Below are 144179 nucleotides of genomic sequence, written 5' to 3' on the forward strand. Positions count from 1 at the left end.
TTTGAAATCTAACATTTTAACTTAAAAATTGTACAAGCAACATGAGCTTCTTGAGCAATAATACCAGTGGAATAATACTAACCAGAGGAAAGGAATGAAAAAAAGAAATGTAAAATCATCTGTAACTTTTACAATTTAGAGGAAGCTACTCATCACTGTGTACAAATAAATTTATTTTAGGCTGGAAGTCACACAATGCTCAACTAAAAGTGGTTTAAACAAATAGATGAGTGGGTGGTTAGTTAGAAGATTTGTAATTGTGCTGCTTAAGCACATCAGAGCACTGGGGCAGCCGCTCCGCATTTCTTTTAGCTTTCCATCCAGGGTTGCAAGATGGTTGCCACAATTCCAGATAGGTTCTCATATAACAGAAAAATCTCTAAACATGAGAAAAGTTGGGGGAGAAAGTGTTTTCTAACATGTTTATACTTTTTAAATTATATTGGAAATTCTTCAAGAGTTCACAGCAGACTCTTCCTTATCTTATTACTAAAACTAGATAACATGCTCACCCCTTAATCAATCACCAAAAAAGGGAAGTAAAATTACCATAATCGGTATTGATCAGAACCTGATATTGGAACAAAATTGGGGCTCTTGTAGCAAGGAGGAAGGAAGATAATGTTTGTTGAGTAAGCACCCAACAGTGCCTACTGTACACTACCTCATGAAATTTTCTTCTTGAGTAAATGTGACAAAAGGTTGATATTTCAACTATATTCTAAGGTATGTGTTAACATTTTAAGTTGGTAACAAACAGGGAAATATATCTATCAATATATTGTACCAATTCAAAATTGATTTTAATTTTTTTAATTTTGCTATTTTCTAGAACAATTTTTGGGTAGTCTGATTTTTGCAATTGTTATGAGTAGCCATTAAACATTTATTTTAGGAATAAACAGCTGGGTAGCAGTATAACATATACTGTGTAAATCAGAAATGAATGGCCTTAGAACAAAGTATATTCCTCAAAGTAGAAGAATACAATTTCTGCAACAAGCTGTATTGGGGAAGAAAAGGTGCGAAGGGCTGAAAAATAAATAGTGAACACCTGTGCTAAATAAATTAACCAGATGGTTGGCCGTTTTCCATTTGACTCATCTAAAAGACGGTTACAAGGCATTAGTAAGACATTCACTTGGAGATGTTCCTTCATTAGTGGTATCAAGTGATAAGCAGAACTAGATAATATCAGAACTTTTACCCCCAAATCTCTACAGATTTTGTCAATTAATAAAAAATACACTTACACAAAGCAGTATTTAGCAGTTGTAGTTAGGAAAAATTATCTCAAAAATATTGTTATACTGTATTGTAAATGGTCTTTGGAATTCAAATTAGCATTGTAAATGACATTAGATTTAATTTGTGAAATTTATTTTAATAGTGAAAATTTTTATGGGAACTAATGATACAGATTGGTTTTCTTTACAGACAGTTATCAGCATATGATTGTTTGACTTAAGATTTTTCAATTTTATAGTGTGTTTATTGGGGTATTGGATGTATTTTGACTTGTGGTATTTTCAATTTATGATAGGTTTGCTAGGGTGTAACCTCATCATAAGTCAAAGAGCATCAATATATGTTAAAATCATTGTGATATTTTAGAATTCAAAGGTTCTTTTGAGGATTTATAATCCAGCCACATTATTTTATGATTGGCAAATATGTTTTTATAGTTTTCAAATATTTCTAAAAGGAATAAAATTGAGCTGTTATTTTATTCTGAAGTTTTCTGTGAAAGGTTGAATATATTTTTTAAAGAATATCTCTTATCACAATATAAGGCTTTACATTTGGGGCAAAGATGTCCTTTTTGATAAACAGAATTTTGCTTACTGAGGAATCAAGTGGAGTTTTAGGAGTTTTCTGGTGTTTTTATACCTTCTTGTTAGGTATTAACTTCAATCTTGGCAGAACTGCAAAAATACTGTGGTTGTTTTTATTGGAAAGTGAGGACAATATTGTGTTTTTGTTGTTCGTGTTTTCCATAGTGCCAGGAATTTCAGCAAATTGTGATGTTGAGAACAGTAAAACAGTAGCTTATGGATGTAGAACAAATTTCCCAAAAATAATTTGTTTCCTTACACTTACACCTTTAATTAAATATTTTGACTTATATCTTCCAAATTGTCCAGCACTGGTTGATGTATTTAATTCACTCTGTAAAGCTCCCTTTTGCAGAATGTAATAGCCACTGACTAGATCAGTTGCTATGCTCAATTTTCATGGTGTTGTCATCATGGTCTGCAATAAGAGAAGTTGCCATATTCTGTCTTACCTGTAAAGTGTAATTAATTATCCTGTCATTTCTTAGTTTAAAATTTAGGTGTGGAACTTTTGCTGAAAGTTGTCTCCTTAGATCCCTCATAGAACACACTTTAGTTTTATTGCTTTTCAAAATAATGAAAGTGAATACAGAGCATGAACAATTCTGTAGAAAATCTGCAAATCATATATCACATTATCATTCTTCACTTTTAATGTTAATGGCAGTTGGTGCTATTATGTGTTTATGTGGCTAAAGAGCTTTCATCACGTGAATGCGGAAAACCTAGGTACACATGTTTTGAGTTGCCCGTTGACCTGCGTGCAATTTAACAATATCTTATATCTGATTAGTATCTTATATTTGATTAATGATTAGAGTTTATAAATTTCTTTTCACATATGTTAGCTCATTTATCTCATAACAGTCTCTACAGTTTCATGAAAGGCAAGGCAGATGGACTGATTGCCATTTTATAGGTGGAGAATCTGAGAGATTAAATGACTTGCCAAAGAACTCCATCATAATGCACCTAGGACTAGAACTTGGGTGATTTTCCCACTTTAGTTTCTTAGATCTGAAAAGTATTGCCATTAATGATATCTATTCCTTTTTTCATTAGATTTCATTAAAATTACTATAACAATGAATATGATGACATTTTATTTCTTGGTATTTGAGTGTTATTTTATTCATTCATTGTCCCTTTTTTGTTGTAGTGTATATTGTGTTAATTTTAATAAAGCACTTTTTTTTTTTGCTATACCCAGACTTTTAAATTTATAATCCAGTGTTTTTTCCTGGCCTATTTTTTTGTGTGTGTTCTACAATAAGTTTGTTTCATATTTTTAAAAAATCCTTTATATGTATAAACCATTTATTCATCAAGCATTTATTAGATACCACATCTATAGAGCAGAGTAGTAGTGTTGTGAGGGGCACAGAAGAAGAAATACTAGGGTCTTCCCTTAAAAGAATTAAAGTTTAGTTCAGAAGATAAAGCATATCCTGGAAAACCAAAGGACCATTAAAAAGGAATTGATAAATAAATGTAACCTGACCTGCACATTTGTGTTATGGGAGCATGGAGTAATAGAGTGATAAATGTGGTTGGTTTAAGGAAGACTTCTTGGAAATGAAAGGTAAACTTCTTCTTATAATAGTTTGTTAAAGAAAGTGATTATGTTTGAGAATGGGGGAATTGTGATTTTGTGGGGAGTGGGAAGAATAGCCCAGAAGAAACAAATGATATGGGCCAAAACAGGAAGATGAGCATTGATAAATTGGGAGTTAGAGATGACATGTTGGAAAGCAAATAGAGATGAAACCAGAAGATTAGTAAATAAAGAAGGTGATTTGATCTAGAGATAGGAAGAGGAAGATTTTTATGGGGTGAGGTTTAGATTTGATACAAGGAAGGGCTATTGTTAGTTACTGAGCAGTCGACTAGTAGATGTTTACTTGCCAAGACCTATCACACACAAGGCATTGGGCCAAGTATTGAGCAGTAGGGTAACTCAATGGAAATAATGGGTTCTGTGGAATATAAACTATCTTGGAGAAATTTGTGATGCAGGCAGACTGAATGGTAGTCTTTTGCATCAATCAAGATAATAATGAACTGAGAATGTTAACTGTAGTAATAACTTTGGAAATGGGGCTTCCAGTAGAGTAATAGATATCAATACTAAAACAATATATGGCAGGAAAGAATACAGAAAGATCCTGTTAGATACCACATTGTGATAGGGTAACTTAAATAAGCCTTTCATGGCAGATTTTTTTCCCACTTTACTGAAGGTACCTCTGTTATACTACCAAGTCAAGAATTGCTCAATAATAATCATCTTTGATAACTCTCATTGTTGAACATTTGCTATGTCCCAGGCACTGTCCCAGCTTCTTTGCATACAGTACCTCCTTTAATCTTCAAAACAACCTTGTGAGACAGGTGGCATTATCCCTATGTTATAGACAGGTAATTTAAGTGGTCTCAGAGAGGATAAATACCTTGTCTAAATGCACAGAGCTGAGTAGTCACAGACTCAGTGTAGACTCAGGGTTTTAACCCAAATTTGTTAATTCTGAAGGATGTTCTTAATCACCGTGTTGATTTGCTTCTAAAATACAATTTCTCTGTCTACTTTAAATTCTCAAAAATGTACATGTGACATGGCCTCCTAAACCCTGAAATTTTTATGGGTATTTTTCAAACCTTAATTATGTTTCATATTATATTGAAATCTTAAGAGGTGAATGTTTAATGTCTGGGTCACATAACGCAAAACATACATTGAACTTGATAATAGGGGAAAAGGAATAAAATTTACCATGGAAAGTTAAAGCAATATAAAAATGTAGCAGGGTAGAATTCTCAAAAGCATGGTATTAATTATTACTGTGATTTCTTATTAGTCAGGATTTGCTTGAAGATGTTGAAGAAGCTGGTGCACTGCAGAAAAATCACGCTTCTGTGACATCTGCACACTCCACAGAAGCTGCAGATTCTGCCTGCCTGCCGACAGAAGATGAGTCATTAAGCACTATGAGCCTTGAAATACCCGCAGAACAAACACCAAGCAGTGATCCAGAGAGTGCCCTAGAAGTAAATGATGCTGAAGCTACAGGGGAGAAAGAGAACTACTGTGATAATAAAAGTTGTGCGTCATCAACTTCAGGAGGGGAAACAAGTGAAAATGTGCCTGTAACAGAAGATACTATAGAACAACCAAAGAAAAATAGGATTACATACTCAAAAATTATTAAAGAAGGCAGGAGATTTAATATTGATTTGGTATCAAAGGTAAGTACCAATTTTACTCATCTTGTTATAGAACAATACTAACTTCTAATTGATTTATTGAAAGTAGCATCTGGGCCCCAAAATCCAAGTTTTATAATATTATCCTCTGAAGTGTAGAGCATTTGTTTTATAAAGAGATAGTAGCCAGAAACTTATAATTCAATTAAAATAGTCTTTAAGTACTGATTAAAAGCACATTAAAATGCTCACGTTAAAATGCTTTGAATATGTTTTTAATTTATACTTGAAGAATACTTTTGTACTTGAAGAATACTTGTGTATTAGAGCACATAGTATATCCTAATATTCTTCTAATGCATGGACAATGAATTCTATCAAAAGAAGAATTCTAACGAACCTGTTTACAAATCCATGTTATGTACAGTCAGTTTACATCAACCTTTTTTAGTCTTTATATATAGTAACGATTTTAACATCTGCATGATGATGAATATTCTGAATAAACCCATGCATGTTTGAAAATCAGATTTTCAGGTTTGGAGGGCATCAGAGGATGATTTAATAGTGATGGAGGGAGGAAGGCTGGGAAGAATGCTGTTGTCTTTGGTTATGTTTCTATCCTCAATTCTAACGTTGAGTGTCACTTCAGAGGAGATCCCTGGGTCTTAGAAGGGTACAATGTTGCATTTGGTTTATGGGAGGCTAGGCTATTTGAGTGCAAAAGAATGGAAAACCATTCAGATAAAGGATCATGACCTTAAAAGGTTATAATACAGAACTAGGTAAAAGTAGAGAAAAACACAGACCGAATCCTATAAGTTGAAAGCAAACAATGAGAAATCGAGAAGTAGGAGAGGGGAGTGAATAATAATCAGACTTGCCTCAAAACTACTCTTTTCAATTTAATGTACATACTTTAAGTTCCAAGTAATAAGGGACAGAGAGGGACAAGGTGTACCACTCACATTTTGCTGATGCAATTCCATATCCTGTTCCTTTTGAACTTGATGCCTGAAAATATGAATGTCTTTTTATTATCCATTTTTCTTTCTATCATAATAGCACTGTTTCTGATTCTGTCATAGCCTGAGTTGGCTACTGCCTTGGTCCTACTTAATATTTCTACACCATCTCTCCCACCTTTTCCATCTACTTTGACCCTGCCATACTTTGAAATCTAGCATTTTCCCACATTACCTTGGCTATTTGTCTCTGGATAGAAGTTTAATCCTAGCTCACTGATAATTTTCCTTTTATTAGGAGCAGTACTCTAATAATTTAAAAAACAAAATAAAAAACTGAAGTAGTCAAATTATAAATGGTCTTTGTTTTGAAAATACCATTTTGAATTAGTTACTCAAAATTTGGATTGCTTTATCTAAAGAAATGATGTGAATGTGGTTAAGAATCAAGGGTATTTCATAAATGTCTCTAACCCTTACGTTGGCTGAAATATAGTGTATATCTTACAAAGGAAAATGGTAGAAGATGATGCTGTTTCAATTGTGGGAATTAGTATAGAAAATTATTCAGTTGTACAAGAAAATGAATGCTGTTTGTGGGAGGAAAAAGACAGTTGAATTAGAAGCTGATACATTTGAGGAGATTCTGAAGGAGATTTCTGGGCATTTTCATGGGTAAATAAAAAACAAACATGTCTAGAGGCAGTTAACAAGGCAGTTGGACTTTGTCCTGCAGAGTTTTCATGGGTTCATACATATACAGAATAATCAATAATCATTTATTATAGTCATTCTACAAAAACAAAAGTATCTACAGAATGTATAACCATAGCAATATAGGAAGTTTATTGTTATTTTTTAAGAATATTAGTCATTCAGTAAACATGTATTCATTGCCCACTAGATCAAAAGCAGTATGTTCCATATTGTTGGGGCAGTCGGTCACTCCTTGGAAATTTCATCTATTGTAATAATTGCAGTTATCATGTCTAAGTTTAGGATGATTGCCAGATATCTATCTTAAGCCCTACCTCTTTCCTAAAGTTCGGTTTGGTGTCTCCAAACTACTTGATGTTTCTATATGCATTCCATCTCAAAGTTAATACGGTATACTTAACAAATACTGTGAAGCTTTACAGTTTACAAAACACATCCATGTATATAGCCTTTTCAAAGGTAATACCTCAGGATACATTAGGTAAGTAAAATATGTGAAGTGTTAAATACTGCTCCAACTAATAGAGAAGATGGTCAAAGATGAAATTGTTACAATTAAAACTCATTTCTCAGTAAGTCCATACCCTTAATAATTATGGGACGAACGTACCAATAGAAGTGCAAATTGTTAATTATTAAATCTGGTTCCCATTGTTTCAATCAAACTGTTCTTTAGCCTCTCATCACTGTGAAATTACTGTGGTAGATCACTTAGTGTTGAAAAAGAGGCTTAGGTTTAAATATGACACACATTCATTATTTCTGAGCTTCAGAAACAAAAGTCCAGTATAATTTTAATTGAAATTTGTTTTCATTCTTCAGTGCTAAATGCATTATTTTTAAGCTGGCATTAAATCTTAAGCTTTATTAAATCTTACTAAATAGGAATACATTTTTATATTTTATACATTAATATTTGTGAAAGTAGTATGGCTACTGAGGGATCATTGAACCTTAAGTGTTTATGTTTTTAAATAAATGAGACTTTTGAAGTGTCTGTTTATTATCATTATTATAGAATTAAGACTTGGCAATATTTTCCTTGAAACACGGGCTCTATCAATTGTGTAGTATGTTAGGAAGAAGATAATGAAGTAACATGCCATGTTTAATCAGGGTAATCAGATTAGTTTAAAAAATGATGTCAATTTTGTTTGTTCTGCACAATACTGAACTAATATAATAGCCTGTAAAATTTTACTTAACTGGTATTGATTTGCTAAAAGTCTTTACTGACTTCTTGGATACTCAGACTAATGGTTTAGATTGATTTTTGAGATTCCCTTTTTCTTTGTGTAGTAAAGACTATTTTATGTTCTTTTTCCCCACTTACTATAGATATAAGATTTGCATTTTTAACATTTATTGAGTCATAGACATTATTTAAAGATATCTTGATATAGGAAATGGCCACACCTGTTGCCTTTACCCATATGGTTAAGTTACTATTTAAATTATTTTTGTTGTTGCTCTCACATACTAGAGATGTTGAAAGATTAAATCAGTCCTTCACATACATACATACATGCCTGGAATAACCATCCTCACTTTTTTGAGAAAGACATATCTCATATAACCCTAGATTTCTAGGATTATAGAGGGACCTTGTACTTTGACTCTTTCAGTGGAAATCCATTAAATTTTTTTTTTTTTTTTTTTTTTTGCTGGAGTGCAGTGGTCCACTGGGCTGATTTCTTCTTACAAGTGCCTATGGTCTATTTTCCAAAACCCCTGGGGCCTGGTGTGTTCTGTCATTCAGATTTTAAAACATTATTTTAGGAAGTATTAATAATACAGTGCATATGCTTATATGCTGTGTATTAGATAACATTCCTAGCAGGATCTGAGGAGGCACTCTATAACTAAACACATTAATATTTCTGCAGTAAAATGTATGAATATTTACATTATGTGGGACAAAGACAGAAGAGCCTTGAATCAGTTTGGATCAGGTTTTGCTGCTAATAAACAAGTTATGAAAAAATTTTGGATTGCAGTTTGTTGGATTAAGTATCATTCTTTTTATAAATAATTTAAAATATAACAAAATTATGTATTTTTATTTAGTGTTTATAAACGTTTCCACTATTTTACCTTTTATCCTCTAATATATTTTGTACAGCTGCTGTATTCTCGAGGATTGCTAATTGATCTTCTAATCAAATCTAATGTTAGTCGATATGCAGAGTTTAAAAATATTACCAGGATTCTTGCATTTCGAGAAGGAAGAGTGGAACAGGTACTATATTAATCAAGTATCCTAACTGGGTATGAGTTTAAGTTATTATGGTTTGTTTTTGAAAGATAAGCAAATGAGATTGTTATTTTTCTGGTAAAGCAGTAAATTCCAATCATGCATGGTAATTTACAAATATAAATAGTAATATTTGCTCAGTTAAAATTTCTGGTGTTAATTTTCTCAGGACTTATTATGCAGCTTGATGTTGATATTGAGAAAGTGTTACTTTCAGGCAGCATTGTTAGATTTATCCCCTGTTAGGGATGAAATGCCATTGGCCTTTTAATGACATGAAGAGCAACTTGGCAGAATTAAGTTAAGAAAGCTCATAAGTTAATTAGCTCTGAAGTTAACAGATGCCATTAGAACTGATGGAAGGTAAAGTGAAGCTGCCTAACTAGAATGGAAATAATAATCCTGTTATATACATAAAGGGGAAAATCCAATTTGGAATTTGATTAGTAGGAAGCAGTTTCTTAACTTAAAATCATAATACTTTTCAGGTTCCTTGTTCCAGAGCAGATGTCTTTAATAGCAAACAACTTACTATGGTAGAAAAGCGAATGCTAATGAAATTTCTTACGTTTTGTATGGAATTTGAGGAACATCCTGATGAATATAAAGGTATTATTTTTCATTAAATTGTGTTCTCCAATTATTTGAGCTTTCTTAGTATTTTAAAGTGATTGTTCTGATTTAGTGAGCCATTTATTACTGTTTTAAAATGCTAATTCTGCACTATCCAATAGGTTAACCATTAGCAACATGTAGCTATTTAAATTAATTCAAATTATGTAAAATACAAAATTCAGATCCTCAGTCTCACTAGTTGTGTTTCAAGTGCTCAGTAGCCACATGTGGCTAGTGACTACCATGGCTACGGTACAGATGTTTTCATCATGGCAGAAATGCTGTGCTATATTTTAATTTTTATTGTTGTTATTAAATAGTACAGTCAACTGGCTCTATGTAGATGATATTCCCTTTTTGTTATTCCATTATTTTTTTCTCAATAATTAAAAATAACTGTATACTTCTTATTATTCAGGACTGCTTTTGCTTGGAATCTTGAACTATTCATTTTGATTGTTTAAAAATTAAAAGACTAGATGGTACACAGGAAAAAACACTGGATTTGGATAAGGCATGGTTTCTAGTCTTGGCTTTGACCCATCTCACTTTGATTTGGAGCTAATTACTTTACAGCTTGTTGAAAATAGAAAAAACCATTTTATCAATAGTATCAGAGCTGTATACTTCAAGTGCACGGGCTGGAAATGTTATCCAAAATTTGATTACAGCTAATTCATTTATAAAGTTACAATGAGAAGTGCTGTAGTATTTTTTTTTCTTGGTGAAGTAATAAAAATCTAGTTCTTGCTTTTAAAGCTTCAAGTCTGCTAGATACTGCCAAGTTCTCCACAGTGGCTATGTAAACTTACATTCTTTCAGTAAATTTTTATTTATTGAAATTATTTCCATAAAGTTTTTGTCTTTGTCATGGGATTATATTTCCTACCACTAACAGTTCAGTTACATTGTTTTCTGTTCTTGGTTTAAAGGAGTAATTTGTAGGGAGGGGTTCCTTATGTTTTGATGTATGATTATATGGCACTAAGACTGATTCCAGTAGCCACACAGAAATTAGTTTCATTACTTTTTAGTTCATTGTTATAAGTTTTAGTGGGAAGTATACATTTTTCAAAAGTCACCTATTCATCATTTTCACCAATAAATTTTCATTTTGTCATATTTAATATTTTCAGATGCAGTTATTGGCATTCTGCAGTTTTAATGATAATAAAGTAAGTTATTGCCAACCATGGCAACCCATTGAGTTATTTAATTATTTTCTAGTTTTTTAAATCCATAAAATACTAAATAAAAATTCATCACATAAAGCTTTAAAATTGTACCATCAGCACAAATAGGATAGTGAGATTGTTTCTATTTCTTTTTTCTAAGATCAACCATCACTTTCCAAAATGTAATAATACCACCTTTGTGAAGTTTAAAGTATTTGATCTTATTTTTGTAGGGTGGTTTTAAATAGAAATTTAGTTCTGATTTTAATTGATAAATTTCCATCTTTCTTTTCATAGCCTATGAGGAGATTACATTTTCTGAATATTTAAAAACTCAAAAATTAACCCCCAACCTCCAATATTTTGTCCTGCATTCGATTGCAATGACACCAGAGACATCCAGCAGTACCATAGATGGTCTCAAAGCTACCAAAAACTTTCTTCACTGTCTTGGGCGGTATGGAAACACTCCATTTTTATTCCCTTTATATGGCCAAGGAGAACTCCCCCAGTGTTTCTGCAGGTAAGTTTGACATTTGTTCTCCCGTCTCTTCTAAAGGTGATACTTGCATAACAGATGAATATTAGGTAGGCAAAAACAAAATTTTTTTCAAGATTTAGTATATGCAAACATATACTTTGTTGTTCTACTTTTTCATAATCTATTTACCTGCCTTCCTACCCACCTAAATGTTATCTTCAGTTTGGCCTGTTTTTGAGCTTTATAAAAATAGAAATTTACAGGAAAGATACTCTACATTCTTTTAATTTACTCAATGTTATGTTTCAAAACATCATCCTTGTGTATAATTTGTTTATTTTCATTGCTATATAGTATTCTATTTTGAATATACCATTTTTCCATTGGTAAATACAGGATGTTCCCAGTTTTCTACATTAACATCCTTGTATATGTTTCAGGATATACGTGTTCGAGAGTTCCTATAGCATACATATTCCTAGAGTTTCCCTAGGAGTATGTTTCTTGAGTACGTTTCAGGATATACATATTCAAGAGCTTGCCTAGGAGTTTCTCTTGGAGTGGAATTCCTGTGTAATGGGGTATATGAATGTTTAACACTGTACAACATAGTGCCCAATTATTTCTCCAGAGGGTTGTACCAGTTATATCCTACTAGCAATATATAAGAATTCCCATAGCTCTACCTCTGCCAACATTTTAAAATTTTTGTCAATCTAACTCACATAAAATACCACATTGTATTTTTATTTTGTGTTTCCCTGATTACCTATGAAGTTGAACCTCTTCTCATATGTTTATTCGCCATTCATTTTTCTTTGGGGAAATATTTATTTGTATCTTTTGCCCATTTGTCTATTGGGTTGTTGTCTTTTTCTTATGGATTTCTAGGAGTTTTAAAATATAGTCTGAATACTGATCTTTTCTCACTTATATATGTTGCATGTATTTTGTCTTACCGTATTTGTGGTACATGGAGGACATTAAGATTAATATAGTCAAATGTACTAATCTTTTTTATATGTAGCTTTTTTGCGAGGTAGTATAGCATAGTAGTTAAGAACCTGGACTGTAGAGACAAGACTGCTTGGATTTAAGTCCTGGCTTCTCCATTTAATAGCCATGTAACCGAGGGCAAATTTAACAACCTATTATGTTTTCCAGGAATCAATTTTGGGGTTTTTATATCTTTGTATACTAATTCATTAAATTTTGCTCTTAATTATCTCCTTTGTTTTGCTTTCTTTGGATTTTATTTAGCTTATCCCTCCCCTTCCCTGCTTTTGCCAATTCTTAGGCTAAAATTCATTGAGTTCAGTATTTATATTTAAAATTTTCTAATATAAACATTTAAAATTATAGAGTCCTCTATAACCACTGTTCTGCCTCTTAATGCATTTCTTATGTATTATGTTCATTATCTTTTAGTGGTGTTTTAATTTTCATTATGATTTTTTCATTGACCCATGAATTATTATGAGGTATTTTAAAATAGCTAACTTGGTTCATTCTCCTGCACTTAGCATAACATGTAATTGCCTTATGGCTACAAAATATGCTTTTGTGGTACTAATTCTTTGAGCTTTGTTGATATTTATTTTATGGCCTAGCATGTCATCAGTTTTTATAATTCTCCCATGTGTGCTCAATAATATGTTTATATAGGTCTTGGATATAGGGTTCTCTAATTACTGGTCGCAGAGTCCAATAAGTCAAGCTTCAAGTTGTAATTTAAAACACTTATTCTTATTGAGTTTTTTTCCTTAATCTATCAATAATAGAGAAATGTGGTTTCTTTTATTTCAGCTTATTATGGCGGTACAAAAGTTTAGGTTGTATATATTGCCTTTGCCCCCCCCACACCCTGACTCAGAACTTCAAGCGTGTCCGTTTCCCACACAGTGCACATCACACTCATTATGTAGGTATACACCCATCCCCTCCCCCCCACATCTGCCCGACATCCAATTGGTGTTATTTCCAAATGTGCACTTAGGTGATGATCAGGGAAATCAATTTGCTGGTGAGTACATGTGGTGCTTATTTTTCCATTCTTGGGATACTTCACTTAGTAGAATGGGTTCCAGCTCTATCCAGGAGAAAATAAGAGATTCTATATCACCGTTATTTCTTATAGCTGAGTAATACTCCATGGTATACATATACCACATTCATGTATTGATGGGCATTTGGGTTGTTTCTACATCTTTGTGATTGTGAATTGTGCTGCTATAAACATTTGGGTGCAGATGTCTTTTTTATAGAATGTCTTTTGTTCTTTTGGGTAGATGCCCAATAATGGGATTGCTGGATCAAATGGTAGGTCTACTTGTATCTGTTTAAGGTATCTTCATATTGCTTTCCACGCGTTTGCACTAGTTTGCAGTCCCACCAGCAGTGTATGAGTGTTCCTGTCTCTCCGCATCAACACCAACATTTATTATTTTGGGACTTTTTGATAAAGTCCATTCTCACTGGAGTTAAGTGGTATCTCATTGTGGTTTTGATTTGTTATTTCCCTGATGATTAGAGATGCTGAGCGTTTTTTCATATGTTTGTTGTCCATTCTTATATCTTCTTTTAAAAAATTTCTATTCATGTCCTTTGCCCACTTTTTGATAGGGTTATTTGATTTTTTCTTGCTGATTTTCCTGAGTTCTACATAGATTCTTGTTTTCAGTCCTTTATCGGATGTGTAGCCTGTGAAAACTTTTTCCCATTCTGTAAGTTGTCTGTTTGCTCTCGTGACAGTTTCTTTGGCTGTGCAGAACCTTTTTAATTTAATCAGGTCCCATTTATTTATTTTTATTGGGAATTTTTACATCTATATTTATAAGGGATATTGGTCTGTGGTTTTCTTTTTTTGTTGCATCCTTTCCTGGTTTTGGTATCTAAGTTATGTTGGCTTCATGAAATGTGTTGGGGAAAATTCTGTCCTTCTCTATGTTAGAAAATAATTTTTGTAGGATGGGCACCAGTTCTTCTTTGAAGGTGTGGTAAAATTCGGGTGTGAACCCATCTGGTCAAGGGCTTTTCTCTTTGGGAAGGTTTTTTATTGCTGTTTCGATTTCAGTTCTTGATATTGGTCTATTGAGGAATTCTATTTCTTCCTGATTGACCCTAGGGAGGTAGTGTGTTTCTAAAAATTTGTCCATTTCCTCCACATTTTCCAGTTTGTGTGCATAAAAGTTTTTGTAGAATTCATAGATGATATCATGTATCTCTGTGGCATCGGTTTTGATTTATCCTTTCCTGTTTCTGATGGAGGTTATTAGAGATTATTCTTTTCTGCTCTTGGTTAGTCTAGCCAGAGGTGTGTCCATTTTATTTATCTTTTGAAAGAACCAACTCTTTGTTTTATTAATCTCCCATATGGTTTTTTGGTTTTCCATTTCATTTAGTTCTGATTTGATCTTATTAATTTCTCTTCTTCTGCTGATTTTGGGGTCGGTCTGTTTTTTAAAGCTCCAGCTGTTTGAGTCTATTCATTAGGTTGTCTATTTGTAAGTTTTCTGTCTTTTTGACATAGGCATTTATGGAAATAAATTTTGCTCTCAGGACTGCTTTAGCTGTGTCCCATAGATTTTGATAACTTGTGTCTCCTTTGTTTTTTAATTCAAAGAATCTTTATTTCCATCTTGATTTCTATATGTATAAAATAATTGTTCAGGAGAAGGTTGTTTAGCTTTCATGACTTTGAGTAAGAATGAGAATTTCTGGTAGGGTTAATTTCTACTTTTATTCAGCTGTTATCTGAGAAGATGCATGGTATAATTTCTATTTTTGAAAATTTTTTAAGACATGCTTTGTGTCCTAGGATATGGTCAATCTTAGAGAATGTCCCATGAGCTGATGAGAAGAACGTATATTCATTGGATTTGGGGTAAAATGTCCTGTAAATGTCAGGCCCATTTTTTTCTAGCATTCTGTTTAAGTCCATTATTTCTTTGTTTATTTTCTGTTTGAAGGATCTCTCCTGTGCCGTCAGCGGCGTGTTAAAGTCTCCAGCTATTATGGTGTTGTTATTTATTATTTGGTTTAGATCAAGTAGAGTTCTCTTAATGAATCTGGCTGCACCTAATTTGGGTGCATACATATTAAGTATAGTTATGTCTTCTTGTTGAATTGTACCCTTCGCCAGTATATAGTGACTATGTTTGTCTTTCATTACTTTTGTTGATTTAAAAAGTAAGTTATCGGAGATTAAAACCGCCATGCCAGCTTTTTTTTGGCTTCCATTTGCTTGAAATATCGATTTCCACCCTTTTATTTTTAGTCTAAATGCATCTTTGCAGGTTAGATGAGTTTCCTGAAGACAGCAGATACTTGGCTTGTATTTTTGTATCCATTGGGCCAGCCTATGTCTCTTGAGTAGGGAATTCAAGCTATTCACATTTATTGATGGAACTGATAATTGGGGCACATTTCTGTTCATCCTGTTGGGTAGAACTTCATTGCTATGTTTTCTCTCTTCTGCCATTGTGGTATCTGGGTTTTGATCCTTAGCTCTTGAGTAGTTTTACATTTGTGTGTCTTTCTTTTGCTGGTCCATGTGTAACTCTGTTTTGAGTACTTCTTTGACGGCTGGTCTTGTCTTGGTGAATTCTCTCAGTCCTTGTTTATCTGAGAATGTCTTCATATCTCCTTCGTACTCAAAACTTGGCTTAGCTGGGTACAAGATTCTAGGCTGGGCATTATTCTGTTTCAGAAGAGTCAGGATGGGGCCCCAGTCTCTTCTTGCTTGTAAGGTTTCAGTTGAGAAATCTGGCGTTATTTGGATGGGCTTTCCTTTGTGTGTTACTTGTTTCTTTCTCCTTACAGCTTGAAGAAGGGCCTCTTTAGTGGATATTTTGATCAGTCTGATGACTGCATGACGTGGTGTCTTCCTATTTGCAATGAATCTCCCAGGAGTCCTTTGAGCTTCTTGAAGATGTATATCTAGATTTTTAGCAAGGCCTGGGAAATTTTCCTCAATTATGTTTTCAAATAACTTATCCAACCCTTGCTTATTATCTTCTTCACCCTCAGGAATGCCCATAACTCTCATGTTAGGCTTCCTCATATAATCCCACATTTCTTGCGGACTCTGGTCTTTTCTCTTATTTCTCTGCTCTGTCTCTGTGATTGACTTATTTAATTGGAAAGTGTTATCTTTGATCTCTGAGATTCTTTCTTCTGTTTGATATACCCTGCGCTTGAGACTTTCCACCATGTTTTGTAGCTTCCTTTTCAGGAGTTCAGTTTGATTTTTCTTCAATATTTTAAGTTCTTTAGTGAATTTTTCTTCCAAGTCCTGGATTTTTTTTGTGGTTTCTTTGTGTTGGTTATCCATTTTTTCTTGCATATCAAAAATATGGAACGCTTCACTCATTTGCATGTCATCCTTGTGCAGGGGCTATGCTAATCTTCTCTGTATCTTTCCAATTTTAGTATATGTGCTGCTGAAGCGAGCACGAGAAATGTGTTTTGAAATATCCCATTATGACATTAGATTTGTCAATTTCTCCCCATAATTTTATCAATTTTTACTTTATATTTATTTTGAGGCAATTTATTGAGCTCATGGAAGTTTATAATTGTTTAATCTTCCCACTGGATATAATATTTTACATTATTTACTGAATTTTTCCATCCCTAATAATGCTTTTTTTTAATCTTGAAGTTTAAATTTTTAATTGTTCAATCTTCCCAGTGGATATAATATTTTACATTACCTACTGATTTTTCCATCACTAATGCTTTTTTTAATCTTGAAGTTTACTTTGCCTGATTCTCAAATAGCTACTCCAACTTTTTATTATAGTCATGTGTCCCATAATGATGTTTCAGTCAACAGTGGACCACATTCATGACAGTGGTTCCGTAGGATTATAATACTGTATTTTTACTGTATATTTTCTGTGTTTTGATATTTAGATACACAAATACTTACCATTGTGTTACAATTGCCTACAGTATTCAGTACAGTCACATGCTATAGAGGTTTATAGCCTAGGAGCCATAGACTGTGCCATATATCCTAGGTATGTAGTAAGCTGTACCATCTAGGTTTGTGTAAGTACATGCTGTGATGTTCGCACAATGATGAAATTGCCTAATCATGCGTTTCTCAGAATGTATCCTTGTTGTTAAGCAACACATGACTGTATTTGCCCGTTATATCTTTGTCCACTATTGTAATTTGCAACTTTTCTGAGTTAATATTTAGGGCTCTGAATAACATTATTGCATGTCTTCAATCCCATCTGACAATCTCTTTTATCCAGCAGGATGAACCCTATTGAAAGGAGTCTATTCCTTCTTTCTCAAGTATATAATTTAAAAAGTTCTAGTTAACATCTGTTGATAGAAAATGCTTCCTGGTTTGTGTGTATCTGAAAATAACTTTTTTTTTTTGCCTTTTTGTCTTGAGTGAAGTTTTACAGGGTAAACAATTCTATGATGGAAGGTTTTTGGGGGTTTTTTGTGTTTTTTTTTTTTTTGCTTTCAGTACTTTAAAATTTTATTCCACTCTCATTTGTGTTTATTTTTATTGCTGAAAAGTTTGATGACAGCCTAATTTGTCATTTTTTAATAAGTGGTATCTTTTCTCTCACATAGTTTTTAAGATAATTTGTCTTTGGTGTTCTGCCTTTTTGCTAGAATAAATCTTAGGTTTGAATTTCTTTGTATTTATCTAGCTTAGTATACGTTAAACCACGTGAAATTAATAATATTCAACCATTTTTGACCTACAGTTCCATGTGGTTCAACCAAATACATTTTGTTTTCTCTCTCTGTGAATTTATGTCATGTATTATTTTGCAAAATTATCAGCCAATATATCTTTACAAGTATTGTTTTTCCTTCATTGTCCCTCTCCTCAACTTTTTGGAATCCCAAATAGATATGTTTTAGAACTTAGCATTCTCTCTTCTATATTTCTTAATCTTTCTTCTGTATCTTCTATCTCCTTGTCTTTCTGACTGCATCCTGGGTACTTTATTAAGACCTGTATTCCAGTTGATTAATTCTCTTCACCTGTGACTAGTCTACAGTTTAACCCATTCATTTCAGTATTTTTATCTTTCATTTTTAGAAGTTATGCTCCCCCATCTTCCTTGCCATTTTTGATATTTTCCTTGTTCATTTTTGAAATTCCTTCTTCTGTTTCTTTAAAGATTTCATCTATAGATATCTTCATTCTCTTTGTGATAGCTATAATATTTAAAGTTCATAATGTTCTAATATCGCCATGTATTGCTTCTGCTTATTCACTATAATGGTTTATTTCTTTGTGTGGTGCTTATCTTTGAGAATTTACATTTTATTGATTTTAATCTGGGGAGCCAAATTAAGGGTGCTTTCCTTTAGGGATTATTTGTGTTTGCTTCATCCACAAGGCACTACAGAGTTGTGATGTTTTAGTTTTCTTTGGGGGCCTTCACTTAATGGAGCCCCAGATATAGCTACCACGTGGTGATACTGACACAGGCTTGTTTTCTCTCTTTTTTTTAAATTGGAGTATTTATTGTACAAAGCTTTTATTTCAGCTCAGGGTTTATGTTGTGTGTATGTGGGTGTATTTGGGGATGGAGTATTTCCCATGGACATTCCTCTTCCTTCAATCTCATCAGTGCAATAAAAATTGTTTCATGCAAAATCTAGTTTTTGGGGTTTGTTTTTTTTTTTGGTATTAACAAGAGGTCCCTTCACAGTATCCAGTCCAATATACTGTTGGAAGCAGGTATTCTCAAATTTACATTTCCTAAATACATGATTTTATGAATGTAGGTGAGAATGTTATAAATTTGAGAGTAACTTATTTCTGAATATGATAGGTCTGTGTATTTCTAGATAAGTTCTTCTTCCTCTGATTATTGGTCAATGTAGGGATGGATAGCGGGTGTCATGTCCCCCAGGACCAGAAGCCCTTCTGTCAATTGAAACTAAGAGAAGAGTTCTATGGTCTTCTTACTCCTTCCCTCTTTCTGTGTCATTGCTTGATTCAAAGGAGCCATGCTATTTTCTCTCATGTTGCCACTTGGTTTTCACTCCTATGGAGCTTAGGGTAAGGAACAGGGACATAATGAACAGATCACTGAAAAGTGACCTGAAGCTCACTGGCTTCCTTGCCAGTTAGTACTTTATGAAAATGGAGTATTTAACTTTATTCCTCTTTTTTCACAAAATCCCTGTATCTTTCCTAATGTGTACATTTTTAAAATATGCATTTGGGTTTTATTCGTTTTTAAGGGGAAAAACCTTCAAAAGTTTTGTTTGTTTGTCCTGTACTGATATAAAATCTCAGAATGAGACCCTTAGTATTGAATCCTAGACAAAGAAAACATTTTTCCCCAGAGACAGTTGTAACCTCTTTAAGGCTGAGATTTTATCAACCTTCAATATCTTTTTATCCTTTGCAGAACCTATCTCAGTATTGTGCATGTGGCTCAGATTTAATGTTTGTTATAAAAATTATACTTCATCCTCTTAAATTTGAAGTGTGCTTTCAAAGAATGATGTAGCTAAATGTATATATAATAAAAACCACAAAAGACCCTTTTGCTTTGGTGTTTGATATAGTATATTAAACTTGTTGGTGTTTTTTTGTTAATTAAGGTAACTCTGAGTTCTTGCATTTTATATAGGTGAGTCTATGTGTGAATTATAATAAAAATGTGTTTACTTAGCCTAGGGGTGTTAATTTTTAATTTTATATTGGATTCCCTGCATAATGCTTCATAATTTCATATAAATATTGTTCTGTTTATATCCTAAAGTAGTAACACTACCACCATCTATACATCATAGGCTATACTTTTTATCACCAGGTTATCTGAATAAGGTGTCACCTATTCTGTGATTTCTAACCACCATTTTATATTCTGTTTTAATATAAGCCCTTAAGAGTTTCTCACAGCCAGTTACAGTGTGTTCTCATCAAGGCTACTATTATAAATGGTATGTATGCATATTTATGTGAAAGATTCAAAGACGTTTATAAGTCACATCCTTGCATTCTACATGAATTCTGCATAAGCAGTATAACATTTTAACTACTAGAGATAACTTTCATGAATAAATGCCCTTTGAGGCTTTTATCAATTTAAATAGGTAGATTTTTTTTTTAGCAAAGAAAATGAAGCTTATTTATTATGCCACTCAGTGCTCATTAATATGTCAGAACATATAAATCAGACCATATTGCAAGAAAAATCATCAAAACCTATATATTTTTCTAGTATAGCAAACCTTAGAATTTCCTTACTATATATTAATTGGTTAATATTTTTTTCTGGCATGCTGGATAGGATATGTATGCAGTATATAGATTTTTAAACTCTCACAATATATCTTCCAAACAGAAGTCCTTTTTAAGCCCTAATTTATTTCTGTTATCTGTGTGGTTGGTAACATATTAATAGTAGCCCTTAGAACTACTTTCTCGTTCAGAATAGGTATTATATGCTGTGTCATGTTTTCATAACCTGTGAAGTGGAGCAGTACCAGTGGGAGCAAATAAACGTTACATTTATTTTATAGGTGGACCTGGACTGCCCAGAGATTGTTACTTGATTTTGTAAAAAGAGGGCATTTAGCTGTTAGTTTACTAGACAATCCAGTCTTTTATTTTTCATTGACCTAGATTTGCTCTCATTTTTTCCTTTGACGTAGTAGGATTGTTAAAATATGAAGGATGAGTATGTTTCACTTTTAGCATGTAATATAAATTTTATACAGTAAATATATCATATAAATTATCACCGCCAATTTTTTTACCAAGTGTTTGAACTCAAATGACATTTTCCTCAACATTGTATGTGGAAAATTAAATAGACATGAGAGCTACCTCAGAAATTGTGGAACACAAGCTGATATCTAAGGTATAGCTTTTAAAAAGAGAATTAAGAAAGACCAAAAGTCCAAAATATATAAATGGATATATGCATCTTTAAGTACCTTGCTCAAGCTTATAGGAGCAGCATGGAGGGAATGAAAAGGGAATTTCCCATCTGATGCACTTATTCACTGATGACAGGAAGAACTATGCCCAAAATGGAGGCACATGCATGCCACTGTGATTTTGTCATAACCATGGAATTTTTTGTGTGTAGACTGTAAGGTATTTTATATTGTTTTGTCTTTTTCCTCTGCTTTTAAAAAAATCCCCTTCTTAAGTCCAAAGTTCAAGATCAGAAGGTCAGTACATTTTACTGAATGTTTTGTAGTTCCATTTGGAGAAATCATAGTAGAAAACATCTCTCAGAGCAAAATAATTTGCTTACTTTATTCTGTAATAACTAGTTTTATTTTCTTCAGGGAATTTTCAGAAACTTAAGAAACATTTGTTAACTTGGACCAACCTATTAGAAAATACTGTTGGAAAATTTAAAGAGTTTATGTCTGCTTGCAAAGTCAGAAAGAGCAAAATTGAGATAGGTTTTTAGTGTCTGTTGCCAATGTTCTTGCCCCTCTATCTTAAGTTGGAGTTAGATTATGGATCTAGATTCTTCAATAGTACATTATTTTTTTAATTCAACTGCATTCTTCTTCATCTCTTTTCTTGTAAAAGTCACTCTACTATTCTGCTAGCTAGTAGTAAGTAGTACAACTAAAAAAAAAATTAGAGTTGGAAGAACCCTTTTATATTATTTTGACTGGTTGTCTAATTTTATAAATGAGAAAGGTTAAGATAAAAGAAGCTGAGGTTAGAAGCTAGATGTCAATTCACATTCTTCATGACTCACCTATTATATAATTTTTAAATGACTTTTTTGGGAAAAAATTAAGGGAGATAATAACAATATTATATTATTTTTATGGACTTTATTATATTTGTGATATTTTTCACCTTTTAACATCTTGTAATTTGCTGTGATTTGCTTTCTCACTGTCAATGTATATTCACTTCCCAAGGAAGGTAGAGCTAATAAAAATCATTCTTACAGTATTCTAGAAACATGTTCCAATTCTGTGCCCAAAGGAAATACAAGTTTAGATGAATAAAGAAATTCTTTCAACTTCTCACATTTTACCTAATTAATCAAAGTAAAAAGGAAAATAGACCATGAACAATTCTGTCTCCTCCCCAGCCCTGTAACCTGAATTTGTGCGTTTGATAAGCACTAATGCTGAGGAGCCCAGTAGTAGTTAGATATTATACCCTTTGAAGATTAGTTAACATTGATCTGTTTCATGCCCCCAACCCCACTGGTTTCTTCCCACAGTGTCATATAACCACATGATATACCTAAATGTAGGTATAGAATCTGACTCTGTGTCTAATTGGTAGATTTGATGAGTCCAAATGTGTGTGTGTGTGTATATGTATGTGTGTGAAAAGCTTGATTATAGAATCTCAACACACTATTGTTTTGCAGCACTGCAGCTGAGGATAGCTGCGTTGAGATATGCAAAATATTCTTAATCATAGTTCCTTGGAATTTATATACAAAATGTTTCATATGTGTCTTTATGAAAAGAGTCCATAGTTCCATCAGATTTTTCACAGGCATCCATGACTTAAAAACAAGGATTTAGATCCATTGTTATAAATTTTCATTATTTATTTATTTATTTATTTTCACTCAGCCAATCATTCCTTAAGAGCTTATAAAAAGATATCCTAAAAAGTGAATATAAGAGTGCTTCTGGGATCTAAAGACTAGGGATTCTGGGGTGGGAGTGTGGGGGAGATGGGAAACTTGGAAAATGTTACTATTAGAATTAAAATTTACAGGCACTTCTTTAGATAAGATAGATGCAAGCAGATATCTGTACCCCAGTCGTGGGGGAGAAGTAATAAGTATAGAATAGTGAATGAGAGGATACATTTTGGAGCCAGACCAATGAGATCAAATTCTGGTTCTGCTATTTAGTAGGTGTGTATTGTTGGACAGGTTATTTAATTTCTCTTTGCTCTTCATTTTTAATGGGGATAGTAATACCTCAAAGGTAGTGAGGATTAAAATGAGTTAATGTGTAGAAAATGCTTATAACAGTGCCTGACTTTGTAAGTACTACATATGTGTTAGCTGTTACTAGTATTAACGTTGTTGTTACTATGATTCTTTTAAATATTTCTGCTGCTGTTATAGGATGCCACCAGGGCAAATATGAGGCAGACTTAGAGCCTTAGCCATATTTAGTGATCTAATTTGATAAGCAAATTTCTACTGTAAAGGGTCAGATTGTAAGTAGTTCAGGCTATATGGTCTCCATCAAAACTATTAGGTCATTAAGTATGAAATGTCTGGTTTCCTTAAATACTAAGTTTGACAGTTGCTATCTCTGACATTTTCACATTGACACTTATTGTTTTATTTTCACCGTGAAGGTACATCCTCATTCTTTCGAATGCATGGTTTCTGGCTTCGGCTTATCTCTCAAATTTTTTTCTTTCAGCATATTATGGGGGTACAAAAGTTTAGGTTATTATATTGCCCATGCCCCGCCCACCTCCCAAGTCAGAGCTTCAAGCGTGTCCATTCCCCAGACAGTGCGCATTGCACTCATTATGTAGGTATATACCCATCCCCTCCCCCCCCATCCGCCCAACACCCAATTGGTGTTATTCCCAAATGTGCACTTAGGTGATGATCAGGGAAATCAATTTGCTGGTGAGTACATGTGGTGCTTATTTTTCCATTCTTGGGATACTTCACTTAGTAGAATGGGCTCCAACTCTATCCAGGAGAAAATAAGAGATTCTATATCACCGTTATTTCTTATAGCTGAGTAATACTCCATGGTATACATATACCACATCTTACTAATCCACTCATGTACTGATGAGCATTTGGGTTGTTTCCACATCTTTGCAATTGTGAATTGTGCTACTATAAACATTTGGGTGCAGATGTCTTTTTTTATAGAATGTCTTTTGTTCTTTTGGGTAGATGCCCAATAATGGGATTGCTGGATCAAATGGTAGGTCTACTTGTATCTGTTTAAGGTATCTCCATATTGCTTTCCATAGGGGTTGCACTAGTTTGCAGTCCCAGCAGCAGTGTATGAGTGTTCCTGTCCACATGCAAGCCAACATTTATTGTTTGGGACTTTTTGATAAAGGCCATTCCCACTGGAGTTAAGTGATATCTCATTGCAGTTTTGATTTGCATTTCCCTGATGATTAGAGATGTTGAACATTTTTTCATATGTTTGTTGGCCATTCTATCTTCTTTTGAAAAATTTCTATTCATGTCCTTTGCCCACTTTTTGATAGGGTTGTTTGATTTTTTTTCTTGCTGATTTTCCTGAGTTCTAAATAGATTCTTATTATCAGTCCTTTATCGGATGTGTAGCATGCAAAATTTTTTTTCCCATTCTGTAGGTTATCTGTTTACTCTCATGACTGTTTCTTTGGCTGTGCAGAAGCTTTTTAATTTAATCAGGTCCCATTTATTTATTTTTGTTGTTGCTGTGATTGCCTTAGGGGTCTTCTTCATAAATTGTTTGCCTAGGCCAATGTCTATAAGAGTCCCTCATTTTCTTCTAGAATTCTAATCGTTTCACACCTAAGGTTTAAGTCTGTTATCCACCGTGATTTGATTTTTGTGAGAGGTGAAAGCTGTGAGTCCTGTTTCAGTCTTCTACATGTGGCTATCCAGTTTTCCCAACACCATTTATTGAATAAGGATTCTTTTCCCCAGAGTATGTTTTTGTCTGCTTTGTCAAAGATTAGATGACTATATGAGGATGGTTTTATATCTGGATTTTCTGTTCTGTTCCACTGGTCTGTGTCCATGTACTTGTGCCAATACCAAGCAGTTTTAATAACCACAGCCTTGTAGTATAGTTTAAAGTCTGGTAAATTAATACCTCCCATTTTGTTCTTATTGCTTAAAATTGCTTTTGCTAAATGGGGTCTTCTCTGGTTCCATACAAAGCGTAAAATTATTTTTTCTATATCTGTGAAAAATGATGTTGTTAATTTAATAGGGATTGCATTGAATCTGTAGATCACTTTGGGTAGTATACACATTTTAACAATGGTTTTCCACCTGTTTACATGCTCTGTGATTGCCTTCCTCAGTGTTTCATAGTCCTCCCTATAGAGGTCCTTTACCTCCTTAGTTAAATATATTCCTATGTGTTTTATTTTCTTTGTAGCTATTGTGAAGGGTACTGAGTCCTTAATTTGGTTCTCTGTTTGACTGTTATTGGCATTTATGAATGCCTCTGATTTGTGTGTATTGATTTTATATCCTGAGACTTAACTGAATTCATTTATCAATTCCAGAAGTCTCTTGGTTGAATCCTAGGTGTTTTCTAGATATGGTATCATATCATCAGCAAAGAGTGAGAGTTTGATCTCTTCTGTCCCTATTTGGACACCCTTGATTCTGCTCTCTTGCCTGATAGCTCTCACAAGGACTTCCAGTACTATGTTGAAAAGTAATGGGGCCAGTTGGCAGCCTTGTCTGGTTCCAGTTCTAAGTGGGAATGCTTTCGATTTTTCCCCATTCAGTATGATGTTGGCTGTGAGTTTGTCATATATGGCTTGTATCATTTTTAGATAGCCCCTGTCTTTCCCTATTTTGTTAAGCATTCTTCTGTAAAGGGTCAGATTTTTAAGTATGAAATGTCCAGTTTCCTTAAATACTAAGTTTGACAGTTGCTATCTTTGACATTTTCACTTTGACACTTCTTGTTTTATTTTCATCGTGAAGGTACATCCTCATTCTTTCAAACACAAGGTTTTTGGCTTGGGATTATCTCTCAAATTTTTTTAGAGCAATTTTTGTGAAACCATGTATAAATCAAAAAAAAAACCTGTGTTTTTGTCGAATATGAATTCCATCATGTGTCCAGTGCTTTGCAGCCTGCTTTAAATATCAATGAAGTGTTTGGGAAGGATGTGGCTAATAAATGAACAATATGTTGATGGTTTGAGAAGTTCCATTCTGGTGATTTTAATGTTGAAAATGAGCCACGTGAATGACCAGATACTAAGGTGGATAATGATGAGCTGAAAGCTGTAGTGGAAGCGAATCCATCTCAGCCTACATGTGAATTAGCAGCGGGGTTTGACGTTACTGTTCCAACAATATTGGACCATTTGAAACAAATTGGCAAGGTAAAGAAGCTGCATAGATGGGTACCACATGAATTAAACAAGCATCAGAAGAGAAATTGTCTGGAAGCCTGTCTTTGTTTGTTGTCATGACATACAGGCAAACCATTTCTACACCATAGTGTTACGTGTGATAAAAAATGGATTCTTTTTGACAATCAGAAACATTCATCACAATGGTTGGATAAAGATGAAGTGCCAAAACACAGTCCAAAACCGAATATTCATCAGAAAAAGCTAATGGTGTCTGTTTGGTGGCCCAGCGCTGGTATTATTAACCACTATAACTTCATGAAACCTGGTCATTCGATTACAGTGGATATCTTCTGCAACTAATCAGATGAAACGATACCGATGCTTGCAATTAAGCAGCCGAGATTGGTCAATAGAGATAGTTCAGTCCTCTTGCAAGACCTCATGTTGCAAAAAACAATGCTGCTCAAACTATGGTAGCTGGACTGGGAAACTCTCTGTCATCCACTGTGTTCACCAGACCTTGCACCAACTTACTACCTCTTCTTCCAGGCTGTGAACCACTTCTTGCAAGGAATAATATTCAATTCTCAACAAGCTGTGGAAAACTGCTTTCATGCTTTCTTTGCCACTTATTCTCCACGCTTCTTTGCTGCTGGCATAAACAGCTACCCTTAGGATGGCAAAATTGTGTCGATAGTTTAGGCACATACTTTGATGAATTGTACTACTTGTTTGAGATATAATAAATAAACTAACTTTTGATTTGAAATTGGACATTCCATATTTAATGACCTAGTATTTGTAGCCATAGACAATATGTAAAGGAATGGGCATGGCTGCATTCTAGGATCTTTATTTACAAAAATAGGTGGCAGGTTTTCTGACCCCATTTTGAGCAATTAAATAGTCTTGTCTACAAAATATAATTTTTATAACCCCAGTATTAGGAGATTATACAGGAATGCCTCAATGCAATGCTTGGGATATATTAATCATTTACTAAGTATTTGATGGATAAATGAATGAATAGTAGGTTGATTTGTATAACTGAGGAAAATGTGTGTTAAAGAAATGGTAGAGCAGTGTTTCTCAGGATTTCATGTGTGTCAGTAATTAACACATAGATTACTGGGCTCCATCCCTGGAGTTTCTGACTTGTAGATCTGAGGTAGGGCATGAAAATTTGAATTGCTAACGTGCTTCAGGTGTTGCTGATGCTGCCAGTTTAGGGAACACTACTGTAAAGGAAGCAACCAGGGGAATTGCTCTCTGGGTTCAATTCTAATTAATGAGAAAAAAAGGGTTTAGTTAAAGTGAGCAAAAACTTGTGAAGAAGCATCTATATCATTTGTTATAAATTTGATTTTTTTATTTCTTCCCATTTAATTCAACAGCTATTTTTTAAAGCATCTATTCTTTGCCTAATACTCTTCTGGGTGTAGTGGATGTACAGTATGTGAAAAAAGAATATGACATAACATTGATGTTAGTGTCAAACATGTAATCTAGTTGAGGACAGAAAATGTACATTGATGGACCAATTAGAGAATTAGAAAATGTATTTTATCAGGTTCCAAAATGTACAATCGGGGTATGAATGCTATCAGTACTCAGAAATAATCAAAAGGAGCCTAACTAGGCGTGACATGAAACTAATCTGATCAAAGTAGGCCGACTACAGTTTCATGAAGTTATAGGAATTGCAGACTGCTGTTAACCCATCCATTTTCAGAAAAGAGCAAGAAGATTGGGTTCCACTCTTAGGTAGGAACCAGCAGTGGTCTCACTCTACCTGTCATTTAACATGGTGCATGTATGTGAGATACATAATTGTTCCAGAGGCTCTTGGTTTAGGCTAGAGTTTCTCAATCTCAGCACTATTGACATTTTGACAGGATAATTCATTTCTATGTTGGGGCAGGGCTGTCCTGTGCATTGTAGAATGTTAACAGCATTTCCGACTTCTACCCACTAGATGCCACTGCCTTCACCCAACTATTTGTGACAGACAAAAATATCTTTAAACATTGCCAAAGGTCCTATACAGGCAAAACCATCCCTGTTTGAGAAATATTGGTATAGTCTGTATACATTGAATTGTTGCAGTCTACACAATAATATAATGAACATGTGTGATTTTTCTCTTTAACAAGTGCTCCCAGACTAGTTTATATGTTGAAAGGTGGGGAGGATAAAATTTTCTTACAGTCCTTTCTTAGAATGTTATTACTCAATTTTTGGTTCTATAATTTGGAGCAATGTCAAATTTATTTAAGGAACAGAACAGTTTAAAATAGCTTGGCATTTCAATAAATGTATTAGTTCATGAAGATCTTTTAGCAAAATATCCAGCATATAGGAGATACTAAATAACCATTAAAAAGCAAATTTTTGTGTAACATATCTTAATAGTTAGAAAAAGAATGAAAATATTAGAAACAGAAAAGCACACATATACACCCTCCCTCAATTTTATAAAGAAAGATAAACCTCATTACCCAACCTCGAATTCCACCCTTAGTGTTAATCATGGTTAAATTAGTTGTATATATTTCTACCTTTTCCATGCTTGTACAGACATATATGTATAAATGTGTACATATATATACTTAAAATTAATGGCCAAATAGTCTGGTATGTGGATGTATGTATCATAATTTATTTAACTATTTTCCTATTGTTAGGGTGTCATTTTAACATTAAAAGTATGTCTTTATTATGGAAAAATATAATTTCATATGCAGAAATATTAGCAAGAACACAAGTATTATTTATTATAATAATTAACTTGAATCCTATCACCTATTAATAACACACTCAACATTTTGGTATATCTTCTACTTCTTTTCAGTCCACAGAATTTTAAAATGTGTACAGTCATATGTGGCTTAATGACAGAGATATGTTCAGAGAAATGTATCATTAGGTGATTTTGTTGTTGCACAAATATCATAGAGTATACTTAACACAAACCTAGATGATATATCCTACTACCCACCTAGGCTATATGGTATAGCCTATTACTCCTAGGCTGAAAACTTGTGACTGCACTGAATACTGTTAGCAGTTGTAACATAATAGTAAGTATTTGTGTGTCTACGCGTAGAAAAGATACAGTAAAAATACGGTATTATAATCTTATAGGACCACCCTTATATATGTGACCCATTGTTGAACAAAATATTGTTATACAGCACATGGCTGTAATTATACTCTTTTTTTTTTTTTTTTGTATTTGGCCATCTTCAATCCTGGGCTCAAGTAGTCTTCCCACCTCAACCTCCTGAGTAGGTGCCATCTTCAATTACAGAATAAACAAACTTAATAGCCATCACTTAAAAAACATATATCTTAGCTTAAAATCAACAGTAACAGAAGGCTGGATAGAGTAAGAGGAGTTATTAAAATTCAAGAATTTTTAACCTGTTGTCCAATGTCTGGAATCAATCAGTTGTATTTCAGAAATTTAAGGGTTGAATACCCTGAAATTACATGCCAGATGTTGTGTGTCTAATGTGCATAGCTACATTTTTCTAGGAAGGAGGCTCATAGTTTCTCTATCAGTGTCTCAAAGGAATCTACGATTCCTTGCCTCCCCCATAAAACAGATTAGGAACCACCAAGATGTACTATCTCCATTGAGAATTGTCCTTATTAAATTAGAAGAGCAGTGTGGAAAAGATTAACAAAAAGCTTGTGTCCCAAAAGTTTAAGGACTGCTATTTGAATAGAATTTTTTTATAAACTATAGGATTCTGGAAGATAAAATAAGCACAGCAACATGCCTCATTGTCTGAATCATTCATACATGATTTTAAAGACAATTTTCTCTGTAGTTAGTAGTTAATAGTTAATAGTTTATATTGGCATACAGATGATACATAAGTAATAAAGGGTAAGTATGATTGTGTTTATATGATCATTTGTTTGTTTTTTACTTGAGGAGAGAGTGTTGCCTGGGATAAACAGCAGGGTGGTAAGATAATCCATCATACTGAAACCTGTTCTCTGGTGATGGATGGATAGATTGGTAAAGTAACTCAATAATCTTCATTTTTTTCCAGGTTATTCACAGATCAGTGAGCATTGTCATTAATAAAGCAATGGAATGCTTTTGTGTCCTTGCCTGCATTATTCCTCAGGTTTTGACAGAAAAAGACTTTTAATTTGGGAATAACCTCTTATTAAAACTTATATTTAAGTGTATGGTTTGGAAGATTTATTGTGACTCTCATGAGTATATTATTAATAGAATTACGTTGGATATACAAATTATACAGTTTGAATTTCTGTTTTAATAATAGCCCCCTTCAGTGCTAGCTAATTCAGATACTGGATTATCCTCATAGGTAGGTACAAAAACTCATCCAATCCAATATTCTCCCCATGTTACATGTGTATACTACTATAGATCTTAAAATAGTTTTAATAATTTGTATTAGAATGAAAGGTGGTTGGCTCCTTATATGGCAAGGGTGATATTTGAATTAAGTCCAGTGTTTAGAGCTGAAATTTTAGTTTGATTAAACAGAAAGGGAATGCTATATTATTGCACAGACTCAGTTTTTGAGGATCATTCAGAATGATTCTTGACCCATCTCTTTAGACCAATATACTATTATACAGGTGTAATAGAAATAATATGTGAAGTGTGTTTATTTTCAAGCTAAATTGAAGATTGTCCTTCAAGAAATAAACAAAACACAGCAAACAAAAAGAAAATCAGCCAGATGCAAAGATCTAAGGCTTTATTTGCTGGGTTTCCATGTGTTCTCTACTATTCCCATATTTAAGTTTGTTTTTATTTCAGATTAATACAGTCCAATTAATGTGATTATACACAATTGTAGCAAAGCTATTCATTTCAAATTCTTCATCAGCTTACCTTCTACTTTGGAAAGGAATGCTCAAAAACTGAGTCTTTTAATAAAATTCCTTGTCATATTTTATGAACTATAAGATCTTCCATGTGTTACAGAAGTATCAGAATTGTGTTCTGATTCTAGCTCTGTCTTATCATTATTTTCATGAACTTGAACATGCCATTTAAATTCTCAGAGCCTCAATTGTTTTACCTGTATTATGGAACAGGTAATATAATCTTACCTCTGCTCTGGGCTACCTTGAGACTTAAATGTATGATGTAAGGGAAAGTACATTGAATATTGTCCAACACTAATGAATATAAAGTATTATTACATAAATGTTACATGACTTCACAGTCTTGGTAGTTAGAATGAATGTTTTAGTGATTACTGAAACATTAATTTATATATTATGGGCTATTCATTTAGTTTGTACAAACCAGGTCTGGTATTAAAATTTAATTTTGTAATTAAATAACCTAATAATTTATGTCTGTTCATATATTTGCTTTATAAAAGTCCGTCTCTTTCCTATAGTTCCTAGCACATAGCCTTCTACAAAATGGGTACTCTATAATTTTTTATTATTATCAAATTCTGTATTTTACTCATACACAGTTAACTGCTTAGGACTTTTGTGGGCACATAATAGATGCTTAATAAATTAAATGTTTTTTGAATTGAATTATATATTACCATGGAAAGAAATTAAATAGTGTAGAACAGAAACTGATTTTTTTTCATGCACTAGAGAAATAATTTGTAAAAAAATATCTCTGTTGGGACTAAATTAATATAGCTTTTAGCCATTTCTCCTCCGTATTTCTCTCTCTCTTCATGATTCATGTCTGCCTTCCCCCTAAATTAGGCAGTAGGTTCACACTTGCCTAATATAATGAAGTAAAATAAAAGTTTTAACAAAAAAAAAGTACTTTTATAGTCACATAACACATAATGGTGTTTTGGTCAACAACGTAGATGACAGTGGTCCCATAAGATTATACTACTATATTTTTCTATACCTTTTTTATGTTTAGATACACAAATACCATTGTGTTATAGTTGCCTACAGTATTCAGTACTGTAATATGCTGTAGAGGTTTGTAGCCTCGGAACGATAGGCTATATCATATAGCCTAGGTGTGTAGTAGGCTATACCATCTAGGTTTGCATAAGTACATTCTATAATGTTTGCACAGTGATGAAATTGCCTAACGACACATTTCTCAGAATGTGTCCCTGTCATTAAGCAATGTGTGTCTATATGTGGTGAAACTTTTCTGATTTTAATCTCACCAGTGTAGAATTCATAACTATCTGAATGTCTTTACTTTGTAATCTGTATGAGAATAGTTTGCTAAACAGATTAATAGCATGAGCAGGAAGCTATATTACCTTCTTATACCTACTCAAGAAAGCAAACTAGTTTCAACCATTTTTTTGAAATGACTCCTGCAATCTTGAATTAGCATACTATGTGCAACACTTGAAAGTCATAAACGTATATTTTATAATATACACTTAGACTAGTATCCTTCAATTATTTCATGCATATTAGATTTTACCATACAGATGCACATGTATTTGTAAACAGCTATATCTTTCAAACTTTTTGCTTTCCATCTGGAGTTTCTAAAAGAAAAATTTGACTCTGTGTGGCTATTTTTCTTAAGTAAATCTCTTTTGACACTATTAGAATTTGACAATACTCTTTCTTGATCCCATAGTTGTTCATCGTGGTCTTATATGCATAGACCCCCTACTCTTCAGGTGCATTTAAAGAGGGAATTAACTCTAAAATAATCGTTTTGAATAGTACACATTTATCGAATGAACTATTAACTTTGGTAGTAACTTTATGTTTTAACTTACTGTGTCATGAGAGACTGCATAGTATATAGCATGGAGTAATGGTAAAGACCACATACCCCAGAGCCAGACTTTCTGAGTTTGAATCCTACTGGTTAACTTCTCTGTTTTCCAATTTCTTCTTGATAAAAAGGGAATAATAGTACCTATCTCATAGAGTGGTTATAAAGATTAAGGAAAGCTCTTAAATAATACCAGGCACATGATAAGCACTATATTAGCCATTGTTAATTAAAATAAAATAATTTCTAAACTGTGTTAAGTTGTGAATATATAAATTCAGATTCTTTTTTAATTTAATTTTTTTATTTTTAGAGATGAGGGTCTCGCTATGTTGCCCAGGCTGGATTGCCATGGCTATTCATAGAATGATCATAACACGTGGCAGTCTCCAACTTCTAGGCTCAAGCAATTCTCTTGCCTCAGTCTTCTGAGTAGCTGGGACTACAGGGGCATGCCACTGTGCCTGGCTTTAAATTCAGACTCTTAGATATAGTAGAGTGGTCCCAAATATTCAACAACTTGAGAGCCAGACTTCTAACTGGAGTGTTTCCACCATCCATGATGTTTTCATAATGAACACTTTTTTTTAAATTTCAGAATATTACGGGGATACTCTTGTTTTAGTTACATAATTTGCTTTTGTGCAGTTTGAGTCAAAGTTATAAATATGCCCTTCACCCAGATAATGTGCATTTTACCCATTAGGTGTGAATTACTTTTAACTGGCAGGCTGTAGTGGTCCTGTAACAGAGGTGAATGTACCAAGATCAGAGCTGCTACTGTCCCAAATCTAGTGTAGCACCTACTCCCCTCTCTAAATTAACTTTCTTTCTTCGTTTTTTTGGTGAGGACCAAAAAAGACCTTACTCTTCCCTGTATTGTGGTAGTTGTGCTATGATATACTTCTTTCACAAGCAGATACAGATGAAAGCCAAGCATTAGTTTTTGTGTGTGTGTGTCTGCTCCAAAAAATAGAAATAAAAACCACTAACACATTAACTGCTGTGTGAGTTTTATTTAACTCACGCTAGTTTTTAGCCCAGGGCCTCGTGAAGCATATGTAACTCACACGTCTCTATTTTGGGAGCTGCATGAACTATTTCTCAAGTTGCATATAGCTCATGTAATAGGAAACAATAAAAAATAATAATCTTTTCGTTATATTAGAAAGGATCGTTTTGTTTTTGAAGATTTGATTCTATTTTCCTAATAAAATACCATGGCCCCAGGGGAAATTTTTTTTCCTCATGTGGCAGTCAATGTGTTAATGTCTATTTAGGATATGAATACCTTAATGCTTGAAATGGGCTGAGACCAGCAAACTAAAGCAATATCTGTATGGTATAGATAAATTAAGTGTGAGTCAGTAGTAATGTAATGTTTTTACATTTTAATTTAAATATTCTGGCTATGAGACTGCACTACCTACGTGCAGTGCAGTTTCTGCTTTATAATATAATATCAAAACTTACATGAGAAAAGAAATACTGCTTTATTTTTGAATAATCTACTAGAGTAGAAAATGATTTTCCTTGAACATGTAAACTTTGGAAGTGGTTTTTTAAGGCCCCAATAAACACACTGATGTTTATTGATTTTACAGCCAATGGAACAAACTGAATGTTTCTGTTGTTCAATTTAGCCATCCTTTATGGAGATAGCCTTAATTATAGAAATGTACTAATAAAACTGGCCGGACTATTGAATTCAGAAAGGTTTTTAAAGTACCTTTTTATAGTGAGATTAAGAAATATTAATCTGTCAACCTTGTAGATTAAACTTGAGCTTCTGTGCAGTTTGTTCCCCTAGAAGATACCAAAGGAACCATGGGTAATATTTCTTCATAAGTAGGGATATTTTCCCTGGTGTTACAAAGTTAAGTTTTCAAACATACTTGACTTTAATTCTGTAATGTCAGTTTGGAAAATAGTATTTATATGTTGAAATGGCATGAGAAAAAAACCTCAGAAATCAAGCTAGCAAAAAGGAGGATACTGAAGCAGCAATGCACAGATGCATAGTGCAAGGAAGTTACTTGGAGAGTATTGAGGTTCTCTCTGTGGCACAATGACCTTTTGTTTTGCCAAGAATTGAATATTTAAACAATTAGTTCTCAAACTCTTTATTTCAATATACATGATGGTTACATTTTCATGTTTGACCCATTCCCAGGGATGTATCCAGAGTTTTTATGGGCTTTGGCATGGATACGAAAGGCTGTAGGCTCTAAATAGGTCCCACTATGATGCCACTTTATTTTTCTCCTATGCCCTGGAAGCACAGCACTGTCTCTCAGACTACCAAGGTTGAGACCACTATAATATTAAACTAAGCATGAAATTCATAATAGATCTTAAGTCATCGGAGTGATGGCTTTTATTGATCTTGTTAGATGAAATTGGCTTATTAACAACCAACATTTATGTTTCTTTTTTTTTTTAAGGAAAAAGGAAAACACAATTTCATAAGTCTTTTGGAGAAGAAAATAATAGTATCTAAGATATATGAAATAGAGTTTTCTATGGTTCTGGATTTTTTCCCATATTTTGAATTTCAAAAAGCAAATTGAACAAGTATACTTTGGCAGTACATATATTAAGTAAACATAGTATTCTGTTCATTCTTTGCTATTTTCTTTTGTAACTTGCTACAGCACAATTTCTGGTTGTACCCTGCAGCAAGTTAACTTTTATTTTTTTTCCTGAAAGAAAATATTTTTCTTATAAAACTAATACATGCTTATGATAAAGAATTTAGATTAAAGAAGGTATGAAGAACATAAAAATTAAATTGATAATTATTTTTATCAGAATTACCTTGATTTTCCTTGACTTGATTTGTTTTTAAAGTGCCTTGCATAGGCTGATCATCTTAACTTTGACTATCCTGTTATTAGTATCCCAGCCTTAATTTATGCATAGCGTCAATACTGCTCTAATGGTTGAAAGCTAAAACAATTCCTCCAGATTGCTCAATATGTTGTGTCATTTTGCAAACAACTTTGTTGTTGTTTCAGTTTGAAAATTCTAAAGCTTTTTTTCTCCCTGTCATGTTTCCAGTGTCTCAAGTATGTTTTGTTTTTTCAATATTTACGTAGTTTATTGACAAAGGAAGAAACTCTGATCCTTCTACAAATAACTTGATAATAACTTGAATTTCCCTTGACAGGAAGAGTTGTAACAGGTGCTGACTTGAGTCCATATATTAGGGAAATTAAGTTATGAGAAAGGAGATCTTTTCTCTCTCTCTCTCTTTTCTCTGTTTTTTTGTTTGTTTGTTTTTGTATTTTTTTCTTTTTGAGTGTTATTACAAAGTTCCCATGAGGACTGGGACTAAGAGAGTAGATCTCAGATTAAACCATCAAAATTGAGGCATTTTCCCCTGGAATGTGGGAAAACAAAACAATTTGATGTTTATATGCTACTTTTTGCAAGAGTAATGAATATTAGTTATTATGACTATTAAGTTAGAAACTAGACATTTCAATGAAATCAACCTTTTCTACATGCAGGTTTTTAAAACAAACCTTTAAAAGAAATACAAAAAAGAACTTAGACCTTAGAGACTTTTAGAGACTTGTACTGTTTCTTAGATCACTTTCTTCTACCCATGACTATGTCCCCTTTGAAAACAAACCTCTTCCCTGGCCAAAGATTGAGCCCTTAAAACCTGTCCTGCAGATAAGTACTTTTGTCACACAAGGGACCTCGTAAGAGTGGGGGCAGTTCATTGTGTCTTTTATCACCAATACATTTGCCACTTCCTAACATTCTTTGATAGCCATATGAGATGTGTCTATGTATGCACACATGCACACACACGTGTGCATGTACACACATACACACACACACAAACACACTTAAGGCACATTAGGTATGGGTTAGCAAGGAGTTACATGAAAAGTTAAGGAGACAATTGACTATAACCTCAGGCTTTCTGTTTTATCATATGCAAATTAGAATAAAAATCAGAATTCATTAAATATTGAATATATTTATCCTAGCTCTTTTGTAGATGTCAGGGATACACTGTTAACAACAGAAAGTCCCTGGCTGGGGTAGGGGATGTTGAGAACTGTTGAACAGAAAGATAGTAGACAAATACAATTTAAGAAAGTACGATGCGCACTGTCTAGGGGATGGAGATACTTGAAGCTCTGATTTGGGGGGAGAGGGGGGCAAGGGCAATATACGTAACCTAAACTTTTATACCCCCATAATATGCTGAAATAAAAAATAAAATAAAAAATAAAAAAAGAAAGTGAATGTGCTGTGAAGAAAAGAAAATAGGGTGATAGGGCAGAGAGTGACTATAGGGAGGGATGCCCCTTTAGAAAGGGTGATGGTCAGGTAAGGCCACTCAGAAGGGTGACATTGAGGATGTAGTGATACCAGAAGGCATGGTTTTTTGAAGATTTGAGGGAAGAGGTCTCTAGGCAACATCGCTGTCCTTCCATAATTTCTTATATTCAAACTTTCTATCTTTTGATATATGATTTCCTGAGTTTGAGAATTACTTTTTACTTCTTTGGGAAAATATGCATTATATTTAATTTGTTTTATTGGTTTGATGTAGTTGTGTGATTCAACATCTTTGATGATAGGACCTCAGCTAAAGGGCTGAGGAACTTTGAAAAAAAATAATAAAATGAAGCATTAAATCCAGGACACAGAATGTTCTGTGTGTAAAAATAGATTAAATGGGAATAATATATTAATGTGAGCCCTTGCCCTTTTTCCTCTGATCTCCCTCCAACCTGTCAGGGCCTGTGCCCAGTATTTATCTTAAGGGGCAGAGACAGTCTCTTGCCACCTTCAGGAAAAACTGGTTAAGGCCTGTTCCTTTTTTATATACAGAATTCCACATATATAATTTTAGAAATGAAAACATTGCCTTACATTTTACACTTAAGATTTTTAAAAATAGTTTTAAAGATTCTTTTCTTTGTTTTCAGTTTCTAAAGCATTAACACAATTCAGTTTTTATTTTATAACTTTAAAATTAGTACAAATGAATATATATAGAACAGCTCTTCTGTTTTGAAAATAAAGTTACTGAGTGAAGAGACACTCTCTATTTTGTTGAATTTGTTTTGGATACATTGTTTCCACACAGTATATTTCTCTTGTAGCAACAGATGCGATAACCCTGAAGCCTATCTTCTTTCTTGTTACGTACATTAGTTTTTAATTAAGGAAAACAACTAGATGGAGGCAGTTACTTTCTGTGAAATGTAATGAAGATTTATTTTGGAAGTGACCTTCATTTTATTAGTTGAAGCAGTAATCATCAGAATTAATAGAATAATCAAATTATATACAAACTCATAAATTATCTTGAATAGTATTGTCAAAAGTTCAGCTATCAATGGGTCCTATTGTTTTGCAGCTGTATTAAAAAATTATAACTGCTGATTCCTACATTGATAGGAACTGAAATTGCTTTTTTAAAGGCTATGTAGGATGGGGGCTACCAGCCAAAAATTTTCACAACTCTTAATTTATCTGTAATACAATTTGATGTCACCAGGGCAAAGTTGAAATTCAGTACAGTGTTGGTATGTTCTCTTTCAGTAAAATCTGACTCATTGTTGGAAACAGTACTCAATTAATTAGAGTTATATTGGTTTAAATGTCTGTTCTTTGGGGTTAATAGCATCAAAGAGTTAGGTTATATTCCAGATATATACAATTATCTGAATAATATATTTTGTGGATATTATGTTGCTTTGTGAATTTTCCTTGAGGTTTTTATAAACAAGTATTGAAGTGGCAGTTTAGTAATTGAAACTTAAACAGAAAAAAATATATTTCATTGGCCTCAGTACTTCATGTAATATTTCTCAGAAACTATTTCCATGAATTCTCATGTTCTTTTTAACTTTAATTAGAATGGGATAGATGGGAAATTCCTTGCTGTTGAACTTTGTATTTTTTCCAGTTGTGTGGATGGGAATGGAAGGTCTTGATCACTCCTGTCATGTAGTTGGTGATACTAAAAACAAGTTCTAGCCATGGCTTTGTGCAGTCAAGCATTACACTATGTCAGAGTCTATTAAAATTAAGTAAATTTATTATTGAAAAAAATATAAGACTTTGTAAAATTAGAAAACGACTTGTCATTTTAAAAATTACTGTGCAGTATAATTATTGTGTATACTTGAAAGTGACATTTTCTTAAAAAAAAAAAAAAAACCTCTGTGACAAAAGAAAGACATGTTCACAGGTGAGGAAAATTTTACTCAGTCTTTAGACCCAGATATTAATTTCAAATAAATGCCCATTGCTTGTTTTCAAATTTGTGTTTCCATTATGTTAACTTTAGGATTCGCCTAAACTTTGGAAAAATGTTAGAGATTATCTTGGTATTAAATGGTAAATAACTGAATTATAAAATGTATGAGCATTCTAAGAGTAAGAATAAGGTTTAAATTTTCTTTTATCATTGGCTCTCATCTCATGAGCAGATTTTTTTTTAAATGTAAAGATGGGGTAAGTCTAAACTTACAGTTTCTCAAGTTACATTTATTACTTGTTATAGTCAATTGGAAATGGAAACACTGGTTTTCACAAGAATAAATTGTGGCCACCTCAGAGCATTAAATATCTTTCTCTCTTTCCATATCTTCTAAAGCTAGTAAAATGAATAAACACTCAGAATTATACCAAGCTTAACTTTTGCATTTTGATGCCTTTGATTGATGTCCTCTTCTTTTAGGAGAAGGACATATTTTAAATTTTAACACACAGCATCCTCAGTATCATCTAATACAGGACATTCATGACAAGGTAAACATCAGAATAAAACTTAGTGAACAACTGAGGTATAGGAGTTGCAATCACAAATGTTCACAGAGGCCAGGCAGGTCATAGAAAGGAAGTGAAGTGGGCTGAAAGAGGACAACCAGGGAGTGATAGAGGCCAACGTGAACTATAGACCCACCAAAGGGAGCAGCTATTATGTGGCCATAGGTCTCAATTGCAGGCCCAGTGTTGCCAGATGCAGAGTTTCCTCTTTTTCAATGAAGCCAGAGCTCCAGATTATTTATGCAAAGGTAACTTTTTTTTAATTGTGAGGTCAAACAATACATATCTAAAGGCTGGATTTATCCTACTTGTCAACTCCTCGCTATAGGTAAACAATATTATTATGGCTATTCTAAAATACTGCTTCATTGCATCAAACTCATAGTTAGCAAGTACGGTGGGTAGTAAATTTATGCTATACATCTACTATCTCAGCAGTCTAGAATTGGATTTTGACTTCTGTATAAATTGAGCACCCCTTAAGGAAACCACAAGCATTCCGGTTGGGTATTTTTCTTCTCCCAAGACGAGTGGGGAACCTGCGGCCTTAAGACTACATTGTGGCCTTCTGGGTCCCTAACTGCAACCTTTTGACTGAATCCAAATTTCACATAACATATCCTTTTATTAAAAGGGGTACAGCAGAGAAAGATGAAGCTTTTCTTGCCTCCTTTGATGCTTAATAAAGAACAATCTTGAAATCAGAAGGCCGCAGGTTCCCCACCAGGGGCTGCTTTCCTCAGTTTCTATTCTTTTGCCATGGTCCAGGACTTACCACTTCCTGGATTCCTTCTACAACCCCTAGCCGCCCTCCTGCCTCCAGTATTTGCCTCCTTCCTCCTCCTTACACTTAACATCATTTGTCTCATATGTTTAACAGAGGGCTAAATCTATGACTTATGCTTTTGCATTTACTGTGAAACTAATGCAGAGTGTAGGACCCTTAATAGGTGCCTAGTTGGTTGATATGAGCAGTTTCAGTCTATACACAGTTCTGGATGAGTAATGACTGACACCTCTACCTTCAGTCCCATTAATCTTTGAGTTGAGAAGGCTTGCAGGAATTTCCTAAGATTTGCCTAACATAACTGAGTATCCTTTGTTTTATTTCATTATATAAGTTGGCACATGCCAACAAAGGGAAAAAATTGAAAGTATTTGTGATCCTAGAGGTCTGGGTCACTTTTGTATGTGAACCATCTCAGTTTAAAATGTTAACAGTTTTGAACAGAGGTTCAGTTTTAGAGGCAGTTAAAGGAAATGATTTGCGGAGTGGAGAAGGTGTAGAGGGTACATGGTTTGAAGAAACAGCTCAGGAACCACAGAGCAGTAAGGCTATTACTTTGGCATGACAGCCAATTTTGTAATAAATAGCTAAAGGGTGAAATTCTTGAGCATATAACCCACAGGAAGAAAGAACATGGTTTTTATGAGGTATTTATACCTCAGCCATCTAACAGAGTTCTTTGAGAGGGGTAAATAATATGTGAACAAAGGGGAGCCAGTCAACATTCAGATTTTCAAAAAGCCTTTGATAAGATTTTATATCAAAGACTGCTTTAAAAAATAAATGTTCTCTCACCATGCGGGTGGGGATAATGTTTAGTCACGCATAGAGATCTAGTTTAAACACTGGAAGGGGGTGGTTTAAAAGAGCTCTTACTTGCATGGGGAGATTTTTACAGTAGGCTTTCTGAAGAATCAATATTTAGTGGGTTTTTTTTGTCTTTTTATTAACATTTTTATAAATGATTGGAGAGTCAGCATAGTAAATCCGCAACCCACTTCCAACCCACGTTCTAATTTATAGTTTACATTGAGAGCTTATAGATAGTAAAATGCTAAGCTGATGAGTATTAACTGAGGGACTGTTTCCCAAGGGTCATATAAAAAAGCAGGAAAATAGCATGAGTGGCTGTGTCTCTAAGAAGATGATCTCTGCACATGATTTTCAACCTATGAAAAGGATCTAAGAGTCATTATATAGGGCTCCCTGAAGACAGTAGCTTTGGATATTCTTGGTTCTGCATTCAGAAAGACCCACATAATGCTGGCCATAGCCATGAAGGGCATTAGAAATAAAGTAAGTATATTCTTGTCTGGATTTAAGATGGATGCCTCTTTACCTATGTATTATTTGTACAATTTGAATTTTCAAGACTAGGCAGCAAAATGAAACAAGGATTTAAAGAAGGATTATTCAAACCAGAAATGACTTTTATTATGTGGAGAACATCAAACCAGAAAAAGAGGCTGAGAAAGGAGATTGATAAAAAGAAATATAACAGAGTCTAAGTAGGTTTACTCCCATCTAAGTACTAACCAGGTCCAACCCTGCTTAGCTTCCAAAATGAGATGAGATCAGACGGGTTCAGGGTAGTATGGCCGTAGACTAAGTAGGTTTACTATAGACTCGCTTGCTACATTTCAGAAGTTTGAACCAAGGGCTTTTTCTGTTGAATTTGAAAGATCTATTTTTAAATGAATTTCCTTAATATGTGACAGATAATAAAGATGGGGCTGTTAACCTGAGTATTTAAACTGAAAAACTCAATTTTATTAAAAGCCTTATTTAGATTATAATATGTTTAAAGGGTATCAGGAAGCACCAGTGCTTCCCTGTCACTGTGATAAGCTACATTGAGGAAACATTGAGTTAGCACCGTGGTTCTGGCCCTTGTACAAACTAGGGAGCCACTATACACATGAACTGTAGATATGGAGTCTAGGTTGTGACCCAAGCATATAAATTGACCACCAATATTTTGGAAGGATTTATTTGTTAAAGATTGAATGATGACTTGTATTCTATAATTAATGCTAATTTATTCTGGACTCCTCATGCAATTATTAATACAGATCTGTTTCTGTCATCCAATACATAGTTTTATTGTGACTTTCCTATAGAAGGTTAAATTTAAGGACTGCTGGAAAAGCTGAAAAAAATGAATGTATCATCTACAGAATGTCACCAAGAACAGAAGAAGCTAGATATATGGCTAAGATCTATAAAATAGATGCTGTTTCTGGGCGCAAGTTTTCTGCAGGTCATGTATTGCTTGTTGACAGTTTTTTCTAGATTAAGCATGATGATTATGCCTTATAAGAATGACAACAGCGCCCAGGGCAATCCATCTGCCCACAGCCTTTTCCTTGAGTGTGAAATCTTCACCAAAAGCACCATTGGACACAGTGACTTGTACCAGATAATTTCTTGAATTATCAACAGTGATGTGTTATTCTAGGTCCATGGTAACTCCTTGAAGGCACAGAAATTAATCTGTTCCTTGTTCCCTCCTATCTAGAAATTGGTACCCAGAGTACTAAATAGTTATCTTGATGAAAAGCCAGGATATATAGTGGTTGTTGAGGTTGGTAACAACTAGCTGTCTCTAATAATCACCCCCCAAGGTGGAGTAAGAGTGCTTCCTGAGTACCCCTTCCAAGCAATACCTGTACAGGAAGACTACCAGGCTTGAGCAGTTTCATTTTATTGTTATACATTTCGTGGGGGAGATTGCTTTCATGAACATAAAATTACCTTAAACTTGTTTTCAGAAGAACATCTCCCTTCTACATCCAGTCCATCAGTAATTCTTGTCAGCTTTATGTCTTAAATATGTACCCAATCTCTTTTCTTCTTCATCTGTACTGCCAGTATCTTGCTTATAGTAGACATAACTAGCTTCCCCTCCTGCCCCTTTGAAAATTCTCCACACAGCAGCTAGACCCCTCTATTAAATATATATATATTTGATCATATATATAAAATATATATATATGATATCATATATATATATATATATATATATGATCGTGTTACTGCCCTTCTCAAAACCTGGTGGTTTCTCATTGTACTTGGGGTAAAATTCAAGGTCCTCACCGTGGCCTTCAAAGCCTTGTATAATCAGGCCCCTGATTATCTCTGTGACCTCATTTCGTACAATATTTCTACTTATTTCACTATATTCTAGCTCCATTGGCCATCTCTCTCTTCCTCAAATGCACTGAACCAGTTTGCACTTCAAGTTTTGAAATTGCTGTTCCTTCTTCTTGGAATGTTCTTCAAATGCCTTGACATGGTCAGTTTCTTCCAGTCACTTGTGTCTTAGCTCAAATATCAGTTCCTTGAAGAGTCTGTCTTGGATTACCCTGTTCCAACCCCCATATCACCCTTACATTATTCTGTTTTGTTGTTTTCAGAACACTCACCACTATTTACTATTATACTATTTCTATTGTCTCTTTCTTGCACTAGATAAGTAACATAACAGCTAGGACAGCATTTGTCTTGCTTATTTTTGTATCTCTAGTGCCCAGAACTACCTCTGGTTCATAATAATCCTATTTTTAGAAATATTTGAGAATGAAGGAGTAAATTTCAATGCTTATTGCTATGAGCATTAACACTTCTCTTAGAACTGTCATGGTCCTTCCATAGAAAGTAGTTGAATTGACCATGTGCTCAGATTACTTAAATTCTGATAGAAACTACAGACCTCAAACACCTGGAGGTAGATGCTCACATAGTAAGAGCAATGTATTCTACAAACCCCACATAGGTGGTACAATCTGTAATCATTTTCCCCTTTGCTATATAAGTTGATAACTAATAAAAACTGCAATGTATTGAACATTTACCATATACATGATACAATCTGTAATCATTTTCCCCTTTGCTCCAGAAGGTGATAACTAATAAAAGCTACAATGTATTGAACATTTACCATATACTAGGCACAGAGTAAGCACTTACATGTATTAACTCATTTAATCCATGTAGTAATTCTGGGCATTAGGTATTATTATCCCCATTTTATAATCTTGAGAACTGAAGCTCAATCACACAGCTAGTAAATAGGGGGATCAGGAAAGGAACCTGGACAGTCTTACTCCAGAGTTAGAAGGTCGACGTTGATTTTGCAACCACTTCCAAGAGCTGATCTCTGTACAATTTGCACATGATGACTGAAATTATACACTTCTAATGACCTGGTAGTTTTTTTGCCTTATTTTTTTTATTTTCAATTATTATGTTGGTAGTTTTTATTTTGGTGATCACTGCTTGCCAAACAAGCTCCACTGGGTTCTGTCACCATGACCGGTAACACGGCTTGCCATTTTAGCCATACTGGACTACTCTGGATGAGGCTGGATTGTAGTAGAGCACTCATTTGAGGGCATTTTTGATGGTCTTGCTCAACAGAGTACAACCGCTTAGATAATGAATCCAAGGAGCTTATAGCAGGTGATGAGGCCTGGCTTGGGATTGTTATGAACATAACTGTTTCCTGAGCTTGTAGTAATCATTGCCTATTACAGATACTTTCTGACTTATTATGGTTCAACATAAGATTTTTTGACTTTATGATAATATGAAAGTGATAGACATTTAGTGTGCTCATCAACCTATCATGGGGTTACGTCCTGATAAACGCATTGATATTTTCAACTTACAGTGGATTTATAGGGATGTAAGCCCCATTGTAAGTCAAGGAGCATCTGTATTTAGCTGCTGCTTTTGAGAAAGCTTTCAGTTTTGGGCAAATAGGAAGTCTGTGCTGAGTTGGATGCTAATTGCTTGAGTCTTAGCAGGGATCTCAGGGAGAGATGATGCTGTGACATATGCTGCCCAGTTTTTGTCTTCCCAGGCAGACTCACTACAGCAAAATGCAGCATTCACTTATGATATCCACCATACAAATGCTCCTCTTCCCTCTACTTTCTGCTTGAAGAAAGATACCAAATACTAAGAAAAATAAAAAGACAAATGGTAGTATAAGTGAACACCCTGCTAAGTAGTATAAATATGTACCACCAAGCATGATGTAGTAATATAAATATGCAGTATAAGTACATAACCCATAAACATGCTATATGATATACAAAATATAGTAAAACTACGTTTATGGTATGTGCATGTGTATGTGTATAAGCAGCACTAAGACTTTTGAGATCTTCTCCCCATGTATATGTGTATTTAAGCATATAAAAATAAATACACACGTACATATAGATCTCCCTGCATACATTTTTTAAACCAGCAGTCACTGAGGCAACATGATAGAAAACTCAATGTGTTGTTTTAAACATAGTGTTATCATAAATATATATGTATGAATATAGTTAGGAGAAACATAGTTAACTTTATATAGATAGACGCAATCACTGAAGCCTTATTGTATCTCACAGCACTTAGGCGTACCTAATTACTATTGAATGGAACTGCTGCTTTGTCAGTTTATAATTTAAGCTGAGGTGTCACTGAAGCATAGTGATGATGACCAGTGGTCACTCAGATTTTTCTCTTGTAACAAACCTTTTTTCTTTGATTTGTTTTTAATGACATTTGCTAAAAGTGTTCAAATATATGCAGTAACTTTTTGGGAGGCAGTACTAGTTACTGTATTTAGTACATTTATAGATTTTTTTTTAGATAAGTTCCTGTAAAATGTACACTTGCTTACCTTTAGGTTCCATACTTCCCTATAGAAGGGAGGTATACAGAGCTGCCTGGCCAGGCAATATGTTAGGGCCCCAGGATGGCCACTATAAACTGTACCACAGCTGGGGCCTAACTGGCATCTCAGAGTTGTCCATCTTAATTGTTCATACTAAGGCACGTTAACCTTTAGGTTCCTAGGCTGCTATTTAATACACTGGAAGAAAACGTCATGTGGAGCCATATTACCTCCAAAAAGTTCATAGTAAAGTATTTACCTTCTACTCACAGCATTTTATTTATTTAAAAATTTCTAGTTTACCAATATACTTTATAAATCACTTTTTAAAAACATGGATTACAAGGAATTTGTAATTTGCAAGGTACTCTAAAGAAAAACCTTCCCACTGTTATTTTGAGTTTATGCTCTATCTAAAGTGAAGTCACGCATAATCCATTTATTATAACATGTACAGACAGAGAATAAACATACGCTTTCTGGGAAATACGAATGTATAGAACCTGAGGAATTATTTTATCCTGTAATAATCTTTGCAATTTGACAGGAATTAGAACAATTCTGAGAGTAACTTTGATCATCTGACTCTATGTTGCTGTCTTCCTTAATGCCAAAAAGATTATACTGACAATGAGACAAGTTATTAGGATAGATAACAGACTAGCCTCTGGGTCCAGATTACTTGGATTTTTATCCTAGCAATACATTTGCTAAAATGAATCTGAGCAAGTCACTTGACCTCTCTTTTCCTCAGTTTCCAAATTTGTAAAACCATACCTCATAGAGTTGTTGAAGGATGCTATGTGTTAATGCATGTAAAAAATCTGGCATGTAGTAAACACTCAATGCTAACTATGATTATTATTTGTATTATTGTTGTTATTTGCTATGTGCACCAAAGACCAGTATGTGGCCAATAGTTATTTCCCCAAATATAATTCTCTACTTCTTATGTAAATGAATGCTATTTGAGTTTTGAATGCAGCTCTAAAGAACTCCTTACCCACTTATAAAAAGTTTCCTCTATTGCTCATTGCCACCAAGAAGTCCTCCCCTCCCTCCAACTAAAACCTTTTTTAAAAGACTAACTATATAGGCACACAATGAGTGCATTGCGCACCGTTTGGGGAATGGTAATGCTTGAAGGTGCTGACTCGGGAAGGGGGGGTGGGGAAGGGAGGGATATATACCTACATGATGGGTGCAATGCGCACTACCTGGGGAACAGACAGGCCTGGAGCTCTGACTTGGGGGGAAAGGCGGTACATGGGCAACGTATGTAACTTGCAATTCTGTATCCCCCATAACAATAAGATGATATAAAATAATAAAAAAAAAGACTATGGGAAAGACTGATAAGAATACCATACAGAGAAGTCTGTATCAATACCCTCATTTCCTGTGGCACGTATTACAAACAACTGTTTTTTGTCACTTGGGCATAAGATATGTGAAGAAAATACAGAGATGAAAGAGAGAAGAAATACCACCATTATGAGCTACAAATATCTACCCTTTTCAACAGGCAAAACTGATAAAGGAGAAAAAACCTAATTAGAAGCAGTATGAAAAATGTATATGCACATGCAACTACATATAATACTTTTTCAGTTGAAGAATTTAAAATTAAGAGGAAATTTAGTTAGATTATCATGATTGTATCTCAGTATTGGATTTCTTCCTCTATGATAATTTCTGTCATTTACACTAACCAGTTCTTAACCTTCTTTACATTCTTATGTTTATTCCATATGGTATATATCCCTATTAATAAATCATATTGAAAACCGGGCAATTTTTTGATGGTTTAATAAAATAATGAGTTATAGATGCCTCTATTACATTTTATATTTAAATATATTTTTCACCATAAACTTCATAAAAATTTTTAGCCTAAACTTCATAAAAATTAATTTTCAAACAAAAGGATACTTGATAATATATACTAAAGTAACAGTATATTTCATAACTATTATAATATTTAATAATATGAGGTCTTTAAAGAAAATTAGATTTAATTTTAGTTCGGTGAATTTCTCAGGCTTTTGATAATATGGTAATAGTCTGTGGCATAATATTTTGTAATTTTTAAACCATATACAACCTCCAGTTGATTCTGAATTTGATTCCTTTGTTTTTCTTGGAATGAAGACATTTATAAATTGTTTTTCATTCTTTAATTTTGTTGCTTTAAAGTTTATGTTATATGATATAAGAATGGCTACCCCAGATTTCTTTTGGTTTCCATTTGCTTGGAAATTTATTTTCCATCCTTTCACCTTGAGTCTGGATGTGTCCTTGTGGGTAAGATGCGTTTCTTGGAGACAGCAGATACTTGGTTTGTGGGGTTTTTTGTTTGTTTGTTTGTTTTTTAATCCATTCAGCCAGCCTATGTCTCTTCAATGGGCAATTCAAGCCATTCACATTGAGAGAATTGATATTTGGTATAGATTTCTGTTCATACTGTTGGATAGACTCTTATTGTTTTGTTTTACCTCTCAAGCCATTGTGCAATCAGGGGTCTGGACTTTAAATTTGGGGTGATTTTATACTGGTGGGTGTCTAATGCACTGGTCAGTGTATAATGCAGGTCTGAGTACTTCCTGCAGGACAGGACTGGTCTTCGCAAATTCCATCAGTGATTGCTTGTCGGGGAAAGTCTTTATTTCTCCCTCATGTAAGAAGCTTAGTTTTATAGGATAAAGAATTCTAGGCTGGCCATTATTCTGTTTTAGAAGACTGAGGATGGGTCCACCGTTCCCTCTGGCTTGTAAGGTTTCAGTTGAGAAATCTGCTGTTAGTCTGATAGGTTTTTCTTTGCAAGTCATCTGTTATTTTTTCCTTAATGCTCAAAGGAGTGGCACCTTTGTGTTTACTTTGGCCAGTCTAATAATTATGTGAGTGGTGATTGCCTTTGCACATTGAGCCTCCCGGGAGTCCTGCTTCTTGTACATGGATTTCTGACTAGGCCAGGGAATATAGTGATGGAGAGAAAAATCCAACAAGACTTAACAATCCTAAATATTTATGCACCCAACACAGGAACATAAAGGAAATCCTGATTGATCTAAACAACAACCTGATAAACAGCAATGCCATAATAGCTGAGGAATTCAACACCCCACTGACAGAACTGGGAAGATCCTCCAAGCAGCAAATACATAAAGAAACAATGGACTTAAACAGAATTCTAGAACAAATGGGCCTAACAGACATCTACAGAACATTCCACCCAAACAGTATTGAATGTACATTCTTCTTATCAGCTCATGGAACATGCTCTAAAATTGATCACATCCTAGGCCACAAAACAGATCTCAACAAATTAAAAAAAAATAGAAATTATACCATGTATCTTCTCAGACCGCAGTGGAATAAAACTGGAGATCAATTCCAACAGAAACATTCACCTCTATACAAAGTCATGGAAATTAAACAATCTATTGCCAAATGACTATTGGGTCACGCAGGAGATCCAGAAGGAAATCAAAAGACTCTTCAAACTAAATGATAACAGGAACACAAGTTATCAAAATCTGTGGGATACAGCAAAAGCATTCCTGAGAGGAAAAGTAACAGCATCATTAAATGCCCACATCCAAAAGACAGAAAGATCACAAATCAATAAACTAATAAACTGTCTCAAGGAACAGAAAAAGGAACAGGCAGCTAATCCTAAACCCAGCAAAAGAAAAGAAATAACGAAGATCAGAGCAGAACTAAATGAAATCTATAACAAAAGAACTATACAGAAGATTAATAAAATAAAAACTTGGTTCTTTGAAAAGACAAACAAAATTGACAGCCCTCTTACTAGATTAACCAGAAGTATAAAGGAAAGGACTCTAATAAGCCCAATTAGAAATGAAAAAGGAGAGGTTACTACAGACATCATGGAACTACAAAACATTATCTTTGAATACTATAAAAATCTCTATGCTGAAAAACTTGAAAACATGGAGGAAATGGACAAATTAGTAGAAACACACAACCTCCCTAGACTGAATCGGGAAGAAATAGAATTGCTGAACAGACCAATATCAAGCACTGAAACTGAAGCAGCAATAAAAAAATCTTCCAATTAAAAAAAGTCCTGGAACAGATGGGTTCACACCTGAATTTTACCAAACCTACAAAGAAGAACTGGTACTTACACTGCAGAAATTATTCCACAACATTGAATATGATGGAATCCTCCCCAACTCATTCTTTGAAGCCAATATCACCTTGATACCAAAGCCTGGAAAGGACACAACAAAAAAAGAAAACTACAGACCAATATACCATATGAATATAGATGTAAAAATTCCCTATAAAATCTTAGCAAACTGAATTCAACTGCACATCAAAAAAATAATTCATCATGATGAGGTAAGATTCATCCCAGAGATGCAAGGATGGTTCAACATACGAAAATCTATAAATGTAATTCACCATATAAATAAAAGCAAGAACAAAGATGATATGATCCTCTCAATATACATAGAAAAAGCATTTGACAAAATAGGGATAGTTCGATCATACCTTAAAATTATTAAAGCCATATATGATAAACCAACAGCCACCATCATACTGAACAGGGAAAAATTGTTTTAAGCATTCTAAGCATCCAGTTCTATGCATTCCCACTTAGAACTGGAACCAGACAAGGTTGCCCACTATCTCCACTTCTATTCAACATAGTGCTAGATGTCCTTAGCAGAGCAATCACACGAGAGTGGGGAATCAAAGGTGTCTAAATGGGGGTAGAAGAGGTCAAACTTTCACACTTTGCTGACGATATGACATTATATCTAGAAAACCCCAAAGATTCCACCAAGAGACTCCTGTAATTGATAAATGAATTCAGCAAAGTCTCAGGGTACAAAACCAGTGCATACAAATCAGTAGCTTTCATATATGCCAATGAGTCAAGCCAAGAATCAAATCAAAGATGCAACAACTTTCACAATATCAAAGAAAATTAAATATTTAGGCATATATTTCACTAAGAAGGTGAAAGACCTATATAGGGAGTACTACGAAACACTGAGAAAAGACATTGCAGAGGATGTAAACAGATGGGAAACGCTATCATGCTCATGGATCGGTAGAATCAATGTTATTAAAATGTCTATACTATCTAAAGTGATCCACAGAATCAGTGCAATCCCTATCAAAATACCAACATCATTTTTTGCAGATCCTGAAAAAGATAATTGTATGCTTTGTATGGAACCAGAGAAGACCCTGTATAGCAAAAGCAATCTTAAGGAAAAAGAACAAGTTGGAAGGCATCAATCTACCTGACTTGAAGTTATACTACAAGGCTGTAGTGATCAAAACAACATGATACTGGGCCATGAACAGAGATATAGACCTTTGGAACAGGACTGAGAACCCAGATATAAAACCATCCTCATATTGTCATCTGATCTTTGACAAAGTAGACAAAAATATACACTGGGGAAAAGAATCTCTACTTAATAAATAGGGCTGGAAAAATTGGATAGCCACATGCAGAAGATTGATACTAGATCCACACCTCTCACAAGAATCAACTCACAATGGGTAACAAACTTGAACCTAAGATATGAAACCCTAAGTATTCAACTAGAAAATGTTTGAAAAACTTTTACAGACATTGGCCTAAGCAAAGAATTTATGAGGAAGACCCCCAAAGCAATCACAGCAGCAACAAAAATAAATGGGACCTGATCAAATTAAAAAGCTTTTGCACAGCCAAGGAAAGTATCAGTAGAGTGAATAGACAACCTACAGAATGGGAGAAAATATTTGCATGCTACACATCCGATAAAGGGCGGATAACAACAATCTATATAGAACTTAAGAAAATTAATAAGGAAAAATCAAACAACCCCATCAATAAATGGGCAAAGGACATGACCTGAAACTTTTCAAAAGAAGACAGAATAATGGCCAGGAAACATATAAAAATGACCTTAACATCTCTCATCATCAGGGAAATGCAAATGAAAACCACAATGAGATGTCACTTAACTCCAGTGAGAATAGCTTTTATCAAAAAGTCCCAAAACAAATGTTGGCATGGATGTGGAGAGATATGAATGGCTCTTACACTGCTGATGGGACTTCAATTAGTACAACCTGTATGAGCAGTAATATGGAAATACCTCAAAGAGCTAAAAATAGAACTACCAATTCATCCAGCAATCCCACTAGTAGGCATCTACCCAAAGGAAAAAGGGTCATTCTCTAATAAAGACATCTGCCCATGAATGTTTATAGCGGCACAATTCACAATTGCAAAGATTTGGAAACATCCCAAGTGCCCATCAATACATGAGTGGATTAATAAATTTGTGGTATATGCATACCATGGAGTACTACTCAACCATAAAAAAACAGTGGTGAACTAACACCTCTTGTATGATCCTTGAAGGACCCAGAGCCCATTCTACTAAGTGAAGTATCACAAGAATGGAAAAACAAGCACTACATGTACTTATCATCAAATTAGTACTAACTGATGAACACTTAGGTTCACACATAGAAGTAATATTCAGCGGTTGCTGGGCCGGTGGGGGGAGTCAGTGGGATGGGTAAATTCCCAACTAATGGGTGCAGAGCACACTAACTGGGGGATTGGCATGCTTGTAGCTCTGGCTTTGGTGTTGGAAAGGCAATATTTGTATTCAAAATGTTTGTAGATCTCTTTTGGAGCAAGGTTAAATTCTTTACTACACAAACAAATATACCACATTTTCATTTGTCCATTCTCTTGATGGATATTTGGGTTGTGTGATATATAATATAGTACCTATTTTATTTCTTTAACTAATGAACACTTATGTAATACTGTGTACCAAGTACTGTCTAACTTCTTTAAAGTATTAATTCATTTAATCCCCAGAAGAACCTTATATGAATAAATGTTATTCTTATTCTACAGATGAGAAAAATAGGATACACAAAAGCTAAATATCAGGATCTCACATCTAGTACGTAGAATAGTTGGCATATGAACCGAGGCAATCAGAAGCTTTCCTCTTAACCACTATGTTATGCTGTGTTAAAACAGTTAACAACAAATATTTTTATATACATCTTCTTATACACATGTATGAGGGATTTTCTAAGATCTATACCTACAATAGGGTTGCCATACTGTAGATGTGTGCATCTTCAGCTTTACTAGATACTTGCCACATTGTTATCCAAACTGATATGTAAACATTTAGTAATATACCTGCACATCTCTTTCCCAGTGTGTGCCTTGTCACTTTACTTTCTTTTCTTGTTCAGATGTTTATAATTTTAAAGTACTCCATTTTAAAAATCTTTTTATGATTTTTGCATCCTATTAAAGAGATCTCTCTTTCCCTGAACTCATAAATATATTCTTTTATATTTTCTTCTAAATGTTTTGCTTTTTATATTGATGACTTTCATCTACCTGGAATTAATTTTGAATATAGTATAAGGTAAGGATATAATTATTTTCCCGACATGGATAACCCTTTTGTCCCCAAATTATTTTTTCAATGGTATATTCTTTCCTCACTTGTTTGTAATGCCACTTCTGTCATAATCACTTCCATGTATTCATGAGTCTTTCTATTAGTTTCCTATTGCTGCCATAGCAAACTTAGTGACTTAAAACAACACAAGTTTATTATCTTACAGTCCCAGAAGTCAGAAGTTTAAAATGAGTCAGCCAGGATGCATCCTTTTCATGGCTCTAGCATAGAATCTGTTCCTTGCCTCTTACAGCTTCTAGAGGCTGCCTTCATTCCGTGGCCTGTGCCCCCACGAGCAGTGGCATCAGTCTTACCTCTGCTCTGCTCTTTACGTCTTCTCTGACTTTGACCTTCTTGTCTCTGTCTTTTAAGGACATTTGTGATTCCATTGTACCGACCAGGATAATCTCCCCATCTCAAGATCTTTAATTTAATCCCATCTGTAAAGTCCTTCTTGCTATGTACTGTAACATATTCATAGGTGCCAGGGATTAGGATGTGGATATCTTGAGAGAGTGGGGGACACTATTGAGCCTACCATAGTCGTCTTTCTGGACATTCCATTATTCTTATGTTTTTGATTCATCCACTTTAAGCATACTCATTTTATAATGTCAATCAGATAGTTCTATCTGAGTAAAGTTTGGGGAGTTTAATGCTGCTGATGTGTTTGTTAATTCTCACTCAAGGTAAGATATGTTTCTTCATGTGTTATATGATTTTAGATTATAAACTCGTTGTCAAGGGACTCTATCTGTGGCCATCTTATGTGGCCTAGGTTGAAGTCTCATCCCACCAGAAAGCTTTAACAATTTCTTCTACCAAGTCTCCAGGGGTACTACTCACTGATCCAGAGCTGCTCTTCATGATACTTTATTGATTGAGGGGTTTTTGGATTATGTAGTGGTGTAATTTCAAACCCCCACCTGTATGAGGACAGACCACTGGTTACAAATACAGAGGTATAATCTTTCTCCACCTAGGGCTTAAGATAAAATGGATATTTTTTGTTTGTTTGTTTTCTCCCTCTTTTAATAAATGGATTTTTTCCCAGATCACACTTTGAAATATAGCCCTTTAGGGATCGAGATGTTATAGGAGAATATCTCTTTTTCTACTCCCTGTCTTGTTTGTATTTAAAGGTCTCTCCTCTCCCTATGTGGGCATTAAAATCCAAGTGTTTAGATTACTACTGAGACAGACAAACTCCTTATAGCTTCTACTGCATTAACTTATATGCTTAACTGCTCTAGTTTTCAGTCCCTAGTTTAGTTTTGGCTGTTGGAGATTTTTCTTAATTATATGGTAAGTAAAATCTCCAGGAGTCTCCCAAATTCTTCCCTGTTTGTTTCTTCTTTAACACTTCTTGATGATGATATCTGTTGGATGTTTCATACATTGCTTCTTGAGTCTTTTTGTGGCCTATGTACCTTAGGTAGGCAGGAGCTGATTTTTGGGGGGCTTATTTAACCCTTGCTCAGGTACACTTTTGGTTTGGTCACAGTTCTAGACATCAACATTTTATTATTAACAGTAGCACCTCTGCTGTGTCAAGATATTATTAATCTTATCTCTGAGAAATTCTTAATACCATGACAGAGAAAATATTTACCAAAATGCTTTTTCTGTAATACCAATTCTTAAATATAAGATACTTAAAATGCTTTTACCTTAATTTTCAAACAAATTATCATAATTCTCATTTTCCTATTCTCAGGATGTGTGCTGTGTTTGGTGGAATCTATTGTCTTCGCCACTCAGTACAGTGCCTTGTAGTGGACAAAGAATCCGGAAGGTAAGGATGATATAAGTAACCTTCCTATATTTATACCCCAAACACCGGTGAAAAATGCTAAAGTCGATTTTAAAAAATGATTCTTCAAAGATCCTCCTTGGTATTAATAACATATCAACCTTGATTAAAAGTAATTTGTGTTTAGGTCCTCCAGAACAAGGAAAGTGAGTTCAGAATATAGAAACTAAATTAATTTCCCTGCAATATGACTATAGTTCCTGATCATCCAAGCTTGGAAGACAAATCATTTCAGCTGCCGGGGGTGGGTGATGAGTGATGTTAGTTTTCCTTGTGGCCTTACCTCCTCTAATTGATTTTCATCAGATGACAACAAAGCCCTCTGTTATTACATTTTTAAAAATGGAGCTCACCTAAAGACTCATCAGATTAATCTCTGCTGATAATGCATGTCACTCCAAGAGAAAAGAGTTTAATGAGTTTTTAGGTAGATTGTTGTCATAAACTATGCTGCCCTCTTCTCTGAGGATAAATTCTTTTACAGCAGTATCAGGCCTACAAACTGGTTTAAGATTGAAATGAGAATTTATCTTTTTTTTTTTTAAAAAAAAAAAGCTGAGCACCATCTATTTATCTGTGTATTTTATATTTCAGTTATATTTTTCTAAGATTTATTATTTACTAAGATATGTGTTTGTCTGAATTATACTAAATGAAATATTCTATAATTTCTGGGTTTTATATTGAAACTTAAGTGGGTCAACTGGATCAAGTTTTGGGAGCTATTTAAATAGCTATGTTTTCTTTTTTGTTACATATTCTCAATCATCTATTGACCTTGGATGACTGTTTTGGGGGGGTTCATAAATAAATAGTATTATTGAGGTCATAAACTACCTTAGTATCTTGAACTGGAGGCTTAAATAATATACATTTTAAGCTGTTTCTCTCATTTACAATAATGCATAGTCTAAGTGGCGTAAAATGTCTGTTAACTTCTCATAGACTAGTTATAGTGTAATAATTAGTATTTTGAGGTATGGCGAAGAAAAAACTCTAGAAACGTAATATTTAGTGAACTTGCTTTAGAAAAGTAATTCTGTAGTGTAAGATAAAATTGACAGACGGTTTAAAAGGCTTGTAAAGTACCTTTAGCTCTTTGACAGAAAAGTACTACATAAATGGAACATGCTAACCTAGAGTGAAAAATCTATCCCTAAAAGCTCAGGATATGCTCCTTCTGGATCTTGGCTCATGGTGAGCTCTGTAGAAAGTCATGAAGGAATAGTTGTCTTATGATGCCTAGAGTCATTTTTCCTTAAGAATTCATTTTGGAGCAAGACTGTTCCCATGACTGAAAGCCAAATAATGAATTGCTTGTTTGGTGCTTATTTGCTTGGATCCTTTTAGCCCTTATGGGCCCCATTTCAGTCCCACATGTTACTCTCAGTGAAGTGAAGAATTTACATGGCTCATATTTGTTTTTTTAAAAAATCAGTATGCTAGTACAGTAATTGTATTTGTTGAACTCAAGACTACATTTACTTTACCTTTGACCTAGTTTTTATGACATACTGTGAACAGAGGAACTCTTTTTATTGTGTGGTACAGATTCAGGTTATAACAGATAGTTGAGGGCTAAAGGTCTAGAGAACAAAAATACCTCTAGACTGGTAGTTTTCAAACTTTCATGTGTCTAAGAATTACCAGGTAAGCTTGTAAAAACTTCAGATTTTGGTGCCTCACCCTTAGAATGTGAAATTGGGTAATATGCTTAGGGTGGAGCCAGGGAATTTGCAGTTTTAAAGTGCACCCCAAGTGAATTTAATGTAGGAAGTCCTTAGATGACCCTGAGAAACACAGTAAGGTAAAGTTGAGTATTTAGCTAAGGGTATTGTTTTCTATGATGGATTGGGGGCTCTAGGTCTTAATTCAGTGTAAGGCCTTATCAAGATGAACCTGCCAGATGTACTGGCAATCAAATATGAATTTTAAATAGACAGACTGTTTCTAATTTAACATTTCTTTTATATTTTCATAGAAAGACCTTAAGCATAACATTTGTTGTTTAACAGCTCCTAAGGCATGAGTAAAAGTCAGAAAGTCCTGAGATGAAAGAAGACTTACAATTCCATCAGTGCCATGAATGATAGTGGGCAAATCCTTTTCTCTGGGCCAATTCCTTTATCTGTACAATGAGTGACATGGACTCTGCAGTAATCTAAAAGTCTCTATCCAAATTTGACATGCTTTGGTTGAGTTATTTAACGTTATTAAAAAATACTTTTCCTTAATATTTAGAAATAAATGATCTTAAAATATTTTATATCCCCAAATGTAAGCCATTCTCACATAGTAGCTAATTTTCAGTCCCAGTGAGAAATTAAAAAAAAAATTGAACAACTTGTATGTGTCTATTTTTATAAATATAAATAGCACAATGTCTATTTGTGTATTATATATTGTATATTATATATATTATTACATTAGTAGAACCCAGTTTTCCAATGAACATCATCTTCTTGTCCATCTTGGGTTTTTTTTGTTTGTTTGTTTGTTTGTTTTTTAAGATAACAACCATTTTGAATTCCATATATGATTCTCTTACTGGAAAATTTATTCCAAGCCACAACTATTTATTTCTGTAATAGGACAGTTTTTAAAAGGACCTGCATTCATAATATTCCTGGTATCTACTGTATGCTCAGTATACTGAATTGCTTAAATGATCTTTAAAAGTTTTAAAAGACAAGCAATACTTGGAAATTATATATTAATCTCCAATAATAATTACAAAATTTATATTAATTTTTGCCTCTTTAAAAAATCTATCAAGCCAAAGAGTCTCTATAAACATCTAAAGCTAGTATTGATTCAGGTTTGCTCTGGTTAATGTATCTTTCCCACACACTTTTGTCATTCAAAATCAAATAATTGAGAACCAGTAATAGGATGTGTTTTGTCAAGACTCGAATATAAAGTGAGGGATAGTTTTTTGAGAGAAAAACCTTGACCTTGTAGTTGGGCATATCCAGCATACATTTCTTTTTAAGGAGTCCAGGTTGACTTAGACAGTTGTTTATTCTAAGTAAAATTAGAATATTAAGTAAGCAATCTGCAGAGATTTGCATTTGTCTCCTTAGTTTGCCTTTCTTTCCCAAGTTTTCTATGTGGAATACTTGACATCTCCTCCTTTAGTGTAGTTAAGAGCTACTCACGCTTCATGTCAAAGTTCTAAATGTGTTACCTAATCCCATAGACTAGATCTGTAGTCCCCAGTCCCTGGTCCATAATCTGTTAGGAACTGGGCCACACAGCAAGGGGTGAGCAACAGGCAAGCAAAGAAAACTTCATCTGTATTTACAGCAACTCCCCATCACTCTCTCGCATCACTGCCTGAACTCTGCTGCCCACCCATGAAATTGGTCCCTGGTACCAAAAAAGTTGGGGACCACTGGACTAGATCACAACCCTCTGCCAGCCCCCTATCAGGTCCTCTTATATGATTATTTGATAAGTTCTCTGTAAGAAAAGGCAGAATCACACTATTAAATCTCCAGAGCCAAGGCAGCTTTCTAGCACTCATTATACTCAATGACTTTAAGTTAAATGAATGAATGGAGATTAAAGATTGATTAAAGATTAAAGCCTTTTTGGTGCTTTTCACCTTCAATTTAGGAAAGCTGATAAAATCATAAGTGATCATAGCACTGAATTTAATGTGGTGATTACACATCAAAATACTGTATAAACTTTGAGAGAAGAAATAGGGCATTGAGGAGGCACATGAAATAATGGCATATGGAATATGTAACCAAATGCATACTTGTTTTCAGCTAGATCTTATTTTTCATTTTTGTTTAATCCATTAGCTCCACTTTCTTAATTTCAGAGGACATAGGTATGTATCAGTGGTTCTTTTCTATACCTTCTCACTAAATTCTAATATTTCAGTCTTCTGTTGACTGTTTTTAGAAACACTGCATGCTCTTGTTGAATAGTTTTCTTTTCCTTTGCAGCTATGCTGACCAGGTAAAACTCCTGTAAATTAGATTTTGCCAGTTAGCTATATAATATTTGACATTAGGAGGTAGAGATGACTTTGGACCAGATATGTCTGTAACCAATAGTCTTAATCTAATTACTTCAGCTAGTGTTCCCTGAGTACTTCAACTGTCTCACTTACTAGATTTCCTACTATGGCTATTTCTTGGAGATACCTTTTTGTGATGTCAGGAAAAGGTATGCCTTTTCCAGATACTTGGAAGTTAGTAATGAATAGTATATTAGACCAAGCATGACATGCCTAACTTTCAATACCATTTGTTGTTGTGGAAGCTCTGATTTTAGCATGCCCCATTTGAAAAATGGTAGTGATCATATTCTAGATGTTTAACCTCTGCCAACTCCCATGCTAATTGCTATGGAGATAAAAAGGTGAATGAAGCACGGACCCTGTCCTTGTGTGTGTGCAAAGAGAATACAGTAAAGAGTGTAGCTCTAAAGTCAGGTAGATTGGATTTGGATCTTTGTCACTAATTAGCTGTATGAACTTGAGCAAATTGTATAACTTCTCTGTGACCCAGTTTCTTTATCTAGAAAGTGAGGCAACTGACAGTACTTACCTCACAGGGTTATTATGAATATTAACTGAACAGATAAAGCTTATAGAACCATTTGTTATACATTGCAAGAGCTCAATATACATTATCTAGTAGCAATTATTAATGTATTTGGAGACCTTGGAAGCCACTGAAGACTTATTGTGAAGATCCTTCTGTGCTGTACTAAGGTGTTTAGACTATAATCAGTGGTAGTTTTATTTTATTTTATCTTTTTATTTTTTGAGGCAGAGTCTCACTCTGTCACCCCAGCTACAGTACAGTGGCATCATAGCTCACTCCAAGCTCAAACTCCCGGGCTCAAGCAGTCCTCCTGCCTCAGCCTCCCGAGTAGCTGAGACTACACTACAGGCACACAGCACCATGCCTGGCCAATTTTTCTATTTTTTTTTTTTTTTTGTAGAAACGGGGTCTTGCTCTTGCTCAGTCTGGTCTCGAACTCCTGACCTCAAATGATCCTCTTGCCTCGGCCTCCCACAGTGCTAGGATTACATGCGTGAGCCACTGCACCTGGCCCCAGTGGCAGTTTTAAACAAGATTAGATTTGCTGCTTTTAAGTTAGTAATTCTGGCAGTGATTTGAAAGAAGTACTGTGATGGGAAGCTATTCTTTACTTCCTAATCAGAGATGCTGTATCTTTTTTTTTTTCCTTATCTCTCTACTGTTTGCTTGCACAGAATACTTCCATCATTCATCCATCCACCCATCGATGCACCAAGTATTAGTTGTTTTTTATGTGCCAGGCACTGGAGATACAACAGAGAACAAGACAATCAGGGTCTTTGTTCTCGTGGAGCTTACAGTCCAGTGGGGGGCATTATAGAACAAATACATTAACAAGATAATTACACATTGAGATCTGTTCAGCTGGCTCTCTCCCTCCCTATTTAAAAAGCCTCAGTGGCTTTATATTACCTCAGAATAAAGTCTGAGACCTTTTTGCATGACACATGAGACTCTGCAACCTGGCCTGTGCCTGCCTTTCTGAGCTCAATCTCTCTTCCCATTCTATTGTCAGATAATACTGAACTGCTTGTAGGTCTCTGTACCTACTCTTCTCTTACTGGCCTCTGAACCCCTGCAAGTGCTGCCCTTCCACATGAGATGTTCTTCTCCTTATTTGCTTGCTTAACTGTATTTCATCCTTTAAAAGCAGCAAATGTATCACTTCCTCCAAAGAGCATTCTCTGATACTCCACCCCTCCACCCTAAGCCAAGGTAGGTACCTCCCCTTAATACTCTGTAATGCCCTGTCCTTATGTCTTATCACTGGACTTTGCCATTGTCTAGGTCTGAATCTTTATTATTTTGGGAGCTTCTTTAGGGCAAGACATTTTTATTCTTACCTCTTAGAACAGTGCTTGTCACGTAGTTGTTATACCCTTCATTATGTTGAACAAAAGAACTACCAATTTGCTAGCAGTCCACTGTCTTATTAGACATAATAATAGTCTAAGGTAGTATCCGTGGAGTTGGAGAGAAGAGGCTAGTTTCAAGAAATATTTATAAGGTGGAATCAAAATGTTGTAGCAGACTAGATGTGGGAAGAGTGATTTGAGGTAGGGAAACTCTGCTGGTTATGCCATTACCTAATATAGGGATTCCAGGGGAGGGAGGGCAGGTAAGGAGCCATGATAAACTTAGTTTGGGGCATACTAGTTTTAAAAAGGGCTTCAATAATGATATTGTATCATTTACTTGAAATTTGACAAGAGCAGATTTTAAGTGTCCTCACTCCCCCCACAAATACTAACTATGGGTAGTGATGAATATGTTAATTAGTTTGTCTGTAATCATTACACAGTGTATGTGTATACCAAATCATCACTTTCTATGCCTTGTATAGTATATATACAATTTTTATCTGTCAATTAAATATTTACTAGAAGGGAGCTTGGAGTCTACCCAAAAAGAAATAGATAATAGACAGTTAAAAAATATGAATATAGAGCTGAGGAAAGGTCAGAGCAGAAAACCATAGATTTAGAGTTATCTACCTGTTAATGGTGTTTAAAACTATTGGAGTGGATTTTCACCTAAGAAAAATGAGTGGAAAGCTTTTTGGGATGATATCATGGATGGCATGGCATTTGAACTAATGTGTTTGAGAAACCTCAGAAGGGCATAGTGACTAGGGAAAATTATTTTCTTTCCTTCAGTGATTAGGAATTTTCTAATTTACTTAATTAATATATTGCCTTTTAATTATTTCACTTGTGATTTCTGCTTTTATTCACCATATAATTAGGATATTAATTCTGAAGATCATAGAGATTGGATACCTGTTTTAATGTTATTTTTGTCTTTCCAGCCAAATTCCAGATACTGAGTTTTCATCTTACTGTATGTTTTTTTTTCCTTATCATCATTTTGCTATTTAATACCCTACTATCATTGAACCAAGAACTAAATAACTATTACGATTTGTTGATTTAGAAAGCTTCACTCTAGAAATGTTCTGTCTGGCTTCAGTGATTCTTATGATCAGCTTGGTTATTGTGTCCCTGTAACTGGGAACAGCTATCATGTTCCTTTTCAATTTACTATTTATGAGGCTCAGCAAGGCCCTCAACTAAATCCTAAATGCTGTTAATCTTTAATGGCCTCCTTGGGTTTATGTGGGAGGGATGGGCAGGAGGGTGTTTTAATGTCTCTGGCAGCACTGTTTCATTTTGCTGTTTTCCATTACTTAAGTGTCATCTGATTTTTTATATTAATCTTTATAATGCAAAGACTAAGTCTAGGTCCCAAATCAATATTCTTTTCTTCATTGTTCTCCCAATTAGGCTGAATATATGACAGTAAGTCAAGTATCTGAGGGGAAAACAAATCTTATCACTTGCTTAAATATGTCTTGAGTTTGAACAGCTTTGCTTAGGCCTAGAGCCTTAGTACTTCAAAGTGAGACTATAAGGTGATTATGTTATTATCATCTATTAGAACGAGACTGGGCATATGCAATCATCACCTCAGTGTCTGCAGAAATATTTTCTCTGTGCCTGTACCCTTTCACTTTTCTCTGCCTAGCACAATATAAAGATACAACAGTAGCAGTGGCATGCTTGGAAGTGATTCTTTCCTGGGATTTGGGAGTTTATCAGAATCTCCAGGGGTACTTATAATTTGAAAAAGTCCCCCAGGTGTGATTCTGATTTGCTTCCTTCTCCTCCTCCTCCTCCTCCTTTGAGAATCACTGTTTCATCAGAAGCTTCAGCATAAATAGGTACAATTATTAGTATCTTATCCTTGCATAGTTGAGCTCCCAGTCACCACACCACATACTTACCTTTTGATTGATCCCTAGTGGTTATTTCTAATATTATAACTTCTGAAACCAGTGTCTACTTGTCACCAAAGGTGTAGCTACCACCAAAGTAGCCCTTTTCGTGTTTGGAAGCCCACAAAGCAAGGAGGTCTCCACAAGCTTTTGGGCAGGGTTTAACTATGTGGTTTATTTAAATGGGAACCCTTTGCAAAGAATTACACTTGAATCTAGGATTTACACCAACAGTTTTAACATTTTATGATGAACGTTTTCAAACTTACACCAAAGTGGAAATAATTTCAGAGTGAACACCCGTATATCCACCACCTATGTTCTACAGTACACTTGCTTAATCACATATCTACCCAAATATCCATCCCTCTATCCATCTGTTGATTCATCTTTTTTATGCGTTTCACAGTAAATTGCAGATCATCAGTAAAATTCCCCCTAAACACTTCAGCATGCACATCATTAACTAGAAGTCAATATTTGTTTAGTTTTTTTTCTTTTGATGTAAAATTTACATACAATGAAGTGTCCAAATCTTAAGTACTAATGATAAATACATATAACCGAATCCCTTATCAAGATGTAGAACATTTAACACCCCCTTTTTTCCTGCCCAAATTATTCCCTCTTGACTTTCTATAATTCTCTGAATTAAAGATAAGAAAAAGGCTTGTCGGTGCTTACAGAACAAATAGGGATCAATGTTTAATGACAGCAGATTTCTCTTCTCCATTGCCTGAAGTACATTTTGTTTCAAATGGTATATTGAATGTTTGAAAATAGGAGACTGAATGAATAACTTACCTTTTTGGTTTTTAAATAATTATTGTGGAAAATATCTAAGTATAAACATCTTATATCTACTTAGTTAAGTATTTTATAAGACAAGCTGTAGTTTAATGAAATGTGAGGAGGTATGGATAAAAACAGAAATGGGAAAGAGAAAGAAAGTAGACATGAGATGGGAAAAATCACATAAATATTAATTTAATGTAGCAAATGTTATATTAAAATGTGGTTAATTGGTTAAAACATATGTACATATAACATCAGTAGATATCATAGTCTATCCTGACGACAGTGGTATGCCATTTATTCAAGAATATCAGCATATCATAAACTGCCTTTAGGAAATACAAATTAAATTTCTCTCACTGTTCTTGGATTTTATTCATTTTTTAAATGCCTTTATGCCTGGTAAATATCACTTATTTGACTTGCTTTTAGAGTTATTGAGTATATTTAAATTATACCAGTATATTTTAAATACAATATGAATTTTAAATTATTTGCTTGCATTTTATAAAAGCAACATATAAGTGTATTTCTGATAAAATAATTCTGGTCCCAAAAGGAGAAGCTGTGACAAAAGTAAATTGATATTTCCATAATAAAGAGATATAGCAAATACATAGTCATTTGCATATAGTTCCTGAAATATTGCATACTGGCTTTGTCAGTGCTGGTAAGTCCATTTCAAGGATGTCGCCCTTAGTCCATTAGTTTGGATAATGAGCCCTATAAAGTACATCTATAACTTGTGGCACTGCAAGGAGATGGATTCTAATTTTTATCCTTTTATCTAGACACATTGAAAGAAGGTCAATGGAGGGTTCTGTATGATTCATTGTCCCAACACATATCAGATGACAGAGACCTGATAATGTCCGTGCATAAGTGTTTTCCTTATTTGGAAACAGCACTTGAAAGAAATCTTTCTATGATCATCCTTTGAAGTAAGGTGAAAATAGATATTAAAAGAAGCTCTATCCCCTTTTTTTCTGTTTCAAACATTATCAAATGTGTGATCAGATAGCTATTCTTGGATAAAAGAGAAAGCAACACTTAACAGAAAAATAAAAAGCCTTTAGTGGCTTTTATAAGCTGTGAAATATAACAAGACATTTAATCAACTTTTCTCTCCCTCTTTTCTTAGAGCTGTTAAGGATTAAAAAATAGCCTATTTTCTAAACAAAGGAAAAGCTTCTACATTCCTAAACATTAGGAAAGCTTATAATTATACTATTAATACTTCTCCTAACTTTATTTTTACTTATTAATGGCATTTAGAAAAGTATTTAAGTTGTATTCTATGTTCATTTTATAGTTCAAAAGACCTTGAAATAGCAGCAAGAATATATATTCTGTAATTTAGTGTCAGTTTTATATCAGTAAAGGCAGAATAGTAGACAATTTTTAAATCTTATCTTCACGAGAAATTGATATTAGATTCAAAACTGGTAGCTGATTATGTTCATTTTCTTAATTATTTAATCATTAATGTGAACTTTTTTGGTATGCTTATCTTCTTTATAGATGTAAAGCGATCATAGATCAATTTGGTCAGAGAATAATCTCTAAGCATTTCCTTGTGGAGGACAGTTACTTTTCTGAGAACACATGCTCACGTGTGCAATACAGGTAAGGCAGCCAGCCCTCCACCCATTAGTCAAAAGAAGGTGAAACGTAGGAAAATTTAGCTGTATGATTGTATTGACGTTTCTATATGATTTTCTTATTCAAGTAGCATGCAAATGTATACCAAACCAAAGATATAGTCTGTATCTCACCACTCCTGTAGGGTTTGGTTTTGGAGGGGCCTAGCATAATTTCAACTTCTTTGCTTCAGCTGGGGCTTGTCTGTAGGTCACACATCCTTCTTTCATGAGCCAAGAAAAGATTAAAGCAGAACTTGACTTGGTTTTGGGAGGTGACACTTTCATCCTGGCTTAAATCTTTGAAACATGCCTTATGGTGTTTATATAACTATAAATGAAACTTATCCATGGAATCTGTATCACTGCTTTACTATTTTGTGCATTACAGGCAGATCTCCAGGGCAGTCCTGATTACAGATAGATCTGTACTAAAAACAGATTCAGATCAACAGGTAAATTCAGTCCTATACTTTTAAAGTAAAAGTTGTATATATTAAGGTGTACAGAGTGATACTTTGATATACACATACGTGGTGAACTGATTACTACAGTCAAGCTAATTAACATATCCATCTCTTTACAGAGTTATCTTTTTTGTGGTAAGGAAACTTAATATCTCCTCTATTTGCAAATTTTAAGTATACCATACAGTATTATTCACTGTGGTCTCCATGCTGTACATTAGATCTCTAAAAGTTATTCTTCCTGCATAACTGAAAGTTTATACCCTTTGACCAGTATGTCACCATTTTGCCCACATACCAGCCCCAGACAACCACCATTCTACTTCTATGAATTTGACTTTTTAGATTCCACATATAAGTGAGATCATATTGTACTTGTCTTTCTATGTCTGGCTTATTTGACTGAATATAATGTCCTCTGGGTTCATCTGTGTTGTCACAAATGGCAGAATTTCATTTTTAAAGGCTGAATAATATTCCCCTGTGTGTGCACAATATTTTCTTTATTTTTATTTTTTTTATTTCAGCTTATTATCGAGGTACAAAAGTTGAGGTTATATATTGCCCATGCCCTCCCATCCCCCCGAGTCTAAGCTTCAAGTGGGTCCATTCCCTAGGCAGTGCACATCCCACTCATCACGTAGGTATGCACCCATCCCCTCCCCCCACCCCCATCCCCCCAATCAGAACTTCAAGCGTGTCCATTCCCCAGGCAGTGCGCATCGCACTCATCAAGTAGGTATACACCCATCTCTTCCCCCCAGCCCCCACCTCTGTCCGATACCCAATTGGTGTTATTCCCAAATATGCACTTAGGTGATGATCGGGGAAACCAGTTGGCTGGTGAGTACATGTGGTGCTTATTTTTCCATTCTTGGGATACTTCACTTAATAGAATGGGTTCCAACTCTCTCCAAGAGAACCAAAGAGATGCCATATCACCGTTATTTCTTATAGCTGAGTAATATTCCATGGTATACATATACCACATTTTGTTAATCCATTCATGAATTGATGGGCATTTGGGTTGTTTCCACATCTTTGCAATTGTGAATTGTGCTGCTATAAACATTCGGGTGCAGGTGTCTTTTTATAGAATGACTTTTGTTCTTTTGGGTATATGTCCAATAATGGGATTGCTGGATCGAATGGTAGGTCTACTTGAATCTGTTTAAGGTATCTCCATATTGCTTTCCACAGGGGTTGCACTAGTTTACAGTCCCACCAGCAGTGTATGAGTGTTCCTGTCTCTCTGCATCCACACCAACATTTATTGTTTTGGAACTTTTTGATAAAGGCCATTCTCACTGGAGTTAAGTGATAGCTCATTGAGATTTTGATTTGCATTTCCCTGATGATTAAAGATGTTGAACATTTTTTCATATGTTTCTTAGCCTTTTTTATATCTTCTTTTGAAAAATTTCTATTCATGTCCTTGGCCCACTTTTTGATAGGGTTGTTCGAGTTTTACTTACTGATTTTCCTGAGTTCTAAATAGATTCTTATTATCAGTCCTTTATCTGATGTGTAGTATGCAAAAATTTTTTCCCATTCTGTAGGTTTTCTGTTTACTCTCATGACTGTTTCTTTGGCTGTGCAGAAGCTTTTTAATTTAATCAGGTCCCATTTTTTTTATTTTTGTTGTTGCTGTGATTGCCTTAGGGGTTCTTCATCATAAATTCTTTGGCTAGGCCAATGTCTGTAAGAGTCTTTCCCACATTTTCTTCTAGAATTCTAATAGTTTCACGCCTAAGGTTTAAGTCTGTTATCCACTGTGATTTGATTTTTGTGAGAGGTGAAAGCTATGGGCCCTGTTTCAGTCTTCTACATGTGGCTATCCAGTTTTCCCAGCACCATTTATTGAATAAGGAATCTTTTCCCCAGAGTATGTTTTTGTCTGCTTTGTCAAAGATTAGATGGCTATATGAGGATGGTTTTATATATGGATTTTCTGTTCTGTTCCACTGGTCTGTGTCCCTGCACTTGTGCCAATACCAAGCAGTTTTAATAATCACAGCCTTGTAGTATAGTTTGAATTCTGGCAAATTAATGCCTCCCATTTTGTTTTTGTTGCTTAAAATTGCTTTTGCTAAACGGGATCTTCTCTGGTTCCATACAAAGCATAAAATTAATTTTCCTATATCTGTGAAAAATGATGTTGATAATTTAATAGGTATTGCATTGAATCTGTAGATCACTTTGGGCAGTATAGACATTTTAACAATGTTGATTCTTCCGATCCACAAGCATGGTATGGTTTTCCACCTATTTACATGCTCGGCGATTTCCTTCCTCAGTGTTTCATAGTTCTCCCTATAGAGGTCCTTTATCTCCTTAGTTAAATATATTCCTAGGTATTTTATTTTCTTTGTTGCTATTTTGAAGGGTATTGAGTCCTTAATTTGTTTCTCCGTTTGACTGTTATTGGCATATATGAATGCCTCTGATTTGTGTGTATTGATTTTGTATCCTGAGACTTTAATGAATTCATTGATCAATTCCAGGAGTCTCTTGGTTGAATCCTTGGGGTTTTCTAGATATAACATCATATCATCAGCAAATAGTGAGAGTTTGATCTCTTCTTTCCCTATTTGGACTCCCTTTAATCTGCTCTCTTGCCTAATAGCTCTCGCAAGTAATTCCAGCACTATGTTGAAAAGTAATGGGGCCAGTGGGCAGCCTTGTCTGGTTCCAGTTCAAAGTGTGAATGCTTTCAGTTTTTCCCCATTCACTATGATGTTGGCTGTGGGTTTGTCATATATGGCTTGTATCATTTTTGAATAGGCCCCGTCTATGCCTATTTTGTTAAGCATTCTTATCATAAAAGGCTGTTGAATTTTGTCAAATGCTTTCTCTGCATCTATTGAGAGGATCATATGATCTTTATTTTTGCTTCTATTTATGTGGTGAATTACATTTATAGATTTGTGTATGTTAAACCATCCCTGCATCTCTGGGATGAAGCCCCCTTGGTCGTGATGGATTATTTTTTTGATAAGCACTTGGATTCGATTTGCTAGGATTTTATTGAGAATTTTTGCATCTATATTCATAAGGGATATTGGTTTGTAGTCTTCTTTTTTTGTTGCATGCTTTCCTGGTTTTGGTATCAAAATTATGTTGGCTTGGTAAAATGTGTTGGGGAGATTTCAATCCTTCTCGATGTTGGAAAATAGTTTATATAGGATGGGCACCAGTTCTTTGTAGGTATGGTAAAATTCAGGTGTGAAACTATCTGTTCCAGGGCTTTCCTTTTTGGAAAGGTTTTTTATTGCTGTTTCGATTTCAGATATAGATATCGGTCTATTCAGGAATTCTGTTTCTTCCTGGTTTAGCCTGGGAATGCTGTGCGTTTCTAAAAATTTGTCCATTTCCTGCACATTTTCCAATTTGTGTGCATAAGGTTTTTGTAGAATTCATAGATGATATCATGTATCTCTGTGGCATCGGTCGTGATTTCTCCTTTCATGTTCCTGATGGAGGTTATTAGAGTTTTTTCTTTTCTGCTCTTGGTTAGTCTAGCCAGAGGTGTGTCTATTTTGTTTATCTTTTGAAAGAACCAACTTTTTGTTTTGTTAATCTCCTTTATGTTTTTTTTGTTGTCCTTTTCATTTAGTTCTAATTTGATCTAAATAATTTCTCTCCTTCTGCTGGGTTTAGGGTCAGTCTGTTCTTCCTTCTCCAGCTCTTTGAGTCTGTTCATTAGGTTGTCTATTTGTAAGTTTTCTGTCTTTTTGATATAGGCATTTATGAAAATAAATTTTGCTCTCAGGACTGCTTTAGCTGTGTCCCATAGATTTTGATAAGTTGTGTCTCCTTTGTCGTTTAATTCAAAGAATCTTTTGATTTCCATCTTGATTTCTTCATTCATAAAATAATCGTTCAGGAGAAGGTTGTTTAGCTTCCATGACTTTGAGTAGGAATAAGAATTTCTGTTAGGGTGCATTATTACTTTTATATTGCTATGGTCTGAGAAGATGCATGGTATAATTTCTATTTTTTTAAATTTTTTAAGACATGCTTTATGTCCTAGGATATAGTCAATCTTGGAGAATGTCCCATGAGCTGATGAGAAGAAAGTATATTCAGTGGTTTTTGGGTAGAATGTCCTGTAGGTGTCAGTCAGGCCCATTTGTTCTAGCATTCTATTTAAGTCCATTATTTCTTTGTTTATTTTCTGTTTGAAGGATCTCTCCTGTACTGTCAGCGGCATGTTAAACTCTCCGGCTATTATAGTATTGTTATCTATCATTTGGTTCAGATCAAGTAGGGTTTGCTTTATGAATCTGGGTGCACCTAAGTTGGGTGCATATATATTAAGTATAGTTATGTCTTCTTGTTGAATTGTACCCTTCACCAGTATATAGTTACCATCTTTGTCTTTCATTACTTTTGTTGATTTAAAAGCTAAGTTATCGGAGATTTAAACTGCCATTCCAGCTTTCTTTTGGCTTCCATTTGCTTGAAATATCGATTTCCACCCTTTTATTTTCAGTCTAAATGTATCCTTGCAGGTTAGATGAGTTTCCTGAAGATAGCAGATACTTGGCTTTTATTTTTTTATCCATTGGGCCAGTCTATGTCTCTTGAGTGGGGAATTCAATCCATTCACATTTAACGACAGAACTGATAAGTGAGACAGATTTCTGTTCATCATGTTGGGTTAAGCTTCATTGTTATGTTTTCTCTCTTGAGCCATTGTGATAACTGGGTTTTGATCTTTCTCTCTTGAGTAGTTTTACATTCGTGGGTCTTTCTTGTGCTGGTCCGTGTGTAACTCTGTTTTGAGTACTTCTTGGAGAGCTGGTCTTGTCTTCGTGAATTCTCTGAGTTTTTGTTTATCTGAGAATGTCTTAATTTCTCCTTCGTATATAAAACTTAGCTTAGCTGGGTAGAAGGTTCTAGGCTGGGCATTAATCTGTTTCAGAAGAGTGAGAATGGGGCCCCAATCTCTTTTTGCTTGTAAGGTTTCAGTTGAGAAATCTGGCATGATTCGGATGGACTTTCCTTTGTATGTTACTTGTTTCTTTCTCCTTACAGCTCGAAGAAGGGCCTCTTTCGTGGATATTTTCATCAGTCTGATGACTGCATGACGTTGTGTTCCTATTTGGTATGAATCTCCCAGGGCTTCTTTGAGCTTCTTGAACCTGTATATCTAGAGTCTTGGCAAGGCCTGGTAAATTTTCCTCAATTATGTCTTCAAATAGCTTATCCAACCCTTGCTTATTGTCTTCTTCACCCTCAGAAATGCTGATAACTCTCACGTTAGGCTTCTTCACATAATCCCACATTTCTTGTAGACTCTGATCTTTTCTCTTATTTCTTTGCTCTATCTCTGTGATTGACTTATTTAATTGGAAAGTGGTATCTTCGATCTCTGAGATTCTTTCTTCTGTTTCATCTACTCTGCTCTTCAGACTTTCCACTGTGTTTTGTAGCTCCCTGAATAAATTCTTCATTTCCAGTTCAGTTTGATTTTTCTTCAATATTTCGATTTCTTTAGTGAATTTTTCTTCCAAGTCCTGGATCTTTTTTGTGGTTTCTTTGTGTTGGTTATTCATTTTTTCTTGCATAATATTCAGCTTATTTATAATCCATGTTTGAAATTTTTCCTGTGACATGTTGCTATTTTGAATCTGGTTTGTGTCAATTGGTAGAGAACTAGTAATCCTCTTTGAGGGCAAGATTTCAGTTTGATTCTTTATACTCCCAGAGTTCTTTCGCAGAGTCCTTCCCATCTGGATTAATCGTTAGATCCCTTCTTTCAGCTTCTTTCAGCTTTAGTCTGGATAGAGGCTCACTGTGCAAGCTGATCTTAGGCTGTGTAGCAGCCCAGGTGAGCTGCCTCCTCTGTCACTAGGGGGAGCCCTTCACCTGTTTTTCAGGATTTTGCTACCTCAGCTGGGGATGCTGCTCCTGTTGGGTCCAGCCCCAGAGAATTAATTTGACCCAAAACCTGTTTGAGAGTCAGGTCACTGGGCTGTTCTAATTGCAGACAGAAAGCATCTTTTTCCTTGCCTCTTCCTCTCCAGAGGTGGTTTCTGCCTTTCTCCGTGTGAGAAACAGTGGCTGGGGAGGGGGGGCAATGCCCTCATTCGCCCAGCGCCCCAGCTGCTGCAGCTCCCGGGGGTGATGGTCCGCCCCACCCCAATGTCCGCAAGGTCCACGCTCCACTCTCTCGTGACTGGGGAAGCACTCAGTGTTCACACAAAGGCGGAGCTCCTAGTGGGGGTCCACAGACTAGGGGACACGGAGCCGCCCAGGGAGCCACCTGGTACCTAATCGCTCTGCAGCAGCTAGGCTGTGGACCCCAACAATGGCGGCTGCCCATCCACAGATTGCTGGCACTGAGGGGGGTGAATGTTCAGGGTCGGGCGGAGGCCGGAGGAGCTGGGGATTGAGGGAGCTCAGCCACCCGCGTAAAGAAGACAGTTCGGCGTCTCCTAGGTGCCTGTCGCTGCAGCTTAGCGCAAACCCTCCCCGCCAGGTGCAGTTTGTGCACAGAGCTCCGGGGTCCAAAATGCCTCCCGCTAATGTCTCCTCTCCACAGAGCCCCACATCTCCCACAGTGATTCTGCACCGACTTCAGGCAGATCCCTAATTTAGTGGGTGTGGAGGTCAGTGGGGAAACAAGCCGCTTTCCTGTGGGGCTGAACCCACCTCACTCGTTGGTGAGGCGGGTACAGCCGTCCCATGCTCCCCTCTCTATTGTCCATCCTGCACTCTCCAGATTTTCACGATCTTATTTCCCATTCACCTCAGTCTTTTCTTGCTTTCTGTGTCCCATGCTGATTCTCTGTGGATTTGCACCACTGTTCTTGTGGGGGAGTGATCCTCTAGCGTTGTGGCAGACCGAGATCCAGGCCTTCCTCTCCAGGAGCATGAATCCAGGATGTCACCACCGCTCCGCCATCCTTAGGTCTCCCACAATATTTTCTTTATCCATTCATCCATTGCCAGACACTTAGGTTGTTTCTAAATCTTGGCTGCAACAAATAATGCTGCAGTGAACATAAGAATGCAGATATCTCTTTGAAATACTGAATTCATTTCTTTTGGATATATACCCAGAAGCAGGATTGCTGGGTCATATGATAGTTATATTTTTTAATTTTTTGTGGTGCTTCCATAATGATTGTACTAGTTTCTATTCCTGTAAACAGTGTACAAGGGTTCCCTTTTTCCTACATCTTTACCAGCACTTGTTATCTCTTGTCTTTTTGATACCAGCCATCCTAACAGATGTGAGGTGATATCTCATTGAATTCTCTACTTTTTAATAACATCTCCACTAATTTATGTGATAATATGTGTAAGTCAATATTGGCAAAATAAAATGTATTAAGCCATATGTACTAAGGGTTGTGTATTACTTATCTGAAATGTTTATGTCCAGAAGTGTTTTTTTTTTTAATTTTAGCATATTATGAGGGTACAAATGTTTAGGTTATGTATATTTCCCTTGCCCTACCAGAGTCAGAGCTTCAAGTGTATCCATCCCCCAGACAGTGCACAACACACCCATTAGGTGTGAATATACCCATCTCCTCCTCCCCCCTCCCATCTGTCCGACACCTCATGAATGTTATTACTATATGTGCACTTAAGTGTTGATCAGTTAAAACCAATTTGATGGTGAGTACATGTGATGCTTGTTTTTCCATAGCTTTAGGTTTCTTTGTATTTTGGAATATTTGCATTATATTTACTGGTTGAGCATTCCTAAACTGAAAATCTGAAATCTGAAATGTTCCAATGAGTGTTTCCTTTGATCTTCATGTCAGCATTCAAAAAGTTTTGGATTTTGGACTAGGAATATTAACCTGTAGTACTTTTCAGTGAGTTTTTTAAAAAAATATTTGATGGCAAAAATGTAATAGCCTTGGTTTCTTAAGTATTTCCATCTATCAGAAAAAAATAATCACATTTTATACAACAGATTTGTTCTAGGGAAATTGGGCTATATACTAGATTTTGACAAATATTTTTGTGAAATTGAAAATGTATTGTTATGGGAAGAAAAAGAATCCCCAGAGAATACATTTAAAAATCTTGGAGTAAAAGACTTTACAGTAGCCAGCCCTATATCAATGGTGGTAATCAACCATTAGGCCAGGTGTGAATGAATTTCAACACACACTCCCAGTTATATTTCCTCGCCATTATTGCACATTTCAGTACACTTTTCCTCCTCATCATCCCCATTTCCATAGAAATGTCATGCCTCTGATTTTTCCCGAATCTGATGACTTGAATTCCAGGGGTATACCCATTTCTCCTTCTAACTATATTTTATAGTGACTGGTAAAATTAGCTTACTCAGTAGATGTGACTGTCAATTCTTTATGCTACTGCTAAAAATAGGCTCCTAAAATCCCTTAAGTTGGAAGTTTTCTCTTATAAAACAAATATGTGAATATATAAAACAAATATGTGAATGGATAAACTAAATTAATGGCCCCAATTTCCATTGCTAATAAATGAACATTCTATACAAAACCCCCCAAATATGCTCATTATATGTGTAAACATAAATACTTTCATTTAACCATTCAGCAAATAACGAATGCCTTTTACCTGCCAGCCAGTGTTCTGGGTCCTGAAGATATAGTGGTAACCATGATAACATCTCTGCCCTCAAATAACTTGCAGTTTAGAGGGTAGAGGTACAGACAAATAAATAGCAACTGTAGTTCAGTGTGACACATGTCAGCATGAGTGTGGTATAAGGAGTGGTACAGCAGCTATCATATCACACTGTCCCGTGATTGCTGTTTGACTTGTCTGTATCTCCTGTTAAACCCTGAGCTTTGTAAGTGGTTCAAAGGGTGCCAGGGTGGCAGAAAAGTTAAGAGAGAAGAGGCAATTCTTTGAAGAAGCTAAGCTCTGACGAATAAGAGAGACTGGTCCCTGAAGAGAGAGGTGGAAGTGAAGAGGGCTTTTCTTTACTTTAAAAGATTAGTATATATTTCAGCTGATGGAATGGAGCCATTATAGAGGAAGAGGTTGAAGATACCGAGCTGAGAAGGAGGATAATTGATGGATCAACGTCCAGGCAGAGGCCAGGGAGGAGGAAATTCAGAGAGTAGGCAAGTGTTGCCTTTAGTTGGGATGTGAGACAAATTGAAACAAGGGTCAATGCAGGACTCTGTAGATTTGGGAGTTCCCATCTGATAGGTTCCATTTATTCTATAAATTGCCAAAAAGGTGAGGTCATCTCCTGAGAATAGGGGTGTATGAGTGTGGATGGGTCAAAGCTCAAGGTAAAATGTAAAATAATCACCGTGAACAGCTAGCTGGAGAATGACCTATCATGGTCAGATTGCTGGGTAGTGTTAATGGCCCAGTTGAGTCAGAAGGTCATAAATCTACAGTGGCATTGATCTGATCCTATCCTTCCAGCTTTCTCATTGTCTTACCTCCACCCAGCCTATTAAGAGACCTACAATTCCTTGTCCCCTCCATTTCGTTCTATTTTATCATCTCCCTTCTTCCTTCTTCCTTCTTCCTTTTCACTGTCCTAGACCCCATGGTGGCAGATCCCATGGTGGATCTTCTCAACTGCCCTTTCACCAACACCCTCAATTCTTACAATACTATGTCCTTCTCTTGCACCCACAAAGGAAAATCCCATTCCTGGCTGAGACTATAATCTGTAGATGGACCACTGATGTCTGCTTGAGAAAACCAAACAAACAGACAGGTACCGCCACAAAGTCATGGGTGCCAATCTCATTCAGCTGCACCCTCAAGCACCCACCACCAGTTAGTTCTTCCACTGGATTCAGACAGCTCCCTCTCCCTCTCCTCTCAGTGCCTAGTCCAAGTCTTTAGTATTTTGCCCACTCTTTTCATCCCCTCAGCCTCAGCCCCACTTCACTGAGAAAAGCAAGGCCACTCACCATGCACAGTGGCCCTTGACTTCATGCCCTACCACCCACAGCGTATGTACACCAGCCTAGGGCCGAATGAGGGGTCTCCCAGGCTTTTCCAAATCCATCCCCTTTGACAAGTACCCTTGACACACACAAACACACACACCACCCACGCTTGCCTGCTCTCCGTCCTGCATCTTCAGCCTCTTTCCACTACTGGCAGCTTCCCCTTAACCTATATGTATGTACTAGCATTTTCTGTTCCAAAAATAAAAATTAAAAACAAACAAAAACAAACCGCTGCTCCTTTGACTCGGCCCCCGTGTCTAGCTAGTATCCAGTCTCTCCCTTCTCTTATCAACATTTTCAGGATGGTGTCTACACTTGCTGCCTCCAGCTTCTTACTGCCCATTCATTTCTAAACCACTCCAACCTGGCTTCTACCCTCACATTTCTGCCACAATTTCTCTCACTAAGTTTATTAATAATTTCATTATAGGGTTAGGGGACGATTTTTGGGTCTTGTCTGCTAGAACTTCTATGGTACATTTGACAGTGTTTTTCTTCCCTTTCTATTGAACCTCTGTACTCTTTTGGCTTCCATGACACTGTGCTCTCCGTGTTCTCATGACTCTATTCCCTCTCTGCTTCCTCTACCTTGTCCTTAAATATCAGGGCTCCACAGGGTTCTTCCCTCAGCCCACAGTATATCTTTCTCTTTGCACACTTGCTAGATGACTCAGTGTATTCTCATGGTTTCAACTCTACATAAATCTTGGTGTCAGCCATTTCTATATCTCCCAGGAGTATCTGGCCCACATGCTAAACTTCCTGCTGGACATCTATCAAATGGAACATGATCAAAGCTGAACTCACCATCTTCCCTACCCAAACTGCTCATCATCCATGTTCCCTACCTCTCTGAATAGTACTGACATCCTTCCAACAACAACAACAAATTCCTCCCCTCTCTGACATGTCACCAGCCTTTATGTCCTTCAGTGTACTTCCTATAGAAGTTGCTTTGATCTGCCTCTATGTCCTTATTCTCACTATTTCAGTTATGGGATTCATCATCTCTGCTTTCTAACTGGTCACCCTGCCTCTCATCTTATCTCCTTCAAATTCATCCTTCACACAGCCATCATAGTAATGAGTTTAAACTTTATAGATTCTAAAGTGTATATCTGGCCTCCCTTTCTTGTTTCCTATAGGGAATTTTCTTCTTCCATCTTCTCTCCCACCTTTTTTTTTTTTTTCAGTTTTGAGACATAGGTAGAACCATGAGACTTTGAGAGAGGAAATAATAGATGGAAATAGTATTAGAGGGTTGAGGGAATTCTCTTCTCTTTTGATGGCTTTTGTAATCTCTGTGAGGTTTAAGACAGTTAACTTCTCACATAGTTCAGGTGGTAGGAAGTTACTGATTATATCTCAGTAAAAAAAATATGATGATAGTTGTAGGAACAAAAAGAAGTTCTTACATGCTTACATGATGGTGCAGTCCTTAAGATACTTTTCCAATTATAATCACGTTTTTAGTTGTAATCATTAAATTATTATACAGCATTCCATGTCTTAGTAGCTTCTCTCTCTTTTTAATGCTGAAGTACATTTTCTATCATGAACAGTGGCAAAGGGGGTTAAAAAGAACATGGAGAACTCACTTTTTGAGATATCTTGAGCCATAAAGTGCACATATAAGCAAGATAGTCATGACTATCGAAATAATTTCTATTTTTAGAATGTATTGTAGGTGTTTCTTCTGTAGGTTGTCAATGTGACATTCCCACTCAAAATCTAGCATAGCACTTCTAGGAAATGGTATAAATGGGGCTTCACCTTTTGGCAAGTATTTCCTGTATGAGAGGGTATAATTTCTTCAGATTGAAGATTAAATTGAGGATTAATATTGAAACTTTATACTCTGATCTGAAGGTGATTTAAAGTCTTTTAAATATAAAGCCACATAGCATATTAGTAGTGCCTAGGACAGCATATTGCATATCAATTATTTAATAATTTTACATTTCACTCTTGATTTTGAATTTCTAGTTTTATTAATGGAGTCTTAAATTAATTTGAAATAATTCATTTGGAAGTATTTCAGTATATATTTACTTTGCTTGTTTTTATATCATTGAGATTGGTAACATCTTTAATTTTTAGTGTTCTCTGTTATTTTTAGCCATTATATAATCAAAATTGATTTACTATGATCTGATTCCAAACACCAAAGTACATATATTTCAGAATTAATAAGTCATAATTGTTTTCTTTGAAAATACAGGTTGAGTATCTCTTATCTGAAATGCTTAGGATTGGAAGTGTTTTAGATTTTGGACTTTTTTCAGATTTTGAAATATTTTCATTGTTGAGGGTCCCTAATCCAAACTTGAAATCTGAAATGCTTTAATGAGCATTTCCTTTGAGTGTCATGTGAGTGCTCAAAAGTTTCAGATTTTGGAGTTCTTCAGATTTCAGATTTTTGAATTAGGAATGCTCAACCTCTAGTAAGTGAAGGACTTAATAAATACTAAAGATATTTGACATATTTATTATCTATGACAACTTTATGAACATGATGTATATGATATATAAATATTAAATATAAATAATGCAGAAACTAGATATCATGACACATAGGTGCATGTTACATGTTTCAAATTCTGTTCCAAAATTAAATCCTTACAAGCCAAATTTTTTCAGACATCAAGGAATGTTTGGAAAAAGATACTAAGTTTGAAAGTTAGCAAGGCTAATGATGAAAGAGTGAGAATCAGATATAACAGCTATGCCTGATACTTTGTTTCTGCTTTTTAGACTTCCATTTTGACAGTACCAGCAGAGGAACCAGGAACTTCTGCTGTTCGGGTCATTGAGTTATGTTCTTCAACGATGACGTGCATGAAAGGCACTTGTAAGCATAGTAGAGTCTGGTTATTTGTCTTTTGTGTTTGTTTAGGGAGCAAAGGGGGCAGCTATTACAGTTGTCAAGGTCATACTTACAGAGATTTTCCCTTTTTTATTATTCTTAGTATTCATACAGTATATGTTCATACAGTAAGTCATTTCATACTTTTCCCTTGCCTCTAAACATTTCTGTGGCTAAAGATCTTCACAATCATAATTTTTTAGTTCTCTAATGAAGGAATTTCTATGACTTTCCAATTCTTTCTGTAATTTTTCTTAAGCTTATTGGAAACCTACTTTTCTAATATTTATTTTCTTTATTGCTAATTTTCTTCTTTACTTTCTGTCTCAGTCCATTTGGGCTTCTATAACAAAATACCTTAGACTGGGTAATTTATGAACAATAGAAATTTATTACATACAATTCTGGAGGTGCAGAAGTCCAAGATCAAGGCACCAACATATTCAGTGTCTGGTGAGGGCCCGTTCCTCATAGATGGTGCCTTGTATGTGTCTTCACATGGGGAAAGGTACCAACAAGCTCCCTTGGACCTCTTTTATAAGGGCACTAATTCCATCCATGAAGGCAGAGCCCTCATGACCTAACCATCTCCCGAAGACTCCACCTTTTAATACTATTGCACTGGGGATTAGGTTTCAACATATGAATTGTGGGGAATCACATACATTCAGACTGTAGCACTTTCCTTCAAATTCTAAATTTAATTACTGAACTTTTTCCATGTATAAATTTTCAATTCATTTCATTTCTTTATGAGACTAAAGTTAAGGACTACTTTATTTCTCTGTTCCTTTACCTATATGTGTTAAAACTTCTGTGCACAGCACTGTTGGATACCATATAACATATTTCTTAAAGACATTTCAGTAAGCAGAAATCAACAAGTATACATCGCACAATGTGGCTAGACCTAAACTGTGTACTGTAGGCATTAGAAAGAAACAGAAGCTGAGATGCCTAATTTGAAATGTTCATAATCTCATTGCTCACCTAATGGAACAAGACAATTTATTAACTGAGTGCAACATACTGTGCTAAGAATTTTATGGTAGGTAAAGATGAATAAGATATAAGCCCCGAACTTAGGAAACTCACAATCTAGTTGGACAGATAAGACAAACACAAAGGTAGCTGTAAGAGGCAGAATATGAAAACAAGTACCACAAAAGAGGTACCAACAAACAGTGCACTCTAGGGATTCATAGGAGGGAAACATAATATCATTAGCTGGAAAAATTTTTTTTAATTCTGTAAGCCTAAATTACGTGTTACTCAAAGTCTTATATGGATTTTGAGAATCAGAATATTAATCTGGTTTGGCATAGTTAAGGAAAACTTAAATGGGGAAATGTAGAGCTGCTACTAAAAGATGGAAAAATGTGGTTAGACAGAAAAGTGGGAAGCTTGGTATCAGCAGGCAGGGGAGAAGAAAACTTGTCCAACATTGCTGTAATTCTAAATTTCTATGGGAAAAGTAGCTCAGAGGAGGCTTTTTTGTTTTTATAGTGACTCATGGTACAGGCAAATCTTTACCATGACAGTTACTGTTATAATTTTCTACTATTATTTTAAACATTTTTTAAATGTCTTGTTTATCTATGTTAGCTTCTTAGTTATAAAACTTCACTCATCATGGCTTTTTGTAAATTATCAATATTTTTATTTTATGTTTGTGAATAGTCATTTTTGTAAATTTGTTTTATAAATTATTTTTCCATTTGACATACCTAATAATCTAGTAATACATGTTCACTATTGACAATTTGGAAGATGTAAAAAAGAAAAAGTTACCATAATCTGTCTACCTAGAGATGATAAATACTCTTGGTGTATAGCTTCTTTGTCCTTTTCTCCTTGTATGAGTATGCATACATATTTCCATAAAAATGGAATATTTTTTATATACTGGTTTATAATCTGCTTTTCAGGAAAATGTAATACAATGAAAATCTTTTTGCGTGTCTGTGATAGCACTTTCAGTGATTGTGTATATGCCATTTTTAACATTTGAACTATGGCAAGGCCTTAGTTTTTTCTGTAGTGTCTGGCTGGAGTAGAGCAATTGTCTCAAAGTTTACTGTCTTGCTAGGCTGCCCTTTTCCTGGTCCTTTGTCAGAGAGAGAAGGCTTTTGTTGGGGCTTTTTAAATCTTAGCCCATTGGTATTTCTACGTCATCAGTTTCTCTGGCTCTCAGTCTGGGATATATGAGACAAAACTCAAGAGAACTCTGCCATTTTGTTCTTTTTGTCCCAAGATCCCTAGCCAGTCTGCTTTCTTCTTTTTACCTTTCATAGTCTTCTTATATTTGTTTTATTTATTATGTCCAAGATTTCTAGCTGAAGTCAGGAAGAACTGGGAAAATTCTTTTATTTCTTTTTCCTGGAGTTGAAAGTCCCAAAGTGTCTAGAGTTTTAAGGCTTTTGATATAGTAATACAATGTCAAAGCCCCTCCCCCCAAAAGTTGTACCAATTTACATATCCAATGGCAGTATATAAGCAAGCATGTCTTCTTCTCCAAACCCTCAAGAAAACTGGGTATTATCAAAACTCGTTTGCCAATTTGAAAAATGATATTTTATTTGAATTTAAATTTCATAAGTCATAAAGTTGAGCATCCTTTCATAATGTTTATTGGATATTTATACTAGTTTTATGAATCCTTTATTCATTTGTCTGTTGAATTTCTTGTCTTATCAACTGAAAAGAGCAATATAAATATTAATGGTATCAACTTTTGCTCTTATGTGTTGCAAGTGCATTTCTTAGTTCATTAAGCATTTTTTTTAAAGTATAGGCTACAGGGCATTATTGTAGGTCTTGGGGATAAGACTGAAAGAAATAAACAATTCCTGATTGCAGGAAGCTTTCAGTGTACTGGGGAAGAGAAAAGCAATAACATAAATAAATAAAGTAAAAACAAATACAGCAAAACAAGGTAAAGTAAACTAAGGATACAAGCCACAAGTGTTAAATGGGAGAGAGATAGACCATTGTGGTATAAAATGATCTAGAAATGCTTCAAGAAAAATATAGGACATGATCCTGGCCTTAAAAATTATATATAAGAAACTTTGCAATTTCATATTATTTATAATGATAATAGATAATATAAGGTTTCCTTATATAAATTTTCCATTATGAGTAAAATTTCTAAACTCATTTTGTATTATGGGGGTAGATATATTTGTGTGTTTATATATCCATATGCACACACACATGTGTGCATTTATAGGGACATGAGTGTATAGGAAACAACTTCCAACGAGTATATACCGAATAGTAGTAGCAGCAGTGATCATCTCTAAAGTATGGGAAAATACATAATTAACTTTTAAGTTTGTCTATTTGTTTACGTTGATTTTCTGATTTCTCTACAATGTGAATTAAAAACAGGCATTTATGCCACAAGGATAAAAGATCATATTAAGGAAATCTATAATAGTGTGATCAAAATTTGACATACTATCCCAGATGTCTTGCTGCTGTGGGTTTGATTATGTATAATTGAATCCACAGTTTGGGGTTTTTATTTCCAGACCACTATGATATGTAAAAGTCTCAGGTGGTCATTAAATTTGACTATTTTTCATTCTCCTTCGTTTCTGTCAAATCTTCCTACCTTATCAGATATTTCCTGAAATTTAAATCACTTTTTCAAAGTGCCTTGCAACATACTATACTAATCAGTGACCCATCTTAAGCCAGTCAGCCCTTTCCCACATGGCTCCTTCCTTGTCATCTGGATTATGTTCCTGCTTAATTCATTAATTTATGTGTGTATGTATCTTGTCCCTTCCCCAAACATATTCTTGGGGCTTCTTAGTGGTTGAGAAGGACAAAGCATGCCTCTTGTGTTCTATAGTTGTATGTAGTATGAAGTGGTACTGTGACCTTCACATTTTCTTTTATAAGCAATATCATAATTATTTTAAACATCCCCTGGACATTTTCCTGGAACTTTGACATTGTTTAATTTCCAGTATATTCTCTGGGGGAAACGCTAATATGCATTTGGCATCTATTATTTTTTTTTAGTATTTATCTAATATAATAGGTATATTTATTCACAGAATCACTATAAAAAGGTCAAAGAACTTCCTTCATATTATTAAATTCTTCAGAGTATAATCTTGTGTCACAAGAAATGGTGGAAGAGCATATCTGCACTGTTCAAACATAGGAGATCACCACTTTTAGATGAAATGTATTCCTTGACAGCATCTGTCAAAGCAGTTTGTGATGAGGCCGCCTCTTGTCTGATCACTCATATAGTGTACACACACGGACTATCGGTCAGCTGGGTAAGGGGACACTAAAGTACTCTATAATCTTCTTTAGGCCCACTTAGAGGAAAACTGAACCAGAGTGATAGCAAAATTACTTACCTAAAGTCATATAATGATATTTACCTTTGCAACATTATAATAATCATAGCTATCATCCAGGATTTGCTGAAAGCCAGGTAATGGGCTAAGCACTTTCCATTCGTTATTTCATACAGTTCTTAACATAACTCTATGATGTAGGTACTGTTAGCTCCATTTTATAGATTAGGAAACTTAGTCTTAGTTTACTTAGATTGCCTAAAATCACACACCTTAGTAAGTGGCAGAGCAGGGATTCAAACATAATTTCTTCTAATTCAGGGACCATGCAGCCTGCCACTAAGCTGATGCTGAAAATTAAAAAAAAATAATAATGCTGCCTTTATATACTTTTCTTTTTCTGGTCATAAATCATAAACATTGTGCCAACCCTAGAACTATATAGGCTTTTGTATTATACAGTAAATAAAACGACATCCTAAAATTCTGTGATCATAGTCATTCAATAAATATTTGAGCTCCCACTAAATGTTGTGTGCCAGTGGATGTAAGTGAATTAGGGCTTTTGTAAAGATTGAGTGTTTACAAAACACTTAACACAATTCCTGGCAAAGAGTAAGCATATAATAAATGGCAGCTGTTATTAATAATAAAAATACATTGCTAATATGCTAGGTTATGGATACTACATATAGCAAAATGGTTTTTTTATTTTAATATTACCACGTTTTCTCTCACCTTTGTGCCTTTGCATATACTGTTCCCTTGATCTAGAGTGACCTTGCCAAACACTTAAATGGCTCATCATCCTTCAACTCCTAGTTCAAATATTGCTTCTTTCCCAAGCCTTTCCCTGACTCATTCATGCAGTTGGGCTTTTGCTCCTCTGTTTAGGTAGATCCCTGTACTTTCCTCTAAGTTGACCTTTATTCCATTTTAATAATGATAGCTAAAATATGCTAAGCACTTATTATGTGCAGGCACTGTTATGTACTTTACATGGGTTGACTCAATTTATTCCTCATAACAATTCTATGAGATATATCCCATTGTTTTCTCTGTTATTCAGATTAGGTAACTGGGGCAAAGAAAACACAAATAATTTCTCCAAGATCACAGAAGTAGATAAGGGAGAAACAGAATTTGAACCCAGGTGTTCTGGCTCTAGAGCCTTCATTTTTAACCACCATGCTATACTGTTTCTCAGAGTAATTGTAGCATCATTATCTTTGTATTTCTTGTCCAATATGAGGAACAGAGCCATGGATTACTACTTGTATCCCTAGTACTTAAGCAAAATTGCCAAAAGAGTATATTTTAAATGATTTCACTACAAAAAAAAGATAAGTATGTGAGGTAATGGATTTGTTAATTGGCATGATTTAATCATTCCACAATGTAAATATATGCCAAAGTCTTATTTCTAAAATGACATTTTCTAACTTTAAAGTTAAAAACTGTAGTTTCTGGGAAACCTTCTGTGTGTTACGAAATCGCAAAGAAAAATTATTTTAAGTTTGGGTGCCTTTTTTTTTTTTTTTTTTTTGGTTCATGTACCTAATGTTGAGAGAATCAATTTCTAGCTTGAGTTTCTATGAATTTAATGAGACTATTAGTATAGTGGAAAGAATATTGGCCTAGGAGTCTACAGAATTACCACAATTTAGTTATTTGACCTTGGAGAAGTTTCTTAATTTTTTGGGTCTTGGTTTCTTCATTAGAAATTAGTCTAAATTATTTTGAAAGATCCCATACAAATTGAACCCCCTCAATGGTTCACATTTTACATGTCTGTGGAAAAAGCCACCAGTCTTGCATGCATGCTTGATAATATATGACATTATTTTAAGCAAAATATCTAAAATCCTTTTACAGCCCTCTCCTACTCCAGTTCTATCACTTGTTTCTTCTGTGATAAAATTCTCCCTGATCTTTACTATAGTTTAATCAGTTTATTAATACAAAACCAGCAGTATAAACAAATGAACTGGCTTTGGTTTTTTTAGTCTCTCAATAGTAAGGCGTATACCAGGAAGGTTGACTGAAAGAAATAAGTTTAAATTTATTATTTGTACTTTGCCTTGTTCCAGACGAAGAGAAGTTAATGTTCATTTTTAAATCTGTTATGTATTCTTTCTACAGCATTCATTATTTTAAAAGTCCTAGTTAATAGTTATAATAGAGTCAATGTTTGATATAATATATAACAAGATTTAAGGCATAACACTGAGATAGAAATTGACATTTTTATCATTCACTTGCTTTTATTACTTAATTAAAGTTTAGCTTCTTTTTTTTTTTCTCCTTCTTAAGCTTTGGGCCTGTTCACAGAAGTTCAGGGGCAATTTGTAACTTGGACATTAAAGGTCTTTAATGGTGTATTTTCCTGCTGCTGCCCTAATTGAGAGTCATTGATGTCACAACTAGTTGTAAGTTGTTCTGTTCTCGGTCTATCTTCTGAAACAGAGCTAGTCTGATAAAATCATGGAAGGCTTTAAACCAACCTTTCCCTTTCTCTTGATTTGTTTTCTGTTTCAAGTCAGAGAAAAAGAAAAAGGGTCAAATATATCATGTGTTTGTCTTATGTATCCAAACCTGTTTCCAGCTCATTTATTTTCCTCTTTTGAAGCTCCCTGATTATAGGCAAAGTACTTCGTTTAGAATATTACACAGTCATTCTCTTCCCTGATTACTTTTACTTCTAAATCTCTTTTAAGGGTTTTGTCTTTTTTCCTGAACCTTTTGAATAAAGGATATCCTGAACACAATAGAATAGTTTTTTTTTAAATTTACATGATTGCTTCTTCACAGAATAATTTAGAAACATAATTTCCTTATTTTCCAGGTCAAGCACAAAAAAACTGAGAATACTGAATATGATTATTTGTGGCATAAGAGCCCACCTTTTGAGGGAAGGGTGTATGCAATTTGATATTACTCATACTTGGAAAAAAAGGCATCTTCAGGAGAATTTGTTTCCATTAGAATTCTTTTTTTATTTCAGCATATTAGGGGGGGTATAAAAGTTTAGGTTACATATATTGTCCTTGCCGCCCCCCCCCCCCGAATCAGAACTTCAAGCGTGTCCATCCCCTAGATGGTGCACATCGCAATCATTATGTATGTATACACCCATCCCTTCCCCCACCCAAATCTGCCCGACACCCGATTAATGTTAGTCCCAAATGTGCTCTTAGGTGATGATCAGTGAAACCAACTTGATGGTGAATACATGTCGTGCTTATTTTTCCATTCTTGGGATACTTCACTTAGTAGAATGGATTCCAGCTCTATCCAGGAAAATACAAGGGGTGCTATATCACCATTGTTTCTTATAGCTGAGTAGTACTCCATGGTATACATATACCACATTTTATTAATCCACTCATGTATTGATGGGCACTTGGGTTGTTTCCACATCTTTGCAATTGTGAATTGTGCTGCTATAAACATTCTAGTGCACATGTCTTTTTTAGAGGATGTCTTTTGCTCTTTTGGGTATATGCCCAATAATGGGATTGCTGGATCGAATGGTAGGTCTACTTGAATCTGTTTAAGGTGTCTCCATATTCCTTTCCACAGAGGTTGCACTAGTTTGCAGTCCCACCAGCAGTGTATGAGTGTTCCTATCTCTCCACATCCACGCCAACATTTATTGTTTTGGGACTTTTTGGTAAAGACCATTCTCACTGGAGTTAAGCGCTATCTCATTGTGGTTTTGATTTGCATTTCCCTGATGATTAGAGATGCTGAGCATTTTTTCATACGTTTGTTGGCCATTGTTCTGTCTTTTGAAAAATTTCTATTCATGTCCTTTGCCCACTTTTTGATAGGGTTGTTTGATTTTCTCTTGCCGATTTTCCTGAGTTCTAAATAGATTCTAGTTATCAGCCCTTTATCGGATGTGTAGCATGCGAAAATTTTTTCCCATTGTGTAGCTTGTCTGTTTGCTGTCGTGACAGTTTCTTTGGCTGTGCAGAATCTTTTTAATTTAATCAGGTCCCATTTATTTATTTTGGTTGTTGCTGTGATTGCCTTTGGGGTCCTCTTCATAAATTCTTTGCTTAGGCCAATGTCTATAAAGTTTTTCCCACATTTTCTTCTGCAATTCTAACAGTTTCACACCTTCGGTTTAAGTCTGTTACCCACCGTGAGTTGATTTTTGTGAGAGGTGAAACGTGCGGGTCTTGTTTCAGTCTTCTACATGTGGCTATCCAGTTTTCCCAGCACCATTTACTGAGTAAGGAATCTTTTATCCAGTGTATGCTTTTGTCTGCTTTGTCAAAGGTTAGATGGCTATATGAGGATGGTTTTACATCTGGATTCTCTTCTATTTCACTGGTCCGTGTCTCTGTTCTTGTGCCAATACCAAGCTGATTTAATAACCACAGCCTTGTAGTATAGTTCGAAGTTGGTAAATTAATACCTCCCATTTGGTTCTTACTGCCTAAAATTGCTTTTGCTAAACAGGGTCTTCTCTGGTTCCATATAAAGCATAAAATTATTATTTCTATATCTGTGAAAAATGATGTTGGTAATTTAATAAGGATTACATTGAGTCTGTAGATAACTTTGGGTAGTATAGACATTTTAACAGTGTTGATTCTTCCAATCCACGAGCATGCTATGGTTTTCCACCTATTTACGTGCTCTGCTAATTACAATTTCTTGATGGAAGGCTTTTTACTATTCTGTTTGAATGTTCTTATTATTTTTTTTATTTTTTTGAGGCAAAGTCTCATTCTATTGCCCGCACTAGAGTGCCATGCATGGCGTCAGCTTAGCTCCCAGCAACCTCAAACTCCTGGGCTCAAGCAATCCTTCTGCCTCAGCCTCCCGAGTAGCTGGGACTACAGGTGTGTGCCACCATGCCCGACTAATTTTTTCTATATATTTGTAATTGTCCAGCTAATTTCTTTCTATTTTTTTAGTAGAGACAGGGTCTCACTCCTCCTCAGGCTGGTCTCGAACTCCTGAGCTCAAACAATCCACCTGCCTCGGCCTCTCAGAGTGCTAGGATTACAGGCGTGAGCCACCATGCCTAGCCTGAATGTTCTTGTTTTTATATATTTAGATGAGCTATGTTGTATTACCATATTTATAGTAATTTTATAACAATTATGTTAAATGTAAAAGTTAATGATCATCCATTTGCTCATGGTTTTATAAAAAATGAAAAAATAAAATAGTTTGTAAGAAGACTAAATTCTAAATGTTGTATAAATTTTATGTTTTTTAAACCATTAACTGGGTTTTGTTGTGACTTATTTTTCCTTCAAATAATTATGTAAGTAGACAAATACATCTAAACTTGGTCCCATAGTATAAGTGACAGGAACGTAGTTGGTATTGCCGGCTGAGTGGAACCAAGTGCCTTCACTTGCCCTAAAAATTGAGGTTGTAATGGTGAAATCATGAAGTAAACTCATCACTTTTCCTGTTGGAATAATCACTTGACAAATGTTGGCAACCACTGTAACTAACACAGTTATACCTGAGTAAATCAAATATAATCAAAATATGTATCAATGAGATTTTGTGACTTGTACCTATTCCTCAAAGGTATTAACAATAAAATGAAATTTATAGAAAGTAAATGATATGAACTTTGGTTATTTAATTAGAGTTCAGTTGTTTAGCAAAGAAACGTATTTTAAAGATAAATTATTCTTGAACAAATTAGCTTATTTATAAGACAGAATTATTACAAAATAATGGCTTTTAGAGAAAATACGAGGATTTTTTAGTAAAACTGTAAATCTTTTTGTACCTTTAAGTACTGGGTTTAATTTTTGTCTGAACCTAGTATAGTCCATTTTTCATTAGCCATAGTAATCTATATGTAAAGATATATTTTCCTTTCAAAAAATATACTGATTTCAAGGTATTTTTCCCCACTTAAATAAATCTGAGAAGAGGAAATTTAAATTTGTCACAGGTATTCTGCTCTTAGCTAATAAAGATTTTATGTTATTCTTTCTAAGTACATATTAAATATCACTAAGTATTAACTAATTCTGATATGCTATCTTTATTTCTATTCAGTATCCACTACCCAAATTCATCCATTCTTGAATCAGCACAAACGTTTGCTTTCTTACCATTTAGAACATGGTTGAAATTTGTGACCTTTTACGGTGTTCTTCAGGGATGACCAATATTATGGTACTTTATATTGAATATTATTAAATTACTATGTCACTCTCAGTAGAGTATAATACATAAAATTCATTTGTAGTCTTTATGGAAGAGGCTCTTATTAGTGTTTTGGATGTTATGGAATAAGATAACATATAATTCTCTCAATATTTTCAACAACTTTAATTTTTCATTTTACAAATCACACTTATTATTTTTCATCCTGTGCTGTGCAAGGGTACATTATAGTCGTGTATGGCCAAAAATGTGCTTAAGACATAAAAATACCTTGTAGTTCACTTTCACTTGTTAGTCTCTTTAATGACTTTTCATGCATGTCCCATTGCCTTAAATTTGAGTTGATTTAGAATTTTTAAAATCATAACTATGTATCTGAAGTTTACCTTCATATCATATGACAATGATTTGTATGAAAGGCTCTTGCAAGGCAAATAAATAGTTAACAAGGGAGATACATTCCATCTACACACTGTTGTATAGTGGTGGAGAACATAGGATGAGTTCAAATCCCAGCTTTTACTTACTACTTGACTGACTATAGGGAAGTTACTTAACTTCTACATGACTCAACTTTCCTATCTATAAAATAGGGATAATGATAGTATCTACCTCAGGATTATTCTCAGGATCAAATTCATAGGAATATACTCAATAAATATTAGTTTTTACTTTACAATTAATCACCAAAGTTAGAATTCTAGGAGCCATAGGGGTGTGTTCTAGAACATTGATGGATACTCTTGGATATATGTCTTGGTGAGCTGAGCCAGTCAGTGTGATTGCTCCACATTTATTTCAGAATAATTTCCTGCTCCAAAAGCAGACCTCTGACCTGGGTAACAGAAGCCTCTAGCAGAAATGCTTCCTAAGGAAGCCAGAGATACCTTTTGTTCAAAATAAAAATGTAATTTGTTAAATGAGTTTTCATTACAGTGGAAATGAGGTTAGACGGGAAGATTTGAGAGTGGTTTAGAAATACCCATTTGCTGTAAACACTGTTCAATAATACATCATTTATTTAGTACCCCCTAGAGTGCTATAGTCTCTCCAGATCCATTCTTCAGATAGCTACAATGTATCCTTTTAAACCTGAAATGTTATTTTAATATTTTTTTCTTAATTACCTTTCTAGCATGTGTCACATTTCCTTGCCATTCTCTACTGGATATACTAAGCATATTTTAACCTTTTTCTTCATAACAGGGTTATCAGGAACATCATTGATTATAGTCCATTATAATCCAGTAATGCCCTTGAGGCCTATTGAGGTGTTTAGGTCTATTTGATCCTATGCTAAATGACTGTTGTGCTTTTATCATTTCTTGGGTCTACGTTTTATGTTTCTTCCTCCTTTCCCTCTGTTAGGCTGTTTTCATTCAGCTGGCATGATGATCTTTCTGGCAGCATTTTCTGTTGACCTCACTTTACCCTTATTTGCTGCTTGTAATCTGCAGAAGATCAGAAAACAGGATAACCAAGCCTGTTAAAATTGCATGTAGTATTAACATAACTGAGTCCTGAGTAGGTGGTTATATTAGTGTATGGGCATTGTAACATCTATCTTGGTTGCTAAAAAGTCTAATTGGGGAGGGCGTGAGGTGCACTTCCTGCTTCTTGGCTGTGTGTAAAAGACCTCTGAATAAGTCAAGTAAATTAAAAATTAAATTGTGTGCCATATGTCATCAAACTCAGTTCCTCGATTGGTACCATAAAGAAAATATGTTTCTGACCTTTTCTAACTTCCTGATACATATTCTTATTACTTCTGTTATATAAATTGCATTTGCCCTTTATTCCTACATGAAAGATAAATTATGAGCCACATTGATCCCTGTATAAATTAATTATGTATTTCTAGTTAGGTTGCACAGCAAAACACACTTGTTGACCAGCCTTACATAAAATTTCTTTAAATGCATTTGGAACAATTTTCCCTACTTGGCCGGGCGCGGTGGCTCACGCCTGTAATCCTAGCTCTCTGGGAGGCCAAGGTGGGCGGATCGTTGGAGCTCAGGAGTTCGAGACCAGCCTGAGCAAGAGCGAGACCCCATCTCTACTAAAAATAGAAAGAATTATATGGACAGCTAAAAATATATATAGAAAAAATTAGCCGGGCATGGTGGTGCATGCCTGTAGTCCCAGCTACTCGGGAGGCTGAGACAGGAGGATCGCTTGAGCCCAGGAGTTTGAGGTTGCTGTGAGCTAGGCTGACGCCACGGCACTCACTCTAGCCTGGGCAACAGAGTGAGACTCTGTCTCAAAAAAAAAAAAAAAAAAAAAAAAATTTTCCCTACTTGTATAGAGTGAATGACTGCTGTGTGTGGAAACCTCACAAAGTTGAGAGGTAGATTTCCTACCTTTTTCAGCAAGCATTTCCTTGGTTTTACATTCACATTTGTAATGCCATCAGTATTTGGTTTAATATCTGTCATCATTGAAAGAATCAGGGATGTTGAGTAAGGAATTATCTTCATAAAACTTAAGGCTAAAAGAAATCTTACAGATGAATTAATTCCACCCCTTCTATTTAATCAAGAGGACATTGAATCCAGAGAGATACACTGACTGGGCCAAGTAGATGTAAAGAACAGAAGTAATACCAGACCCACATAGCCATCCTGTCCTATGAACATTAAACTTGTTGCTTTTAATGTGCTCATTATTATAGTTGTGTAAATTCTCAGTAGAAATCTCACTTCTCATTGTTTCAAAACAGCAACTTGTGAGATAGATCTGTGTTCGAAACTCAAGTTTTAGAAAATTGAGAATGTGTTGTTATTTCTAGTTTTGTATTGAGTGATTTCTGACTTCTAAATTTCAGATGCTCTTTTTTCAATGATGCTAATTGTAACTGGCACTCCACTCATCAAAGTTTTTCAAGGATTACCCTTATGTTCTGGGAATTAAAGCTTATTTGCATAAAGGTTTCTTTAATATCAATACAAATCCAAGTATATTGCCAATGGAGGAATTGTGATAGAGAATAAATTTTGTCATCTTTTTAGCCCATTAGTCCTTTAAGCAGTTGCTAAATGAAGTAAAAGGAACATAGTTTACAAAAGGTAGAGTTAGGATTTAAATTTTTTTTTGATCAGTTGTAATCTCACATGATGCCTGTGGGAAATGTTTCCACTTCTCTTGCATCCTCCACAATTTTAGTAATAGGTGTCAACTGGTACTAATGAAATGTGATACCTTTAGGAAAGCATTTGCCTGTTGATCTAATTTGTGGTCATTGTTATCCTTTATTCAGCAAGTTAATTTTGTGGAGAAGAATTAAAGTCACAGGATGCAAAGAAGTATTTTACATAGAGAGTTAAATTTTAGTAGAAATGTGACAACATGTTCTACAGGTTTTGTTTTACATTTATCTGATAGCCTTAAGGTCTTCAAAGTTTCTGTTCCTGTACCCCTTGGACACTTGTAAGTTGACAAACATAATTTTTCATCAGAAGCTTCAAATAATTATAAAAAATATAATTTATAACATTATAAATGTTGCTTTAGAGTAGTAAAACCATCACTCTTTTAAGTATATTCAGTGGTATCTAAGTACCAGAAATATGTGATGCCCACCATCACTCATTTAAAAATATAGAAATAGGCCGGGCGTGGTGGCTCATGCCTGTAATCCTAGCACTCTGGGAGGCCGAGGTGGGCGGATCGTTTGAGCTCAGGAGTTCGAGACCAGCCTGAGCAAGAGCGAGACCCCATCTCTACTAAAAATAGAAAGAAATTATATGGACAGCTAAAAATATATATAGAAAAAATTAGCCGGGTATGGTGGCACATGCCTGTAGTCCTAGCTACTCGGGAGGCTGAGACAGGAGGATCGCTTGAGCTCAGGAGTTTGAGGTTGCTGTGAGCTAGGCTGACGCCACGGCACTCACTCTAGCCTGGGCAACAGAGTGAGACTCTGTCTCAAAAAAATAAATAAATAAATAAATAAATAAAAATATAGAAATAGAATTTTTAAAAATTTCCTAGGGTAATAGGTAATTGGGTAATTAATACAATTAATACAATTATTTATGCAAAATTAATCCAACTTTCACAAATATATAGCAATATTGTTAAATAATTATTAAACACAATAAATAAATTTTTTGAAAAGTATTAATGAAGTGGAAGGAGGTGGACTTGAGCATCTGAATCATGACTCTCTTATAGTTATTGTTCCTTGTGAAAAGTCCTTGTGTATCCTCATGCACATCCCAGATTGAAGACTGCTGACTTAAGTGACTGCAGCTTCTGCAGAGATTATTACAATTATACAGTATCATTTAGTGACTGAGGGCAGGTACTCTACAGGCAGATAATGTGGGCTTGAATTCCAGCTCTCTGAATTCTACCTCTTCCTTTTACTAATTGTATGACTTTGGGAAATCTGTTTAACCTCACTGTCCCTGTGTTTTCTCATTTATAAAATGAGGATAATAATTGGCCATTGCACAGGTGAAATTAAATAATAATTGTAATATGCTTAGGATAATATCTGACATATGCATGTTAGCTGTACAGTCAATTCAGATATTTGAATTCTTTTGGGAATTTTATAGATATATCTTAATGTGTCTGTAAGCATTTCTCAGACAGATTAAAATAACTTGAAGATTATCTAATGGTATTTTCCCTTGACTCTCTCCTAGTAGATCAGGTAATTTCCTACATTTCATACCATAAAATAGTCATATTTTCCCCATGAATCTATGTACATAGATGTATCGATGTGTGCATACCTGTCTATTTAAGCACGTGAGTACTTAATATTTGTCCATAACAGGGAAGTGAATTGTTAATAGCAAGAAGCATTTATTAGACACTCACTATAAGTTGTATTTGACAAGAAGAGAAAAATCGACTCTAAAGCTAGCAAAGGACTTACAAGAGCTATGAAGGTTAATAAACAAATTTTGAAAATAATCTGAGTTAAGCACAATCAACAATCTCTGATTTGAAGAGGACCAAAATGAATTCAGAGTAACCTACACAAGGAGGTAACCTAGGTAAGAGGAAAGTCAGGAAGCGTAGGGGGAAAAATAGTTGTTCATGCCTTAAATTTGTAGATCAATAATGTAGCATCTAAGCAGAGTCCAGGTACAGACATTAGAATTCAGGTTATGATTGTCTTTGTCTTTCTAAGATATGCTGTAAAATTCATTAATCACAAAATAGTAATTTGACTTCACTACTAGAAATTTTTGCTACCATTACCTGAACTGAACTTCATTATGTTGGTAAGAAACATAAGGATATACTTAAGTGTTTTTCTTCAAAATATATATCCTGTTTAACAGAACCAATAGTTTAGCCATTAAGATGTTTTTAAAAATATGCTTATTTATATCCATGTTCGTCTGCTTTTTTCCTAACAAACATTAATCAAATAGGAAAGAACTGGAAAATTGAGAGCTTTGGCATGAGCATTGGTATTTTATGAGAGTGTCGGAGGAGAGACAGGACAGTTTCACTCTTGGATTTCTGACCTTTTTAATTGCACACCCTGTTTCAGTAATTATTTAGGGAATTTAAACCCTACCCCACCAAAGTCATACAGCATTTGAAAAATTTAAGTTAATCAGGAATAATTTTGTTTTGAAGTTCCTTTGGAAATAATTAGTACCATACATCCTACAATATCCCAGAACCAATGGGAATCATTGTTAAATTCATGTAAGAACATGCTTAAATAAGGTAGATATTTTATTAGGCCATAAATAATTCAGGAACGATCCTAGAATATCACTTTCTTCGGTGGCCCTGGGGAGGGGGTTGTCTATAAAATTTGACTTTAGCTCCTTGGTTATTAAGAGTCCCTCAGTTTATGCTTAGATATATTTTAGAGTAGCTGTATGTGGAATGAATTTCGATAATGAGAGTCTTATTCAGATACTGGCTTCCATGATAAAATTTGACCTATTTCCTAGGGTTAAAAAAAAAATTCTAGTAGTCTAAAATAAACTCTTGGAAAAGAAGTGGGTGGACCTTTTTACTGGTGTAGTAGGGGGAGGAATTTCTCAGTATTTACTCTTCTGTAATATATTTTTCTTGCCATTCTATCCCACCCCAGGTAAGCCCTTTCTGGAACCTTAAGCACTTCTCTTATTTGGCGATGCCCTTAATCATTTCTTGCAATATGTAGAGCTTTTCTTCCTTCCTTCACCTTTGTGTGTAGGCCTTTAGGATTTCTAACAGAGTTAGGCTACAGTATTTCACCAGCAGTGAAGTGCCTTTTTTGTACATGATATTCTCTAAGGTAAATATTCTCCAGGGTCCAGGCCCCATAAATCTGTAAATGAGAAAGGAAAGTGATTTTGAATTCCTAAAAATATTATAGACTATTTTGATATGTGCCATTTTATGGACTTTGAAGTATATATATGATTCAAACTAAGCCAAAAGTGTTACCCCAAAAGGTTTTTACAGGACCCTGTAGTGAATAAATGATTTGTGGTTAACTTATCAGCAAAGTGTATGTATAAGTGGGTTCTTCTGTCTGAAGTATATGAAGTGTGCTCTCTTAGGTAAATAAGTACTCCACTTTCAGACTTTTTTTACATAATTATTAATATTTTGTTCAATAATCCTTTATCCATCTTCTTTAGGAATATCATAAGGATAACTTAAACTCTTTTCTGTGAATAAGTGATTTTCTAAGCTTTTCTACTGTTAGTTTTACAAAATTAACACTAACTGCTACTTCTTGGGTCTTAGTGTGATTTATTTTAGCTGATAGTTAACACAATTTAGCTATTATTCAACATATATAGCACAATGTTAATGTTTTTACATGCCCTCCTATCATTAGATTATAAACACCTTAAAGGCAGGAGCCATTACTTCTCAGCCCTGTATTACCCATGATACCAGCTTAGTTCCTTAAATATGAGTAAAACAGATTTGTGATAAGCAAAAACTCAAAATAATTATTTTTTTAACAGACTTGGTTCATTTGACTTGTGCATCTTCTAAAACAGCAAGAGAAGATCTAGAACCAGTTGTGCAGAAATTGTTTATTCCATATACCGAAATGGAGACAGGTAAGAAAAATAGTTACTGATTCATGATGGAAAGGTAATGTAAACATCACACTCCTCTTTGATATATCATGAAGGTTTCTGCAACCTGAACTAAAATGTGATATATTCAACAACAATTCACATGTTTTACTAAGATAGTTCAGCCCACTGCCTGCCCAAACATGGGGGAAAATGTTCATTCTATAATGTCAAAGGAAAAATACACATCACACACATACACATGAAAACATAATTAAGCACAAAAGTTATTTATATGCATACCTACTCACATGCACAGAAAAAGACTGTCAAGAAATCTCTCAATTGATTTTGGTGGGATTATGGACAATTTTTACTTATAGTTTTCTTTATTTTGCAGGTGTTGTACAAACAGCATATATTGCTTTATCAGAAAAAGTTATCTTAAGAAAAAAAGTTGATTCAGCTGACAAAAGATTAAAATATTGATTGGCAAATGTAGGAGTTCTTCCTTATAGTTGTCATTTAATGCATAGGGTGCTAATGTTGTGATATTTAGGTCTCAAAAGTATATGTGCTACTTTAAATATTTTTCCACCATGAATTTAAAACTCTCCCCCACCTCCACATAATAGAGCAGCTCTTGTAGCTATGAATGGAGCAAATGTGGTATATTTTGTGTGTAAGTGATGAAAAAATAGCCTAATGGATCCCTTTGATTTATATGAAGTGAAGGTGATTTTCATTATAGGATTTGCATGTCCACTTGAACCTTGGTCACTTTCTTCCATTGATTCATATGTCTTCATTTTCTTTGGATGTTACATTTGTTCAGACAACCATTATTTCCTCCTACCTATTCTATTTCCTTTTAGCTCATCTCCTATATGTGCTGTTTTCTTAATGCAGAGATGGTGCATAGTTACACAAGGTGTCAGACTATTCTGTTCTCAGAAGTTAATATCAGTATAGTTCATTTCTTTGTGAACTGCCCTGATAAAGTCCTTCAATCTGAAAACTTCACTTTAGTGTGGAACTTAATTTGTCTCATATTTATGTTTTCTTCATTTGAAAGTCTCATATAAATGTTTGGATTACTGTTAAAAATTTAATCACAAAGTTATAATACGTGATGATATTCCTAACCTAATAAGGAGTCATAGTTTATCCTTTGTCTTTGATTACAACTATACCTTGCTTATAAAAAAAACCTTGAATTTCTTCATCATTTCTGAAATTTTTTATACTTTTTCTGTTGTACTTTCATTGTGTGGTGATCCCAAATAATATACTAAATTTGAATCTTGTATCATTACTCTTCACCTTTTAAATGCATTTAATATTTTTTTAAATCAAGCTAGGAAAATTACATGTTGATTACTCGGCATGCTCTAGCCATTTTAGATTTTTGAACATAAATCTTAATGGTTAAAGTGATCCCGTTTTGAAATGATGTATTGTTTAGAACCTGAGTGAAATTCTTTAGTAGGAACCATGTGCTTAGAGGGGTCCTCAGGTGCACCGAGGCACTGAAAAGCTAGTTTTCACTGACACATAGGCCATTTTATCATCAGGATGAGGTAGTGGTCATATTTTAATTAAAATGTCAGAGCAAATACTGTTGGAGTTATTGAAAATGAATCACCAGATAAAGTGAGCACTGGGCCATGGCAGGTCAAAGAGGCAAAGTCACCCGGAGAAGAGAACTCAATTCATTATCCGTCCTAAATGAGGAAGAGGGAACTTTATGGGCAATATGAACTTTTAATACATTAAAGTATATTCTTCTCTGTAGCAGAAGCCTATATTTTCACAGATTGATGACTTTTATTATTATATTTTGATTATTTGACAATCATATGAAACCTTATGCTTTAGGTCATTGTAAAGATTTTATTTTAAAACATGTGCCAAAGGAATAACATTATTGGGCTCATTTTCTTTTTATTTGAGTTCTACATTCTGTGTGGTGCTGTGCTTCGTAAGCCTTTGTGAAAGTCAGCCTAGTCACTTTGCAAGGAAGTTCATTTCTTGGAAAAGATGATTTTCTCTTCTCAACTACAGTACTTCTTTGCTAATGTAGCTGAGAAATTCCAGTAGGGTTCTGAAAGTATTCCCTCTTTCTTACTTTTTTCACTTTTAAAGATATCAGCCAGAGCTCACGAGATATACTCTAGCTCAAGAAGCAGTCATACTGGCCGGGCGCGGTGGCTCACGCCTGTAATCCTAGCACTCTGGGAGGCCGAGGTGGGCGGATCGTTTGAGCTCAGGAGTTCGAGACCAGCCTGAGCAAGAGCGAGACCCCATCTCTACTAAAAATAGAAAGAAATTATATGGACAGCTAAAAAATATATATAGAGAGAAAAAATTAGCCGGGCATGGTGGTGCATGCCTGTAGTCCCAGCTACTCAGGAGGCTGAGACAGTAGGATCGCTTGAGCTCAGGAGTTTGAGGTTGCTGTGAGCTAGGCTGACGCCACGGCACTCACTCTAGCCTGGGCAACAGAGTGAGACTCTGTCTCAAAAAAAAAAAAAAAAAAAAAAAAAAAGAAGCAGTCATACTAATGCTTCTAAGAGTACTACCTATCAGGCTCCTTTAAGAGAATAAAAGATCTCTAAACCTTTCTCTACTTCTCAGTTCAAAAAATTTCAGATGTTTTATGCTTAATGAACTGGTTCTGCAGTGAAAAAACGAGGTGATTGCTTACTGCTCATGTCCATTGATTCTTCTAGGCTCCAAAATATCCTTTAAAGCACTTAGAGAAGTTTGTAAAGTGAGTGGTATGTTCCACACTCACTGGTAGAGTTCTCTTATTTTACCTAGAAAACTGAGATTTTCAATAATAATCGAAGTAAGAATTTCATTAGTACTGTACTTTGAAATGTCTAAAATATAATATCATCACTGTATGATCTTCTTTCTCTTTTTCCCTCCTTGCGCACGGCATGTGGAATTGTCTCTCCCCATCTCATTCATTTCCTATCTCAAAGAGCAGAACTACTTAAAAACAGAAATTCCCCTTATAGATGTAGTTTGAAGTCAGTGGCTGGTAAGAGTGTTAAGTATTATTGTGCTGTGAAGGCAAATATCATATCTTAATTCCTTTTTGTGTGTATTGTGTCCAGACTCAGGGCTATGCCAGTCCCCACTACTCTGCCAGTGTTACTAAATTAGCTTACTCACTCCCTGAACATGGCATGCAACTGTAGACCATTTTTTGCTTTTATTTGGTGTACCACAGTTGCTTTTCTTCTGCCTACCTTACTGTATACCTACCCTAGTTTAAATCAAGATCTTATTGTAAATTACCTATTACATCTTTCGTCATTTATACTGTCTAATTGAATGAAATGAGCTATTACAGAAAACCAGTTCTATTTGTGGCAACTTGTGATACGCTCCTAGCCAAAGCTCAGTAACTTTAATACTTTTTGACAATTGTGCACTTCTCAACTACATGTTATTTTTCCAGCTATCTCTCTGCCTTCCAGCTGACTTCAAAGAAAGATGAAGCAATTATATGTCTCTTGAAGGTTTTAAGGTCAAAGCCTGATAACTCCCTTGTATCCAGAGCATTTATCTTCAGATTGTGTCAACTTTTCACCTTCCTCATGGCTTCTTTTCAAAGCCTCAACTTCTATGAATTTTTTTTCCTATAATCTATTGGATATCTATTAACATCCATTTTCCCCAGTTTTATTGAGTGAAAGCACTCCTCTGAGCTGAATCTTTTGTGAAATACAAGATAAGTTCTCCTCGTATATGCTTAGAAATGGACTGGGCAGTATTAAAGGCCTTCCAGACCTTAGCCCACTTCTCAGCAATGCTCCCTACGTCTAGTGTAACACATGATAGGTGGTATGTTTAAGTGTATTCTCCAAAAGATTTAGTGAGACTAAGTTCACCAATTTACTATGATCCATATGGTTTTAGATATGAAATAGGAATTCCTTATATTCCTTTATTTTGTCAGTAAAGAGATTTCACTTCCTAACCTGTGCCTATGTGAAGTTAGTAATATATTAGACTCATAGATCTTAGCTTTAGAAAGGGGGCACCATAACAGATCACTTCTTCTACTCAGAGTTTCTTCATCCTATCACACTAATAATTATAGATTGTTTAGGATGAACTAGAAAAATAGTTAATACATATTTGGTATTCTTGCAGTAGAGACACTTTAAATATAACAAAATCCTATTTGTCCTGAATTGGGGAACAGGGCTTTCTTGTTAAATTGAATACTGCAGTCAGGAGAACTACTTTGATTACCAATTTAATAATAATAATAGTTAACTAGATAATCACACCTTTAGCATTTTCTTTACAATTCACAGGGTACCTCACAGTCTTGGGCGATGTTCAATAACATCCATGATTATTATACAGAATTTGAATTTTTGTTCAGATTCAAGCTGACTATAGAAAGCTCTATAGTCAAATAAATATATTAAAAACAATATTTTATGTTTTCAACCAAAGTGAATTCTAACATTTCTAAAGAGAGGCACAGAAATTATTATCAAGATAGTAAGAAATAGGCTTTAGGCATTGAGGTTAATAAGGTTGGACCTTCTTACAAGCACATAATACTTTTTTTTGTTATTTCATCATATTTCTGGGGTACAAACACTTTGGTTACGTATATTGCCTTTGCACTGCCCAAATAAGAGCTACAAGCATGTGCAACCCCAGACATCACGCACCGTACCCATTAGGTGTGAATTTAACCATCCCATCTTCCCCGCTCCCACCTGCCCAATGCCCTATAAATGTTTCTTGCATATGTGCACATAAGTGTTGATCAGTTAGTACCAATTTAATGGTGAGTACATGTGGGGCTTGCTTTTCTATTCTTGTGATACTTTACTTAGAAGAATGGGTTCCAGTTCCATCCAGGATAGTACAAAGGGTATTAGTTTATCATTTTTTATGGCTGAGTATTACTCCATGATATACATATACCACATTTTATTAATCCACTCTTGTATTCATGGATACTTGGGTTGTTTCCACATCTTTGCAATTGTGAATTGTGCTGCTATGAACATCCAAATGCAGATGTCTTTTTTTATAGAATGTCTTTTTTACCTTGGTATAAATACCCAGTAGTAGAATTGAAGGATCAAATGGTGGTTCTACTTTTAGTTCTTTGAGGTACTCTATACTACTTTCCATAAAGGTTGTACTAGTTTGTGGTCCCACGAGCAGTGTAAGAGTGTTCCCATCTCTCCGTATCCATGCCAACATTTGTTGTTTTGGGACTTTTTGATAAATTCCATTCTTACTGGAGTTAAGTGATAGCTCATTGTGGTTTTGATTTGCATTTCCCTGACAATTAGAGATGTTGAGCATTTTTCATATGTTTTTTGGCCATTAGTCTGTCTTTTGAAAAGTTTCTGTTCATGTCCTTTGCCTGCTTTTTAATGGGTTTGATAGTTTTTCCTTTTGATTTTCCTGAGTTCTGCATAGATTCTAGTTATCAGCATGCGAATATTTTCTCCCATTCTGTAGGTTTTCTATTCACTGTGATGATAGTTTCCTTGGCTATGCAGAAGCCTTTCAATTTGCTCAGGTCCCATTTATTTATTTTTCTTGTTGCTGTGATTTCCTTTGGGGTCTTCTGTGTAAATTTTTTGCCTAGGCCTGTGTCTATAAGAGTTTTTCCAACAATTTCTTCTAGAATTTTTACAGTTTAACACCTTAGGTTTAAGTCTGTCATCCATCATGAATTGATTTTTGTGAGAGGTGACAGGTACAGATCCAGTTTAAGACTTCTACATGTGGCTATCCAATTTTGCAAGCAGAAGAAAAGAAATAACCAACATCAGAGCAGAACTAAATGAAATCAATAACAAAAAACTATACAGAAGATTAATAACACAAAAATTTGGTTCTTTGAAGACATAAAATTGACATGCCTGTCACTGGATTAACCAGAAGCAGAAAGGAAATAAGCTCAATAAGCAATGAAAAAGGAGAAATAACAACTGATATCCCGGAAATACAATTATCATCTGTGAATACTATAAAAATCTCCACGCACATAAACTTGAAAGTGTGGAGGAAATGAATAAATTCTTAGAAGCACACAGCCTCCCTAGGCTCAATCAGGAAGAAATAGAATTCCTGAACAGAGTAATATCAAGTACTGAAATTGAAGCACTAAAAAAAAAGGCCTGGACCAGTTGGTTTCACATCCGAATTTTAGCAGACTTAAAAAGAAGAACTGGCTCCTATCCTGCAGAAATTACTCCACAACACTGAGAAGGAAGGAATCTTCCCAACATGTTTTATGAAGCCAACATCACCCTGATACCAAAGCCAGGAAAGGACTCAGCAAAAAAAGAAAACTACAGACCGACACCCCTGATGAATATAGATACAAAAATTCTCAATAACATCCTAGCAAACTTAATTCAGGTGCTTATCAAAAAAAATAATCCATCACTACCAAGTGGGCTTCATCCCAGAGATGCAGGGATGGTTCAATGTATATATGCAAATGTATAAATGTAATTCACTGCATAAATAGAAGTAAAAGCAAAAACCATAGGATGTGCTCAATAGATGCAGAAAAAGCATTCAACAAAATTCAGCACCCTTTTATGATAAGAGTGCTTAACAAAATGGGCACAGATGAGACTTACCTAAAAATTCTAAAAGCCCATAGCCAACGTCATACTGAACGGGGAAAAATTAAAAGCATTCCCTTTTAGAACTGGAACCAGACAAGATTGCCCTCTATCACCACTTCTGTTCAACATAGTGCTAAAAGTCCTAGCCAGACCAATCAGACAGGAGAAGGAAATCATGTGCATCAAAATGGGGGCAGAAGAGGTCAAACTTTCACTCTTCACTGAGGATATGATGTTATACCTAGAAAACTCCAAAGATTCTGCTGGGAGACTACTGGAATTGATAAACAAATTCAGCAAAGTCTCAGGTTATAAAATCATTGTACACAAATCAGTAGCATTCCTATATGCCAACAACAGTCAAACTGAAAAACAAATGAAAGACTCAATACCTTTCACAATAGCAACCAAAAACATAAAATACCTAGGAATATATTTAGCTAAGGAGGTGAAAGACCTCTACAGGGAACTATGAAACACTGCGGAAGGAAATAGCAGAGGATGCAAACAGATGGAAAACCATACCATGCTCATGGATCGGCAAAATCAACATTGTTAAAATATGTGTACTATCCAAAGTGATCTATAGATTCAATTCAATCCTTATTAAAGTACCAACATCATTTTTCACAGATCTTGAAAAAATAATTCTATGCTTTATATGAAACCAGAGAAGACCCCATATAGCCAAAGCTACCTTAAGCAAAAAGAATAAATTAGGAGGCATCAATTTACCAGACTTCAAGCTATACTACAAGACAATAGTAACCAAAACAGCATGGTATTGGCATAAGAACAGAGACATAGACCAATGGAACAGGACTGAGGGCCCAGTTATAAAATCATCCTCATATTGCTATCTGATCTTTGACAAAGTGGGGAAAAGAATCCTTATTCAATAAATGGTGCTGGGAAAAATGGATAACCACATACTTTTGTTACACCTGAAAAGAAGATTAAAATCAGTTCAGAAATTATTTATCACCTTTTGTATGCTGGGCCCTGTATTAGGAAACCAAGGAAAGGGAGAGGAGAGTAAGGACTAAGTCTACTTCATCTGCTTACCTCTCTAGCTCCTAGCTCAATGTGTAACATGCATAGTAGATAGATGCTTGCTGTTAAATGAGAAATGTGCCCAAAATGACATTCAGTATAATGACCTCATCTTTTGTTATTTGTTAGTTGGTTACCACTAATTTTATAACCCAGTAGGACAAAGCATTAGAATGTGAGTTAGGATATCAAAGCATTAATCCTATATATATTATTTTAATATAATAGCTTTATTGAGATATTATTCATAAACCATATGATTCACCCATTTAAAGTAAAAACTCCGTTTTTTAGTATATTCACAGAACTGTCCAAACATAACCACAGTCAATTTTAGAATATTTCCATCACCTCGAAAAGAAACCCCATACCCATTAGTGGTTACTGCCCCCCCACCATTTACCCCCAGTTCCCCTCAGCCCTAGGTAACCACTAATCAACTTCCTTCCTGTCTCTGTAGATTTGCTTATTTTGGACATCTCATATCTCTCTCTCTCTCTCTCTATATATATATATATATATATATATATTCCTAATATGTATATATTCCCCATATATATTCTGAATATATATATTTGTAATATATATACACACAGTTTTATATATATATATATATATATATATATATATAATTGATGTACTATGTATTTTATCAAGTTAGTTTGTCCATTTGAAACATAAGAAAATCAATTTATGTTATCTTCCCACTTCATAGGGATAATTTCGGGATGAATGTGGCCATAAGCACTTTGATACTCATGAGAAGTAATAGAAATCCAAGGCAGTAGGCAGTATAATTGGATTTAAATCTAATTAACTTACTGATCAAAATAATTTTTAAAATCTAAGTTATTTTAGATTGAAAAGCCATCATTGCTTGCAATATCATACATGTATATTAGAATTTGTGGATTCAAATTTACTAATTGTTTACATACAAAGCTCTGATTTATTATAATGTCTAGTTGTGGCATAATTGTTAATGGAGTGTAGTAATTGACAAGCACACTGTGTTTTGGAATGTAAATAAAATTTATTTCTACATTTAGAAAATGAAGAATTTGAAAAGCCAAGACTTCTGTGGGTTCTTTACTTCAATATGAGAGATTCTTCAGACATCAGCAGGAACTGTTACAATGATTTACCATCCAACGTTTATGTCTGCTCTGGCCCAGACTGTGGTTTAGGAAATGATAATGCAGTTAAACAGGTAAGACAGTAGTGTTCCTCAGTTTTGTCTTAAAAGGTTGGTGTAGCTGAAAATTCATATGCATATTCAAATACATTTCCTGTCCTTGATAGGAAGAAAAAAGCAGAAAATATTTTTTGAGGCATAAGTCTAAACTTTTCACTGGTAGAGTTGGCACGTATGTCTATTGAATCAATAAATGGGTAATTTAACATTGCTCTAAGACCACAGATGGAACTTTTATTCTCACCAGTGGCAAGGATCCAGTAGGCCTTGTTGAGCCTTTAATCTATTTTTTAGTCATAGCAGCAAGACTGTGACTATGACCATGATCCAGACATCTACAGTTTTTTTGCCAGAATTCTTCATAGTCTAATGGTGATCCTGGATAATCACATGTAGCCAGTGTACCAAACAAAAGCAGGAAGTCACATCTCTCATCCATCATTCAGTCTATTAGTTTAATAGGAACCCAAGTTGGCTCAAGATCTCCATTTATGATTTAATCAAGTCATTTTTACTTTGATGTTCCAATTTTTTTGCAAGGAAAAATTGCAAACAAGTTTTTAGGCAGGTAACTTAGTTTATTTTTATCCCTGAATGAACTTTAATTTTTTTTAACCAAAGTGTAAGGCCTTTTAAATAAGGGCTTATAATCTAAACTGCATGCTAGAAGATTATAATTAAGGGATAATTTTATCATGAGGTAATTTGCTTCCTAAGAAGATAACCTTCAGGGGTAAAGTGTTATCATAGTAGAAAACAGTACAATGCTAATTTTGGTGCTAATTATTATGTGCTATTAAATGTAAGTCGTTATGAATTTGTTACATACCTTTTAACCTCATATTTCAGTATTGGGAGAAATTATTATAATGTCTACTTTAAATAGAATCAATAATATTTATAAATAGCCAGTTTATTCAGATAAACTGCATTCTAATTTTAATATATTCTGCAATTATTCCAATCACTAATTGATGATTTCTGTTTTCTGAATGAAGAATGTTATCTATAAAAGCTCTCAAAACTTTACCTAGGTTTTGTCCGTGTAGAAAACACAAGCCCCTGCTGATTTCTTTCTGACTCCCTGTGTTTATATGAAAGTATTTATGATTTAGAGACACACTGAAAATATAAAGCTATCTGTGTTTAACACCCAGAAGTTCAAATTGTGTGCAGAAGTACACCAAGACATTGCCTGTTGTCACCACATGATGCTAACCTAAGTGATAGTTGTGATTCCTTCTGTGACTTGCTAGTTTTTTTTATAGTTTATGTTACTTCAGTGTTTTTCTGAACATAACATCTGACATCTCTTTTCTTGGTAGAAGTAGTGTCCCATTTACCCACCCATACTAATGAACAGACTGGTCCAAGCTTCTCCTTTAGGAGCTCCCAACTGCTAGGAGCTGTCCCTACCATGGGAACAACGATAAATGATACCGTACTCTTTGTATTATACTTCAGGTATAAAATGGGTTAAATTGGCTGATGTAGGGTTGGACTGGCAATCTAACCACCATTTAGAACATTGTTTTATGGACAGGTTAGTAACTCACTAACATTTGGTACACAGTCCATTAGTAAGTTGAGGGCTAGCTTTATAGATTGTATGAACTATCAAGTTGCTCACATACTGCAGTGCCATTTGCTTTCTCATGTCATTGAGGGAGAGGACAATTTTAGGAGTCATATTTTCCGTAGCTACCATTCACTTGAGCATTTTCTATGTGTCAGACACTATCCTTAGTGTCTCGTATATATTCTTTGATCCTCAAAACAATCTTACAGGGTAAGTATTCATGGCATTCCCATCTTACAGATGAGTAAGCTAAAGCCCAAACAGGTTAAATAACTTGTCTAAAAGTCACATAGCTAGGAATTTTTTGAGCCAAGATATAAACTCAAGTTTGTTGGATCCCAGTGTTTGTACACTCATCCAATGTGCTATGCTACTTTCAACTTAGCAATAAGGATATATCCAAAATGAAAGTGCTAGATTGACAAAATGTTTATTTTTGTTTTGTGTAGATGTATGTTAAATAAACAGAAATATTTTAGATAACTCATTTTTTCCTCTCTGTACTTCCCAGTATAAAGATACCAAGTCACAATGTAATTGGCCCTTTATAATTTTTTAAGCACGTGAAACTCTTCATCCTTCCAGCTAACTTCTGGCTTAAAATTGGTGAGGAGGATTAAAAGTTGCCAATCAACTACTCTGGGCTTAGAACTGGGTTTAGTTGGCAAATGACATGTAGCAGATCAAGAAGTATTAATATTATAGACCTTCCACAGCATGGCAGTTGGCCTAAGAGGTTCCAACATTTAAAGAGAGGAGAGACTTGGGAAGGGCTGGAGTCTAGCTGTAGGAAATTTGCATCAGCAAGAGCAAGGACAGATCACTGAAGGTGGGAGTTCTTTCCATAAGCAGCTAGAGCACAAGGGTAGTATGGTAGCCTGCAACTGGTGGCAATCTTAGGCAGGTTGTTCATGACAGATATATATGGAAAGTGGGATCCGGCCACAGAGACTGGGATTCAGGGGAAAATCTATCCTATAAGGAGTCGTCAAAAGGGAGACAAGGTACTAGACATAGAGGAACTGGCATAGAAGTAAAAGTAGTAGTAGTAATAACTATAATAATTATTATATTTATACTCAATATTTGTGTAAAATACAGTTTTAAAAGTTCTTCCATTTATATAATAAAAAAGATTATTGACATTCTATTCCATGCTAAGCATTAAGGATCCAAAGTTGACTAAAAGTCCTTGTCATCCTGGAGGAATCACTGTCATTAAAGGAGAAAAGCATGTAAACAAATGACAGCGTAGTTTGGTGTATGCACTAATATATAATAATGTACAAAGGCTAGAAGTAACACAGAGGATTAATGATCTCTATCTAGGAGTCAGAGAACCTTATAGAGAGGGATATAATAGTTGAGTAGCAATTCTCCATACAAATCAAAGACAGCATAATTGAAACATTGCAGGTATAAAGAATAGCCTCTGCACCAGTCCAGGATGTAAAGTTCATGGTGTATTTGAGAAAGTAAAAACAAATAGGTATTAGTGAAGCAAAAAGTCTGAGAGGTGGAGATTGGATGAAATGGTAGATGATAATACCAGAGAAGGTAGGCCTGAAGGGGTTTGTATGCCATAGTGGGTATCTTGGGTTTTTTCCTGTTGGTAATGAGGAGTCATTGAAGAATTTTAATCCAGAAAGTGAATAAACAGAATTTTATTTTCCATAGACCCGTCTGAGGGTGGCATGGAGATGGGTTACAGAGGAGAACCCTAGAGTAAAGGGGAGGGAGAACTTCTACAGATAGACAAGATAGACATATATAAGACAAAAAAGACTATTAATTGAATCTGATGTGTGAGGTAGAGGCTTTGACCTAGGTCCTCCTGCTTCTACAGTAAGGGCTAAGTGTCTCTAGCAAAGGAGTGTGGTAAATTCCTGGGGTGGAGAGCAAAGCAGATATTTCTAATGTTTAATTTCAAAATATCCATAGTAAACAATGAAGTATTATAGTATTAACTATATTTACCATGCTGTACATTAGGTGCCCAGAACTTATTCATCTTATAGCTGAAAATTTGTACCCTTTAACCAACATCTACATATTTCCCCCACTCCCCAGCCACTGGCAAACACTCTTTTACTCCCTGTTTCTATGAGTTCAACTTTTTTAGATTCCACATATAAATGAGATCATATGGTATTTGTCTTTCTGGGCCTGGCTTGTTTCACTTAGCATAATGTCCTCCAAGTTCATTCACATTGTCACAAATGATGAAATCTGATAAGAGCAGATTTTAAGTATCCTTACTACAAACATACATATACACACACACAGTGATAACTATGGGTGGTGATGAGTGTGTTAAGTTGATTGTGGTAATCATTATACAGTGTATATCAAATCATATGTTGCATACTTTGAATATATACAATATATACAATATTTATTTGTCAATTAAATATTTTAAAGTTTAAACAAATATATATCTATAGTAAATAACATGTCTAAAAACATACCCTTGAAGCATACCTAAGAGGGAAAGGAACTGTTTTCCTCTTCCTGTCCCTTCTTTCAAATCTATATCAAAGTGCAAAAGCTTCTGTTATTTCCCTTCCACCCACTCCCAAATAATATCGGTTTTAATCACCTGGTGCAGAAGTCTATCAATTATAGACAGCCAGATGGTAAATATTTTAGGTTTTATAGGCCATAGAGTTTCTATTGCAGCTACTCAAGTCTGCCATTATAGTGCAAAAGCAGTCATAGACAATAGTTAAACAAATCAATGTGATTGTGTTCCAATTAAACTTTATTTACAAAAACAGACGGCTGGCTGGATTTGACCTGTGGGCCATATAGTTTGTCAGCTCTTTGCCTGATGGATAACCTCGTGTGTACTTTGGGTAGAAGGGTGGAGAGAGGTACAGAAAGACATAGCTTTTAAAACAAGCATATGACATAAAACCCTTTTTTTTTTTTTTTTTTTTTTTTTTTTTTTTTCTTGAGACAGAGTCTCACTCTGTTGCCCAGGCTAGAGTGAGTGCCGTGGCGTCAGCCTAGCTCACAGCAACCTCAAACTCCTGAGCTCAAGCGATCCTCCTGCCTCAGCCTCCCGAGTAGCTGGGACTACAGGCATGCACCACCATGCCCGGCTAATTTTTTCTATATATATTTTTAGCTGTCCATATAATTTCTTTCTATTTTTAGTAGAGATGGGGTCTCGCTCTCGCTCAGGCTGGTCTCGAACTCCTGAGCTCAAACGATCCGCCCACCTCGGCCTCCCAGAGTGCTAGGATTACAGGCGTGAGCCACCGCGCCCGGCCCATAAAACCCTTTAATGACTCCAGTAGGATAGAATGCAAGCTCCCTCGCATGGGAAGCATCCTTATGGACAATGAAGTATATTCATCTTATAAAAAGTTAGAATATGTTTAGAATAGAATAACAATGCTGTCTGCCACATTTACTTTATATATATATATGTGTGTGTATGTGTACGTACACACACATATGTATGTATATATACGTATATATAGTTTTTCTTAAGAACGTATTTGCTTTTTTCCTCTTACCCTGCCATACTAAGCTCAGCTTAAATTTTGACATTTTTACTTATGTTATTATTAGTATAATGATAATAGCTGCCGTATACTCTGCCATTTTATGGGTGAAGAAGCTCAGAAGTTGAGTAAGCATTTCCCAAATCACATAGCTGCTAAGTAGCAGAGCCAGCATTTGCACAGAGACCATATCTACTCAAAGTCCACGAGCTTAAACACTGTGCTATACTCCTTAAAGCCCGGGGGGAGGGATGTTATATCAGAAAAGCAAATAATGAAGAATTTTCTTGATTTGAGCAATGACTTATTGAAATTATTATATGTTAAATTAGACCATATGAATATCACAAATAGGCTTTGTGGGAAATTATATCAAGAATATCAAGGGAAATTGGATTTCTGTTGATGTATACAACAAATGTGCTTAAATTCTCAACAATCTGAACACTTGATAATGAACCTGATCAAGTACTTCCATCTTTGAAAAGTAGACCTGAATGCATGTGTAGAATTAGAGGGAGAAAAGTCATAGAATTCTGAAAGCAGACTTTTAGAAGTTCATGTATACTAGTAAAGTATTATTATCTGCTTAAAGAAATTTTTAAAGGTGACATTTAATTTTTTTAGATAGTGCCAGAAATGCACATACATTTTAAGCTGATATCCCCAAACTATTTTGTCTTTTCTTCCCTGGCCAGGCTGAAACACTTTTCCAGCAAATCTGCCCCAATGAAGACTTCTGTCCACCTCCACCAAACCCTGAAGACATTGTCCTTGATGGAGACAGTTTACAACCAGAGGCTTCAGAATCCAGTGCCATACCAGAGGCTAACTCAGAAACTCCCAAGGAAAGCACAAACCTGGGAAACCCAGAGGAGTCCCCTGAATAATGTATATACAACAAACTGGAATCCCCACTTTGGATATTCCTGCTGGCCTCAGAGTCTTCTTGATGGAAGGATTGTTTGAAAAATATTAGAAAGCAGCAGCCAGTTGTCATACAGAATTACAAGTAGAAACAGATCACTGAAATCCAAAAGGGGATTTTTGTTAAAGAGGACATTCCAAGAACACAAAACACTTGTAAAGCACATTCATTTGCCTATTTTAAGATACCAAACCTGTGGGATTAGCAGATGAAAATTATAAATGGATTGATTCCCAAGAATAGAGCTATGGATATGAAATTTACCCTATGCATTGTTAATAATTCTATTGAATTAACAACAGCTTTTGCTTGCCACTTTGGATTTTTGTTTGACAGCCATATCTTCAGAATCAACTCACATATTTCCTTTGATTATTGTAATTATATTTTTCTTAAGGATGTGAACATCATGATATGATAAAAGCATACATAGATTCATCTGAGAAAATCTTAAGTATCATGATATAGGCAAGAGCCTATACTTAAAATACAGGTTTGTTTTGTTTTCTATGTTAAGAAGTATTGAAAATGCTAATATTAAGGTTTTTAGACATTTTTACAAACAAATCAGTAGTATTTTTTTAATATTAGCAGTGATATTTGTATGTGAATTATTTCCACACTGGAAAGCTCAATAAGGAAGAAATGAAAGAATGAAAGGAAAGGTTTGGATAGGCTCATTGGTATTTAGATATTCTATCTAGTCAAGTAACTAGAATACTAACCTAATTGTCTACAGGCCTAATTTAGTCCTGGCTATGCTATTGCTGTTGTATTAGGCAATACAATCCAATTGATGATATTAGGCAAATTATTTAACTTCTGAGCCTCAGTTTCTCCATATGTAAAGTGGAAGTAGTAATATCCTCTCTACTTTATGAGAATGATTATGAAGATAAATGCAATACCTTCCTTAGGATGGTTTTGTGGAAGAAAAATTTTTTCAGAATCTTCCCATTGACTTGCAGATGAATATCAAAAAACTCATGCAGCAAATAATTGCTAGCTGTCAACTTCTGAGCAAAATAAATCACAGTGTTTTTATTGCATTAAGCTTTTTAAATGAAAATTTATTTCTTAAACTAGTATTTTAGTCTTATGGACCAGTAAACGTAACAAGTGGAATTGTGGCTTTGAAATCTTACTAAGGAAAACACTCTATAAATTCTTCATATTCCATTTCTGATAGGTAAACCAAAACCACCAAGGACTTAGAGTATGACAGTTGTATACCCTAATATACACTCCACATAAAAATGTTAGGGCTGTACGTAGGCAGTAAATCTAGTTGCAGTGACAGTGCCTATATTTAAATTTTCTCAAATGCCAAGCTCTGATGGTCTGCTTCTTCTGAGCAATAGTTTAGACTTAAAGCTGCTTGTAAATAAATAAACAAACTCGTAGTTTCTTGTCTCAAAGTCTAGCCAGTGTTGCCTGTTGGGAAGCCATGAATATAGTGGAAAGTACCATAGTTCTTAGACACTGCAGCTGCATCTTTCAGAGAAGATCTTAAGGGAAGCTAGCAGGTCACAGATTCATGGAACATAGAAAGAACCAAGAAATGTTGCTCTTGCTTCACTTATCCAATCCCCAAAGATATTGTTGAAACCAGAAGAAAAGGAAAACTTCCCAGCCTCTCAGGCTGCTCCTAATCCCACCTTCCAGTGTACAGCCCCTCCCTTGTCTCTTTAGTCCCCTCTTTCCCTTTCTTCGCCTTTTATAATGTCTCACAAATCAGGGACAGTAGAATCACATTATAACCTACTTTGCTACAGGGATTCAGCTCTTTCTTAAGTCAAATCATGTTTCTTGAAACCTGTCAAGGCATGTACTAAATGCCTAATACATATCTATGAAGATAGCAGGTATAGTCCTGCCCCTCAATACCAGCAATATAAAAGTTTCCAATAGATGAAAGTATTGAGTCCGAATACAATTGCAGTAAATTGTGCTAATAAAGATACTGTACTTTGTTATAGTCGTAGAGTTAAGGCCTCTTGAACACAGCATGCACATTTATGTAAACAGACAATCAGGGTAGGCCTAGAATAACAAGAAAAATTCTGATGGCCTTATTGCAGCTGTCTGTATGCAGCACAATGAAGAAAATTGTTGTCTCATGCTGCAGCCCATATTGTACCCTGTTTTATCCATCAGCTATCATCAGAATCTCTTCTAGGTTATTTATTAAATACTGTTGAAATGCTTAAAAGCTCCTCAATATGATTAGGGATGATTAAAATATTATACAACTGCTAAAAACCTTGTTAGAGAACTTTAGATATTTCCTGTTGCCTTAGAATGTAATAGAAATTATTCTAACAGCTTTCTTTTCCACTATCTTAATTACTGCAAATAAGTGTTTTTGTAGTTTTAAGTAAAAAAAAAAATTCTGGTTGTAAAACCTTAAGCTTGCAGTTATACTAATAAAATTAGTATGTTGTACCTAGTGCAAAATTTTCAGTAGCTAAATTAAAATTTTGAAAATTGCTATTATCAAAGAATTTTGATTCATGTATTTAAAATGTTTATACATGCCTCTTATTAACAAAAAATGATAATACCACTCAATTTAATTTTTTTCTACTTGGTGTGCCTGCCCAGAAATATATATACTGTATACATTTAAGATCAATTTATATATTTTTCTATAGGAAAATGGAGTTACAATTTTCCACATCTCAAATAATATTTAGTTGTCCATAGTAAAATGGCCACATTAATGGGTAACTTCTAGAACTGTCTTAGTTTCTGAGATTGGCAGCTCTTTGTCTAAAATAATGGCCATATTAATGATTAACTTCTGTCACTGCCGTAGTTCCTTGGATTGGCAGCCCTTTGCCTAAAGTCCTAAAGACTTCCAAAAAAAAAAGTGTTGAAATTTAATTGCTAAATAGTAGTGATTCTTTAAAGTATGAATTAGAATAATTTTCTTGTGAATAAGTTATTTACTGCTATTGGTATTGCATAATTTGGTTTCTTACTCAGTTTTCTTATATGTATTTCAAAAAGCATGAATATAAGATTATTCATAATTAGAACACTGTAACAGTTTTCAGAGGCAATAAAGATTTTCAATACCTTTCAGGCATGGTTTCATATCTTTTTAATATTAAAAGTTTGTATATGTGCCAAGAAATTGAAGATTGTCTGAACCTGATTTATTTTTTGAGATTAGTCTATTAAATACTCAATTGTCCAGCTGTATATTAGTTTTTTTTTTTTTTCGAGGAATCTGCCAACTGTGTTAAGTTTGTGAGAAAGGCTGTCAAGTAATACATTGATTTGATTTACTTACATAGTGAACTGTTCTAGATGCCTGCATTAATGTCAGTATCAAACAAAGGTGGATGAGACCTTTTTCTGTTTTATTTTTTTCTGTATATGATTTTTATTATTTTTTTTTAATTTCAGCATATTACAGAGGTTCAAATGTTTAGGTTACATATATTGCCTTTGCCCCACCTGAGTCAGAGCTTCAAGTGTGTCCATCTCCCCCTCCCCGCTCCCACCTGCCTGACGCCCGATGAATGTTACTACTATATGTGCATGTGAGTGTTGATCAGTACCTTTTTTCTGTTTTAAATCAGTGCTGTTGGAGGCTGTGAGGCATGGCCTATGACCTTACAGTACATTAATTGCCTACAAACTGTTTTCACATCTCACTTAGAGAATGAGAATCTGAAATATTTTTCATATTTATTTGGTGAAGGAGAACCTGAAATGTTTCCCCTGAGGGATTTGAGTCCCCAACAACTTACTGCAATAGACATGAGATTGCTGCCGTTCTTTTTATGCAGAAATCATTAAACTATGATTTGTTATTGAATCAACTAAAACAGACTGACATTTTCTGTCAATTTAAAGTAGTTTCTAAAGCTCCTCAGTCAGGACACATTCAAAAGATAACAGGACTCTCAAAACTGGCAACTTATCTGTGAGATTATTAATAAATCAAGTTTAAAAAGATAAGGTTAATTGAATTTTTAAACAAGTGGCTGTGTTATCCTTCAAGCACCTTGGAGCTCATACAATATTCAAAATTTTTTTCTTAAACAAGTGCTTTAATATGTTTGAATTCCCCTCTTTAACAATGGCTTTTTATTTTTTTATTTTTTTTTTTTTTATTTTTTTTTTTTTTGAGACAGAGTCTCCCTCTGTTGCCCAGGCTAGAGTGAGTGCCGTGGCGTCAGCCTAGCTCACAGCAACCTCAAACTCCTGAGCTCAAGCGATCCTCCTGTCTCAGCCTCCCGAGTAGCTGGGACTACAGGCATGCACCACCATGCCCGGCTAATTTTTTCTATATATATTTTTAGCTGTCCATATAATTTCTTTCTATTTTTAGTAGAGATGGGGTCTCGCTCTTGCTCAGGCTGGTCTCGAACTCCTGAGCTCAAACGATCCGCCCACCTCGGCCTCCCAGAGTGCTAGGATTACAGGCGTGAGCCACCGCGCCCGGCCTAACGATGGCTTTTTAAAACACTGGTTAAGTGGCTTAACACTTAACATCCCAAGTCTCATTTTAAAGGCTGCTTTTCTTTCCATTAATGCACAGTTTAGTTGTGGAGCTGCAATGAGATGCCCTTGCCACACAAGTTGCCACATCTGCTTTTTCTGGTGATGATGACTCTTAGGACCATTTGACAGGTAATCATTAGAACTTGGATCCTGGTAGACTGTAGGGTCTTTTTGCCTTTCATTGCAGGAGATTTATGCTGGTAACTTCTATTAATAGGAATTACATGTGTAAATCTGACTCCTATCAATGAGGCAGTTGACCTCTAAAAGAAACATTTTTTGGAGGTGGATACTGTAGCTGATCTAGAAGCATCAGTGAATCATTCTATTCAGTATTTTCATGTGTGGAAAAAATAGCAAGAGTGTACCAATTCAGTGGAGGATTTGTTTATAGAGCATGAAAAGATGAAATAGTACCTCTTAATTTTCTATTTCCATTTCTAGTATATGTTAGAAACTATTGCTTTTTTAAGAATTATCAACATAGCATCTTTTATTTTTAAAAGAGAACAATAAGTTTGCCCAGGGTTTAGTTGAAGTCACATTTTAATATGCCAGTACTATCCTTAAAGCTCTGGAAATGAACATTTTAAGGTTATATAATAATTTCCAGTCTCATAACAATCAAGGAAATGCAGACCGACCCAGGAGATACATTTTGCTTATCAAGTTGGTAGAATCCAAAAGATTGATAACAGCTAGAGGGGAGAAAGGCACTCTCATACATTGTGGGTAAGAGTATATAAATTGGTTATGGCCTTTTCAAAGGGCAATTTGGCAGAACCTGTCAAAACTTCAAATGCAAATAGCCTTTGACCAAGCACTTCCACTTCTAAAAATCTAGCTTATGGAATGTTTTGTTTATGTACACAAAATGTAAGATTCCCCAGTATAGCATTTTTTTAAATTGTGGAAATAAGTGTTCATTAAAAGCAGTCTGGCTTAAATTGTTAATGCATGCATTTAATAGTTTTGAATACTATGTAGTTGCTAATAAAAGTGAGGTGCATCTATATGTAATGTATCTCCAACATGTTTAAAAAGCAAGTCACAGAATAAGTAATTTGTATAAAAAGCAAAACACATGCATATATGTGTACAAGGAAATGTTTAGGAAGTATACATACCAAACTAGTAACTGGTTATGTTGGGAAAAGAGATTTGGATTAGTAGGGGGAGAATAAAAGGATACTTTAACTTCTACCTATTTTTTTTAGTTTTAGAGCTGTTTATAGGTAATCATGTATTCCTTTATTAAAAATCTTAGATTAATCTGTTTAGTAATCTAACTCCAAGTTCCTGGGTAGTATATGGGACCTCCAAAAATAGGGACTTCATATTTTGGATTACATTAATGTTTTTATAAGGTACAGTTCAAATGTGACAGGTAATAATAAGTGACTAGATAAACTATGATACATCTGTTACAATGGAGTACTATGCAATTGTAAAATGGAATTAGGAAACTAATGCTATAGTACAATCTCCAGGATATAACATTAAGTGACACAAGAATTCTATACACAGAAGTATGTGTATATTTACATTTCATATAAGAAGGGGAGGGGTATTCTAAAGCATACATGTTTACATGGTTACCTCTTGGGAAAGGGAAGAGGCAGGGCACAGGGATGGAAGGTAGATGTCTTTGTACCTTGTTTTATAGTTTTGATTTTGAAGTCAAAAGCAATTCCTAAAATGTGAAAACAAACTGAAACCATTGAATATAACCATGTATTGAGCTGTTGGCATAACTATATGGAGAATCAAGTGACCTTAAAGCACAGTATTTAGATTTAGGTATATATCCTAAGGGTGGACATGGGGTAGAGAACACAAATCTTGAATTTTATTTAATGAGCTTGGAGATAGTGATAATATTTATGTTGTGATAAATAATTATGTTGATATGGTTATTAATCAATATTCAGAACAAGAAAAAGATAAAAGCAAAGATAAGTGAAAACCCTGTGATCTTTAATTTGAATCAGATCAATGTATGCATATGTCCAAACTCATCAGATTGTACACATTAAATATGTGCAGTTTTTTGAATATCAGTTATACCTCAATAAAGCTGATTTTTAAAAAGGCACAACTGCACCCCTCCAAAATCAATATAAATTCAAGATGGAGTTTTCTCATTCTGAAAAATACATATTTTCTAGCTAGGATGTTGGCAAAGGCTACTGGAGTCATGTCAAAAGGACACAGGTAACAACTTGAAGGGCCGCCCATTGATCATACATGAGACCATTTAAGCATCAAGTGTTTATAACAATACTCCAAAACAGCAAAGGAACCCCATTGACCAGCCGTGCAGATTGCTAAGGACTAACCTTTTATTCTAGAGACTAATAAAGAGAAGGAAGCAATTATCCTATAATTCCTGTAAAGAGTGTATTTCAGGTTATCCAAATAGTTGTTGAAGGAAAGTTCTTATAGAAGAATCACAATTAATAAATGCATGAAGAATGACAGAATTAGAAAAATCACCATTTTGTAAAACTAATACAGTATAAAAGTGGACCTAGGAAAGGATTATCAATGCTTGCTAAAACCTTTAGTTGAAAGGTTGATGCAGACAGACATCACCTGAAACTACTGATGAATCTTAAATTACTACAAGTAGAAAATAAGATGTTATAGGCTTCCTTCCTGGTATATTAAAATAGGAAGTATACAGCATTATCTGGGAATAATTTTTGCCAAAATAAAAATAAAAAATAAACAATCTGAATCTAATCAAGCCTCTAGATCTACCTACCAGTTTATAGGCAAGAGGGGGATCAGGAGAGCATGTTAAATGATACCATGAAGACACAATATATAATATGCTACAGGACAAATGACCCGATTTTATCACCAATTAACTGGCACAGAAAATAAATGGAAGGAGCATTTTTACAGGTTAAAGGAGATTTTAGAGACATCAAACAATTGCAACATGCTGACCTTGTTTGGACCTTGTTTTGAACAAATTAAATCCCTTTTTAAAAAAATAAAAAACAAACCATTTTGAGACAAAGTGAATTAAACATTTCCTGGATGTTAGCTGATATTAAGGAATTCATTTTAACTGTGTGGGTGTGATAATTTTATTTTTTTCTCACAAACATCTGTTAGAGGTTTTTAAAATAGATGAAAAAATATAACAAAATGGTAGCAATGGTTAAATCTAGGTTGTGATATATGAGGAGGTTGTTTCTATTCTGCATTTTTATGTTTAAAATTTCTCATAGTAAATTTTTTAAATAACAGATAACAGTCTATTGATTAAAAATAGCAATAATAACCTACCTACACATTGCATCTTCCTTTACAACATAACTACCTTTCCCTATTTTGGAAAAGGAGGACTTATAAGATTCTGTTCAGTCCTACACAATTTGTTTTATAATGTTCTGAAACCATGGGCTCTAAGGGTCACCTATTTGAATTTGTTACCTATGGTCTATGATTTTATAGGTCACAGAGAAAGAGAGAGAGGGAAAAAGGGAGAGAGGGAGTGCAAGTCAGTCTTACTGAGCAAACTCTTTGGCACAACAGCAAGTTCAGGAAGAATAAACATTTACAGAGTTTATCTCTTATTAAAAATAAAAATAAAAATAACATTATTGAGTACCATGGAGTGGGGGAAATAAATATATATTCTTATAAGTTAGATTGCCTACTTTATTAACACTTTGTTAATTAGACAAATATCAATTATAAAATTGTTAATGCTTTTTTAACTTCTAAAATGTTTCTATCTAGGCAGTTTTTAGATGTTGCAACATGGAGGCTGCTACTAATTTCCACACATGAAACCTTCCTGGTGCCTGTAAATATATGTGTTTGCAACTGTATTCTATGAGAATCTGCTGAATATAATTATATATGTTTAAAAACTAGGCTGAAAATGGCGACTTCCCGCCTGCAGATCGCCAGCACTGGGGGTGAATGTTCAGGGGTTGGCAGGTGCCAGATGTGGGGGCTGTGTCTTCAAGATGCCCCCTTGTCTCTTTTATGTCACCCTCCCACAATCTCACGCCTGTTCTGCAGGAACTCTCGTTCTTTCTGATCCTGAGTGGGCCTAATAGCTTGTATCATTTTGAGGTAGGCCCCATCTATGCCTATTTTGTTAAGCATTCTTATAAAAGGCTGCACGATGGATAACAGACTTAAACCTAAGGTGTGAAACTGCTAGGATTCTAGAGGAAAATGTGGGAAAATCTCTTATAGACATTGGCCTAGGCAAAGAATTTATGAAGAAGACCCCAAAGTCAATCACAGCAACAACAAAAATAAATAAATGGGACCTGATTAAATTAAAAAGCTTCTGCACAGCCAAAGAAACTGTCACGAGAGTAAACAGACAACCTACAGAATGAGAAAAAATTTTTGCATGCTACACATCCGATAAAGGACTGATAACTAGAATCTATTTAGAACTCAGGAAAATCAGCAAGAAAAAAATCAAACAACCCTATCAAAAAGTAGGCAAAGGACATGAATAGAAATTTTTCAAAAGAAGACAGAAGAATGGCCAACAAACAGATGAAAAAATGCTCAGCATCTGTAATCATCAGGGAAATGCAAATCAAAACCACAATGAGATATCACTTAACTCCAGTGAGAATGGCCTTCATCAAAAAGTCCCAAAATAATAAATGTTGACGTGAATGCAGAAAGACAGGAACACTCATACACTGCTGGTGGGACTGCAAACTAGTGCAACCTCTGTGGAAAGCAATATGGAGATACCTTAAACAGATTCAAGTAGACCTACCATTCGATCCAGCAATCCCATTATTGGGCATATACCCAAAAGAACAAAAGTCATTCTATAAAAAAGACATCTGCACCCAAATGTTTATAGTAGCACAATTCACAATCGCAAAGATGTGGAAACAACCCAAGTGCCCATCAATACATGAGTGGATTAATAAAATGTGGTATATGTATACCATGGAGTATTACTCAGCTATAAGAAATAATGATGATATAGAATCTCTTTGTTCTCCTGTATAGAGTTGGAGCCCATTCTACTAAGTGAAGTATCCCAAGAATGGAAAAATAAGCACCACATGTACTCAGCACCAAATTGTTTTTCCTGATCATCACCTAAGTGCACATTTGGGAATAACACTAATCGGGTGTTGGGCAGATGTTGGGGGCGGAGAGGGGATGGGTGTATACCTACATAATGAGTGCGATATGCACTGTCTGGGGAATGGACACGCTTGAAGCTCTTACTCAGCGGGATGGGGGGCAGGGGTAATATACATAACCTAAACTTTTGTAACCCCATAATATGCTGAAATGAAAAAAAGAAAAAATATCTATTAATTTTGCTTATACACGTGTTAAATTACAACTCCTCAGTCTTCCTCAACTCCCACATTCAGTTGAACACAAAATCTTATGATTTTTATCTCAGAAATATCTTCCTGATCACAGCCTCCTCCTCTCTATTCCCTCAATTCACTGTTCTCATTCTCTTTCAGATTAACTATTATAATTGGTCTCCCTGACACCAGACTCTCCTTTCTACTCCAGTTACCTTTTGAGGCAGAAACCACTGCATGGGTTCCTTCTCATGCTTACCTATTATGATAAGGAGGCCATTTACCTTAATACTATACCACAGTTAAGTGAGAGTGAAACCCTTGAGTGGTTATCCCCAGCCTGCACTAAATGTGGCTGTGACAAGGTAGAGCTTGGGATCCTGATGCCGAAGGCAGGAAAAAAATGACAGGTAACATTTGTAGTACCTACTATGTACCAGTCACTCTTCTATTAATACTTTTGACCACAAACAATCTGTAGGTCCTATTATCATTCTCTATTTTACAGATGAGGAACTCGATGAGGAAACTGAAACATAAAGAGATAAAGTGACCTGTTCAAGGTCACACAGTTAGAAAGGCTTGGATTGCTCCTGTGAGTTCAGTATATTTATGACCCACTAGTAGTAAAATTATATTCTTTCTCATCATAATGAACTGTATTTGCCCACCTTACTAGTGGTAGAGTTTTACCTAAAAATAAATATGCATAAGAGCCGTGATCATATCACTACTTAAAAACCTTTGCGTATAAAGTACAATCTGACCTCTTCAGCATAGCATATAAGATCACCTCTGATAATGGGATTGCTGGATCGAATGGTAGGTCTACTTGAATCTGTTTAAGGTATCTCCACATTGCTTTCCACAGGGGTTGCACTAGTTTACAGTCCCACCAGCAGTGTATGAGTGTACCTGTCTCACCTCATCCACGCCAACATGTATTGTTTTGGGACTTTTTGATAAAGGCCATTCTCACTGGAGTTAAGTGATATCTCATTGTGGTTTTGATTTGCATTTCCCTGATGATTAGAGATGTTGAACACTTTTTTCATATGTTTGTTAGCCATTTTTATATCTTCTTTTGAAAAATTTCTATTCATGTCCTTTGCCCACTTTTTGATAGGGTTGTTTGATTTTTTCTTACTGATTTTCCTGAGTTCTAAATAGATTCTTGTTATCAGTCCTTTATCTGATGTGTAATATGCCCAGAAGAACAAAAGTCATTATATAAAAAAAGACACCTGCACCCAAATGTTTATAGCAGCACAATTCATAATCGCAAAGATGTGGAAACAACCCAGATGCCCATCAATTCATGAATGGATTAGCAAAATGTGGTATATGTATGCCATGGAATATTACTCAGCTATTGGAAATAATGGCGATATGGCATCTCTTTGGTTCTCCTGGAGAGAGTTGGAACCCATTCTATTAAGTGAAGTATCCCAAGAATGGAAAAATAAGCACCACATGTACTCACCAGAAAATTGGTTTCCCTGAGTGCACATTAGGGAATAACACCAATTGGGTATCAGACAGAGGTGGGGGCTGGGGGGAAGGGATGGATGTATACCTACTTGATGAGTGCAATGCTCACTTCCTGGGGAATGGACACGCTTGAAGTTCTGACTGGGGGGGATGGGGGTGGGGGGAGGGGATGGGTGCATACCTACATGATGAGTGCAATGTGCACTGTCTAGGGAATGGACACACTTGAAGCTCAGACTCAGGGGGATGGGGAGGCATGGGCAATATATATAACCTGAACTTTTATATCCCCATAATGAGCTGAAAAAAAAATTAAATTAAATTAAATTAAAAAAAAGATAAAAAAAATCACCTCTGCCACAGTGAAAATGTTCCTCTTTGGCTTCATCTCTTGTCATTTTATTTCTCTCTCCACCTCTCACTCTATTCTTCTGACACAATGAACTTCTCATTATTGCATATATCATTTTTTCTTCTGTAATGCTCTAACCTCTCTCTGCTACCACCACACATCTTTTCTCCTAACAAACTTCTTTTCTGCATTTAAACCCATATTTAATTTTACCTCAACTGCTAATACCTAGCAAAGTTACATTTCCCTCTGTGTTATCAACAGTACTGTTCATAAGGCCCTTACTTCATTGGATTCTAAGTTTTCTGATTTTATTTCTGTCTCCTAGACAGTGAGCAACTTAAGAGCAGAGACTTTGCCATTCACCCTTGTCCTTAGGACCTAAAAATTCCTAGCTCATGGCTATGCATTGCCTGCATAACCCTGCTCCCCTGGCCATAGTAGATTTGATCTAGGGTGGGGACAGGCCACTGACCTGATTTGGAATTGGGACCTATAGTTTTTTACTTCCTGTGTACCTGACCCAGAACACGAAATTCTACCTATGGGCAGCCATATTTTCCACCATGTGGACAAGGAAGCAGAGAAAACCAATTTATAAAGAAAGAAACAGTGATGAGAGACACAGAACTGCCAGGTGAACCTAGAATTGGTTTCTGAGAGCTTTCTAATTCCAAGTTCCTGTCCTTTCTGAGGCCCAGTATCATTCCTGCCCTGGGGTTTTGTTAGACACTCCCGTATCCTTATAAACAAATCCCCTGCTTTGATGTTCAGTAAACTCAAGTGGATTTCTGGTACTTGCAAACAAAAAGTTTAAACAAACATTTCTGGGAAATTTCATTATTAGAACCTCCAAAAATGCCTTCACCTCTTTCGTACAGGCACATGGTCACCTGCACCAAGTGCAGCAAATGTATGAGCGACTCCCATCTTTTGGCACTAGGTGGTGAGAGCTGTGCACATGTTCAAGTCCTGAAACCGAGGCTCTCCCCAACAGGACACTCGCCCCGAAACTTGATCCCAAACATTTCAGTGCACAGAAGGAACTGGAAAATTACTCTTGAAAGGCTTAAGCTATTTTAAAAAATTATTTTCACTACTGAGGACAGAAAGGTTCATCTTAAATTGTAAAAACATTGGTCCATACCATAAGCCTGTCTTCTGTGGACACACTGAGTTTAACGGGTTCTGCCGGACACTATCGCATATAGATCACTCATTGTTGAGGTCAAGCTATTTATTATTTGTTGGCATCAACTACTGCACTCTTTGGAGGAGACCTATCCTGTTCTCTTATTTCCACTTCATCCTATTTTTAACTTAAATTACTCAGATGTTTGAAGCCTTTGTTCTCTTTGAATGAGATCACTGCCCACAAGTGACCAACATGGAACACACTGAGCAATGGCCCCTCTGAATGTTCACTTTATTAGTCACATATATCTCTATGTATAGGTCTGTTTTGTGTACTGTGCGGATTTAGATTTTTACTGATTAAGAAGTGTCATAAAGTGTTCAGGTCCAAAGTTCCATACAGAAGGAATAGTAAAACAAGGAAGAAAGCAAATATCCACACCCAGGAAGAACTTTGGCAGAGAAATAGCTCAGAGATTTCTAACATACCACTATCAAAATTTCCTGAGAAAAACCATGGGGGAGGCAGTACCCATCTGATAAGGATGTGCTGTAAAAAGCAACTGTTGTTAAAAGGGAAGTCAAGTATAGTGAAGGTAACTATACCTAATGCTTCTGGTACATGTGATCTGAAATTGTCCTTTTTGATTTGGATTTGCCTTAGAAATACTTTTGAAAAGTCATGTCTGGAATAAGACTCTTAAAATGCTTGGTCTTAAGTTCAAATTTGATTCAAGGTTTTGCAGAAATCCACCTTTGTTGGTATGGAAGCCATTAGCATAATATGAAAACATTTAGAATAGTTTTACAGATAGATAAGCGTACAAAGCATAAAATATACCCTAAGTTCTATACCCTAAGGTACTTAGAATCTTTAAGTCAGAAATGGGCAATGTACCAGAAATTGGTTTCCTTTTGTTGAGCTTATGCAATAACAACAAAAAATTTTGTGCAGAAGTTAAAAGTGCTCTCTATTATTTTTTATTATGTCTGGAAAAAATTGCCTACAGGAAGTGTCATTCGTTTTCAAAATATGGACTTGAAACTTGTAGGGACAGATAAGCTGAACTTTGAATATCACCTGTCTTTCAGATGTTTTGAAAATAATTTATGACTGCTGGACTTGAGATGCTAATACATTATCAGGCATACCTTGTTTTAAAAGAACAATCTATAAGAAGATCTACATACATATACAAAGCACAACATTTTGGAGGGTGACCGTACCTATTACAAAGTGATTCTCTTCTTTACTAAAGAACTTAGACTTCTTTTAAGTAGGAGTGCCTAGGAGTTCCCAGGTGGTATATGTTAATGCTTCACATACCATGAACTTTTAGGCAGAGAAAGGTAGGTGTGGTACAGTAGAAACACTGTCAAATGAAGATCAAATTGAAAAGAAAGCACTTCCAAAATAATTGTTGAAGTAAAGGGGAAGATATGGATTGACAAGTGCAGTTTGAGCACAACTTTTCAGGAATGCATCTTTGGCATAAAGTGTGTTGCATGTAAAGTGAAGATTATTTGGGGAGTACAGTGCCCTCCTAATAGTAAAAATCATTTATTAATATGCATCAGATTGCCCCAGTAAGTCTATGTGAAATTGGCATTCAAAACTATCTCTTTATGTTTGATTCATATTTTTCATTAATACCACATGGCAACAATCTTCTTGGCCAAAAGATTGGATGGTGGATAGGTCATTGTTTTTTTTTTTTTTTCTTTTTCTTTTTCTTAGATGTCTAAGAATAAGTTGTAAAACCACAGAATTCAAGATGTGGTCTGGGTGTTATAAATGAGCAAACATAGACCTTTAGTGAAACCCAGGAAAGCTGCCTGAGTAAGCCAACATCAGAAATAAAACAGGGAATAATATCCTCCAGAAATGTTAAATATCATGAGTGTTCAATACCTACTTACAACTAGGATTGAAAGGATTTAAGGGACTAAGTAGAGCCATGAGTAGGATCCCCAAACTATGATTCCTGACATAAGATCCTGAAAAGTCTCTGCTGGGATATCGGGGTGGCTTCTGCTGCCCCACAACATCCCTACCTTTGTTTCCTTCACTCTCTGGGTGGTCAGCAGTATGTGATGTAGTGGCAGGAACACATTGGCAGAATACAGCAGAGCCAAGATGGCGAGCCACGCAGTATATCTACAAACCCATTTCAGCTCTATTTATTATGTACTGCTAAGGGAAACAATGCTCTTTTTATTAAATATTTATATAGAAAGAACATGTCACAAGAAACGGTTGCAAAACATTCATTTAGGAAACAGATTTCTGAGAATCTCTAATAGACAAGGTCAAAGACATCGATGAAGCCTGACTATATTATGCCAGAAAGAAGAAAGATGGCTAAAATGATTGAGCTGGAGAAAAGCTTAAGAGACCACTTAATTCTAGACCAATCTCCTGATTTTATATATAGAAAAACTGAGCCCAACAGAGAAGAAGTAACTTGTCCAAAAGACTTACAGCTAAAAAAACAGGACAGTGTTGTATTTAAGAGTTTAGAGTCATAGAGATCTGGGTTTGAATCCTGGTTTCACCACTTACACCATTTTCACATTTAAGACAATTTACCATAATTCCTTAATATCATTGATATTTGTTCCACACTCAAAATTCCTCAATTGTCCCAAAATGCCTTTCAAAAATTTTATTATACTTTAAAAAATTGTTTTAATTGATATTTATTGGGTACATGTGATATTTTGATATGTGCATATGATGTATAACGATCAAATCAGGGTATTTAGGATATACATCTCCTCAAACATTCATCAAATCTTCATGTTAGGAACATTTCACATCTTCTCTCTTTTGAAATATACAATATATGGTTAACTATGGTCACCCTAATGTGTTATTAAACACTAGAACTTATTCCTTCCAACTGTGTTTGTACCCACCAACCAACCTATCTTTATCCCCCCACACTCACATCCTTCCCAGCCTCTGATAACCATCATCCTACTCTCTACCTTCATGAGGTCAACTTTTTTAGCTCCTACATATAAGTGAGAACATGCAATATTTGTCCTTCTGTGCCTGGCTTATTTCACTTGACATAATGACCCCCAGTTATATACATGTTGCTACAAATGACAGGATTTCATCCTTTTTATAGTTGAATAGTATTCCATTGTGTATATATACCACATTTAATTTATACATTCATCCATTGATGGAAACTTAGGTGGAGTCTATATATTTTTTATTGTGAATAGTGCTGCAATAAATATGGCGGTACACGTATCTCATTGATGTACTGATTTCCTTTCCTCTGGATAAATAACCAGTAGTGGGATTGCTGGGTCATATGGTAGTTCTATTTTTAATTTTTTCAGAAACATCCATACTGTTTTCCAAATGACTATAGTAATTTTTTTTCCACCAACAATGTATAAGAATTCCCTTTTCTCTGCATCCTCCTTAAGACTTATTATTTTTGTCTTTTTTTATTTTCAAATTTCAGAATATTATGGAATAGCCATTCTAACTGTGGTAAGATGACACCACATTGTGGTTTTGATTTTCATTGCCCTGATGGTTGGTGATATTGAGTATTTTTTGACATACCTGTTGGCCATTTGTATATCTTCTTTTGAGAATTGTCTATTCAGATCCTTTGCCCACTTTTAAATGGGATTATGTGGATTTTGCTGTTGAGTTGTTTGAGTTCCTTTTATATTCTGGATATTAGTCCTTTGTTGGATGTATAGTTTGTGAGTATATTCTCCCATTCTGTAGGTTGTCTATTTATTCTATTGATTATATATTTTGCTGTGCAGAAGCATTTTGGTTTAATTTAGTCCCATTTATTTATTTTTGTTGTAGTTGTAGTTGCTTTTGGGGGGTCTTAGTCATAAATTCTTTGTCTAGGCCAATGTCAAGAATAGTTTTCCTAGGTTTTCTTCTAGAGTTTTTATGGTTTCAGGTCTTACATTTAAGTCTTTAATCCACCTTAAGTTAATTATTTTATATGGTAAGAGATAGGGGTCCACTTTCATTCTGCATATGGCAATCCAATTTTCCCAGCAGCAATTATTGGAAAGGATGTATATTCTTGTTAGCTTTGTCAAAGACCCGTTGGCTATAAACATATGGCTTTATTTCTGGGTTCTCTATTCTGTTCCATTGATCTATGTGTCTATTTTTATACCAATACCATGCTGTTTTGGTTATTATAACCTTGTAATGTAATTTGAAGTCAGGTAATGTGATGCCTCCAGATAGATTTGTTCTTTTTGTTGAGTATTGCTTTGGCTGTTGAGGGTATTTTTGGTTCCATATGAATTTTAGGATTGTTATTTCTATTTCTGTAAAGAATTTAATTGAACTATCTGGGGGAAGGGCACACAGAACTTTGACTCAAAAGGTACAAAAGCAATTTATGTAACCAAAACATTTGTACTGCCATAATATCCTGAAATGAAAAACAAAAACAAAAACAACCTTCCACACACACACACACAGAAACCACAGATGTACCTTGGGAATAATCTATTAGTTACAATGGGTTTCTGGGGTTTTAAATGTTTGAGAAAGCAGGCAAACTGATGACTAATTTATAAATATAAAAATCAAAATTTCTTACTGGCAAAGAAAAAAAGGAACGTCATTGGTATTTTGATAGGAATTATATTGAATCTGTAGGTGCTTTTGATAGTGTGGTCATTTTAACAATGTTAATTCTTTCCATCCCTAAGCATGGGATATTTTCCCATTTGTTTGTGTGCTCTTCAATTTCTTTCTTCAGCATTTTATAGCTTTTCTTGTAGAGGTCTTTCACCTCCTTGGTTAAATTTATTCCTTGGATTTTTTTTTGTAACTATAGTAAATGGAATGGATTTCTTGATTCCTTTTTCATCTAGTTCATTATTGGTATGTAGAAATGCTACTGATATTTTGATTTTTTATACTGCAATGTTACTAAATTCATTTATCAGTTCTAAGAGGGTTTTTTTGTTTGTTTGTTTGTTTGTTTTGGTGGAGTCTTTAGGTTTTTTTTTTTTTAATTTCAAAATATTAGGGAAGTACAAATGTTTTTGTTGCATGGATGCATTGTATAATGCTGAAGTCAGGGCTTTTAGTGTGCCTGTCACCAGGACAGTTTTCATTGAGATCATGTTGTCTGCAAAGAGGGACAATTTGACTTCCTCTTTTCCAATTTTTATGCATTTTATTTCTTTATTTTGCCTGATTGCTCTGGCTAAGATTTCCACTACTATGTTGAATAGCAGTGGTAAGAGTGGCCATCCTTGTCTTGTTCCAGCTCTTACAGGAAAAGCTTTCAGCTTTTCCCCATTCAGTAAGATGGTCTCTCAGTTTGTCACATGTAGCCTTTACTATGTTGAAGTATGTTCCTTTGTTGAGAGTTTTTATCATGAAGGGTTGTTAAATTTTATCAAATGCTTTTTCGGCATCTATTGATATGATCATATGGTTTTTGTCCTTCAGTTAATGTGATAAATCACATTTATTGACTCGCATATGTTGAACCATCCTTGCATCCCTGGAATAAATAAATCCCACTTGATTATGGTATATTATCTTTTTGATGTGCTGTTGGATTCAGTTTGCTAGTATTTTGTAAAGGATTTTTGCATCTGTGTTCACCTATGATATTGGTGTATAGTTTGCTCTTTTTGTTTTGTCCTAGCCTGGTTTTGGTATCAGGTTAATGCTGGCTTCATAGAATATCTTAGGAAGAATCCCGTATTCTTCAATATTTTGGAATAGTTTGAGAAGAATTGGCGTTAGTTTTTCTTTATAAGTTAGGTCTAATTAGGCAGTAAAGTCTTTTGGTCCTGGTCTTTTCTTTGTTGGGAGACATTTTATTACTGATTCAATCTTGTTACTCATTATTGGTCCATCAGAGTTGATATTTCCTTCTGGCTCAATCTTAGTAGGTTGTATGTGTCCAGGAATTTATCCATTTCCTCTAGGTTTTCCACACATAGTTGTTCCTGACAGTCTATGACGTTCCTTTGTATTTCTACAATATCAGTTGTAATGTTTCCTTCTTTAGTTCTGATTTTGTTTATTTGGTTCTTCTCTCTTTTTTACCTTGGTTAGTTAGTGTAGCTAGCCGTTTGTCAGTTTTTTTATCTTTCCAACAACCAACTTTTCATTTCACTGATCCTTTGTATTTTTTAATAGTCTCTATTTCATTTAGTTCTCCCCTATCTTTTTTTAAATTTATTTCAGAATATTACAGGAGTACAAATGTTTAGGTTACATATATTGCCTTTTCACCACCTGAGTCAGAGCTACAAGCATGCCCATCCCTGAAACAGTGTGCACCACACCCATTAGGTGTGAATTTACCCATCTCCTCCTCCCGCTCCCACCTGCCTGATGCCCAGTGAATGTTACCTCCGTATGTGCACATAAGTGTTGATCAATTAGCACCAATTTGATAGTGAGTACGTGTGATGCTGGTTTTTCCATTTTTGTGATACTTCACTTAGAAGAATGGGCTCCAACTCCATCCAGGATAATACAAAACGCGTTAGTTCACCATTTTTTTGTGGCTGACTGGTACTCCATGATATACATACACTGTACTTTATTAATCCAGTTTCCCTTGATCTTTATTATTTTTTTCCTTCTACTAATTTTAGGTTTGGTTTGTTCTCGCTTTTCTAATTCCTTGAGGTGCATTGTTAGGTTGTTTATTTGACTTTTTTTGACATTTTATGTAGGTATTTACTGCTGTAAACTTCCCTCTTAGTGCTACTTTTTCTATATTTCATAGGTTTTGGTATGATGGGTTTCAAATTTCATTTGTTTCAAGGAATTTTTTGATTTCCTTCTTAAGTTCTTCATTAACTCAAAGATGATTCCAGAGCATGTTATTTAATTTCCATTTATTTGTACAGTTTCTAAATTTCCTCTTGTTATTCATTACTACCTTTATTCCATTGTGGTTTGAGAAGATATTTGGTATGAATTTATTATTTTTAAAGCTTTTGAGACTTGTTTTGTGTTCTAGCATATGGTCTAACCTGAAAAATGTTTCCTGTGCTTATGAGAAGAATGTGTATTCTGCAGCTGTTGGATGAAATCTTCTGTAAATATCTGTTAAGTCCATTTGGTCTGCAATGCAGTTTAAACACAATATTTCTCTGTTAATTTTCTGTCTAGATAATCTTTTCAATGCTGAGAGTAGGGTGTTCAAGTCCCCAACTATGAGTGTATTGGATTATGTGTCTCCCTTTAGATCTAATAATATTTGCTTTCAATAGCTGGGTTCTGTGGTGTTGTGTGAATATATATTTACAGTTGTTATATCCTCTTGCTGAGTTGATTCATTTATCACTATATAATGACCTTCTTTTTCCCTTTTTATAGTTTTTTACTTGAAGTTCATTTTATCTGATAAAAGTATAGCTACTCCTGCTGATTTTGGTTTCCATTTGGGTGAATATCTTTTTTACCCCTTCATTTTCAGTCTGTATGTGCCTTTGCAGGTGAGGCAAGTTTCTTGTAAGTAACTTAGAGTTGAGTCATTCTTTTTTTTATCCACTCACCGTGTCTATACCTTTTGAGTGTAACTTAACTCATACACATTCAAGATTATTATTGATATATGAGGACTTATTCCTGTCGTTTTGTTAATTTTTTTCCGTTTGTTTTGTATATCCTTCATTTCTTTATTTATCTCTTATTTATCACTGTGGTTTGGTGGTTTTCTGTAGTGGTAATATTTGAGTCCTTTCTCTTTCTTATTTGTATGTCTACTCTACCAGTGAGTTCTACACTTTCCAGGATTTTCGTGATGGTAGATGTTATCATTTTGCTTCTAGATGTAGGAATCCCTTATATTTCTTGGAATGCTGGTCTAGTGGTGATGAATTCATTCAGTGTTTACTTGTCTGGGAAATACTTTATTTCTCCTTCATTTTGAAGGATATCTCTGATGGTTATAGTATTTTTAGCTGGCAGTTTTTCTTCCAGCATTTTGACTATATCATTCTATTCTCTTCTGGCCTGTAAGGTTTCTGCTGCAAAATCCTCTGTTACTCTCATGGGGATTCTCTTATATGTGTCTTGACATTTTTCTCTTGATGTTTTGAGAATCCTCTTTGTCTTTGACTTTTGAGTGTTTGACTTTAATATGCCTCAGAGAAGAACTTTGTGGGTTGAATCTTTTTGGGGAATTTTGGGAATCCTGTATATATTATAGATGTCTATATCTCTTGCAAGAATTGCAAATTTTTCAGTTATAATTTAATTAAACAGTCTTAATATACCTTTTCCCATGTTTTCTTCAGGACACCCAACATTAGAATATTTGGTCACTTTATAGTGTCCCATATATCATGTAGGATTTCTTCATTTGTATTTATGAATTTTTTTGGACTTATTGGGTTATTTCAAAAGACCTGTCTTCAAGTTCAGAAATTCTCTCTCTTGCTTGATCTAGGCTATTTTTGAAGCTCTCAGTTGTATTTTTTATTTTGTCCATGGAATTCTTTATTTCCAGGATGTCTGTTTGGTTAGTTCTTTTTTTTTATGATATTTATTTCTGTTGAATTTCTCATGCAGATTATAAATTGCTTTTATTATTTCTTTGTATTATTTATCTGTGTTCTCTTATATCTCACTTAGTTTATTTAATATTATTATTTTGAATTCTTTTTCATGCACTTTATAGATTTCTTTTTCATTTGAATCTTTTGCTGGACTACTATATTGTGTTCCTTTTAAGGTGTCATGTTTCCTTGCCTTTTCATGTTTCTTGGGTCCTTACATTGATATCAGCATATCTGGTGTAACAGAGGCTTCTTTCATTTTATTGCTTGGCTATTGTGGGTAAAGAATTTTTATTATAAGTGTATCTATAGTCTTGTTTGGGTAGTGTGCTTTGTCTTTTATGCTAAGTGAATGCTGTTGTATAGTCTCTGTATGATTTCTTTGGTTGTAATCAGTGTTATTGGTGTCTGTGAGTTCCTCAGTGCCTTAGGATAAGGTTGCTAGTGGAGGTTGTGGTGGAAATGGGATGCCAGATGGGCCAGTCCTTAGGCCCTAGTTGTAGGAGCAGTAGATCAATTGTTCCAGTCCTTGGACCCCTGGGAAGCGTATGTGGGCCTGGTGGTAGTGGGTCCAGGTGGGCTGATCCTTCTGCTTTTAGGTAGCTTGTTTGGGTCTAGCAGTGGTAGAGGTAAGCCAAGTGGGTGGGTGGGTCCTTGGGGCCCTGGGCAGTGTGTGTGGTATTAGTGACAGCAGTAGCATCAGTGGGCCAATCCTTGGGCCCTTAGATCATATGTGCAGATGTCAGTGGTGGTGGCAGCAGGCTAGGTGGGTCAGTTTTCAGGTGATATGTGTGGGTGGGTGCTGGCTGTGTTGGTGGTGGCTGTATGGGCAAGCCCATCCTCAGGACCCTGGGAGGAGTGCACAGATGTTGTTGGAGGCAGGTGGGGCAGGTTGATCCACAGACCTCTGAATAATGTACATGGGCACTGGAAGGGATGGCACCAGGCAGCGGGGAGCCTGTCCTCAGATCCCTGATGGTGCTTGTGGGTGCAGGCTTTAGTGGGTGGGGCTAGTTGATCCCTAGGCCCTCATTCTATGTGTGTGGGTGCCAACAGGCTGGGCAGGCCTGTCCTCAGGTTCCTGATAGGTGTGTATGGGTGCTGGTGGCAGTGGACAGGGCAGGTCGATCCCCAGACCGCTGGTCAACACATATGGGTCCTGTGGGGGTGGTGCTAGGCTGCTAGATGTAACTTTTAGCAAATTATTTCAACCTTTATAGTTGTCTAGTTCTTCTTGTTTGTTAAATGGGGAATAATAATAGTACTTGCTTCATAGGATTGAATATGAGAAAATCCATATGCAGCATGGAGCAAAGTGCCTGACACATAGAAAAGTACTCAATAAAAGGTAGCATTACTGCTGCATGATTAAGGGTAGAGCCAAGATTAGGACCCACGTGTCCTAATTGTCTCCATTATGACTGCAACAGCAGATGTGCTAGAGAATCTTTAGTAGACTTCAGCCTAGATTTTCTAGTTTAATCAGAACAGAGTCCCTCTCATCCCCTGGTGTTAGCAGTTTTATATATTTTAACCTAAAAAGTTGAAAATTGACATCTATAAGATTCCATTGAGTACTACTCATAAAAAAGGATGAATTAATGCCTTTTGCAACAATTTGGATGGAATTGGAGACCATTATCTAAGTAAAGTATCTCAAGAATGGAAAAACAAATATTACATGTACTATCTATTAAATTTGAACTAAACGATGGGCACACATGTGCACAGAGGGAAATAAAACTTACTGGAAATCAAGTAGGGGGAAGGGAGAGTAGAGGAGAGGCAAAAACCTACCTAAGAAGTACAATGAAGATTATTTGGGTGATGGGCACACTTATAGCTGTGACTCAAACATTACAAAAGTGATTCATGTAACAAAAACATTTGTGCCCCCTTAATATTCTGAAATGTAAAATAATTTAAAAAAATATTTCATTAAAATTGGCAATTAAATCTAAACATTTAGATTCAATCCCAAGAGAAATACCACAGCATAATCCCCACGTTAAACTCTATCAAAGAAACTATTTCCAAATACATGAAATTTAGTTATGAGACATAGGAAATTTAGGACACATGTGAAATTCAAGCTTTTATTGTGAGAAAAGCATTTGTTATGGATTCCACCACTACATTTATTTATAGTTTTTTGCCCATATTCTAATAGTGATTGGTGTTATACAGGCTGAAATGGAAACTTCATGGAAATACTATAAATCTCTTTGGAAAATGGGACTTAGGACTTAACAAGGAATATCCAAGCAGATGCAATGGCTTCCAGCATGGGAGGTCTAGTCAAAGAAAACTTAAAGTGGAAACTGCTACTTGTGTCATAACTTAAACAAACAAGAGCTACTTGACTAGTAATTTTATTTGTAGTAAGAACATTTACTTGGATGTATACAAAAGACATGCTGTATGTTTGAATAAAGTTTTGTAAAAGGAGTCATTGACTTGTTTCTTTGTTCATGTTACAGTCCAGATACAAATAACAATTTTCAGATATTCTCTATAAAGGGCTCAACCTGTGGATAGAAGGCTCTTTGAAAAATATCTCAGTTCCATTATAGTGATAGACACTCTTTTCTTATCACTTCTTTATATATCAAAACACCTGTCTGAATGAGCAATATTTATGTTACATACACAAAAATAATGATTCTGCAGCAATAAAAATAATATCTTTAAAAAAAAAGCTTTAAAAGAATTCAGGTGGGCCAGGAGCAGTAATCCTAGCAACTTGGGAGGCCAACATGGGAGGATCATTTGAAGCCAAGAGTTCGAGACCATCCTGTGCAACATAGTGAGATACCACCTCTACAAGAAACAGAAAAAAATTAGCCAGGCATTATTGCACACATTTGTGTTTCCAGCTACTTGGGAGGCTGAGGCAGGAGGGTCACTTCAGCCCAGTAGTTTGAGGTGGCAGTGAGCTATGATGATGCCACTGCACTCTAGCTCAGACAAGAGAGTGAGACCCAATCTCAGAAAAAAAAGAGATGTATATATAAGTAAGGTATTTGGGAAAGTGTCTGGAGTTTAGCAACCACTATAAATGTATGTTAAATGATAAAATAGGCAATTAATGTAATAGAAAAGTCCACAATATATGGTTAAACAAAAAAGACCAAGTGATAAAAACAGCTTATATATCAGGATTGTATTTTGTGTATAAAAGAGAGCTAGAAACATCTATGTGTATATGTGTATGTATGTGCACACAAATGAGTAATAATAGTTAGTTTTGAATTGTATGATTTTATTAACAATCTTTTTGCTTTTTGGAATTTTCTACTTTTTTTTGAGATCGTCCTTCACCACCACTTCTAATATAACTTCTCCTAAGATGTGAAACTGTTGTTTGATGCATTCTTTCAGATATTTTTCTCCACACATGCACACACACACATACACACACACACACACACAGAGGCTGAATATAAGGGTAGAGGATCTTTTTAAGTATGTTTTTTAAAAACATAAATTGGCTCACATAATAGTTTTGTTGACTTATTTCAACAATCATATTTTAGACATCATAAAAAACCTGTACATAAAAATCTGTTTCTTTTTTATTGCTGCATAGTATTCCATGGTAGGAAATCCATTTATCCAATCATTATTAATCAATATTTAGGTCATTTGCAGTTTTGTTGCTATTGTAAGCAATGGTTCAAAAAACATTTTATACATATGAGGGCTGTCTGGAAAGTATACAGCCATGTTAATATAATGAGAATCACTTGCACATCAGTGTAAACTTTTGGCCAAAGAGAATGGACTATATGATGCACATGCATGAACAATGATGACTTCACTGTACTAGTCAGTGGAGCGCTAGACACCATTGAGTGAGCATCTGTACTGTATGGTCATTGCATTCAAAATGACTGAATGAGTAGAGCAATGAATCTGCATCTAATTTCACGTTAAGCTTCAATGTTCCTCCACAGAAACTATTAATATGATTCAGAAGGCTTTTAGGGGCAATTCAATGAGTTCAGAGCAAATAAAAGTGTGGCATAAACACTTCAAAGATGGTCAAGAATCTATTGAAAGTGATCCATGTTCTGGAAGGCCTGGAACAAGCAGAACACCTGATCATGTTGAAAGTGTATGGGTTAGGTTAAGAGACGCTGGGAGAACTGTGTGAGGTCCCAAGGTGCCCACTTTGAAGGGAAATAAGGCATCATTGTCCTATGTACAATGTTTCTTGCATCTTGTATCTTCTTCAATAAATGTCTCTATTTTTCATATTACATGGCCGGATACTTTCCGGACAGCCCTCTGTTCATATGCATGTCTCTGATGGATAGATTCTTAGAGATTGAATTCCCAGGTTAAAGGTTACGTACATGTTACATTTTGATAGACTGCCAAATGGTACTTCAAAAAAGGCTGATTTGCACTGTTATTGTTACTGGATATTATTACTCTTTTAATGTCTGCCAATATAATGAACAAAAAATGTTGTTATATTGTTATATTTTGCATTTCCCTTGTTACCTATGCATCCAACCATATGTTTATTGTTGACTTAGAGTTACCTCTTCTGTGGTTTTTCAATTCATGCCCTTGTCACTATTATAATTTGAAATAGTCTGCATATTTATACTTTGTTATATATGTTGTGAATATTTTCTTCACTCTGGAGTTTAACTTCTATGGTGTGATTTGTTACCCAGAAATTTTTAATTTTGATACAGTCACATCATTCAATATTTTCCTTTATGGCTCCTGAATTTTGCCTCTTGTTTAGAAAAGTCTTTTCTAATTCAATGGTAGGAAACTTGTGTCCTATGTGGTGCTCAAATACATTTATATTAATAGTTTTATAACCTTTAGCTCTTTAATCTTCTTTAATCGACCTGAAATTTATTTGGTGGGAATTATGTGAGACAGAAATCTGCCATAACTTTTTACATATGAATATCCAATTTCCCTGATGCCATTTGTTGAGTTTTTAATCTTTTTCACACTAAAATACTACCATTATCAAATACTATATTTCTATGTATGTGAAGATCTGTTTCTGGACTCTATTCAATTTTATTGCTATTTTTGTCTATTCTTATACTAATAGAACTTTATTTTAATTACTATAACTTTTGTACCATGTTTTAATACCTGATAGAATCAGCCCCTCCACCTCATATTTTCTTCAAAATTGTCTTAGCTATTCTCAGCCCTTTGCTCTTTCACAAACATTTTAGAATCAGCTTGTCAAGTTCCACACACACATAGACACACACACACACACACACACACACAAATCCTTGTTACAATTTTGATGGGAATTATATCCATACTATTTCATTTTGCCATCCATGAACATGGTATATCACTCCTTTTATTTAGATTTATATTATGTTTGTAAAATAATATTATACTTGTGGGGAGAGACTGATAGTGCCCAGCCAATATTCACGTTCATCTCTACATTTCCCACCCTTCTCCGAAGATATGTTAGGTGGTTGGGCAGTTAAGAGACAGTTTGCCTCTTCCATCCCTTTTTCCTTCTTTCCATAACTAATAGGCCACATATTACAGATGGCATTGTCACAAGTTGGAAACTTCCAGGAATCCTGAGTCACTTCTTGAAGGAAAGCTGTTCAGGGGAGCCATCTGACTCACATTAACTGTACCTGGAGCAAGAAATAAATCTGTGTTGTGTTACAACATGGAGATTTCAGGGATTATGTGTTACTGCAGCAGAGCTGAGCATCACTCTGACTAGTTTAAGAGTCTTGCCTATCTTTTACTTATTCCATGGTATCTTATAGATTTTTTTAAATTTTATTTTCTAATGATTTGCTACTGATGTATAGGAACATAATTAAATTTATATATTGATCTTATACCTAACAACTTTGCTGAACAATCATACAAATAATTATCCTTAGTTCTTTTTTGTTTTTCTATGTAGATATCATATAATCTATAACAAATGGCAGTTTCATTTTTTATTTTTCAATCTTATAATCCTATAACTTTTATTCCTTTTTCTTGTCTTACTGAACTGCCTATGACCTATAATACAATGCTGAACAGAAGTGGTGATACCAGACATACTTCTATTTTTCCTGGTTATAAAACAAAAGAGTGATTAAAACATTTCACCATTTGGTTTAATGTTTATTGTAGGTTTCTGTAGGCATCTTTTATTAGGATAAAGAAATTGACTTCTATATCTAGTTTGCTAAAAGCTTTTATCATGAATGGGTATAGAATTTTGACTAAAGTTTTTCTGCATCTATTAATTGATTGTCTATCATGAGCCAGGCAGTAATCATGTTTTTCACTCATTTCAACTGTTTCAGAATATTATTGATGTACAAACTTTTTTGTTACATTAATTGCTTTTATACAATTTGAGTCAGAGTGTGCCCATTCCCCAGATAGTATGCATTATACCCATTAAGTGTGAATTTTGCCCTCCCCTCCTACCCCCTAATACCTGCTTGATTTCCCATGAATTCTATTTCCATATGTGCACAGAAGTGTTGACTGATTAGTTCCAATTTCAGGGTGAGTACATGTGATGTTTGCTTTTCCACTCTTGTGATACTTCACTTAGAATGGTCTACAGTTCCATCCACGTTAATACAAGAGGCATTAGTTCACCATTTTTTTCTTATGGCTGAGTAGTACTCCATTGTATACATATACCACATTTTCTTAATCCACTCATGTATTGATGGGCACTGGGGCTGCTTCCACATCTTTGCAATTGTGAATTGTGCTGCTATAAACATTTGAGTGCAGGTGTCTTTTTTAATAGGATGTCTTTTTTTTTCCTTTGGTTAAATACCCAGTAGTGGGATTACTGGATCAAATGGTAGTTCTACTTTTAGTTCTTTGAGGTATCTCCATACTTCTGTCCATAGAGGTTGTACTAGTTTGCTGTCCCACCAGCAGTGTATGAGTGTCCCTATTTCTCCACATCTACACCAAGATTTGTTGTTTTGAGACTTTTTGAAAAAAGCCATTCTCACTGGAGTTAAGTGATATCTCACTGTGGTTTTGATTTGCATTTCGCTGATGATTAGAGATGTTGAGCATTTCTTCACGTTTGTAGGCCATTAGACTATCTTCTTTTGAAAAGTTTCTGTTCATGTTTTTTCCCCATTTTTTAATGGCAGAAATTTTTCCATAACATCAAAAAAGAGGGAATCCTCTGCAACACGTTTTATGAAACCAAGAACACCCTGACACCCTGATACCAAAGCCAGGAAAGGACTGAACAAAAAAAGAAAACTACTGACCAATATCCCTTATCAATACAGATGCAAAAATTCTCAATAACATCCTAGAAAACTGAATTCAGCTGCTCATCAAAAAGATAAGTCATCATAACCAAGTGGGCTTCATCCCAGAGATGCAAGGATGGCTCAACATATGCAAATCTATAAATGTAATTCACAACATAAATAGAACCAAAAACAAAGACCATATGATCCTCTCAATAGATGCATAAAAAACATTTGACAAAATTCAGCACCCTTTTATGATAAGAATGCTTAACAAAATAGGCATAGATGGGACTTACATCAAAATGGTAAAAGCCATATATGACAAACCCACAACCACCATCATATTGAATGGTGAAAAATTGAAAACATTCCCACTTATAACTGGAACCAGACAATATTGCCCACTATTACCACTTCTATTTAACATAGTGCTGGAAGTCCTAGCCGGAGCAATCACACAAGAGAAGGAAATCAAGGATATCCAAATGCGGGCAGCAAATGGGGTCAAATTATTGATCTTTGCTTACCATATACTCTTATATCTGGAAAAACCCCAAAGATTCTACCAAGAAAATAAAATACCTAGGAATATATTTAGCTAGGGAGGTGAAATACCTGTGCAGGGAGAACTATGAAACACTTAGGAAGGAAATAGCAGAGGATTCAAACAGATGGAAAAACATACCATGCTCATGGATTAGTACAATCAATATTGTTAAAATGTCTACACTACCATAGGTGATCTACAGATTCAATGAAATCCCTATTAAAATACCAACATCATTTTTCACATATCTACAAAAATTAATTCTACACTTTGTATTGGACAAGAGGAGACCCCATATAGCCAAAGCAACCTTAAGCATAAAGAACAAATCAGGAGGCATCACTTTACCAGACTTCAAGCAATCACTATAAGAATATAGTCATCAAAACAGCATGGTACTTGCAGAAGAATGGAGACATAGACCAATGGATCAGAACAAAGAGCTCAGATATAAAACCATCTAAAATTGCCATCTGATCTTTGACAAAACAAACAAAAACATACACTGAGGTAAAGAATCCCTATTCAATAAATGGTCCTGAGAAAATTAGATAGCCACATGTAGAAGACTGAAACAGGACCTGCACCTCTCACCACTCACAAAAATCATCTCACCATGGATAATAGACTTAATCCTAAGGAATGAAACCATAAGAATTCTGGAACAAAATTTTGGAAAAACTCTTATAGACATCGACTTAGACAAAGAATTTATGAAGAAGACCCCCAAAGCAATCACAGCAACAACAAAAATAATTAAATGGGACCTGATTAAATTTAAAAGCTGGCCAGGTACGGTGGCTCACACCTGTAATCCTAGCACTCTGGGAGGCTGAGGCAGGTGGATCACTCAAGGTCAGGAGTTCGAGACCAGCCTGAGCAAGAGTGAGACCCCGTCTCTACTAAAAATAGAAAGAAATTATCTGGCCAACTAAAAATATATATAGAAAAAATTAGCCGAGCATGGTGGCACATGCCTGTAGTCCCAGCTACTATGGAGGCTGAGGCAGTAGGATCACTTGGGCCCAGGAGTTTGAGGTTGCTGTGAGCTAGGCTGATGCCACAGCACTCACTCTAGCCCAGGCAACAGAGCGAGACTCTGTCTCAAAAATAAAAATAAATAAATAAATAAATAAAATAAAAATAAAAGCTTCTGCACAGCCAAGGAAATAATCATTAGAGCAAATAGACAACCTACAGAATGGGAGAAAATATTTGCATGCTATACATCTCCATAAAGGCCTGATATCTAGAATCTATAATGAATTTAAGCAAATCAACAAGAAAAAATCATGTGGTTCTGTTATTTGTCTCCTTATACCACTTTGAGTGAGATTTTATATACCATTAATGTAAACTCATGGGAAGCAATATATTATGAAAAGAGCAGAGATTTTGAAGTGAGGCAGACTTAGGCTTGAATCCTGTCTTCCTCACTTCCTTAGCTATGTGTCTTTCAGCGAATTCACCTTCCTGAGTTTCAGTTTCTTTATATGTAAAAGAAGTATAATAATACTTGTTTCATAATGTTGCTATGATGGCATTAAGCAATGAAAAATAATTAACATAAAATATCTGGCATATTGTAGGCCCTAAATAAATGTTATTTCAAAACATGTAAGAATAACTGAATATGCATTTCTTCCTCAGAAAAATTTAATGTGTCAAGAAATTCTATGAATGACATGCTGCCGGTTTTTCAGTTTTACACAGCTCTAAACAAATTACATTTCTTTGCCAGTGACTGTGATCAGTGGTTGATAGTTGTTTCCATTTAGAAATATGTTATTAATGTCACTCAAACCAGCAATGGGTTAAAGTTATCTTATTAGTCTATATTTTCTCAGCTTTAGAACTATTGCTAATCTTACATAGATATTTCAGCTTTATTTTCAAACATTTATATTACAAAATTATCAATAAATATTGTTTGTTGTTTAATTACATTACCCTGAGGCCGGGCGCGGTGGCTCACGCCTGTAATCCTAGCACTCTGGGAGGCCGAGGTGGGCGGATCGTTTGAGCTCAGGAGTTCGAGACCAGCCTGAGCAAGAGCGAGACCCCATCTCTACTAAAAATAGAAAGAAATTATATGGACAGCTAAAAATATATATAGAAAAAATTAGCCGGGCATGGTGGTGCATGCCTGTAGTCCCAACTACTCGGGAGGCTGAGACAGCAGGATCCCTTGAGCTCAGGAGTTTGAGGTTGCTGTGAGCTAGGCTGATGCCACGGCACTCACTCTAGCCTGGGCAACAAAGTGAGACTCTGTCTCAAAAAAAAAAATAAATAAATAAATAAATAATTACATTACCCTGTATTTTTCCTCCAAAGGAAATAGTTACTTTAATCCACTATATGTCAAGGCAATCTCTCTCTCTCTCTTTCTCTCTCTCTCTTTGGTCTCTTTCTCTCTGTCTCTCTCCCTCCCTCCTTCTCTCATCCTCTCTTGTTTCTGTTTGAAGGAATAGAATTATCATTTTGAGGGAGAAAACTTGATGTTGTCAAATTTGTTTGGAATTATAATTTTCCAATAAAACAATTTGACTTTCCCAAGCTTTTTCATGATAATAAGGCACTAGATGCAAGGTCTCTATAAAGAACACAAGGATAAAGAGGAGGGTGTGGAGGAGGATGGAAAAACAAAAGGAGGAGGTGAGGAAAGAGGAGAAGGAGCAAGGTTTCAATTAAGTCACTCAAGTCTAATGTGTGCCCCCTCAGTTTCCTGTCTCCTGCAAAATCTATCATTGAGGTTAGGGAGATTTGCTAAATTTCAATAGTCTACCCCAGAAAAAATTTTGTTATTAGAACCATCATTTTCAGAGTAGAATTAGGTTAGATGGTCCACGGTGTCTATATCACTGGGAAAATACGTCACTTAGCACTCCTCAATGGCATTAGACAGTAAGTTTCCAGCTTGATCTTCTTGTCTATTAGTGGGGTTTCAATCTTTGTTGCATTAAACTGACTAAGATAGATTGTATTAAACCCTTTAATTTCACATAACACACTCACCACAGGGAAAATTAATTACAGTCTTTACCCTCAAATAATTTTCAAAATAAAGCAATAAAAAAACAGTTACTAAAAGGTGACTATTACTGAAGGTAAGAGAAATTGTCATTGAAATTGCTCCCAAGTGACAGGTTTGCAGTTTATGAGTAAAAATGACAATGCAATGGTCCAGGATTTAAAACTTTAACATTTTTTTTTCCAGTGAAAGCCTGTGAGATAATGTAAGCTAATGTGACAGACACTGAAGATTTGCTACTCAAAATCCATCTAAAACCCCCTAATCCCTGCCTTCATTTACTACGGAAGCTTTTTACATGCAGATAAAGGTGACCATGTGACATGAAAGTAGCCAATGCTGAGTATTCTTTGCTTCCAGTTGCAACTTCTTTTGGTGATATGTGAAATTGTTTTAGATTCATTTTAATATATTAGCACAAAACCCTTGTCTTGTTTTTCCTTGTAAGTGGTCTTAT

At 35.0% G+C, this 144179-nt stretch overlaps 1 protein-coding gene and 1 non-coding gene across 2 annotated transcripts; one reads left to right on the forward strand and one right to left on the reverse strand.

The window, feature by feature from the left end:
- Positions 1-4760: 4760 nt before the first annotated feature.
- On the forward strand, positions 4761-111578 carry CHM (CHM Rab escort protein). Its single transcript, XM_069463583.1, has 11 exons — positions 4761-5078; positions 8841-8957; positions 9461-9581; positions 11060-11285; positions 55480-55557; positions 65731-65835; positions 66241-66304; positions 79015-79111; positions 96552-96650; positions 105349-105509; positions 111284-111578. Exons 1-11 carry the CDS (start codon positions 4821-4823, stop codon positions 111473-111475), a joined length of 1518 nt encoding a protein of 505 aa, XP_069319684.1. The 5' UTR covers positions 4761-4820; the 3' UTR covers positions 111476-111578.
- Positions 16591-16697, reverse strand: LOC138379230 (U6 spliceosomal RNA). Its single transcript, XR_011232013.1, has one exon. It is a non-coding gene; the product is annotated as a U6 spliceosomal RNA (small nuclear RNA).
- Positions 111579-144179: the final 32601 nt, after the last annotated feature.

This window comes from Eulemur rufifrons, chromosome 30 (assembly GCF_041146395.1).
Source record: "Eulemur rufifrons isolate Redbay chromosome 30, OSU_ERuf_1, whole genome shotgun sequence".
In the NCBI taxonomy this organism is placed as follows: domain Eukaryota; kingdom Metazoa; phylum Chordata; class Mammalia; order Primates; family Lemuridae; genus Eulemur; species Eulemur rufifrons.

Coding starts and splice junctions, on each gene's coding strand:
- CHM (XM_069463583.1), top strand. CDS start 4,821: ATGAGCCTTGAAATACCCGCAGAACAAACACCAAGCAGTGATCCAGAG. Junction 11,286..55,479: donor CTCCCCCAGTGTTTCTGCAG/GTAAGTTTGACA, acceptor TCCTATTCTCAG/GATGTGTGCTGTGTTTGGTG. Junction 66,305..79,014: donor AAACAGATTCAGATCAACAG/GTAAATTCAGTC, acceptor TCTGCTTTTTAG/ACTTCCATTTTGACAGTACC.